The following is a 138039-nucleotide window of genomic DNA, read 5'->3' as shown; positions in this document are numbered from 1 at the left end:
GATGATGAACAACACCCAAGTCCTGTAGTGGAGGTGTCAAACTATTTTTTTCTTTCTTTTTTTCGAAATTTGGAACCTTTTCATTAAATGAAATTGGACCAAGAACACTCTAGGAAAGACACAAGTGGACTGGTGGTGGTCCAATCCCTTTTTACTCATCTCCACTTTCTCCTGGACTCCTCAAAACCCTAACTAACAGCAAGCACACAGCTCCTCTCCATCTACCCCAACTCTGTGCCGCAGGAATCTCCTCTACTTTATTACAAGTGGGGATCGTGGGGGTTTGGTAATTTCCTCGCGGTCACACAGATATTCCTTAATACCACTGGGCCTTCCGAGTCTGCATATTTAGTTTAGCCCTCTCAAAGGACATTGTATGTGGGAATTAAATGGAATTCTACTGAACAAGAAGAGCAGAATATTGATAGTTGTGGAAGCTGAGTGTCTATTTACTCTGTTTGAAATTTCTAATATTACTTAAGATTTATTGTTCATCTCTCCCACTGTTTATAACAGCAGAAGGTAGTAAACCTCTAGGGCTCATTAGTGAGACACCAATAGAGTTAATATAAGGGATTTCCAAAAATAGATAATAAATATAAAGTGAAATCATTTTTTTTTAAAAAAGCTAGACACATAAGACTACATACTGACGGATTCCATTAATGTAAGATTTGAAGTCAGGTTGTGCGGGGAGGGGAGGGGGTGTACAAAAGGAGCCTTCCGGATACTAGTAATGTTCTAATTATCAGTGTGGGTCTGCTTACAGAGGGTGTGTAGACTTGGAATTTGTGAAGTCCTATGTGTGTTATGACTTATTTATATTAAAAAAAAAAGACTGAAGAGCCTTCTTTTTTTTTATTGGTTGTTCAAAACATTACAAAGCTCTTGACATATCATATTTCATACATTAGATTCAAGTGGGTTATGAACTCCCATTTTTACCCCAAATACAGATTGCAGGATCACATCGGTTACACATCCACATTTTTACATAATGCCATATTAGTAACTGTTGTATTCTGAAGAGCCTTCTTATGTGCTAATATTAAAGAATTTAATATATTAAATATATATATTAAATTAATATATATTAAATATATTAATATATTAAATTTAATATATTAATATATTAAAATTTTAATATTAAAGAATTTCCAATATATTTTGTGGGTCAAAACTGCAAAATATTAGTAACTCCACATAGATCAATCTAATACATTAATGTAAAAGTACAAGTCTACCATATATGCAAAAAGTAAATAAAACCATGATATACGGGAAAAGGGAGTTATAGAACTGTATGTAAAGCATGCCACCATTTTCAAAATAAAAATTTTGAAAAGTTCTTGCTTGTATGTATACAGAAAAGATATCTCCAGATATCACCTGAAAGGTGCATGAGAAACTGTTGCATGGTTTCTCTCAGTCATCTCAAGTTACTATAATTATTACCACAGACTAGGTGTCTAAAGGACCAACGTATTTCTCACAGTTGTGGAAGCTGAAGTCCAAGATCAGCGTACCAGCATGGTCTGGCTCTGGTGAGGGCCTTCTTCCAGGCTGCAGATGGCCTTCTCTGTGCCTTCACATAGTAAAAAGAGGGAAACTGGAGGGAGGAGGGGTCTTTGATCCCACTCATGAGAGCTGCACCTTCATGATGTAAGTACCTTCCAAAGGCCCCACCTGCTGATACCATCATATTGGGAGTTAGGATTTCAACAGGTTCATTCTGGAGGAATATAAACATTCAATCTACAGCAGAGTCCTAGGAAGGAATTTGGGTAGAGAGTGGGAGAAGAGATGTGAGAGGCAAATTATCTTCATTGCTTATCTTTTGGTATAATTTGAATTTTGTACATGTACACACATTTCCTAGTCAAAATATGAGATTAACTTATTTTATGCAGATATTGTGTTTATGTAGGACTATTTGTGGAGGCAGGGAATTTTAAATCACTTGGTACCCCACAGACACTACCAACTTTCCTATAGGTTCGGGAAGTAGAGGAAATCCATGTACCTGTTTTCTACATGAGCAAATGGAAGACCCCCAAATCAAAAATGTCTAGGGACCTTTCTTGGACCAGAGATTATTTCCATGTTAAAATTGTAGGGCTAGAATAAATGCATAAATGTAAAGGGCTATCATCCACGTACCAATGAAACCCAATTTCCTCACCATAACAGGGCAGGGAGACAATCAAGTGATTTTTTTTTTTTCAAAAAGGTTTGATATGGGAAGCTGGGTTGGGGCCTTGTAAAATTAGGCATTTAATTATATACTTTATTAATATTAAGTAGAGAGAGAATGAGGGCTGTCATAAAAGACGTTGACCTTGACCTGAGTCTTGCATTTATCACTTACCAGTTGGGCACTTTGGACAGGTCAGTTCACCCCTCCACTTTGTGGTTTCCTCATCTGCAAAATGGAGATAATGTTTCTAACTCGCAGGATGACTGTGGGAAAGAAATAAAAGTTAGTTATCCTCATGATGGTTACTGTGTCCAAACTTCCACCCCTACACAACCTCCTCCAAAATATCTTTGCTAAATAGCAACTTAGCCATTTCTAAAGCCAAAAAAAAAAAAAAAAAAAAAATCAGTCTCACTATTGAACAGCTCAAATTTTAGTGCTGTCATGAGTTGAACACAAGTTGGGTTCCCTGGTTTCCTTCCATCGGTCCTAATTCTCTCCTCTGCAGCCATAGGCCAAGCTCTCTTCTGCCTAACAAGCTTCCCATTCATGAACGCAGTTCATGCTATTACAAAAATCCCCCCTTATCCATTAAAAGTTGGCTGCAGTCAACCATAGTACAAAAATATTAAGTGGAAAATTCAAAAAATGATTCAGAAGTTTTAAATTGCATGCTGTTCTGAATAGTATGATGAAATCCTGCCCTGTCCCACTCCATCTGCTCAAGATGTGAAACATCCCTTTGTCCTGCTGGGTTACTCAGTTTTTCACCACTTGACAAAATACCTGAGAAAATGACCTAAAGAAAGAATGGTTGTTTTGGCTCAGGGTTTCAGTTCACATTCAGTTAACTCCATTGTTTCTGAGCCTGGTGAGACAATACCAGGGCAGAGGGAATGGGGGCACAGAGCTCTTACCTCCTGGTAGACGGAAAGGAGAGAGAAAGAGAAATTCAGGGGACAAGATACAGTCCCCAAGGACCCCCTCCTTTCAACTCGTACAGTTCTCCCCGCCAATAGTCCATTGAGCTACGAATCCATCAATGGATTAGGTTTTAGCCCTTGTGACCTGATCAGTTCCCAAAAGCCCCACCTCTGAACATTGCTTTATTGGGATCCCTACTTTGCAACCAAAAAAATTTTAAAAACACCTGGAAAAGGAAGTGGTGATCTCTAGGAGCCAGCAAGGGTCATTCAGCAGGTCCTGCCAAAGGACACTCTTTCTTTTTCTTTTCAAAAAGAGCCTTCAACACATGACCCTTTAGAGAATGTTTCAGATCCAAACCATAACACCAGCACACCTAGCCACATGTATACACCACCTGCCCCTTGGTTACAGAGCCACCTTGGTTGTCAGAGTCACTGTCATAGTATTACAAGTCCTTGTGGGAAAGTAGCATTATTTTACTTCAAATGTCTCCAAAGCACAAGAATAATGACAATGTCAATTTTATTATGGTATATTGTTATAAATGTTCTATTTATTATTTATTGTTGTTAATCTCTTAATGTGTCTAACGCATAGATTAAACCCTATCATAGGTAGGTATAGGAAAAAGCATTGTATCTACAGGGTTCGGTACTGCCTGTGGATCCAGGCATCTATGGGCCTTAGGATGTATCCCCTATGGATAAATGAGGGCTACTGTATTCTATTCTCCAGGTCCTGCAGTGTCCTATGACCCCTTTGGCAGGTGCATTGGCCTCGTGGTTCCCAGGGAGCCATGTGGAGTACACAGGCTGCTAGCACCACCTCCTCCATCCTGTTGGGCTGTTAATTCTTTTTAGCCAAGAACAAAGTTTTACGTGTATCCTTACTGGAGTTTTATCCATTGTTCAAGCCCTTTTTCATCATGAGTTCTATCATCTAATGTGTCACGTGTCATTTCCAGCTTTGACCACCAGGGATCTGCCAAATGTGACTTGGACTTTCTGAGTTATGCACAACACTGTTACCAAGAAAGGTGCAGGAGTGGAGCGGTTCATCCAGGTTGGCACTGAGCTCTTCTCTTTCCTTAACGGTTTGGGCCACTGCTGATTGTCCAGGTCTGGGTGCCACCAACCTCTCTCACAAAACAGGCAGTCCCACTGCTAGATTGTTACAAGGGCTGCCATGAGTGGAACCGTGTGACCTGCCCCCATGGGTCCTAATCCTCCTCTCTGCAGCCACAGGCCCTACTCTCTGTTACCTAACAAACTTCCTGTCCCTGAATGGTTCCCTTGTGCAAAAGAACTTTGTGAGAGACTTTGTCACATGTCCTGCAAGCATCAAAACACACGCTACCCATCACATCTCATGATCTAGCAGGCCTCTTTTTGAAAAGAAAAGGAGGGTCCTTTGGCAGGACATGAACTGCTGAATGAACTTTGCTGGCTCCTGGAGATCACCACTTCCCTTTCTGTGTTTTTTTTTTTTTTTTTTTTGGGGGGGGGGGTTGCAAATAGGGATCCCAATATCTGCCCTGCCTCCCTCCAACAGAATCAAATGGATGTCACAAAATGTAAATTGTTGCATAAATGTAACAGGGGTATCATCCACATACCAATGAAGCCCAATTTCCTCACCATGCCAGGGCAGGGAGAGGATCAAGTGATTTTTTTTTCAAAAAGGTTTGACATGGGAAGCTGGGTTGGGGCCTTGTAAAATTAGGCATTTAGTTATATACTTTATTAGGTCGTTAATTTTTTTCACTGTCCAAAAAGAATTACATCACAATGTTTTTCTAGGAGCAAATTTGAAACCCGGAAAAGGATGTTATTAAATGTCTATTATGGGGCTAGACTCCAGATTCCCACAATAGCTCTGTGAAATAGGAAATCCTCCCCTCTGCCCATGAAGAAGAGTTTAGGCTGCACAGGTAATAAACGGTCCAAAGTCCAGCCCCAACCAGGCCTACTTGGTTTTGGACCCTTACTCCTCCCAATTTATCCAATTTTGCTTTCTCTGACTTAACTATTTACATGGTTCTTTCCCTCCCTTATCCCTAACTCCCCAGGAACATTCCAGAACTCCATGGGCCCTTCTGTCATTGCCTTCTCTTTTTCTTAAATAACTTTCAATTTTTTATTATAATTATTCAAAAGTGGCCCTTAAAATAGCAGACAACACCCAAGTTCTGTGGGGGCAGTGGCTCCACTTCACACATGTCCCCCTCCCCCAGAGGCTCTCTCACTCCTGTCCCTGGTCAGACTTCTCAATGAAGTGTCAATGTCTCAGTGTCTCAGTGTCTCTGTCACCTCCTCACCTAGTCCCACTTCCACAGTCCAGCTAGCTCCTCATGATTTACCCAAACTGATGTCCCCTAAGAGTCCCAGTGATCTCCTCACGGCCAAGTCCATGCCTTCTTCTCCATCCCTGTGTGTTCCTGAGCCTCTGGAGCATTTGATGCTGAGGTCAACTTGAAGTCGACCTGGCAGCGCCCCCCCCCCTTCTATAAATGGGACTGCACTTTCTTCAGTCTCTTTTGTTTCTCCTTCTTCCTAAGCAAAGAGTTCCATGCAGCCTCTCTACTCTCCTGTCCTGAGAATAGTCACTGGTCCCTTAGTTTCAGCTGTCACCATGACATAGATAACTCCTGAATAAATCCCTCTCACCTTCCTTGACTTCCACCTTGCTCTGGAGACCCGAGTGTTTAACTCCTTGTGGAAAGTGATCTCCAATTCACTTCCTCTGCACACTTGGACACCAAGCCAAGGTAATTAGTTCACTCCCTGTGAGCCAATAAAAAGGTCAGAATCCTTCCACTTCAATGCTGGGTTTTGTGTGAGGTTCTTAATAGGGTTGGTTTGGGTGTTTGAATTTTTTTTTTTCAAACTAGAAATAGCTCAATTGTTATATTTGATTGGGATAAAGTGATCTGTGGTCTCACATTGTGGTTCGCAGTCTAGGTGGTCTGGGGCCAGTGGGGTCAGCATAGCATGGTCCCTTGAGGGTATTTGCAGTATTGACCTTCTCCACAATGGTTCAAAATGCCTCAAACTGCCTGCCCACCTTCAGGAGGTCGGACAGAAGAGTTTGATGGCCACACCCAGCAGCAAGGGATGCTGGGAGATCTATTTTGTGTTCTGAGAGGTCAAGTGCCTTCTTACCTCAAAATCTGGTGTTCCCTTACTGTGTAAACAGAGTTTGGACATCAGAGGGCAAGCAGCAACTCTGCCAGAAATTCTCTCTCTCTCTTCTTTGCCCATAAGTATGTCTATAGTGGAGATATTATCTTTATTGTCATTTATGTTGCAATGTCTTCCTCAGTTTGTATTTTGCCTTTTAATCTTGTTCGTGGCATTTTGGGAAATACATACACCTTACATTTTTTACTTATTTAGATGTCTTAATCCCACCTTCATGGTTTCTACCCGTCATTAATTAAAGAACACAAATGGCCTTCCACGTTCATGGTGAGCAGAAGTGACCTTTAAAAATAGACCCACAAAATCCCTTTTCCCCCAGGGTATTTCCAATAAATGGTATGCAGGGAACATCCGATCTCCCCAAAAGCCTAGTTAGTTGGTAACAAGATAAACGGTAGGATAAAAACTCATGGGCTGTATCTCAGGAGGTGGTTTTAGTCCCACAGAGAAGTCCCATGAATAAGCTGGATAATCTTCAACAAAATAGTTTCTTTTTTACCTTTAAATGTCAGCTCCTCTGGAATGTATGTTGGTATAGGACATATGGAGCGCATCTACTTAATTTTTCTCCATAGTTAATCATCTGAAATACTATCACTAATAAACGATGCTCATTTCTCTCTGAATTGAAAGGTAGATTTTATATGAACTGTGGATATACTTAGATCTCTTCCTCATTACTTTGTCAACTTGCCTGTGCCAGGTCCAGTTTTATTTACTTTTATTTTAAATTAATATGTTGACATCTGGTAGGGTACATACATATTCCCTGTTACTTACTCTTTTTAAAGAATATATTGACTTGTCTACAGTTACTTATTCTTCAAAATGAAGTTTAGAATTATTTCACCAAGTTCCAAACTAACACTATTAGAAATTGGAATCTCATTAATTTTTTAGTCTTTTGGATAAGATTATCATTTCATTCATGTTGAAGTCTCCATCCAGGAACGTGACATATCTCTACACTTATCTGAGCTTTTGAATGTCCCACATAAAGCTTCATGAATTCTCATACATAGGCATCCATTCATTCTTCCATTCATTCAAGTGTTTCAAGTGCTAAGTACAGCTACCCATGAGCATATGGGCTTTTGAAGTCAGGTCAACTTGGGTTTGATTCTCCCTCGTATTTACTACCTGTGAGACTGTAAGACAACTCTCTAATCTCATTGAGCTTCAATTTCCAGCTGTTAAATGAAACAAAAATAGATCATGCTATTCAAAAAGAGATAGTGCTTATATAGTACCTAGCAGGTGCCCATGCACAGTAGGTCTTCAGTAAAGGCTAGGTCCTTTTCTCTCTTTTTAACCACAAGACATTGATTAGTCAGTAATTCTGGTGGATCTGGGTGTGATGGCACATGCCTGTAATCCCAGTGATTGCGGAGGCTGAGGCAGGAGGATCACAAGTTTAAGGCCAGCAATTTAGTGAAACTCTGTCTCAAAGTAAAAAAAAAATGATTAGGAATGTAGTTCAATGGTAATGAGCCCCTGGTTCAATCCGCAGTACCAAAAAAAAAAGGAAGAAAGAAGAAAAAGAAAGAAAGAAAAATTGGTGCTAATGAGTATGCACACAGGCCAAGAGGGCACACAAAGGGGTGCCTCACCAGTCTTGAAAATGTTAAAAAAAATAAAAGGATATTACCTGGGGGAAAAGACTGGGTCCTGAAACCCACGTGAAAACTATGTCCCAGAGAGACAGAGGATCATACAATTAGAGGCAGAACCAGAATTAGAGCCTAGGTTTCTTAATTTTTGATCCAGGATTTTTACCCCCACCCTTACTTTTGGTCTTTAACTGTAGTTTTTATTTGTATTTATTTATTTGTTTGATGCTCGGGATAGAACCTGAAGCCTCACGTGTGCTAAGCATGTATTCTACTACTGAGTAACACCCAGCCCTTTAATTGTACTTTAATATCACCAGTTTGTTTCAGGGCACCACAATTTTCTGCACAAGCCTGCAATTTCCAGGGAATTCAGCAAATCATGAACAGACCTGAGCTTTTCTTATGGATTGTTCTACTGACTGTGGTTTTGACATATAATTGTACGTAAAAACTCAACTCAAAGTGGATCAAGGACTTAAGCATTGGACCAGAGACCCTGTGGCCACTAGAAGAAAATGTAGGCCCAGCTCTCCATCATGTCAGTTTAGGAACTGAATTCTTCAACAAGACTCCTAAAGTGCCAGAAGTAAAATCAAGAATTGATAAATGAGATGGCATCAAACTAAAAACCTTTGGGCTGGGGTTGTGGCTCAGTGGTAGAGCCCTTGCCTAGCATGTATGAGGCCCTGGGTTCAATTCTCAACACCACATATAAATAAGTAAAATAAAGGTCCATTGACAGCTAAAAAATATTTTTAAAAATCTTTAAAAAACTAAAAAGCTTCTTCTCAGCAAAGCAAATTATCAAGAACATGAGCAGAGAGCCTACAGAATGGGAGAAAATCTTTGCCACCTGCACTTCAGATAGAGGATTAATCTCCAGGATATATAATGAACTCAAAAACTTCTCTCTCTCTCTCTCTCTCTCTCTCTCTCTCTCTCACACACACACACACACACACACACACACACACACAAATACAATCAATAAATGGGCAAAGGAGCTGAATAGGCAGGCACTTCACAGGAGAAATATGAATGGTCAACAAATATATGAAAAAATGTTCAACATCTCTAGCAATTAAAGAAATGCAAATTAAAACCACACTGAGATTCCATCTCACTCCAGTCAGAATGACAATTATCAAGAATAAAAGTAACGATAAACGTTGGCAAGGATGTGGGGAAAAGGTACACTCAAACATTGCTGGTGGGACTGCAAATTGGTGCAACCACTCTGCAAAGTGGTATGGAGATTGCTTAGAAAACTTGGAATGGAACCACCATTTGACCCAGCTATCCCACTCCTGGGCATGTACCCAGAGGACTTAAAACTAGCATACTATAGTGATGCAGCCACATCAATGTTCATAGCAGCTCGATTCACAACAGCTAAGCTATGGAACCAACCTATAAAACGTGGCATATGTACAAAATGAAATGTTACTCAACCATAAAAAAAAAAGAATAACTACGACTTTTGACAGTAAATGGATGGACCTAGAGACTATCATGCTGAATGAAATAAACCAATCCCTCAAAACCAAAGGTCAAATGTCTTCTCTGAAATTTGGATGCTAACACACAACAAGGGGTGGGAGAATAGAAGTTCAGTGGATTAGACAAAGGGGAATGAAGAGAAGGGAGGGGTGGGAATAGGAAAGACAGTAGAATTAATCAGACATAACTTTCCTAAGCTCATATATGAATAAATGACCAGTGTAATTCCACATCATGTACAACTGCAGGAATGGGATCCTAATTAGAATAAGTCATACTTCATGTATGTATAGTATGTCAAAATACAGTCTTCTGCTATGTGTATCTAAAAAGAACAAATACATAATTTTTTAAACATAATTGTATGTAAAATACGGGATCTGTACTATAAGAATCTGCCATGGAACCCCAGAGCTGTATTCAAGGACTATCCAATGGCATTCTTCGATTTGCCATCATTTTGGTCTTGTCTGTTGTTTTCAGATGCTTAATATGGATTGAGGTTTGGAGAAAATGCATCATAGAATGTAAAATGGTGTGATGCTCAGATTGCCTCATTTTCTATTTACAATTAACATAAAGTAGACCGTAACAAGTGCCTCCTAGATTCTTGAATTTGTCAGCCCAGTAAAACCAACCCTTCCAAAACAAAACTGATCCAAAGCAATATGCTGCTTTTAATTTTGTCAAATAAAAATTAAAAATATACGGCAACTATCATATATCACATCATGGAATTTCATGAAACTGTGTGTTTGGTCTTTGGAAATATTACTGTGCTTGTCTCTTTTTGGTGGTCTGATGAAAACCCTTACAGACCTTCATGAATTGCACCTCCCCCCCCCGGCCATTAGCAAATTTCGGAACAGAAGTAAACAAAAGATGAATTCTGTTCTAATATGTATCAGCTCTTCTCTATTGATAGGTTTATTTTTCTCCCAACAATCGGCTACATCAAGCCATTTCAATTGTGCATGGTATTCTCTTCCTAAGTCTGTTGGGAAGGGCTGACCATGGTTCCAAATGTCAGCATGCAACAGAATCATGTGAGATACTTATTAAAATTCAAGCCCTGAGGACTGGGGACATAGCTCAGTTGGTAGGGTGCTTGCCTAGCATTCCCAACACCATGAGTTCAATCCTCAGCAACACACACACACACACACACACACACACATCCAGAGACTTGATACTATGGTTCCAGTGGTCTAACCAAGGAATCTGTATTTTAATAAACACTCTAGTTGATTCTGCTGAGAAATTGCTCTATTCTGAGCAGCTCTGAGTGATATTTTAAGCAGCCATTAAGTTCTGCTAATACAAGCTTTTCTCCTACCAATCTTGCATAAAAGTATTGAGCCTGAATTGAGTCATGGGTAGACCAGCCGTGTCCAACGGATGGCCTGCCCTAGTGGGAATAGTCTATATATCTTTACTATCCAATATCACAGCAACTACCCATGTGTGGCTACTGAGCACTTGAAATGTGGCCAGTGTTACCAAGGAACTGAATTTTGAATTTTATTGAAATTTCACTAATTTAATTTTTACATTTAAATAGCCATATGAGACTGTGGGCTTTCCTATTGCCCAGCATGGCTCTGGCTCTGACTTGACCACCAGTTAGCAAGAAATACAGAGAAGAGAAGGAAAAAACTAGAAGACAAAAGAGGAAGAGCCAAAAAGGGAGAAGATGGAAAGGAGGGAGGGGAGGGAGGGAGAGTGAGGGAGGGGGGAAGAGAGAGAAAAATATGCAAAGAAATACAGAGAGTTTGTCTGTGTGTCTCTGTTCTGTATCAGTGGTCTACATGTCTATTTTGGTGTGGAGAAATAGGTGCACTCATACGTTGCTGATAGGATTGCAAATTGGTGCCACCAATCCTGAAAGCAGTATGGAGATTCCTTAGAAAACTTGGAATGGAACTACCGTTTGACCAAGCTATCCCACTCCTCAGTTTATACCCAAAGAACTTAAAATCAGCATACTGTAGTGACACAGCCACATCAATGTTCACAGCAGCTCAATTCACAATAGCTAAACTGTAGAAGCAAACTAGATGCCCTTCAATAGATGAGTGGATATAAAAACTGTGGTACATACACAATGCAATATTACTCAGCATTAAAAGAGAATAAAATTATGGCACTTGCAGGTAAATGAATGGAGTTAGAGATTATTATGCTAAGCAAAGTAAGCCAATCCCCCCAAACCAAAGGCTGAATGTTCTCTCTGATAAGTGGATGCTGATCCATAATGGGGCCGGGGGGGTGGGAGGTTGAGGAACTTTGATTGAGCAAGGGAAAGGGAGGAGGGGGCATGGGGGCAGGAATGTTGGTGGAATGAGATGAACATCATTACCCTAGGTACATGTATGACTGCACATAGGGTGCGACTGTACATCGAGTACAACCAGAGAAATGAAAAGTTGTGCTCCATTTATGTACAATGAATCAAAATGCATTCTGCTATTATGTATAACTAATTAGAACAAAAAGAAAAAAGAGAGAGAAATACAGAGAGGAGAAAGGAGGAGAGAGAGAAAGCCTGTATCAATCAGAATCTATCTGGGAAAAGAATAATAGTCTGTACTGGTTGTTTAACAGAGGAATTTAATACAGGGAACTAGTTTCGAAAGTGTGGAAAGAGCTAGAAAGCCAAATGGAATGTCGGCAACCCAGAATTATGCTGTATCAGGGAGCCACTACCTCTCCTAGGACTTGGGGACCAAAGGAGATTATGTTACTAGAACCTAGGAGCTGGGACCACCTGTAAGAATTGGAATTATGGTGGAGGCCTCCTGGAGGGGGTCAATACCACTAAAATGAGGAGCCAGGGAGACAGCAGGAAGACGGTCCCCGGCTTTCCCGCTCCCAGCCTTCAAGCTCTCACAGGTGCTTTCCATTGGCTGAACTCAATAGGAAGCCAGTCGGCCAGGGAGACTGAGGAGCATGGCTTGCAGGACACCAGCCAAGCAAGGAGGGACATGACTACGAACAGATCTAACAACAAGGGCAAATGACTGGCACCGAAACAAGCAAATGCCCCATTTGTATCCTGATTTGAATCACCCAAGTGTGCAAAAAGACACGTCTTTGATACAATCAGAAAACTTGAATATGTATTGGGTGTTGGATAATAATAAGGAATGATTGATTTCCTAAGGACTGATTATTTTTAATGTATCGTCATGAGTTAGAAAGGCATACTAAAAAAAAAATCTGGGGAATAAATGAAGTGATATTGGCCAAATTGCATAGTTCAGACCTCACTTAGGGGCTTATGGGAGTTCTGTGTAGCTCTTTCTACTCTTCTGTTTGTGAAAAATTGTCTAACAAAATTTAAAAATGAATTTAAAGTTTTTTTTTTAACTTCTTCGTGTGTGATAACATATCACTTTTTTTCTCCCTCCCCCCTCTCCTTTGATCCATATTCCTTTTCTTCTATTGGCAATCTTCATGGGCATTGGGTGAATTTTTGTTGACTTGCTAATCTATAGATATCACCCCCACTTACCCCCCCCCCGGAATTGCTCTAAGGAATATTCTATTCTCAAATGTCAAAACTAAAGCTGCGTCATAAGTTGGCTTAGGATAAGAAATTATGACACCATAAGGATGGCCAAGATTTTAATATTAATTTCAAATTAGACTTTTTTGAGTCTACAAAGAGACAATAGTCTTAAAATGCAGCTGTGCTGGGAGAAAGAATATCTAAGGTCAGAAGGTAAGGATATTTATAATATCTGGCCAGCTTTCTATGCCCAGGAAAATAAACTGGGAGCAGAAGTCAGGAAGTAGAGAGGCTCAGAATATGAAATTAGAGTAAGAAACTACCTAGTCAACCGGGGAGGTGAGGGATCAGAGTCCAGGACCATGATCAGGACTCCACTTAAGCTGAGGGAGAAGCATCAGGCCCACTTCATAAACCAGCGGCACCCACCATGGTTCCAAAAGTGAGAGTGGAACTTGTGGTGGCAGGAGCCTGAGACACGGACTGCGGGACCCCACTTCTGTTCCCTGTGCTTTTGGCTCATGAGGGGTGCACAAGATCCTGCACGTTCCTGGGCAGCAGTTGACATTGCTTGATTTGGAAACTTACCTCAGCACAAAGAAGAGGCACAGTGCAGAAACGTGAGGCCCACATCACACCCACAGATAGCAGAGAATAGGGTCTGGGATTGGTCAAGACCCCCCACACCCTCTCTGGCCTTTTAATGGGTGTGACACAAAATGCCTGACATTTTGGAGGAAAGGAGGAAAGATTTAGTTTAGCTCACAGTTTAAGGTTTACAGTTGAGGTGGGGGGAATAGGGGAAAGGGGCCAAGGGACAAGATTCAGGCAGTCCACAAAGGCACACACCAACCAGTGACCTACTTCCTCCACTCATGCCCCACCTGCCTGCAGTTTCCATCCAGTAATCCTTTCAAATTTTCAATCCATCAAATGGATTAATCCACTGATGAGATAAAGTAATCATGATCCAATCTCTTCCTAAAAGACCTACCTCTGGTCATTGCTGCCTTGAGCTCAACACATGAGCTTCTGGGGGACACTCCAGATCCAGATCATAATGCCATGTAAGCTTCTCCATGGATCCAAAGCCATGCAAGTTTCAGCCATGGCATTACTGGAGAGTTCAGGAATGGGAGGAGGCACATTACTTGATCATCTATATTCTCCACAAAGAGTAACAAGATTGACTCCTGATTATTCAGCCTAATTTTAAGGTGGCTAGTGCGGATGCTGGAGAGGAGTTGGTGGAGGTAGAAGATGAAATAAGAGTTGATAAGTGATAGTTGTTGAAGTTGGCAATGGATGTGTGGATTCAGTATGTCACTCCACTTTAATGTCTATGTTCAAAGTTTTCTTTAGTAAAATGCTTTTTAAAAGTTTCTAGACAGGTCTGGGGATATATCTCAGTTGGGAGAGTGCTTGCCTTGCGTGCACAAGGCTCTGGGTTCAATCCCCAGCACCACACACACACAAAAGTCTTTAGATGATGTGGCATAATGTTACAGTTTGATAAAGCTGAGTAATGGGTATACAAGTGTATGGGATCTTATTCTGTATTCTTTGGACATGCTTTAACATTTCTATAGACAATCCCACTTTTAAGTTTTTGTGTGCCAAATTCAACATCTAGGCCCAGTTTCTTCTGTTTTTTTTTTTTTTTTCCTGAGTATAGGCCACATTATCTTCTTTGCATTACTCATAATTTCCTGTTGAAAACTGGACAATTTTGATTGTATTGTACCAACTACTGACTTAAGTATTTTCCTTATTAGTTTTAGTCTGATTTTAATATCTAAATGGTGCATTTCTTCTCCCCAGAGGAGAGGGTATCTGCTGCTGTTTCTGCTCAGCTTTACATCCTTATTTTTAATTTTTAGTCTGGCTTCCCAGGGTCCCATTGACCCTAGATCAGTGGTTGGTGGGGTCTGTGCTTGTTCAGCCCCTGGACTTCCAGGCTCTGTCCACCATCAGTTTGTGCAGGTGGAACGGCTGGCTCAGTGGCCAGCTCAGGTCAGCCTCGGCTCTCCCTTGCAGCTCCTGGTCTCTCCTGCACTCCGCAGTTTCCTCTTGGCCAGGGGTTTTCTATGACTCTGCTCCAGGGTCTCTACATTAAATTCCTGCTGGCTCACCACTGTACTCTGCATTTTTCCTTCTGAGTTGGCCACTTTGAATTGACAAAGTCATAAGCTTTGCATTGCCGTGACCCCTGCCCCTGGGTCTGCCCCGTCAGGCAATGACACTGCTGGTTTTCATGCGATGGCTCAGTGCTAGAGAAGCCTGGAGGCTTGGGGCTGAGGGAAGCCCCAGATAGGAAGGCCATGGGCTCCAACAGTTCTTACCCAAAGCTCTAGAAGCTTCTCAAAAATAAATTAAATTTCTTGTCTGCCTTTGATCAATTTTCAGAGCCCCCAAATGACTGTTCTGCAATGTTAGATGTGTACCTGCTTTTAGCAGAGAAACTGGTTGACCTATTCATAATTCTAGCGCCAGGTTCCCTCCTACTATCTGTCTACTCTTTAATGTTTCCAGTGTTACACACTCACGTGTGCATGCACACATACACACATACACACATGAAAGAATAACAATAGGGCTAAATCTCTTTTCAGCAAGTAAAACTGAGGTCTAAAGAGAAAAAGACTCAGAAAAGGGGAATTCAATTTCTCTGGGAAGTGGCAGTTCTGGGAAGAATTCATTTTTACCATCACTGATACTTTCCAATGCAGGAGCTATCCATTTGCAAAGCACAATTCCAAAGAGAAGAATAAAGGTTGAATGCATATATCTAACGCCACCCCAAGAAGCTAAGTTTGCATGTGGCCTAAAAAATACTTTAAGCAGAAAACTTTAAAACAATTAAATAATTCCAAGACTAAATATTCCATGCAGATTTTTAAAAACTAAACAATTATTTCTTGATCCTAGAATCTGAAACATTATCACAATCATCCCTTTTGCTTAAGGACAGCACCATAAAACACCTTTGGTGGCTGTGTGCTATGGCGCATGCCTGTAATCCTAGCGGCCCGGGAGGCTGAGGCAGGAGGATCTTGAGTTCAAAGCCAACCTCAGCAATGGCAAGATGTTAAGCAATTCAGTGAGATCCTGTTTCTAAAAGAAATATAAAATAGGGTTGAGTATGGCTCAGTTTTCAAGTGCCCCTGAGTTCCCCCCCCCCAAAAAAAAAACACCTTTGGTAAAGGGATTAATGTATTAACTCACAGATGATATCATGGTTTCTTCACACCTAAATAGAAGGAACTGCAGAAGAAACCTAAAGCACATTTCTATTGCTTTGTTTCTAATTCTTTAAAAGAAATTGTGTCTCCTTCCTTTACCAGCTGGGCGGTTCTGTCCCTAAGGAGGTGTAGGCCATTTAAGAACACACACCCATTTAAATGTGGATCAAAGGTTTTGAGCCTGACCTGTCACTGAGAGAGGAAAAAAAAATAGTATGATACCTTCAACATCAACATACCTTGGATTTTTAAAAAAAGAAATAATGTATCTTAGAACTTTAAGAGAATCCTAGGGTATCTAGATAACGGCTTCAACAAACTTAATACCAAGTTCGCAGTGAGGTATTTTCAAATCACTGACATTTATTTCTTAAGATCCAAACATAGTTCACTGAAGTCAAAGAAGACTAGACTGAAAAAAAATTACATGTCTAAAAATGTTACAGCTGAAGATTATCACAGTTAAAATATCATTACAGTGCAAATTATTAATCTCTTAACCCCAGAAGAGTTAAAGGACTGATACAGAGGAAGAGTTCATCGTAAAAGTCAAGGCAGAAAAAACAGCTAAGATTCAAACATTTGCCTTATGTGATCCATTTATTAACATTTTTTAAATTTTTCTTTCTCTCCAGGACAAATATTTTTGTAATTATAATGGGTTATTGATTCATAGAATGTACTAAATTTTGGTAATAACATGCTGTAAAACCCTCCGCTACATAATCATTCACATGACCTAAGTCCCAAGGACAGGAAGGCAAGGTTCAGGTTGATAACATTTTGTATTCCACTAAAACTGGTTTTAGGGCAAGAACCATTTGACTTTTATCTGACAGTTGCTAGCTTGCTTCCTTCAAGATGTGCTTAGCCACCACTCCCGCTTCTCCCATCTGTCTCCCCTGGCACTTGGCCTGTGCCCCCAAGTACATCTCTCACAGTTCTTCAGCAAACTGGACATGTCTCTTGACTGGATTTCTCAAGCTTCAGACCCTACTCCCTCCTTTTCAGAAGGTAGGTCCCCTCCAAACTCAGAGGCAAATTCCTACAATTTCTCTTTTCCCAAAGCCACCTATTTTCACTTCCCCGCTCTTTCATCGCCCCTATCTGATTACAGAAGTGCATCCTCTCTGAGCTCAATCTCTTCCCCTGTGCTCTGATGCTCTGTCTCTGGGCTCAGGAACTCTGTCAGCCTCCCCATCCAAATGAGGCCTTTCCACAAGCGTTTCCCTCTGTCCACCGCACCGACTCCTACTAATAAGGCCCTCTGCACCCTGCTTTCTCAGCAGTTGCCTACTAACACCTTCCACTTGGTAATCACCCACTCAGCAATAGTTTTGCCCCCACCATTCTGCTCTAAGCAAAGCCAACCACCACATTCTGGTCCCTAAATCTGTCTTCTTAAAATTTACCTCCCCAGTCATCTCAATGGCATGACTGGTGCTTCTGATTTCTCCTTATTTTGAAGATGGCCCTTGGCTTCAGCAACTCCCCTATCCCTGACATTCTTTTTTCCTTTTCTTTTTTTTCCTTTTAGTTGTAGTTGGACACAATATCTTTATTTATTTTTATGTGGTGCTGAGGATCGAACCAGAGGCCTCACTCGTGCTAGGCGAGCGCTCTACCGCTGAGCCACAACCCAGCCCTTCCCTGACATTCTCATCCACTCTTAGGCAGTAATGACCACAGCTTTGATCAATTGTATGAGGAACTATGGATTTGAGCAAACACTTCCACAAGTGGAACACTAATTCATTTAAGACAGATTATGAACAAATTTGTCATTTGATCCTTATAACCCAATGAGGCTTACCTACTAGGTGGGTATTATCTCAAAGATGAGAAAAATAAGAACCACACTCAAAATGATTTGGATAAGGTCACACATGAAGGGTCAAATCATGACTCCTGCCCAACTGTCAACTTAAAAACCCATGTTCCTTTCCAGACTATCATCATATGAAGAGTTAAAAGATATCAAGTTTCCACATCTAAGAAAAAATGAAGATATACTGATTATCTTGGAGAGAGACCAAGAGGCCAATGATGCTAATACTACCTAAGGGAAAAAAAAAAAGAAAAAAACAGCTAAAATCTCCTCTCAGGCCTATTCCCATGCTAAACTGAAGAATACTAAATTGTTCATATTTAAAATTTCCAAGGCTCAAATAGAATGCCCACAGCAGACATCCGGTGAGCTCTGGGACATTGCTTCAGTAGTTCGACTGCTACTATAAACAACATGTGTAAGCCATTCCTCTCCCTTCTAAAGAAAAAGTCAGCAGCTGTTTGCTAATTTTTTTTTTTTTTTTTTTTTTTTTTTTTTTGTGGATGAAGACATTGCCAAGTTACATATATCATTTTTATTTGGATTCTTTTTTCTTTGCAGTGCTCCCGAGAAATTTAAAAAATGTATTAAATTTAGCTCTATAAAACCCAAACTCATCTTCAGATTGGGTTGAAAAATTCTCCCATTTAGATATTTTCCTTAAATCAAAACAAACACAACTTAGAAATTTTAAAGCAAAATCTTAAAGACTGGCAAATTGTCAGAACATTAAAATTATCATTTTCCCCCATAGGACTAACTTATTTGATATTTACAAAGTCAAAGATAAATTTTGGTTGATGGAAGATGTTTTAAATACTTTGCTATTTGAAAAGCTTCATTAGTTTTAAAAATCAAATTCAAATGCTTTCAAGTTTGGGGCCTAATAGCACCTCCTAAATAGCTTACCCACTTCCTTGGTCCCTGAAGACACAAGCCTACTTGCCACCCCCCCCCCCCCTCCACGCTCATTAACTGGATAAGTATCTTGAAGTCTCTCTGCCCTCTGCAACTGACCATTGAAAGGTTAAAAGAAACTGAAGGCTTTATTTGAGAGGATATTTAATGTTCTAATTGAGTAGGTAGAAGAAAGCCATTCCTTCTTTCCTAGGGTTCTGTTGTTTAGTTTTGTTTTTTTCTCTTTAAAGAAACATTAGGAACTAAAACTCAAAAAACAAAAACAAACAAACAAAAACCCAACCATACGATATAGTGTTAACTAAAATCAAATTCAATGGCTGGGTATATTTTCTACTAGAGTTATATTCAACTAACTGTAGTTGAAAACCATTGGGAATGCTGTGAAAAACTGTGGCAGCAAAGATGAAGTTCAACCACAAATTCTACTGTTTATAAAGAAATAAACAGCAAAATTACTGTAGTTAAAATGTTGCTGTAAGCATACCGTTGGAGTGTCCTCTTGCTAACATTAGAATTACATGCTTCACCACTGTCTGGTTGCTAAGCTTCCTTAAGCAGATGGTTCATCTCTGACACAACTTAGTTTCAGAAAAGTCAATGAGTTAGGTCTGGTTTAGATCAACGTACATGGTATGCAGAGCAGTCAGCTATGGTTTCAGTGTCACGGCAAAAACATTAGGTACTACAGCTTTCAGACAATGGTACATACTTAAACAGCAGTCATGTAATATCATGTTCTGTGACATTTGGATGTGCCATCACCCACAACAGTTTCCAAACTAGGTTGAACTACAGCATGAGGGAGGAACCGGGTGTTTTGGTCAAGGAAACATATAAAAATGTCAAAAAAGACATTTCAAATATGATGACATACCACTTAAATATCCACTCTGCATTTCCTTTTCAAAATAAAAGACTTCTTGAATGTTCCATTTCTTCAAAATGAAGGATTATGTATTTTTTTTAAGCTCAGAAACTAGTATTTCAGGTGCTCCACACAGGAATCAAATAGGACCCATCAGTGAAAGTATCTTAAGACGTATATACGAATCTATTGAAGATGGTCCTCAACTTAATATGGTTCAATTTCATTTGTAGACTATATGTAAAAATGCATTCGACTATAAAATATGTAAATAAATTAATTTTGAAAAAAGAACCGGGAATTTATGGACACTGTATATAGATTATATTAAAGAGCTATTATTACTTTTTAGATGTGAAAAAAAATAGTACTTGCAAGAAAACAGAATTCTGTCCTGTATCAGTATTGTTCACCATTTATTGTGTATGTGTGTGTGTGTGTGTGTGTGTGTGTTTTACTAGGAATTGAATTCAGAAGTGCTCTATCACTGAACTATATTCCCATCCCTCATTTTTTTTGTTTTTGAGATAGGATCTCACTCAGTTGCAGACACTTGACCTCAAAGTTGTGATCCATGTTACTTATTCTGAGTAATTTGATATAGATTCTGCATTTCCTATTAACCCATTCTTATTCTTAGTTATTCTATAATGAAACATGATTATAGCATCAGAGGTTTTTTGTTGTTAGTACTGGACTGAAAAAACATGGTTAAATACGAATTTTACCATGCTACTCTTTTTTTTTTATATAATTTTTTTTTTTTTTAAAGAGAGAGAGAGAGAGAGAATTTTCTTAATATTTATTTTTTAGTTCTGGGCGGACACAACATCTTTGTTTGTATGTGGTGCTGAGGATCGAACCTGGACCGCACGCATGCCAGGCGAGCGCGCTACCGCTTGAGCCACATCCCCAGCCCTACCATGCTACTCTTAAAGTGCATTACCTTAGAAAAATGAAACTACTGTTTGTAAAGCAGAAAGGGGGGCGAGAGGTCAGGAACCACGGAACAAGAATGAGCCACCAAAAGGTTTATTGTGGGGCGGGCGCTCCCTGGCGAGGTTCACGGTCCATGAAAGGGTGTGGGCCTGGGAAGTCGCGGGCGGGAAAGGCAAGAACAATGCTAATAAGGGAAACTGGGGGTAGGAGGGCCTCGCCATCTAAACTGCAGCTACCGACAGCAGGCTGGCGAGCAGAGTTTAGGGGTTGGTCAGGGCGACTGCTAAGCGGGCAGGAACCCAAGGTGGTTGGGGTCCTGTTGCCAGGTCAGCCTCTGATTGACCATTTCAGGTCTCCTCAGGCAGGTGGAAAGTCCCTGCCCACAGCTGCCATGAAAGAGGAGGGGGAAGGGAAGGCTGCCGACCCAACACTGTGACAAGAAACCACCACCGCTACTGCTATCAGATGGAAGCTTTATAATCCAGAAATTTTGTATGCTGCGAAACAATACTAATTTGAATTTAAGAATATACTCATTAAGAATACTCATTAAGAATAAATTTTTATTTTTGCTTGTAAAGAAACGCATATTAAAGGTTTTCATCACAAAAATGATATTAAAATAATTACTTTATTACAAAGATAATATTTGATGAACAGGATAAAACTTTCACATAAGAATTAAAGGATAGAATTAAGAATATTTAGCCAATACACACTAAGCCAATACAACAAGTGACTTTGGCAACTCCAATTTATTTTATAATTCTAGATTTGGGCATTTGGGGGGAACTGCTTTATATGAATCCAGTTCTCAAACTTTGCAAAGGCAATCTTTTTACAGTATTTCATCAAGGCATCACTTTTTAAGTTATTCTGAGTTATACACTTTAAAATAATATATATTTTAGCTATGACTTTTAAATGTCAATTGTTATTCACTACCATTGATTAGTTGTTACTAGAATTTACTCAAAACAAATTCAGTGTATTCTGCATATATTGAAATAAGTGAAGCAAAAATTTATGATATGGAAGTCTTAATTTTTCTCTTGAATTTCTTTCCAAATCTTTAATTGGATACCTGTTCCCATGAAAAGTTGACCTAATGTTGTACCATATTAGGTAATTTTTGTCTAAAATTCAGTAAGATTTCACTGGTGTACTAAATTTCTTATGTAATGTGAAAGTAATTTTGGGATAACTCTTTCAACCTTATAGGAAGATGGCTAAATAAGCCTCAGAACAATATAAATGCTTTAATTATAATTAAAAATGCTTTTATTTAAAAAAAAAAAAGATTTTTCAACTTTATGGTAGTTCAAAAGTAGTGCATATTCAGCAGAACTCGTACTTTAAATTTGGAATTCCACTTGTCCTGGTTAACAACATGTAGGACAACACCCTCTTGATGGGGCAGCAGCAGGGAGCAGCAGCTCCAGTCAGCCAAAGAATCATCAGGGCAAGCAGCACACTGCAGAGCATGGTGCTGGTGGGCACAAGGTGTGGTACGTGCATTTTCAATTTACAATGTTTTTAATTTATTGTGGGGTTTAGTAGAGGAGCATCTATGATGCCAACTGGGCAGAGCTCCGTAGGCAGTTGAACATTTCTCATACGTACTGCTACGGGAACCTCCTTTACAATGTATGGAAGAATGGCAATATAAATAAGTTGGTTAAGAAGAGAAGTGACACTGTGTGAAGCAGTGTCACCTGTTATTTTTTTTTTAGAAAAACAAGTTTTAACCATCAACATATAATCAAAATTTCCAGTCTCCCAATATACAGTTAATCACAGCAGAATTGACAATCAAATTTCGCTCTAGTTGGAGCCAGACCTCTTTACATATTTAACTAGTCTTATTTTCACCTTTTCTTGCTGTACAAATGTTTCTATTTCTAAGGCATTGCTACATTTACAAAATCTGCAAGAAAAAGCTCTTCAATGTACAACTTCAAAGTATAAATACGAACATCCTCATACAATTAAGCTTCAAGTCAGGATTTTCTATAATGGGCTTATAAAAATTAAAGATTCATTCTTCAGTTCTAAACAGCTGGTGCTGGTGCAAGGAAGTAATTTCACTGACCCTGGGGATGCAAGTGTGTCTCATGGCTGTGGTGGTGGTGGTCGTCACATCAACCTATATGCATGAACCACATACCCAGAGATGTAGGGGACTGGCGACCTCTTCAGAGAAAATCTTCTTCTCAGCCTTTTTATACAAGTTCTTCTAAAGGGTCCATTTTCTGCACTATGTAAAGAAGCCACTTTCTTTTTCTTTTGTGTAAATCGTTTGAGGTTTAAAAAAGATAAACCACATGTCCCGATCCTAACAAGAGCTTGAAAATCAAATAAAGAAAAAAAAGCTGAAACAGAAAAAATTAAAAGAAAGAAAAAAGAAAGAAAAAGCTGGTATATATATGTAGCTACTAGGTATTTTGTCTTCCCTTTTTTATTTTTTTAAATTAAGATAAATCAAAAGTTTCTAGCTTAAGTTAGGTAAAATCAGAGAAGAGAAAAAAGTAGATTATATAGCAAATACTTCTCTTGACACCTGTAATTTCTAAAACCACTAAGAGCATTTTAATTAGAATTAATTTTTATTAAAATTTATATTAAATTATATAATTAATTACATAATTTGATCTATATTATATTTATTAAATTAACTTTATTAAATCATTAATTTAAATAAAATTTAATAAATTTTTAAATATAAATTATAATTTAGTATAAATTAATTTTATTAAATAAACAATGATTAAATAAATTTAAATCAAACAATATTAATTTATATAAATTTAAATTAATATACTGAATTATTTATATTTAAAATTTATTAAATTTTATTTGTTAATTTTAATGAAAATGTTCTTAATGGTTTTAGAAACTACAGGTGTCACAGAAGTATGTTATATAATCTGCTTTTTCTCTTCTCTGATTTCACCTACTTAAGCTAGAAACTTTTGATTTATCTTTTATCTTAATATACAAAAATTAAAAAAAGGTTTTGTTAAGCATTTCATCTTTTAAAAATTTATATTATTTTCTTTCTTTTTTTTGATCACATGTTTTTAAAAAATGTGTTTGTAAGCATTATTGAAGAGCCCAGAAAAGCAGGTAGATAAATAGTCCAGATATTTAATGATACATTCTTACAAATTAACTTTTACATTGGAAATGGTTCATGTGGTTCCACTTTTGGTTTGACTCAAAAATACTCTTCCTTCTGGACATATTTAACTTCTAGAAAACTGAATTAATGTGAAATGACTTTTCTATAGAAATGAAAATAAGTAAAATGGATAGGTGTCATACTATTTGGATTAAAAGAATCTTAGAATTTACCCACTAAACTTCATGTTCAGGCCTTCCCCACTGTAATTTTCTTTTAGTAGTTTTACAATGTTTTCTTCTATAAACTAAAGAATTCACAACTTTTGCAACATTATATTTTGTTTTCATATACTCTAAATCTGAGATATATATATTTTTCATATGGGTCGGATTTTTCTTCTTTCCTAGTATTTAAATGTATCATTTTTATCTTAATACAATTAAATTTAACAAATATAATCATAAAAAAAAAGAGGTTGGAGCTAATGGTTCACTAATGCTCCTCTGTACAGTTGCTCACAAAAGTACATACGAATTGATTACTGCTGATGATTACCTGATACATTGGAACAAAATTTTATAAACAAAAAGTGCTATAGCAAAGAAAACAAAAAAAATTTAAGTCCTATAGCAAAAAACCACACACACACAAAAGAAAAAAAAAAGACAAATTACCTAGTATATATATCGACTTTTTTTCTTTCTCTTTTTGTCTACAAATACATGACCTTGTTTTCCAAAAGGCCACTCTGTAAAAAAAGTACAAAGTGTTTATGGCTTCTTTAAAGTGCTAAATCATCTCTGGCTTGAGAATTACCTATTGCTTTAGAAGGTCCTGTAGTACAACTCTGGCGCTATTGTCCGGAGACACTGGCAATGGTGTAAAGGTGGGCATGAAATCTGCGATAGGTTTCAAAAGCAGATGCCCAGGTCCACCAGGTCCAACTCCAGCTAGGTTAACAAGTGGCACAGCTGCTGAACGTGGAGCCAAGAATGGACTCATGTCAGTTCTTCTACCAGCTCTGAATTCTACTGCATCTAAATGATAAGATATGGGTTATTTAGTCTCTATCTATCACAAAGAGGTCAAATTGAAATAACCTTCTAAGATAAATAAGAGCATAAAGAAAGCTATCCCTATACTGTCAAGGAGATTAACATAGATACATGAGTCAATTTACCACATATAGACTTTAAAATTCTACTTCCATGGTAGTAACACTGGTGTTTAGCACAGTTTTTGGACTGTTCTTTAATTGTTCAGAAGGAGAGCACAAGTAGACGTTAATTTATAAACATTGATACTTATTTGCATTATGAAAATCTGATTAAAGTTTATTTGGTAACTTGGAACATTTTCTGGTTAAAAAACACAATGCTACATATGTGCTTTAGGTCTCCAGATCTGGCTCCATAATCATATGCTACTGGATTCTGGATCCTACAAGCAGAATCTATGAAATATATATACATGGTGAAGGAGAATAAGAAATAAAACTATTTATATGAATAACTAATGCTTTATTAAACATATTAATGCTGTTGCTTTATCCTTAATCAATAAGCTTTACTTACTAGAACAACAGCTTTCTAAATGGTGTTACCTATGTTGCAAGGCAAACTCTTACCCACCTAAAAAATAAAGGACTTGAGAATTTAAGATTTCCCAGTAATTAACAATGGTCATGAAAAATGCTGGTGCCCATATTGTAATAATAACAATTAGAATCGATACTAATTTACCAGAAGGAAAGATAATAGATGCATATATTACCTGATCATCTTTTAGATATTCAATTAGACTATATCCTATCAAGTTGGGCTGACACAATTCATTTTCACTGGAATAGGTATTTGGCACATGGTCTAATGTATTAGTGACTAGAATTCTGCTTTTACACAAGACCACTAACAAGTTCACAGCTTGTAGTTGCCACTTCAGCAATGGAAAACTCAAATACATCGGGCCTCCTAACACAAAGAAAGTACTAAGACAAATTCAATAAATCTAGTTGTTATCAAGTACTCCTGGATCCCCGAGCTAGATTTTCCTGTGAATGACAACTTCCTAAACTGGAAGGCTTCTGATATTATCTACTAAGCTCTGACATATTTCTTAAATTTGCTTTAATTCATGCAAATACTATTATCAGTTCATCATTGGCTTGTGTCCCTGATCAACACCAAGCAAGCTGGTTCCAAAGTGATAAAAGAAAGAGGGTATAACAGGGGGAAAGGGAGAGGGAAGAAGAGCAAAGTAGAGAGAGGGAGGGGAAGACCTTGCCATAAGGAATTGAGAATCTCCTTCAAGATGCTATAGTCTAGTGTAACCAAAAAAAAAAAAAAGTTTTCAGTATTGTCTATACCTCTTGGAAAAAGTAATGACTTTTCACTGAATTTGGTAGTCAAACCTAAACAAAAAATAACTTTTATCAATGGAAAAATTTTATATAAATTTTATTTATCTTTCTATAAAAGTTTGGAAAAAATGAAAAGAAAAAAGTTCAAAAAGTAAGAGATATTTGTTCATATTAAGCTTTTAAAATTCTATAAATAATTTTATCCAAATTTAAGTATATGGTATGTGATACAAACTAAAGAGTACATAATAACATACATCTTTAATCTACACTAAAATGTACATCTATATTAAAATATAAAAACTTCAGAAAGATCTTCCAATAAAAAATAGTTTAATGAATAATTCAATTTCAACTCAAGAAATTTTTCTACATGTCAATACTGGTAATATGAATATAAGATCCTTAGAATATAGTGGGATAGAAAATATGTACACATGTCTATAACTACCATCCATTTGCTTCCAGGTGCTTTATGAGTCAGTTTTCTGACCTGATCTTATACATATGCCAAGTGACACTTCGATTTTCAAAGGGAAAAAAAAAAAGCTACACAGCTGACTCTGATTAGTAATAAGCACCATTAGTGAGAAAGGCAAACAGTTTAACAGGCAAAAGTTTTAACCAGTTCACCATCATTTCCAGAAGAATGATTCAAAGAGGCTTATGTAAAGAGAGAATTATTCTGAAATACAAAGGGAAAATATTTCATACTATTTAAATTAATCTAAGCCAATTAAATATCAGACTGCTACAATATATAAAGCCTTATTGGAATTTTGAAAGCAGTATTAATGTTTTTAAAAGCACTAAAAAATTAGTTAATATCACTAAAAGCAAAATCATCAGTTAGACATTCTATTTTTCACATTGAGAAAAAAATAAGTATTTGCATTTACCTTTAAAACTTCCTGGTACATTTGCACCTTGCTCTCTCCTTTCTGGTGAGTCTAGACATTTCATGGCATGAGCAGAAAGTTTTGGTGGTGGAACAGACGGATGAGATTCCGTTTCCAGAAATTTAACAAAAAGTTCTGAAAAAGACTAAGAAAAAATCTTTTGGTTACATTAGACTAGATAATAAAATTACATTTACTGTAACTAAGAAAACATACCAGCTATTTTAATTAAAAATTGATCATGCTATGTCAATCTTTCTCTTTTTTTAACAAATCAGCTTTATGGACAAATGAAAATGCAGCACTTTAGATACATTGTTTTTACAGAATTTTTTATAATTCAGTAAATAATCTTTGTGACAACACCTGTTTCAAACACCTTCCTGTCAGATTTAGCTAACTAAGTGCCATTAATGACACTTAGACGTCAGTCTTTTTTCTTTTCTTATTTTTTCCCCCCTGTGGAGGTGGGGATTGAATCCAGGTGTGCTTTAACCCCCTTTTAATTTTTTTTAAATTTTGAGATAGGGCCTTGCTGAAGCTGGCCTTGATTTTGCCATTCTCCTGCCTCAGTCTCCCAAGTCACTGGGATTATAGATGTGTAACAGCAATGCCTGGCAAGACATAAAATTTTATCAATGGAAAACATTCATTAAAAATAAGTCCCCTTTTTCCAGCAGTACTGGGGACTGAACCCAGGGCCTCATGCATGCTAGGCAAGTGCTCTACCAGAACCCCCAGTCCTTAAACATGATTTCCTAAATTAAGATCCAATCAATAGGGCTGGGGATATAGCTCACTTGATAGTGTGCTTGCCTTGCATGCAACAAGGCCCTGAGTGTTCAATCCCCAGCACCAAAAAAAAAAAAAAAAAAAAATGCAATCAATGAATAATAGCAAAAGATTAGTAACATGATCAAGTTAAAATAATATTGTAGCATATATCTTTCTTTTAGATTAAATTCTACGTCATCCAAATAAAACAGGGTCTTCCTATTTTTGTGTCCTTTTTATTACAAAAATAAAAGAAAAGCCCTATATTCTATAGTGCTACTTAATTCAATTAACATCCACCTAAAGTCTACTGTATACCAGGCACTAAATCTTTTCATTTTTGTTAACTGCCTGCTCCTACCAGAATGTTAGTTTGTTCAGGGCAGATACCTAGTCTATCAGCTTTGCAGATGTATCCCCAAAGCTTACAAGTTTGGTATACAACAAATATATGATATTTACAGGTGGTCAGTAAATATCACTGGCTCAAGATCTTGAAACATACATATGTGAATATAATAAAGATTCGGCATTTATGAATGTTGTTATTTCATGGCGGCAGCATGATCAAACAAAGAAATGACGGCTGGGGATTTGGCTCAGCAAGAGCGCTTGCCTAGCATGATCAAGGTCCTGGATTTGATCCCCCAACCACAAAAATACACAAAGAATGCTTTAATACTTTGAAAAATAAAAGAACTGAATAAAAAGTTAAAATGAAACCTATATGCAAAATAAAGTAGTTCAAACTGGCCTATCATCCTTACAAACCTCACTGGATCTGTTTCCACAACTCCAAAATAAAAAAGAGTTGTATGAAACAACCCAAAGAATAAATCTGATTCTTTGCAAATGAGTGTGATATGCAATCATTTCACCATTCATATTCCATAAGAATAAAACTGATTCTTACACTATTAAGCACAGATTGTTGATTTGGTCTCAGAGGTGTGTTGGGGACACTTTTTGATCCTCCTCCAAGCCAACTAGTCATCCACTTTGTAACACCACCGTAATCTTCATTCAACAACTGCAAGATTATTTTAAAACAAAAATATTATCAATACAAGTAAAGAAAAATATGAATTGCTTTCACATGATTTCAACAAATCATGCTTTCTAAGTATGGTCTCTTTTTGGTTCCAAGTAAATATTTCCTAATACTGACAGAGGCCACAAGTACAATAAAATGTCATGCCAAGCACCCATAAAGGTTTGGGGGATTGTTAGATCTTAAAATTTCAGTACAGTAATAAAAAAGTTGACTTATAAGTTAGAAAATGTTTAAACTAATACAGTGTAGGATAAATTGAGAAAATTAGTTTAAGTAAAAGTTAAATATAATAAAAGGAAACAATTTTCTACAATGGTATTCTTTTAGTTATAAATGCATTCAGAATAGCTTTTACTGTCCAGTTACCTGCTCCATTTCCTCCTTTTGAATATCCAGGATGCTTCCCATTAACTGTAACACTTCGTGACGTTTACTCTTTGGGGTATGGAAATGACCAATAAAAAGGTTTCTCATGAGGACTCTATGAAAATAAAGGCAGAAACAGCTCAAGCCATCTCCACATGGAGTGTACCCAAACACTAGACAGATAAACATTTAATTACACTTAAATAATTATATTTAATAACAAAAGACTGAACAATAAAATACATTAAATTAGCTTTTTTAAAAATTTGACAAGTTTAATTCAGAATATTTCTAACAATCCAAAATGCATGTCTTTTAAAACATCATTTATGAGTCGCCCATTTTCTTTAACCCAATGACCACCCGAGGAGGTGCCTTATTAGTGACGCTCAGTGCCTGACTGGACTGGCGCTCACCTGAAGTAGACAAGTAAGTGGCAACAACTGTTCTTGTGTTTATCTATTATATTTCTCCATTCACATTTATCAAAACATTGCTAATAATAATTTTAAGAATATTAAATATTATTGCATATATTCCTAGACTTAATATGTTTGAGCAAGATATGTTCAACAAATCATACTTTTTAAGTCTGGTTCTTGTAAATATTTTCTAATATTGACAGAGATTAGAAATGCAATAAAATGTCATGCCAAGCACACATAAGTTTGGGGGATTGTTAGATTTTAAAATTTCAGTAACATATACAAGGGAACTGATATTTAAAGACAATAAAGGGAGAAAAAATAGTAAAAGGAAATTTTTTTCATTTTTAAGTACTTCACATTGGGGTGATGTTTTAACTCTTCCATATGATTTTTTTTTTTTTTTTTTTTTTTTTTTAATATTTATTTTTTAGTTATCGGCGGATACAACATCTTTTTTTTGTATGTGGTGCTAATGAGGATCGAACCCGGGCCGCACGCATGCCAGGCGAGCGCGCTACCGCTTGAGCCACATCCCCAGCCCTCTTCCATATGATTTTAAGAAAAAGAACGTGTTGGGGAAACTATACTTAAAAAAAAAAAAAAGGCGGCAAGTTATTCTATTGACCCTCATTTAAAACTACCTCACTCTTTGCCCAGGGATGGAGCCGGAAGAGGGGACGTCCTTGTGGGGGCTGCAGAAGCTGCACCCCCCTCCCCCCAGCTGGGCGTGCAGCCACTTCACAAAATAATTGATGGCTTCTGTGGTCCAGCTTATCCTCTCTACCAGGATTACCACAGTGTTTGGGATTCAACAGAATGGATGAATGTTTTAGAAAATGTTACCAAAATTTTTAAAGCTCTAGTTGGTAAAAATTTATCCGATGAAGAGACACTTCAGCAATTGAATCATTTGAATTCATCTCATCAAGAAGCTATCATGAAATGCTTGAAAAGTAGGAAAGATGAAATCAAGCAAGTTCTTTTAAAGGAAATAGTTGATATTTCTTCTGCACAGTTACAGGATTTTGATTGGCAGTTAAAGCTTGCACTTTCTAGTGACAAGATTGCTACTTTACAAATGCCACTCTTAAACCTTCATCTAGATGTAAAAGAAAATGGTGAAGTAAAACCATATTTGGTTGAAATGAGTAAAGAAGAGCTGCAGAATCTAATAAATTCCTTGGAAGCAGCTAATAAGGTGGTTCTGCAGTTGAAATAACAAGAAATAATGGCTACCGATGCTATCAGATGTCACTGAAACACTTGATATGGCAGAGTGAATGCTGTGTGTTCAAGACCGCTGAGATGTATTGACTCTACACCAGGCTGAGAGGGCAGCAGAGCTGAGATTTGAAAGATAAAAGTCTACCAGCCTCCCTAAGGAACAGGAAATTACTTGGTAGATAGGAAAAAGATAAAATGAAAGATGAAAAAGATGTAGTTGCAGTTTATATTTTCATAATGATTGTTTTGTCTCATTTATTAAATATTTGAGAAATTTGTGTAGATAAAATTTTATTGAAAAGTAAAAGTAGCTTATAAAGTAATGTAAACATGCAGAAGCACAACATACTTGAATATTGTTTAAAAATGACTAGAAAAGACATGTATTATGGATATATAATTAATTTGTGATATTTAAGAATAACTTTTTAAAAGAATGTATAAACTGCATTTATAACTCAGGAGATTTCATATCTTTCTCATATTTCAAAGAAAAGATTATAAAATTTTTTATAAGATTAAAAAATTTCTTAGAGAAAAGTCTTTATCAGACGTGAAAAAACAATTCAAAATTTATGTGAATTTTTAGATTCTATGATCTAAAATCTGGAACACACAGAAATGAAAATAACATTGCTATTTCTGCATTTCCATGTCTGGTTGGGAGACTGTGTTCTGATTAGATGTCACTGTGTAGTGTATATATTGTTATTGGGGTATCAGGTAAGACTGACTATATACAGGTCCGTTTTGTTATAAATTCTTTTTTTTTGAATTTTTAATATTTATTTTTTAGTTTTTGGCGGACACAACATCTTTGTTTGTATGTGGTGCTGAGGATCGAACCCGGGCCGCACACATGCCAGGCGAATGCGCTATCGCTTGAGCCACATCCCCAGCCTCTGTTATAAATTCTTAATAATGAACTTAACACTTTTGGATGTTACAAATTACATTGGAAACCAGAAAATTTTTAACCTCAGCTAACTTTAAAAATAAGTGTTCTGAACAAATAAAAAGTGTCATGTTTCAAAAAAAAAAAAAAAAAACTACCTCACTCATCTCAACATATGAGAAAAAGAAAAGACTTCTTAAAAATCTAGTCATATTATAAAGATCTACATTTATAAGTTGTTTTTACCATAAAAGCAATCTCTATAAAATATACAAACGTTAAAAGGCAAAAGCTTACTTGTCTACTTTTCCTTCTGTGCTGTTTACCAAATTCGTCAATTTCTTTTGGGCATCGTCCAACATTTCTTTTCGGAGCTCATCTGGTTTAAAATATATGAATAAAGATAGCTATTAACTGATTAAAATAGTTTGGGCAGACACATAATGATACTTATAAGGTCTTTATTATGAACTTTGAAAATACACCCTATTCTAATTGGGAATATTCAATTACCTCCATCTCATCTGTGGTTTAGGAATCCAGGCTCTCTAGGAAATAAGAAAGAAGTCCGGGAATGCATTATTCCATATGGTTTCCCCCAATAAAATATCTGATTCCTTAAAAAAATTTTTAAAACTCACAAAAGATTTCCATCCTCTAGAAACTTAATATCAAAGAAATTTTATCACTATTTCCTTGCACGAAACATTTCCAGAGCAACTCTTATTTAATAGGAGGAAATAGAAAGATCAATTTCATATTTTTCTATTTTCCTGGCTGGATTCTGGTTTTGGTGAGTTGAGTAAGAGTTCTGCACAACTAAGTCCTTGGCTCAAGACACAGTTGATAGAACAGGGCAAAGTATTCAAGGGTAAGGAAATCATAAAATACAATTCAGACCATTACAACAGTTTATGACTGATTTAGAAGGATGCTTGGACTATTTTTAAATTCTTATTTAAAAAGTAAGCAAAATCTGGGCTGGGGTTGTAACTCAGTGGTAGAGTGCCTGCCTACCACACGTGAGGCACATGCTAATCATAACACAGGGCCAAGGATTCCTGGACTAAGAAATTCGCAGTTGAACATGGAGTTTATACCTGTTACTTTGAAAGTGGATGGTGTGAGCTGAAAGAGATGCTTACTAATTGTAAGGAAGATTACATGTTTTCATTTTGAAAGAAATGAAGAGGAGACCACTTTGTAACAGAGCTCTACTTCGCAAATCAGGAAACACATCCAATCACGAGTCTCTGACCTCTTTCCACAAACCTAGTCTATCGACTTATGCATTTTCCCAGCAGTAGCTGTATATAAGTTCCCTTATCAGATACATGACTTGCAAAAATTTTTTTCCTCATGTATGGGTTACTTCTCTTTGTTAATGGTATCCTTTGAACAACAAAGGTTTTAATTTTGATGAAGTCCAATTTATTTATTTTGTTGCTCGTGCTAAGATAGTATTCCTTACCCAGACCATGAAGACTTACTTCTGTCTTAAAGAGTTTTACAGTTTGATTTTAAAATTTAGGTCTTTTTTTTTTTTTTTTCCTGTTAAGAGGTGGTTTAACAATTCCAAACACAAAATTTCTCATCAGTTTTTAAAAGCTATTTACAAAAAGTTTCAATTCTACTACTTTTACTTTTAAATATATCAAGCACTTCTAAATATATAGAAGGACTAGATATTCCACATAAGACCCTGTCCACTATTCACACAGCACTGGTAAATAAAATTGCACGCATAGCAATGGTTAAATATGAGGTATCTTCTAATATGACCATTTTGTCCTTGAACCTCTCCCTCCTCATTTCCTTCTATTTTCAGTCCAGTGGACAAGTACAGGCATATGTAACACTTAGAGATGGTCGAACAAATCCATATCCAAAAGTCTTTTTACAGAGGACAAGCTTTCCTATGAATTTCAACAAAAAATGTACAAAATGTTCTAATTTTACTAACTACTTGGTCATACACTGGCAACCTCTTTAACATCTAGAGACTAGATGTTACAAAATTGGGACTTATTTGTCCATTATATACACAGCAAAAACAAAATGCACAAAACATAGAAAACTGATGTCTGAAAATGTCCAAATATGAACACACTAACCTTTTGCAATTGCTTCCCTCCCACCTCCTCCACATCACTGAGCAAATACAGACAGTACTATACCGCTCACAGAGGTGGTTTAATAGTTCCATTCCCAAAAGACTATTTCATATGAATTTTAGCAAAAAGATATTTACAAAGTGATATTTTACTACCTCTACGTTTAACATACATCGGGCACTTCTAAACATCTAGACAAGACTAGATGTTTCAAGTAAGGACTCAATTTGTCCACTATGTACATGACAGTCTTGAATACACTGCACACATGTAACAATAGTTCTAATTTGAAAATGTCTTCAAAATATGAGCATTCTGGCCCTTCACCGACCCAGTGGGCTATAATGCTCAAAATTTTCAGAAGACAATCTTTCCTAGGAATTTTAACACAAAACATTCAAAACTGGTTTACTAATTCTACTTTTGTCATACACTGGCAACCTCTTTAACATCTAGAAAGGCTAGATGTAGATTAGGAGGACTCATTTGTCCTTTATATACACTATGTACACATCAAAGTAAAACAAAACTCATAGACAACTCTTGGCTCTTGGTAAGCACACTGGCACGGTGCTCCCCAGGACCAGCACACAACTGTACTATTCAACAGGGGTTTGGCTATTGCACCCCCCCCCCCCAAAAAGAAACCATTTCATAAGAATTTTAACAAAAGAAATTTACAAAATGTGTCATATATTCTACCACTTCTACTTTTAACATATATCAGGCACTTTAGAACATCTAGAAAACCTAGATATTTAAAAAAAAAATATTTAGCATTTTCAACTATATATACACTAATGAGTAATAAAATGCACACGCAAAACAATGGTTATTATATGAAAAATGTCTTTTACGTAAAACCAGTCTGGCACAGGACCTCCTTCTCACAGTCAGTCTTCTCCATGTCCAACAACCCACTGAACAAACGTGGACAAGTGTCGCTCCTAGAGGTGGTCTAACAAATTCATTTCAAAGTCACTTCCAGAAAACATTTCTGATTTTTTCAAACAAACGGACATTTACAAGACGTTATTTTCTAACTCTATCGTACGTCAGGCATCCTCTCTACATTTAGAATGTCCAGATGCAGCACAAGTTTTAAAAGGTTGGGGGGCAAGTTGAGAGCAGCTTTTTCATATTATATACACAGGCCTTTTACAAAGGGCCAGGAAATCTCCCCAAAGGGTGGCGGGCGTTTCCAACTGGGTAGATGCGGCTTGTGACTACCGTTTCTCTCTTTGGTAGAACGAACACCAACCGCCCGAGCCGCTAACCGTTCCACCCGTCGTCGTCGTCGTCTTCCGGGGCTTCTCTCACCTTCCAGGACGGTGGCCGGTGGCCGAGACAAGGTGTGGTCTGGAGGAGCCAGCACTGAGCGCTCACGGAGAGCCCTGGTCTGTGCGGCTCCGCTGTCCAACGCGTAGTCGAGCTTTCAGGCGTCCATCCTCCTTCTTGGGACCTTGAAGCCCCTGCCGGCCTCCGCGGCGATCGGGCGGCCGCCATTCTTCTCGCCATGCCACGCCCGCCGCCACCCAAAGGCGCCACGTCCCAGGTGGCGGCTTCAGCTGGGACCCGCACGATTGAGCCAGGAGACCCGGCAGCCCTCTTCCCATTCAGAATGTAGTGTTAGAGCCAAGCACAATGGCACACGCCTGTAATCCCAGCACCACAGGAAGGTGAGGCAGGAGGATCACAAATTCAAGCCAGCCTGAGCAACTTAGTGAGAACCTGTCTCAAAATAAAAAGGGCTGGGGAACGCACCTCAGTGGTAAAGTAACTCTGGGCTTAAGCTCCAGTATCAGAAATAACAATGAGAATAAAAAAAAAAAGTAGTGCAAGAAAAGGCCCCAAAAGCAATCACATGCTCATAGAATTCATACACAGATAAAGGATCTAAAATAAAATGTTGCCCAGATTAGCAAGTTTACTTTAATAAAGAGTACTTTCTTCCCTTTTTCCTTTCCCCCTTTTAAATCCAAGTTTAAATTCCTTGGAAACATAGGAAAGGAGAAGTTTATAGTAGATTTTCCAAACACAAACCTTGCTTTTATAATATAGTTATGGCAACCGCCTCCACTTTGATAAAGTTAGCCTATTTACATGATGGTATTTTGCAATTTGGAAAAGCCACAAACTGTTGCAAACAGTTAAACTGCAAACAGGTCGCCGCCGCCATCAGGTCATCCATCTGGGTGGCAGGTTCACCAGCCCTTCACAGCCAGGGCCAGCCAGTGGGCACTCGCAGCAGGAGCTCCGGGGATCTGCAGGAGAGGCCGCGACCTGTCCTCAGGCCCCCCAGCGCACCCGCCGGCCTGGGGCCTGGGGTCCCAGAGGGCCCGGGGGAGCAGGCCGCACTCCCGTTTCTCACCACGCTCTCTAAAAATTTAGGTCTTGATCCATAAATTCAAGTTCATTTTTGTAAAGAGGCAGGTGTGGGAGACCAATCTTACTGAGTCATACTTCCTGGCTGGGTGCTGAGGTGCTCAGTCACAGAAATGTGGCAGAGCTTTCCCTACCCTTCTTGGGTTCGAGGGTCGGTGTCTCGTGCATGGGTGTGTCTTGCTACAGCCCCATGGGTGAAGCTATACTCACCTGTTCCTTTGTAATATATATAACCCTTTGCCCTATTTAGGATAGAATCTTCCATGGAAGTGCCTTGTGTGTGTCCCCTTCTCTTACTGTGCCCTTGGGTGTGGCCAACCCAGGTGTCAGTCAACCTGCTGACAGTGGACATCATGACTCAGCCCCCTGAAACCTGGCCCCTTGCCTCATTTGAATAACTTCTCAGTAAAAGGGGTCAGCACGTGCTCTCTCTCTCTCTCTCTCTCTCTTCCTGCGGACGCTTAAGGTCAGAGGAGCCGTCACAGCGACCCCAAAGAAAAAGGTATTTGTGTCTCTTGTGTGGTTATTTCATGCAGCCCAGTTAGCCCAGTTTTCCTGGAGTGACCCCTGAGCCTTTTAGTCGCGAGAACAGAAACCCGGCAGCAGGAGGTCAAGGGTCTAACTTCATTGTTTTCTTCAGGAATATCCAATTGATCCAGGACCCCATGGTGAGGAAAAAAAAAAAAACACTATCCTTTTTGGAACCCTTTTCAAAAATCAACTGACCTTGGATGTGAGGGCAATCTGGCCACAACATCTATCACCCGCATTGATCACCAGGGCCGATCTGGCTGGCTAGGCGGTTGTCCCTTCCCCTCTCACTACTCCCCGTGCATCCCTCCTGAATAGTTGAAGAGAACAACCTTCTCCAATAGAGGAGGACCATTCCTTAGTCAAGGGTATAGAGTAGTTGAGCTCCCCTGCTAGAACCTCCAAACACGCTCTCAAAAATCAACTGACCATAAATGTATGGTATATTCCTGGCTCATTTCTACACATTTTTTCTTCTGCCTGGAAAGCTCTTTTCCATCAGTACTGCCTATTAACTCCTGCTTACCCTTCATATTGCAGTTCGCAACTCACTTCCTCAAGAAGCTTTCTCTGGCCTTACAGATTAGGTCTGGCTGTGTTATGCCTTCATTCTGTCCTATACAAAGCCTAAAATTCTCATTTAACAATACCTAAATACAAATATAAAATACCAGTTTAACTGTTTGCATCAGTTTGTGGTTTTTCCAAATTGCAAAATACCATCATGTAAATAGGCTAACTTTATCAAAGTGGAGGCGGTTGCCATAACTGTATTATAAAAGCAAGGTTTGTGTTTGGAAAATCTACTATAAACTTCTCCTTTCCTATGTTTCCAAGGAATTTAAACTTGGATTTAAAAGGGGGAAAGGAAAAAGGGAAGAAAGTACTCTTTATTAAAGTAAACTTGCTAATCTGGGCAACATTTTATTTTAGATCCTTTATCTGTGTATGAATTCTATGAGCATGTGATTGCTTTTGGGGCCTTTTCTTGCACTACTTTTTTTTTTTTATTCTCATTGTTATTTCTGATACTGGAGCTTAAGCCCAGAGTTACTTTACCACTGAGGTGCGTTCCCCAGCCCTTTTTATTTTGAGACAGGTTCTCACTAAGTTGCTCAGGCTGGCTTGAATTTGTGATCCTCCTGCCTCACCTTCCTGTGGTGCTGGGATTACAGGCGTGTGCCATTGTGCTTGGCTCTAACACTACATTCTGAATGGGAAGAGAATTCTTGACTCTTCAGAGGAAGAAGAGCAAATAAGTAAGTTAACCTCATTACTGTTCTGACTTAACCATCCCACCCACAAGCTGCAGAAGGAGCCTGAGTGAAGATGGGCAGGGTCTTCTCATCTGTTCTCCTCTGCTCCTCCCCACCGGTAAAGAGAGGGAGCAGAGAAATAGAAGTCAAACTTCATTGCCCTGTTCTTCTCTGAAATTTCCCTTCTCCTAGCTACTTTCTCTATAACTAATAATTTTATGCCAATTATTTGTCAAAATGATAATAATTTGGGTATACTGGGTCATATTTATCAAAATTATTTAAATCTGTATATTTTTATTGATTTAATGTACTCACTAAAGACTTAAAAATTATGTGTGGCTCACAGTCTATTTCTATTGAACAGTATTTCATTAGATCATAACCTGAATATAAAACTACACTATTCTGTCTCTTTTTTAAGAAAAAAAAAAAAAAAATGAACTGGGTATGGTGGTGCATGCTCACAGTGCCAGTTACTTAGAAGGCTGAGACAAGAGGATCCCTTGAACCCAGGATTTGGAAGCCAGCCTGAACAACATGGAGATGGAGAGACCCGTCTCAAGCAAACAAACAAAAATTAATGACAGACATTTTCAGAGTAAAATTCATGGAACAGATTCTGATACAAAGTATCAGATTCTGAGTAGATTCTGCTGCACACAATTTTAGCAAAATAAGTTAGAAAGTCAAAATGTAATTTAAGGCCAAAATCTCAAGAATAAAATTTCTTAAACCATTATTAAAATATATGGTTAGTTCCTGAGCTAATGTGACACAGAATGCAAAAGGCTATTTCAAATTCAAGGAGTAGTTTAAATGTATTTTGATATTTGTGTCCAGAAAAAGAACAAAGTCAGAATTAAGGGAAAAGGGTTGAAAGAAATGTGTTAACTGAGAGGCTAGAAAAAGGCAACCACCCACTTCCAAGGTCTCCAGAGGCACCTCTTTTTCTCCAGGAACATTTACTCTCCTCCCATCAGAGATTCTGAATTTTCTCTTTAAAAACTGAAGACTAACTCAAACCACAATTTGAACTGCATTTACACAGGTAGGCAAATAGCACCATTTAGAAATGACTTTAAGCCAAATACAATATTCCTGTGAAATAACCTCACACGCCAAAAGGATTCTTTAGAAGTTAGAGTGGGAGATGGATCAAGGACTTAGGAATACAACCAGAGACCCTGTGTCTAATAGAAGAAAAAGTAGGCCCTAATCTCCATTATGTAGTATTAGGCGCCAACTTCCTTAATAAGACTCCTAGAGCGCAAAAATTAAAACCAAGAATCAATAAATGGGATGGACTCAAAATAAAAAGTGTCTTTTCAGCAAAAGAAACAATCTGTGAGGTGAATAAAGAGACTACATCTTGGGAGCAAAAGCAAATCTTCACCCCTCACACATCAGATAGGGCACTTATCTCTAGGGTATATAAAGAACTCAAAAAGCTAAACACCAAAAAAACACAAATCAATAAATGGCCAAAGACATGAACAGACACTTCTCAGAAGAGGTTATTCAATCAATCAACAAATATATGAAAAAATGTCTATCATCTCCAGCAATTAGAGATGCAAATCAAAACTACTCTAAGATACCATCCCACTCCAGTCAGAATGGCAGTTATTATGAAGACAAACAACCAAAAGTGTTGGCGAGGATGCGGTGGAAAAGGCACACTCATACATTGCTGGTGGGACTGTAAATGTTGCAGCCAATATGGAAAGCAGTATGGAAATTCCTTGGAAATCTGAGAATGCAACCACCATTTGACCCAGCTATCCCTCTCCTCATTCTATACCCAAAGGACTTAGAAACAGCATACTACAGGGACACAGCCACATCAAAGTTTATAGCAGCACAATTCACAATAGCTGAACTGTGGAACCAACCTAAATACCCTTCAGTAGATGAATGGATTAAAAAAACTGTGGCATATATACACAATGGAATATTACTCAGCAATAAGAGAGAATAAAATCATGGCATTTGCAGGTAAATGGGTGGCGTTGATGCTAAGTGAAGTTTGCCAATCCCAAAAAAACTAATGCCAACTGTTTTCTCTGATATAAGGAGGCTGACTCATAGTGGGGTAGGAAGGGGGAGCATGGGAGGAATAGATGAATTCTAGATAGGGAAGAGGGGTGGGAGGGAAAGGGAGGGGGTAGAGGATTAGCAAGGATGGTGGAATCATCCAAAGTACATGTATGTATGTAGACACGAATTGGGTGTCAACATACTTTATATACAGAGATATGAAAAACTGTGGTATATGTGTGTAATAAGAATTGTAATGCAAAAAAAAACAACAAAGTACATGTATAAAGACATAAATTGGTGTGAACATACTTTATATACAAAGATATGAAAAACTGTGCTCTATATGTGTAATAAGAATTGTAATGAATTTAGCTATCATGTACTTAAAAAAATAAAATCAAATTAAAAAAAGTGAAATAAAACTATATATAGTTATATGTGTACTATATTCATAAGTTGTTGTGAAATAAATAGCAGAAATAAATACAGCATTTAAAATATTACTTAAAGTCTATACCCATATACACACAGCATATAAATATGTACATGTTTTCAATTGTGTATCAGTGTATGTTTGTGTAAATATACAGAGAAATAAGAGCACACAATAGATATCTATATATTGGTATATTCAAGAAAAGTATGAAAGAATAATACCAAACTGCTAAATGTTAATGAAGAGTCTCTGCAAGGGTGGATGGTGGTTTTAGTGTAGAATTAGCAAGACTTTAACCTATAGTTGAGTTTATGTCTATATAATTTAATGTTTATATTAAATTAGCCTTTTAAAATATTTATCAGAGAAATGTGATAAACAGCCATGAGTCTAAAATGGAATGGGTAGATACTGTCCAGAAGTTAAAAAGTTGGGCTGAATTAGGGAACTTAAGAGTGTGGATTGATAACGTTGGATGCCATGCAGCAGGCCTTTGGGGATGCAGAATAATGACATAAACACCATTTTATTTATGAACAATTAATGGATTTATAATATTTAATGTAAAAATATGATTTGTATTTTTCACTAAAAGTATTTTTTGTTTAAAAAAAAAAAAAGAAGTTAGAGTGGGGAAGGGGTGTGTTTAAGTTAAGCAATACGAAAGATTGACTCTAGTATGGGGAGAGAGTGACTCTGAGCACAGGACACACTAAACTTCCACAGTGGGGTTTTCAAAACTCTATAGACAGAGCCACAGTCTTCATCACTTGATTTAAAATTAAAATCAAACACAAAGTGTAATTACAGTAAGTCAGCATATCATAACTTCACATTTTGTGATCAGTGACAGTGCGCTATAATACTGTCTTCAGACAAAATCTTAAAATTAATCACACTCCCTACAAAGTCATTTGGATATCTCATGTCTAATCTCATCCTATGGACAAGACCCACGTCAGCTCTACTGAACAGTCACTTGACTGAAAACAATATACAAAGCCCAGAACTTGAGTCCAAGACCTAAATATGAACCATCGTCCTATCATTAGGATCAGATGTTGTTACTTTTTTGAAAAATGAACATGTTTATCTCAAAGGATTTTGAGAGAATTAACTGAATAATCAAATGTGGATTTTCTAAACAGTAGAGTCCTATATAAAACATCAGTACTCATTCACCTGATTTCTTAAAATAACTAATGAGGAGTTCATCTTTCAGCAGCCCTAATCAATATCAAACGTATGTTACATTTCAGTTAATGCTAATATTTTGTGATTTTTCCCTCCATTTTTCATATTTTAAAAAAAATAATTTTTGGTTGTAGTAGGACACAATACCTCACACGTACTAGGTGAGTGCTCTACCGCTGAGCCACAACCTCAGCCCCCATATTTTTCATCTTTAAGAACTACAACAAAGGGGTCAATAGAAGGAAGAAAAAAATATTATAAAGATAATTTCATTTATATATTTAAATGTCAGTAAACAAATTTGGTCTGGTGTCCTATTTTCAATGGCAATCTTGAAAATAAATTTAAACCTAATAAAATATTAAATCTAATATAAAGAAATTTCACTTATTCATTAAATATAACCAAAGGAAAATTAGGTAGTCTTTTTATTATAGAATTTCAATGTATACAAGACCACTATACTTCAACACCAAATAATATTTTTTTTTTACAAATATCCTATCTATTTATAATTTGAAGTTGAGATATATTAGCATCTGCTTTGCCTTTTAACTCAATTCTTATCAACCCTATTAGACATGTAATTTTAAGGTCTAGAGTACATGGTTACTTCTTTTTTGTCCCATAATCATAATTATTGATTTCAGAGTAAAAAGTTAACTTCCTAAAAATGAACTTGAAGAAATTTTATAAATACATTATAACCTCACTAATTTGAATTCCACTGGATTATAATCTATGATTAAAACAAAATAGTATAACAAGGTCTGTTGAATTATTTATTTGGTTAATTGGAATTACTCTATTATTAGTGTATATACTTGAAAGAGGTTTTGTTTGTTTGTTTTGGTTTGTTTTGGATACTGTGGATTGAACCCAGGGTATTTTACCAATAACCGTACATCCCCAGCCCTTCTTATTTTGAGATAGGATCTCACTAATAAATTCCTTATGGCCTCACTAAATTGTGGCCTCAAACTTGTAATCCTCCTGTCTCAGCCTCCTGGGTCATTGGGATAACAGGCATGCACCACTGTACCCTGATGAAAGATTTTACATAAAATTTTTAATATGACCAAATCTGTTCTCCCTCTCCATTTTCCTCCCTCACCCTTTATTATGAATGCAGATAATTTGTACTATATTTTTTTAAAAATATTTTTTAACTGTTGATGGACCTTTATTTTATTCAGTTATTCATATGCAGGGCTGAGAATGGAACCCAATGCCTCATACATGCTAGGCAAGTGCTCTACCCCTAGGTAGAGCATAATTTGTACTATGTTTTCCATACTGAAACTGAAAAGCTGTTTAAGAGTGAATGAGTCAAGTTACATAGTATTTGATTTAAAAAGGTTACACAGACTAGCCAAATCCCAAAAGAAAGGATTGCAATTTTGTCAGAGAAAAGCAATATTACTGTAATATTTCCCTATTACAAATCAGCTGGATGGACTATATCCAGCTCAAAGAAGTGTTCTGGTCAGCCCACACAGGGTTTTCATGAAAATGCAAATTAGTTGTCACACTAACAAATGGGGATATTTCAAATGAACATCCAGATTTCCAATATCTCTTGAAAGATTGGAGATTTATCAACAATGGGACCATATGCTTGTGCAGAGCTAAAAATCTGCTGTACCCATAAAAAAAAACTTCAACTCATCAGTCTCTATCCTCTTCCTTTGCTCTCATATTATCATTCTGGTTCAGTTGACAACTTGTGTTTGTGATCCATGCTTAAGAGTTTCATTTCTCCATGCAACAACCCATTTCTAACTCCACCTTCCCAGCCCCCACATCAAACTACATCCTGCCTCCCCACACACCTGCATTCACATGTACACTGCACTTGGTTATTATTAGGCAAACATGTCTTTGGCCAGTTATTGGATTATACTAACTCATGTGAGTTTCTCCTCCTGTCTGGAATGCTTTTCAGCAACTTCTTACTACTTAATTGTACCTAGTTTTCACTCTCGTGGGGTCTTCTATACCCAACAGCCCTTCATTCCACAAACTAAGGAGAAAGGGTTGCACCTACTTGACACATGTTGTCTTCCCTTTTCTGCCTGTCAATCTCTTGAAGTAGACCTTTGTCCCTGTCTTTGGTAACTCCAATACCTACTGCAGTGTTTGGTATACAGAAGATAAAAAAATGAATATTTGATAAATACAGAATGATTTTTCTGGGGCTGGGGTTGTAGCTCAGTGGAAAATCGCTTGCCTTGCACATTTGAGGCACTGATTTCAATCCTCAGCACCACATAAAAATAAATAAATAAAATAAAGATATTGTGTCCATCTACCTAAAACAAAAAATATTTTTAAAAAAAGAATGATTTTCTCTAAAAAGGGAGAATATCTGGGAAAAAGCAAATAATAAATTATTCATGCTCTGAATTATCCAGCTCAAAGAAGTGTTCTGGTCAGCCCACACAGGGTTTTCATGAAAATGCAAATTAGTTGTCACACTAACAAATGGGGATATTTCAAATGAACATCCATAAAAAATGTTAACTCAAAACGTTCTCACTAGTACATAATTTACTTTTTCCTTTATACTAATTGTTTTTGAAATACTAAAATTTCTAAAACATAGTTCATTTAAGATACTAATACTAGGCAAACATACTTAAAAATGTACTCATTAAGGCTGGATGCAGTGGTATATGCCTGTAATCCTAGCAACTCAGGAGGCAGAGGCAAGAGGATCACAAGTTCAAAGCCAGCCTCAGCTACTTAGCGAGGCCTTAAGCAACTCAGTGAGACATTGTCTCAAAAAATAAAAAAGGCTGGGAATGTGGCTCGGTGGTTAATTGTCCTTGGGTTTAATCCCCAGTAAACAGCACCCCCCACCAAAAAAAAGTAACCATTAAGGTCAGACGAGGTGGTGCACACCTGTAATTCCAGTGGCTCTGGAGGCTGAAGCAGGAGGATTCCTAGTTCAAAGCCAGCCTCAGTAATTTAGTGAGGACCTAAGCAACTTAGTGAGACTGGTCTCAAAATAAATAAAAAAGCTAGGGATATGGCTCAGTGGTTAAATATCCATGGGTTCAAACTCTGATTTAAAAAAAAAAAAAAAGAGGAAATATTAAGTTGAAAAGAGCTTAATTATTTCCCTAAATTTTATATATATATAAATTCAAATTTGGCATTGTCTAGTATACCCATATGTTTATATCATCACAAATAACTTTTTAACCATTTATGGCAATTCAGAACACTGCATCTGGTACTTCTTATATGTTTCCTCTAAAATCACCACTTCTGCCAAAAACATCTATAAAGAAATCCCTCAAAGGTTTGGGTAACAAAGCGTCTGGGAATGTATTTGGCCTATGGTCAACAAGTCATTATATGTTTTCTTGTATAAATCATGTCCTAGAAAACGGAATGTCTTTATTTAAAACAAAAACTCTATCATAAAGCTCCGCAAAGGAAGTTCCATGAAAAACATTTTAAGCTTCTTTTATATTTGTAGTTTTAAAATGGTTTTAAGCTTCATATTATAGTAAGTTTTTACTGGAACTCATTTTATACATTCTTTCAGATTTTCTTTTTAAAAAATATTCTAAGGAAATTTTCCATTCTCAACTCTGAAGAAGACTTTTTTTTAAAAGAAGTTTCTAAGCTTTCTTTTAAAGCAGGTGGCAGGGGAGGGGGCAGGACACAGTAGTTTGGAACCTTTTAAAATAGAGGTATAAAATGGCAGATAGACCCAAAACATTTTCCCAACTTAGAACTAAATTGTACTGCATATGAAAATTTGTTTTTCTTTGCATATCATAAAATTCACCACTCTTTTAAGTAACAGTTACTGAAACAAGAACTATTATTTGCTAATTATTTATCCAATCATTTTCATTTAAGCAGGAATTTATCTCAAGGATGATGGTAGAAGTGAAAAAAGAATGACAGCGAGATAACACATCTTTTAATGGTTCAGCTACAGTCTAGGTTTACACTGATGTGTATATCTCATCAATAACAATTTTATGAAAATTCTGGATCTAAATATACTCAATAATGACACCGTCCTATCTGAGTTTGAAAAAACAAATATAATGTGGTATGTGAAATAAGTCTTCTTAAACTTTTTCAAATTACAAATGAAAAAGCATGCCTTCAGGTGGAATAATTCCAAAACTAAAGGATAATAGTAACCCTTCTACCAGTCAACACTATGTATTAAAATATAGTACTCATAGGACCTTAGGGTTTCCTTTTATTGTTACTCGAGAGGTATAGCGGGGAATATGTAAGTCAGTTTTCAACAGTTCTCACAGTTTTAAATAGTTCTTATTCTTTGTAAGAATCTACAGAGAAGTGAGGGGAGGGGAGGGGAGGGGTTGGGGAGATAGGAAGGATAGTAGAATGAAACAGACATTATTATTACTGTGTGTATATATGTGACTGCATGACCAATGTGATTCTGCAACCTGTACACTCAGAAAAATGAGAAATTATATCCCATCTGATTCAAATGTATGATATGTCAAGGTCATTGTACTGTCATGTATAACTAATTAAAACAAATTTAAAAAAAAAAAGAATAAGAACCTACTAGTGGTGTAAGGCTCTCCTTCAAGTTCCTTTCCTCCACATTATGCTGCCTGACCCTTAATAGGTTCTAGAGAAACTAAATGCACACTTGTCATATGATCACTGTTGTGCGCCACTGTCTTAACTCATGGTGTATCTGTGCTATATATAGTTTCCTTTGTTCCTTGTACAAAGGGATCTCTCTAATATGCTACACAGCACCTAATACAAAGTCAAGTGATTGGTTCTCATTAAGTAGCTAATGCCCAATAAAGCATCTACCTTTACATTTTTCATACAAGGCCTATAAATACCCTCAACTCATGATCCCAGTTGAATGTTCAGGGCATAATAATTATGCACTCTAAGAAGGGCTGAAATCATGAGCATGATATTGGTGTTTTGATACTGGTGTCATATGCAACCATTCTCTTTTGTTTGACTAGACTAAATCATCTCATCTCTGATAGCAGTGATAAAAATCAACCATTGTGAATAAAATACCACTTTTTAAAACAAGTTTCCTAATATTGTTTAAATGTTGAAACTGCCTATCAACTAATCATTAGTGTACAAATGCTTAGAAGTAAAACAATACTTTGCCTCTACATTGAAGTCTCTATGTACTTCATCGCAACAAAACCCAATCTGCCTTTTTCAAAATTGTTTCTCCTGGCAAAAATTTCTGCTGTCTGGCCAAGTTTAGTGTTAAAAATAAAGTACAGTATTACAACATCAATCAACATTTAAAGTACTTAATGATTTATGAAAGAAGTATACAATAATTCTTTTTGAAATAAGTAAGCCAATCAAAGATTTATTTATATTATCAGATCAATAGTACAGTTTTGAGAAAATCACATTTGTGTGTTTAGAGATATAAAAGTGGTATTAAACACTTAGGTAATATAAGAAAACAGACTTACAGGAGGCTATAAAAGGCAAGAATAATTTAAAGGGCTGGGGATATAGCTCAGCAGTAGAGCCACTTGCCTAGCATGCCAGAGTTCAATCCCCAATGCCAGGGGAAGAGAGGAAAAAATTTAAAGACAGAACCCACTGCAGCTTTACTTCCCTTCTTGTCTGTGTGACTCTGGCCCCTTGCCTGCTTTTCAAATACCATGTGTACAAGCCTCATGGCACAGTTTTTTTTGTTGTTGTTGTTGTTTTTCCCTTGTGGCTAATACTGATTCCACAAATTAAGTCCAAAGTTCTTACACTGTGATGATGAGTAAAAATTGTAATCTTTTTGAAATACAGGGGATAAAACCCAAGGGTTTTTTTATAATCTACTTCAAATTACTCTATCATTGAGCTACATCCCTGGCCCTGTCTAAATTTCTTAGTTGATTTTGAGAGAGGGTCTTGCTAAATTGCCAAGCCTTGCCTCAAATTTGCAATCCTCCTGCCTCAGCCTTCTAGTAGCTGGGATTGTAGGTGTAGGCCACAGCACCAGTGAGTTGTAATTTTTTTACATGAATAGGAAACTAGTCCACCTAAGTCCAATCAGACATGATCAAGAAAATCTGAAAAGATTCTACCACTGGGAGTTTAAATGGGAATCGAACAAGTACTAAATACTGCAAGGACTCTGGCATCCTTACCAACTACAACAAATCACAGATTTTTTAAAAAATCTTATAATCTACTGCAGATTACTCAGGTGGCTGTCTAAAAGGGAATGCATGGCCTTAGATAACATGGAAGCATGGCACAGATAATAAGTTGGTTCAGAACTCACCTTTTTAACTCCATGAGTTTGAGCCTAGCCCTAAGAGATGAATTCTTTTTTTTTTTTTTAATATTTATTTTTTTAGTTTTTCGGCGGACACAACATCTTTGTTTGCATGTGGTGCTGAGGATCGAACCCGGGCCACACGCATGCCAGGAGAGCGCGCTACCGCTTGAGCCACATCCCCAGCCCCAGAGATGAATTCTTTAGCTAACCCATTACATAATCAGTGTCCCCCCTCTGGACTGCCATATGTGTTCCAAATGATGCTAAACTGTAATGGCCTTCCATCTAAGTGAATTTTTCCCAAAAAATAACATCTCTTAGTAAAGCAGTCATTTCAACTGTGAGGGAACAAAATAGATGATACTACCATATCTTCCAGGAAGGTGAAGGTATCCAGAACAAAAGATAAAGTCAGACTATATATAACCATTTTCCTGACAAGAATGTAATAATGTATAAAGATCATAACTTCGGGCATGAGTAAAGAGATCAGCGTTCAAATCTCAGTTTCTTTACCTTATAAAATGGAACTAATACCCACTTACTTTAGAATTGTTATAAATGGCAAATATAATAAGAAAGGATTAGCTAACACAGGCTCTGCTGTCAAATGCCTGCAATAGAGCTTTAGAACGTATGGTTTCTTTGCTGCTTATTTCCAGGCATATCCACTAGACTTGGTTTCTAAGCTAGCCAATTCTTACAAAGTAGAGGGCTTTTAGTTGGTGGTAATCTGCCTCAAATCAAGTTATTCTGAGGAAAATTACCTCATACCTTACTGGGTGTTTTTATTTATAAAAATCCCATATTTCCTTTCTTCTGCTGGATTTAGGCCAACTTACTTAGGTTCTCCTTTGGTATCCATGCTTCAAAGGTTTTTGCCTGCTTACCCCCTTAATGTCCAAGTCACTCTTCTGTTTTGACAGTACCTCTGCTTTTCCACCTCCTTCTATTTTGCCTGTTTTTATTTTTTTTATTCTAATTAATTTTTTTCTATATGACAGCGGAATGCATTAGATTTCTTATGACACATACAGAGTACAATTTTTCATATCTCTGATTGTATACAAAGTTTATTCACACCAATTTGTGTCTTCATAGATGTACGTTGGGTAATAATGAACATCACATTCCACCATCATTTCTAACCCCATGCCCCTTCCCCTCCCACCCCTCTGCCCTATCTAAAGTCCGTCTATTCCCCGCCATGCTTCCCCCTCCCTACCTGACTATGAATCGGCCTCTCTATATCAGAGAAAACATTCAGCATTTGGTTGAGATTGGCTAACTTCACTTAACATTATCTTCTCTATTTCTCTTTTGAATCAGATGGTATGTTTTTCTTAATTCCTTCATTGCATGCCTTATTACCACCATGCCAACAAAGACACCCAAGGATTAGGGATTTCTAGGCTCCACCATGGGACCTCTCCTATCACCTTGAATCATTACCCACTACACATAGTCTTAGAATAGCCTCAACTTCCTGGTTACCCCAAAATCAGAGATTAAATGAGGACATGTCATCATTGTCAGCTGTTAGAATCAACAAAGCATTATGAGCCACTTGATAACCTGAACCCCAACTGATAATCCTAAACACAGGGCTCACCTTAGGGAACAGATAGGACTTATGATACCTTACAAGCATGAAAAAAAAAAAAAAAGGAAGGAAGGAGGAAGGGAGGGAGGAAAGAGGGAGGAAGGAAAAAAACATGGTAAGTGTCTGCCTGTGTGTTAAGTCCAACTACTGTCATAAAAATCTAGTTATACCCAGACATTCAATTCATAAAAAGTTACTCTTTGACTTGAGAATACTGTCCTCTCCAACTGCTTGCCCCCTTAGTATCTGGATTCCTAAGATGCCTTCAGTTGGATGCACATGAACCTATCAGGGAGAAGTCATAACCATAAAAAGTTGAATTAGGGGCCTGGGGCTGTAGCTCAGTGGTAAAGTGCTTGCCTTGCATGTGTGAGGCACTAGGTTCGATCCTCAGCACCACAAAAAAATAAATAAAGATATTGTGTGTCCATCTACAACTAAAAAATATATTAATAATTTTTTTAAAAGTTGAATCAGTCAAATCAACCCCTTGGATGACAATAGGATGACAACCAACAAAACAGCATCGTTTCAACATTCAGGAGAATTAACTGGACATCCAGATCCTTCTTAATAAATCTGGTTTCTTTAGGATCAGACTCAAATAGAAGCAAAACAGTCATAGGAGATGGAGATGGAATTCACACACCAAATAAACTATTGGACTCATTCAACTGTGCAAATGCATAGTGGAAGACTACATTTGATTCAACACAAGTACTGTTGGGAAGAACAAAGGAAAAGAAAAACAAAAAAACCTACTTTGTTTTTTAAGTTCTTCAATCTGTTCTTCCTTTAGATCTAACTGTTCCGTAAGTCTGGAAGCAGAATCCAACACAGCATTTGCTTCATCCAAACGTTCCTGAGGGAGGAAAGTTTATTAAAAAGCAGTATCCAAAAATGGTTCTACAAACTATCAGTCTGGGATAGAATCAATCTTTTACACCCTGGCTGATGAAGCTGCACCTCTATGACCTCGGGCAAGTTAATGCAACTAGTAAGTATCAAAGACAGAACCTGCAGTCTTTCACATACAATACTGCCTTTATGAAAGAAACTAAATAAAAAAGAAGATGCTACAAAAAAAAGACCACATGGTGACAGAAGTAAAATAATTTAACAATAGGAAAAATAAAATTACAAAGATACAAATTCAAGAAACACAACAAATGTTCTCACTTTTTAAAATTTTTGCCAAGTATAACACACATAAAATGATTGTTTCATTATGATTTCATTACTTTAAATCATTTACTTAATTACTATTGCATTTGAACATTTCTATCCTGTTTACAGGACAGTTGAATCTGCTCTTTTATGAAAAACCTCTTTGCCTGTGTGCGTCTGCTGCGCTGTTTTCTTTGTTAACTTGTAATTACGAGTACCTTGTAGATATGAACCCTCTGTCATCTGTGCTACACAAATTTACAAGATTTGCCACTTGTCTATCGACTATTATTACCACTTGTCATTTAAGTATTTTTATAATGTATATAGTCAAACATGTCCTACTACTTTGCTTTCACAACTTAAATTTAGACTATTGGAATCCTCCTTGCCCCTAGATTAAACATGTAGTATTTTAGATTCTACTGCAAGATAATTTTGGCGGGGGGTGGGGGGGTGGGGGAATTAACCAGGGATTTAATCTAGGGGTACTTAACCACTGAGCCATAGCCCCAGCCCTTTTTATTTTGAGATAGGGTCTTGCAAAGTTGCTTAGGGTCTCACTAAATTGCTGAGACTGGCCTTGGAACTTGTAATTCTCTGCCTCAGCCTCCTGAGCTGCTGAGATTACAGGGATGTGCCCCATGCCCAGCTATTTTTTTTTTTTTTAATATTTAAATCATTAATACAGTGGAATACTTTTTTCCAGTGGAATACTTTTGATAATTCCTAGCTCACTGAATGTCAGAAGAACCATTTAGTCACTGTAACAATTGAAAATATCCCCATGGTGCACACCTGTAATCCCAGTAGCTCAGGAGGCTGAAGCAGGAGGACAGCAAGTTCAAAACCAGCTTCAGCAACAGCCAGGCACCAAGCAACGCTGTGAGACCCTGACTCTAAATAAAATACAAAACAGGGCTGGGGATGTGGCTCAGTGATGGAGTGCCCCTAAATTCAATCTATATATATTCCCAGATATCTAACACCACTTCCAGTTGAGACTTCTTGCTTTAATACAACTGGAATTTATTTTTGTATCTGATGTTAAGATGAAGTCTGATTTTATTTTCTTCCTTATGGATAGTTTCCAACGTTATTATTTAGATAATTTAAATAAACTTTCAATCCCCTTTTCTCAGGGGTTAGTTTTAATTTTCAAGTATATCCTGGGCTCTTTCTCTGAATTCTTTGGTTCCACTAATCTAGTCAACATTGTAATGGTTTGTGGCTCTATTTTGATATCTAATCGGCAAGTCTCTCCTCATTGTTATTCTTTTTCATAATTTTCTTGGCTATTCTGGAGAATTTACCCATCTAAATTTCAAGCCAAGTTTTCAATCTGAGTGATAGCTTTCTTGCTGTATTATCTTGGATAAGCTACAGTCTCTAGCTATTCAATCAAATATAATCTAGATGTTGCTGGAGAGGTATTTTGTAAATGCACTCAAATCCCTTAATCAGTTGAATTTAAGGAAAGCACATTATCCTGGAGAATTCTGGGTGGGCCTGACTGAAGTTCTTAAAAAGCAGGGATTTAGGCTTCCCCAAAAAAGACTAAAAAACTCCTTCTGTGGACAGCAGCTTCTTTTGTGCTCATGGAGATTTGTCCTGCTTATGACCTTCCTGACTGCCTGTGGACAGCATCTATGGCCTGTGCCTACGACTTCTGCTTGCCTTTGATGTGGTCTTCCCATCTTAACCACCATCACGGCAACCTTCAGACTTGCTTAGCCAGCCTCTACAATTATGTAGTCAACTCCTTATAATAAATCATGTTTATATCCTATATAATACACATATAAACTTATATATGCACATACATGTACACACATACACCCCACTAGTTCTGCTACTAAGGGTTGAACTCTGATACACAGAGCAACTGAAACTAAATTTTAGATCAAAATGTTTTATTCAGGGCTGAGGATATAGTTTAGTAGTAGAACACCTGTCCAGCAAGGCCTTGAGTTCAATCCCCAGTACTGCCCCCCCCCCCAAAAAAGTAATATTCCAAGTCCAAGAAACTAAATTTAATATAAAGGAAATTTAATAAACTTTCAAATGATATTTTTAAACCTTGTATTTACATTCATGAAATTATCAAAGCTTAAAACTACACTCAAGTATTTTCAAACATCAGCATTTATGCTGTTATTCTTTCTGGGTTTTTATTTCAGTAGTTTCAGATTCTATCTTCATTAATTCCCTCATCATTTCTTCTGGTTTATTTTGTTCTTTTTTAAATGTATATTACATTTTAAAATTAAAACACACACACACACACATATACACACAACACTAGTTTAAAAAAGGGACCCGGACTTCCATGCTAGCAGTTGGACAGATGGGATACTTCAGAACCACTGGACATAACTAAAAGCATTGGATAAAATGTAGCCTGTAAAACCTATCCATGAACCTACAAGAAAGCACAAATGGTCAACAGCTACACTAAATGATGTGTGCCCTCATTAGTAGTCAAGGAGATGCATACAAAAACTGTAAGAGAGTCCGTCTGATATGGTTTGAATGTGGCCCCCTAAGTTCATGTGTTAGAATCTGAGGCCCAGTGTGATAGTGTTGGGAGGCCGGTCTATTGGGAGGTGCTAGGTCATGGGCACACCACCCTAATGTCATTATTTCAGGCCTGGGCTCTTTATAAAGGACAAATTCAGCCCCCTCTTGCTTTCTCTCTGGCCCTCTCTTTGCCCTTCTGCCAGGGGTTGGACACAGCAAGAAGGACCTCATCAGACACTAGTCTTGGACTTCTCAGCCCCCAGAACCATTAGCCCATAAAATTTCTTTTCACTGCAAACTATCCAGTATATGGTATTTTGTAATAGCAGCACAAAACAGACTCAAACAAATTCCCAATCACCAGTTTGATAAAAACTTAAAAAGCCTAATAATGTGAAGTGCTGACAAGAATGCAGAACAAGAACTCCTGTGCATTCTTGGTAGGAGTATATAAACACAAAAGAACAAAATCTGCCATCTGCAATCCGCCATAAACATCTATGACTCAGCAATTTCAACCAAAATGTATACCTGAAAGAAATTCATGTGTGTGTGTACCAGGAGATATAAACAACAAGGAAGTACGTAACCACATAATTTGTACAGAAGATATCTAAAATGTTCTTTTGTCAGTAAAATGGGTAAGTAAATTATAACAATAGTTTATGTATAAAGGTTAGGTTATACATGCCTTATATATAATTTTGTGTATATGAAATATGGCATAATAATAAAGAGAAAAATCTTTTTAAAGGTGGATACTTACAAAAGAAAGAGATCTAATGGGATAATATATGTTATTTGAATCCATGTGAAATGTAATACCCAATATTATTTTGCTTAAAAGAGAAAATTATAAAGTTAAAAATGCAGATTAAATTTTCTTTAGAAATAGCTAAAATACCTATGTGTGCTAAAAAATTAAACGTGCCTTCATCTACATTCTCTGGAAATCCTGACTACCTTATTCACTGTTATGACCCCAAACTGTGCTGGATATACAGCAGCCGCTCAAATAACATTTACTATATGAATGGAAGAGAAGAGAATTTCCAAGACAAGGATCTACAAGTAATCATACCATGAATAATAAGATTTACAAGAGAAAACTCTTTTGGTCTACCTGTAATGACAATACTTCTCCTTCTAATTTTTCTGCCTTTTCCTTCCATTCAGCTATAGACTGTTTTGCTTTTTCTAATTCGGCAGAATACATAGCTTTTTCTTCTAAAAGAGAAAAAGAAGTTATATTAATATTTTGCAATTGTGATAAAACTGGAATTTTAAACCACCTGTACTTTAATAATTTGACAACAGTTCAAACACCTCAACAAGAAATTTATATATCTTAATGATCAAGTGGAACTAAATAAATTAGTATTTCCCTCTGCCTAAAGCCTGATCTTGGATATTCTTCTCTCCTTTCATAACTCCATCCAATACTTCCTTTTCGGCAAAGCCTTCTCTACAGCCTCAGTGCCACACTACTCTATATGCTGTATACTCAATCACATTATATTGTAAAGTAGACCTGAGAACTCTTACAACTTAAAGTATAAAATTTCAACCATGTGAGTAAGTCTGAAAGAATACAGAGGTACAAATTTAAAGTTTTGTGTAGACAAAAAACTATAAACTCTTGTTGGTTACTTCAGTATCCTCATATCCCCTAATCCTCCTCCTGCCTGCTCCCAGTCAGTTACTTAGCAATTAATTCAGTCAGTACCTACTGAATGTATGAATAAACATATAGGTGGCTACATAAGTGAATGGAGTCAACTGGATAAATCTAAGGATGGAAGGTCAAGTGTGGAAAAGCATGTAAAGCGTATTTGGTTCTCAGGGTAAAAAAGCTTTGATCACTGTTGGTATGTCTCAAAAAAAAAATTTTTTTTCACTAGGACCAGAAAATGTAATCATCTCAAAGTCCAGATGACCAGAGTAAGGAGTTAATAAATAAATACTTCAAAGGACAGTAATTACTGGTAATTAACACTCTGAAGAGGATTTAACCTCCAATCAACATCTCAAAAACCTAACCCCCTTGTTTCTATGTTCTTCTTTTTGTTCCCCTTTATCATTGGATCATCCTTATTCATGTTATCCTTATAATTCCAACTTTGATTTTAACTAGTAATAACATACTAAACACAAAGCTTTCAATAATTACTAAATACAGTTCATGTTCTTTAGTTTTAATTGTAAAAGGAGTCTAAATTAACTTTTTGATGGTTTTTTGATGTCTTTCCCCCTTAACAAGCAAGAAAATTTTCAAAGATTTCCCCATGTCTAACCTAAAGAAGTATTAACATAAGGCAAAATTACTAACAACTACAATTTCTCTTCACTGCAAGATCAACCACACAACTTACCTTGTTGGAAATGCTCTAGAACCATTTGCAGATTGGTTAATGACAGGGCATACTGTTTTACTTGTTCCTGGGAGAGCGAAAACTGCAGTGCGTTCTCATCCCTCTGCTTAGACACCATACTCAACTGCTCCTGCAGCGACTCTATCTGCACACTGGCTTGATGACTTCAAACAAAAGAATCAAAGTCAAACTGCTTCTACCTATTTAGACACTTCAGCAAGAAGAAACATTTTCCCAACATAAATCTTACTGCATTACATACAAGGTAGCTTTCAAAGTATTTTTTTAGACACTTAAACAAGATGAAATCTTTCATACATTTTTAAAATTGTGACAAAATATAACTTAAAATTCACCACTTAACCATCTTTTCAAGTATATGGTTCAGAGTCACTAAGTATAGTCACATTGTTGTACAATCATCACGCCATCCATCCATCTCTAGAGCTTTTCTACTTCCCAAACTGAAACTCCATTCCTATTACATAACAACTCCCCCTTCCCCTGGCATCCACCATCTACTTTCTGTCTTTAGAAATTTGAGTCTCCTTACATTTTACTGCATTAAATTCAAGTTCAAGAACTGGGAGAATTTTTCTGATCTTTGTTGTTTCTGTTAATTCAATTATCCTTCCTGTGAAGGTGACTTTCACCAAACAGCAGGCCTTTTAAAGACTGACAATTAGACTAAACAAGAAATGCTGGCAAAAGAAAAACTTATAAAGAGCCTGCAACTTTCACATTTCCAAACTAAAACTAACATATAATTTATCATAAAATGCTGAACTGTAAGGGCCCTTCAAAGTCACTGTGTCAGCATAAGGCATTTTGTCCAAGCTAAGGAGAAATGGATGTCCGTTCTATGATGTTCCCTTGTTTTTATCACTTGCAATCATGATGTATGTATAACTTTCTAAAGGCTGTCCCACTGATGAACTGCTATGATTAGTTATCTTTCATTATCATCTCTCTTATTGCCTTTATTAAATATAATACAATAAACCCTACCCCTGTTCCAAATAATAACACAGAGATTCCTAAGAGATCTATTTATATAGCACCTTTGCATGCAGGCTTATGTCATTGGTGTACTTCTTTATTGTATTATGATTACATCAAAAATACTGCTATGATCTTCATGAGTATTTAACCTCCAGTTAAATTCATACTGAAAAGCATTAAATAACTCACTTTGGAGACACTTTACCAAATAGCACCCTCTTGTGGAAAGAACTGTAAATTGATAAGACCACCTGAACTCCATTTCCCAAATCAAACTGTTGATTGTAAGGATAAGATGTGCTATGACTGCCCTCAAAAAAGTTAATAAATACCAAGTATTACTATTAAGGGCTCAAAACACTATAAATTGGTTTAAAGATCTGAGTTTTTCATAAAACAAATATTGCTGAATATCTATAAACTATGTATATAACATATATGGTGGGAAGGGTACATAATGAATAGCTCATCACTTCACCTCAATGAACTTACACTGTATAGCATGGGAGACAGTGTAACATAGGTCAAGAACTACCTGTACCCTCAAGTAAAATATATCTGCCCTACCAAAGACTCAAGTATTATGCAAGTTCACAACAGGAACTATTTTTTGATAAAAAGGTGAGGGGTACTAAATAAGGCACCCTTCGTGAAGAAAACAGAATTTGGAGAATAGGTGGGACTCACAGAAAAACTGGTAGGGATAGGCCCACACTTCAGGTAGAAGGATTACTATGAAAAGAAAAAGTAGAAAGAAAGGAAATCATACTCTGAGGAGCTGAATAATAGTTTGGCTGGATGTGGATGACAGTATAAAAGAAGGCTAAGGTGGAAAGTAGCCTAGGACCAATCACAGAAGTCGAGACACTTGTTTCAAAAAAAAAGGAGTTACAAGATCAAAGCTCATCTTAAGGAAGTTTATCCTGGAAGTTATTAGGAAGAGTAAACGACAGAGACACAGACTAGAAACTATTTTAATTAAGGAAAACAAGGGCCTAAAAACTGCAAAGATGGATTATAAGTATGCCACAGCCTAAGGATGTTTTGGCATTTCTGCCAAAGTAATGCATGTACCAATGATCATTGTTTTAATCCCTATATTAAACAAAATTTCCTTGTGAGTCAAAGGATATAATAATATACTTTTCAAAGCAGACGGAGGAACTCACTAGAAATTTGTCTCTACTGACTTTTAAACTCTTTTCAAAGAGATAACATCTACTACCTCCTTGTATCTTCATGTGTGTCATACATAGCGAAAGGAAAATAAAAGATGCAAATATCACTAATGGAAATAAATGTAGACATAATTTTTCTAGCAGATAATTTGATGATTCAATCTCAAAAATTTTTAAATGCCCCTTGATTTGAAAGTTCTCAAATTTTACACAGGAAATAATCTGTCCTCACCACAAAAAAAAAGTCTTGAGATATCATGACAGCACTCTCCATGATTTTGAAAGGTTGAAACACTCTGAATGTTCAATAATAAATGATTGGGTTAAAGAAATTATAACAAATCCAAATCCATATACTATATGCAGCCATAAAATGATAGTACAGAAATACATGGCTTACTGTATTCTGATGCTCATATTAGGTGACAGAAAAAGGTTACAAATAACAGCACTAATGATCTCATTTTTGCTTTTTGGTACTGGTACCAAAACAGGCGGGTGGACCAATGGTACAGAATAGAGGACACAGAAACCAATCCACAAAATTACAACTATCTTATATTTGATAAAGGGGCTAAAAGCATGCAATGGAGGAAGGACAGCATCTTCAAGAAGTGGTGCTGGGAAAACTGGAAATCCATATGCAACAAAATGAAACTGAATCCCTTTCTCTCGCCATGCACAAAAGTTAACTCAAAATGGATCAAGGAGCTTGATATCAAATCAAAGACACGGCGTTAGATAGAAGAAAAAGTTGGCTATGATCTACATACTGTGGGGTCAGGCTCCAAATTCCTCAATAAGACACCCATAGCACAAGAGTTAATAACTAGAATCAACAAATGGGACTTACTCAAACTAAAAAGTTTTTTCTCAGCAAAAGAAACAATAAGAGAGGTAAATAGGGAGCCTACATCCTGGGAACAAATATTTACTCCTCACACTTCAGATAGAGCCCTAATATCCAGAGTATACAAAGAACTCAAAAAATTAAACAATAAGAAAACAAATAACCCAATCAACAAATGGGCCAAGGACCTGAACAGACACTTCTCAGAGGAGGACATACAATCAATTAACAAGTACATGAAAAAATGCTCACCATCTCTAGCAGTCAGAGAAATGCAAATCAAAACCACCCCCTAAGATACCATCTCACTCCAGTAAGATTGGCAGCCATTATAAAGTCAAACAACAACAAGTGCTGGCGAGGATGTGGGGAAAAGGGTACACTTGTACATTGCTGGTGGGACTGCAAATTGGTGCGGCCAATTTGGAAAGCAGTATGGAGATTTCTTGGAAAGCTGGGAATGGAACCACCATTTGACCCAGCTATTCCCCTTCTCGGTCTATTCCCTAAAGACCTAAAAAGAGCATACTACAGGGACACTGCTACATCGATGTTCATAGCAGCACAATTCACAATAGCAAGACTGTGGAACCAACCTAGATGCCCTTCAATAGACGAATGGATAAAAAAAAATGTGGCATTTATACACATGGAGTATTACTCTGCATTAAAAAATGACAAAATCATGGAATTTGCAGGGAAATGGATGGCATTAGACCAGATTATGCTAAGTGAAGCCAGCCAATCCCTAAAAAACAAATGCCAAATGTCTTCTTTGATATAAGGAGAGTAACTAAGAACAGAGTAGGGAGGAAGAGCATGAGAAGAAGATTAACATTAAACAGGGATGAGAGGTGGGAGGGAAAGGGAGAGAGAAGGGAAATTGCATGGAAATGGAAGGAGACCCTCATGGTTATACAAAATTACATACAAGAGGAAGTGAGGGGAAAGGGAAAAAAGGAAAAAAAAAAAAAAGGGGGGGAGAAATGAATTACAGTAGATGGGATAGAGAGAGAAGAGGGGAGGAGAGGGGAGAGGAGGGGGCATAGTAGAGGATAGGAAAGGCAGCAGAATACAACAGACACTAGTATGGCAATATGTAAATCAGTGGATGTGTAACCGATGTGATTCTGCAATATACGGGGTAAAAATGGGAGTTCATAACCCACTTGAATCAAAGTGTGAAATATGATATGTCAAGAACTATGTAATGTTTTGAACAACCAACAATAAAAATTGTAAAAAAATACATTATATGTATAAATACAAACAATACAAATATAAATACAAACAACAAAAAAAAGGTACCAAACAACAACAACAAAAGATTATCTTGGGTGAGTGGTGCTCTGTTCTTTTGGTTTATATGATTTTTCTAATGTGAAAAACACAATGATTTTATAATAAAGAATTTAACAAAACTATTGATAGAAATAAAATTTTTAAATATATAAGCAAAGACCTGGTCACTCAAAAATAATAATAAACCAAAAGTTCATCCTTCATGGTGAACTAGACATTCACTTTGGTTCTTCCTTTATTTTCTTCCCTTCTAATATCCATCCCTAGTTCAAGCTTAGATCATTTGATGAAAAAAATTAGTTTTTGGGGAGCTTCAGAGCTAATTACATCAGTCAGAATTTCACAATATTCTCCTATAATGACAAGTAAAAAAATCTAGGAAATCACACACACACACACACACTGTGCCTGATATTGGGAAGATTTTTAAATCTCTTTACTTTTAGTTTCTTCATCTGTACAATGGAGATGATGAATTTCATGAAAATCAGCTAACATGAAAAGTACTGAGTCTGACACTCAAGCAACGTTCAGTTAGTTGAAATTAATGCAAACAAATGAAAAAATTACCTTGCGTTAGAAGATGAAACTAGCTTTTCCTCCAATAGTGTGACTTTCTTTCTCAGTTGAATCTCTTTGTTTTCTGCAGCCACAATTTCCCGGGTGTAAGAATCTTCTGATTCTAAAAGATGGCTGCGTAGCCTTTCTAGCTCCTGGTTTAAGCGTAGTTCTTTGTCACGTAAGTGTTGAACCTAGGTAGAGGACATTTCTTTACTTTTATTCTATATAATCCTTCCTCCCCACCCTCTCACAAACCACTTTGCTATCAATCTCTTCCCATTACTGAAGTTTATTATACTAACATCGTATAGAATAAGATGTATTTATGCTAGGAAAAATTCACCTGGTATCACGCTGCATATTCATTCCAAAGCTTTAGTAAGATCTCATTTGCTGTGGCTATAATGGAAGATGGAATTATACAAAAGCAATGGCCTCTTTGTGACAGAATACTTTTTCAGTAAATGTCACTTTATTTCATTACTTTATGAGAAATTTTTCTTATATCCAAGATATGCCTTGGTTTTCACTTTTGAAAACTGAAATAAAAAGTACTCTAGGAGATCAAAATCCTACTATAGCAAATCAGAGGAGTCTAAGAAAAATCAACAAAGAGATAAGTTCATTTTACTTGGTAGTCCTTCCAGTTATCTTAATAATTATTAAATTTATTGTTTGATTCATTGTCCCTTTAAAATGAAAGTATACCTCATGCTGTAGGGTACTGTTTTCCATCTGTTTCTGCTTTAAGGCTACGATGACTTGGTCTCGTTCTTGCTGAAACATAATTGTCTTCTCCTGCATTGATTCAACTGCATTTAAAAGCTGATTTAACTCCCCAGCTTTTCCCTTTTAGAAAGAAATAACTTTAGCTTTGAACAAAATACACTTTTAAAAAGACATTTCTTCATTAAATAATTTGAAAGTATAGTTAACTAGGTCAAAGTCAATAAAAACAAGAAAGTCTGAGAAACTGTCTATCTAGAGAAGCCTAAGGATATAGGACCTCTAAATATAATGTGGAATCCAAGATGGCATCCTCAAACAGGAAAAGGACATTTGGTAAAAATTAAAGAATTCAAATATATGAACTTTAGTTAATAATAATGCCTCAACACTGCCTCATTAACTGAGATAAATGTACCAGAGTAGTGAAAGATGTTAATAATAAGGGAAACTGAGTATTAATATATGAGAACACTCTTCATTATCTATGCAACTCTTCTGTAAATCTATAATTAGTCTAACTGAAAAAGTTCACTAGACATATTTTAAAAGGAACCCAACAAGGCAAAAAAAAAAAAAAAAATCTCTCCAAATTTATTCTATTTACATTTTACAATGTCCACAAGCCTCCAAATCACAAAAGAAATGGGATTCTTCCTGTGTGTGTGTGTGTGTGTGTGTACGCGTGCACATGCATTCATTCATCAGGCACCCATGATTATTAAAGAGAAATAATGATGTCAAGTGTCTGGCAAAAGAGAGAAAGGTAAGTCTTTCATATTATGTGCAGCCTATTTTAAAAGAATACTTTTGGCAACAATTTAACAAAAGCAACTATCAAATGAAATCTTGCTAGACAGTAAATGAAAATTTATTTTTGAATGCATTCTGGACAAGTACAACATATTAATGGCAGCAGATAAAAGATAACCCTTCACTGCAAAAGTAGGGCCATGAATTTTAGCCAATAGTTGGAATTCTAAAAAGCACACAAAAATGTCAAGGCCATTTACAGTTAATCCTTTAATGTTTTAGATATGCATATCAAATGAGTATACAGTATTATTTTAAGTGTCCATGTAAACTTTTCATTTCTTTGAGAATATATAAGCCAGGAATGGTGGCATGCACCATGCACCTAGAGTCCCACTACTTTGGAAGCTGAGGCAGAAAAATCAGGTGAGCCCAGGATTGTAGGCCCAGCTAGGGCAACACAGTGTGACCCCATTCTCTCTTAACAAACAAGGAAATTTTAAAAAGAAAAAGAACATAAAAATGGCAGGATAAAATCACTGAAAATGAATCATAAAACCAATACCCATCCCTGGATAGGGAGGCTAATCTTTTCCAAATAGTTTTTCAGTTAAGTTTGTTCTTCATATTACAAAGAAAGAAGAAATGCTTACAAAATTAAATAGGCCTGAAGATCTCCTGTTGAGAAACATACCTTTTCCTCTAAACAGATTGAGTATCTGTTGATTTCAGATTAGGGATGTTTAACCTGTGTAATCTAAAGATGCCCTCAAAATATATTCAGAAGATTGAAGAAATTGTTTAGTTCATGGTAATTTCCTCAATATAATATTTAAGAACTACTTAACTTAGGGAAGCTTCCTAAAAGACAAGAGAGCCTTAAAAAAATCTGCACACTTAGATATGTAAATGTCAACTAAATGAACTAAATGGTATCAAATGCTAAAACTGCAAAAGGAAAAATACAAATAGTACAACAGAAAATTTCACTGTTTTGCACTCTTCTGATAGACTCTCTCAAAACCATCCAAGCATACACCCAATATCAGTGAACAATGGGAAGCTCTACTCTCTAAGAAAGTCTTTTACACCAATTATAGACAGGTGTCATCTAAACTAAAAAGCTATCTCTGAAAGACCAAACACCTAAACGCTGACAATCGTGTAGCTATTTAATCAGATAATCCAAGATTCTGAGAATTTAACTGGCAAAAGAAGTTAAATCAGTTTGCATCTTATGCCTGGGCAGTATACAAATGTTAATGCAACATCTGCTGAATATTCTACTGTTCTATCATCTCTTTTCCAAATTTCTACTACCATAAGTTTATAAAAATCACACTAAAAAGGTACTACCACCAAGATTTACATAGCAGCTCTCAGAGTTAAATGCAACAGATCACCAATAATTCTTCTTAAAATGACCATGAAAAATATTCATTACAACATGCTTATCAGGGGATAGGGTTGTGGCTCAGCGATAGAGCACTCATCTAGCACGTGCAAGGGCCTGGGTTCAATCCTCAGCACTACATAAAAATAAATAAAATAAAGGCATTGTGTCCAACTACAACTAAAAAAGTAAATATTTAAAATAAAAAACATGCTTATCAGATGAGAATGTAGAACTCTGAGTATAACAAAAGCTACCAACACTTTCTATTTTAACTACTATTATCCTCCATTTTATAGCTGAACAAACAAACCAGAGCTGGGATTAGAGTACTTAGAGAGCCTACTATGTTTAAAGTACCACTTATGCCTAATACTTTTCAAATTCCAGGTTTGTGACAAATTCGATTCATTAAAGTCAATTTATGGATCATCCAGCATTTTCTTTTTTTTTTTTTTTTTTAACAGAGTATCACATGTAGTAAGGGTGATTTCTGGTTCCTTACACTTTTTTCAGTTACACACACATACACAAACACACACACGTATCTACTGTGTCACAGCATAAAAGTATTTCTTATTGCAGATCACAGTCAAAGATGTAGACGGTTTATATTCATAGAGCTTCCCTTTCATTTAAGAATCTAAAATGTTAGCTATTACTGGCAGTTACTGAAACATATCTAAAATTTAGTTAAAGTGATTCCCTCTGATACAATATTTTCTAAAGAAAGATATTGTTATTACATCCTTTTTTTATTTTGAAGGCTATAAAATTAATCTATTAAAAATTAGTAATTGGAAGAAGAAACTTCCAGATACCTGAGGAAAATTTATTTAGATAAATCACACAGTATCTTGAAATACATATTTCTAAACGAACATATTTATAGTCCTGAAGAGTAGACTAACACCAGTACTTTAAATAAAAAGTCTACTTCACCCTCAACCTCCTCCTCCTATAATGCTCCATCCAGAACATACCTGCTCTTTTTCTTGTAACAATTGCTCAAAGGCAAGAGCTTTCTCCTTCATCGACTGACATTCAAACTCTTTTTCTCGCAGCATCACAGAGAACTTCAAGTTTGTCTCTTGTAATGCTTGATACTCCGTTTCCTTTTCTTTGGATGTTTCTATTATTTTTTCATTTTCCCCTTTTAGTTTAGAAATGTCCATTTCTAAAATTAACATTCTCTCCTTTAGGTTTGTTACGGCTTGCCTCAATAATTCATTTTCATTCACCTTGTTAGTAAAATCTTCATTTGAAGAAAGTAACTGATCACTTTTGGCTTTGATTAAGAGGTCTTTTTCTTTAAGTAAATTTTGCAAAATGTCTTGCTTTTCTTTTAGCTGTTTAATTTCTGAATCTGTTTGTTCATGTTCTTTCTTTTCAATCCCTGAAGAAGCAGCAATTGAATCAGACAACCTGTGGTTATTTTCCTGTAGTGTCTTGATTGTGGCGTCTTTTTCTTGCAGTGATTTTCTCAGTTCTTCTACCTCTGCTGACTGGGAGGTAAGTGATGAAGCAGACAAGAGCTGGGGTGAAATAATATCAAGTTTTCCTAAAAGAAGGTCTTTGGTATTACAAAGCTGCCCTATGCAATGTTGAACTTGGGCTAATTCCTGCCCAAAATTTTTGAGTTTGGTTTCATTCAGCTCATAACTTTGGATGAGACCAGTGTAGTCTACTTCTAATTTAGAACTATTATCACTGTCAACTAAAACTTGGGCTTGAAGTTGTAGAAGTTCCTCTTGAAGTTGGGCTGACTCATGATGCATATTTTGGACTGTTGTCATTACCTGTTGTTTCCATTCTTCCATTTTTTTAACTTGCTGTTTTAATGTATTGCGTTCCTGTAGGAGCTCCTCAAACTGATTACTATTAACACCTCCAACTTCATTATCAGTGCCAGAAGTTTGTAAAACTTCCAATAAAGTCTGACATTTCTGACTTAATGCATCTATTTCAATGTCTTTTTCTCTAATGATACGAGATAAATTCTGCAGAGTTTCTCTAAACATATCTTGACCGCTACTTTCAAATTTGGTGGACAATTTTTTATTTTCTTCTTGAAGTTGGATGAGGGCTGCTTCTTTGGCAGCTACTATGTCCATCATTTTGTGATGTTCTGTTTTCAACTGACTATTTTCTTTTGTCTTCTCATTCAAAACAGCAAATACTTGTTCTCTTTCCACAGTGAAGGTCTGCAGTTGCTGCTGAAGGTAAACAACATCCTGGGAGTGAACTGAAGAAATTTTAGCCTGAAGAGCTTGTATCTCCACATCTTTCTGCTGGATAATTTGAGTGAGTTTACCAACTTCATCTTTGGACAGCTGATCAATCTGTTTGGTTAAAGATATATTCTTTTCATTTAGAAGTTTAATCTCAAGTTCTCGTTCTTTGATTCCTTTCACTAACTTTTCAGTTTCAGATTTCGATAGGTCATGTTTTTCACTTTCATTTTCTATATTAAGGCTTTTAACTTTTGTTTCTTGAAAAATATCAGAATTCTCTGTTTGAGTATCGCATCTTTCTCCAGGCAACTGGGCTTTTATTTGTTCAATAGTTTTCTGCAAATTCTTAATTTCCTCATCCTTTTCTAAAAATAACTGGGTATGCGCAGCATTCATCTGCTCATATTGGTATCTGAATTCATCCATTTCCTTCTTCTGCTCCTGTATAGACTGAAGTAGTTGCATTTTACTCTTGTTTTGATCTTCAATTATCTTTTGATGGTGTTTAATTTCATCTTCCAGATGATTTTTTATTACATTCAGTTGAGATACCTCCGATTCTAGTTCTGTGATACCATCAAGGGTTTTAGGCTCAGCCACAGGTACAGCTCGATTCTGCTGTTCCCTAAGTCTTTCCAATTCTTCTTGCAAATGATTGTTCTCTTCTTTCATGGATCCAAGAATTCTGTCCTTTTCTTCTATGGTTTGCCTTAAAGTTTCGTTTTCTCTTAAGGCCTGAGAACACTCATCTAAATCCTTTTGTAGTTCTGAACTTTTTTCTTTGAGTTTTTCAATAAAAACTTCTTTCTCATTTATAAGTTGTATCAATTGCTTCTGTTCTTCTAAATGAGATGCCAAAATTTCCTTAGTTTCTTTTTGATCAGCAGTCATTTGCTCAATATTCTTTTTGAGTCCTGCTATTTCAAAGTCCTTCTCTTGATTGAGTTGAACTACACGTTCATTTTCCAGCTGTAAGGCAGAGGTATTCAAATTACGTGCATTTGAGAGTTCCCGAATAGTCTGCCTGTAATTGTTTTCTTCTTCCAACAGTCTTTTTTCTGCCTGGTGCAGTTGGGCTTCTATCTGTTCTTTGTCTCTTTTTAGAGTCTCAATAATAGTGTCTTTTTCTTGAGAAATTTGATTGTTACCAGCAATAGATTCTTCCAACTTATGTCTTACCTCTTCACATGCTAAGATCAACTTTTCATTTTCCGTTTTGAGATCAAAAGCAACTTTCTTTAAATTTTCATTGAGCTGTTCTACTTCTGAAAGATTTTGCCTTAAGTTGCTAACTTCAGCTTCCCGTTCTTTAAGCAAGTCATCCTTAAAATTAGAGTCTTCATTCAGAGAAATTCTGAATTTAGACAGCTCGTCTTCAATTTGTCTAATGTGTTCCTTAAGCTCAAGGTTTTCTTGCTGGATGTTTAAACTATTTTTTTGTGATTTTTTTAGCTGATCTACTAAACCTTCTACTTTATCTTCAAGCTTCTGTTTGGTTAAGTTCAAATCACTGAGGCTCTGTTCACTCCGAGTTAACTTTTCGTTCTGCACTTCCAACTCTTTGGATATGTTCATTTTATCATCCTCAAGTTGATGAACTCTCTTTTTTTCATCATCTAGATCTTGTTTCAATTTCTTGATTACAAGGTCTCCTTCATTTTGTTGTTTTGATAGCTCATCTTTTATCAAAATCACGTGCTGAAAGAAAAGTTGTATGGTAACTTTACAACATTTTCTCATTTTAGTGCCTCAAGAAATTCTTACAAAATTTTGTACATTTAATAAAGAAAATTCTTAGTCATTTTTAATCTTTCTTAAAAACAACTTTCTTTCTATCCCAATATCCCCTACAAAATTTACAATATCTTAGAGCAGGTCCATTTTATCACTTTAGGGATAAGAATTTAAAACAAAAGAAGGTAAATGATATAAGTTGTATATTTTCAAATTAAATAACAGAGTCAACAAAAACTACAGACCACAGGCCTGTTTTGTATATAAAATTCACATGCCATGCTCATTTGTTTATACATCACAATTGCAGAGCTGAATAGTGGCAACTGAGATGACATGGCTTGCAAAGCCAAAATTATCTTATTAACTGGCACTCTACAGAAAAAGTGTCCCAGTCTCTATGACTAGAACATCAATAAACTAAAACATTACTCAAATTATAAAATTAAATTATGCCTATTATTTTTTGCATGTTCACCCAGTGTTCAATCTACTGAGTGGAATGTGCTTCCTCAGCCCTTACTATCTGTCATGTAGCGTTACCTTTGTAGCTTCCTGGTTTTGATTGTCCAGTTCTTCTAACTCAGCTATCAGCATTTTCTTTTCATTGATACTCTGATTCAGTTCTTCCTCCTTTGCCTTCAAGTTAAGTTTTAAGTCATGTAATTGTACATTCAAATTCATGTCTGTTGAAGCTGTATTTTTAATTACTTCATATTCACAGCTCAATTTTGACAGTGATATCTGAAGTTCCTCCTTAAATAATAAAAAGGTAGAAGGTGGCAACACATGGTCCATTGAAGAAGAGACATCAAAATATTATATACACAAACGAATGGAATTTGGAGACCTATTTTAAATGCTTTGCATTATAAACATTAAACAATACCTCAATAATGATAAATAAAACTCAATAAGCCAGTCTTTATTCATGTGCAATTTTACTTCTAGCTTCAAGCAAAATTCTATAACCCTAGACAAGATGTGATAACTTTATGTTTACCTTCTATAGCTCTAACTCCTTCACACAAGTCCTTTCCCAGTAGAAAGCCTTTTCTATCCACCCCCACAGCTGCTTCCCTTAACCCCTCCTCCACCATACACAGACTTAACAAAACTCCTCAAGTCTCCTGGCTCTCTTTACTTTCACTTCTTAACACTCAGTCATTTAGTCACAGAGTAAATGAAAATGACAAATCAATACTCATTCACTCTAAAGTTCTCCCTCTGAAAAGTTTTCTTCTTTCCCCCTAGAATTCATCTCATTCCTTGCTTCTGTCAGAACAGGGAAACTTTTCTTGACTCAAGAAAACACCTGCCTTTTTCTTCCTTTACCTTCTAACAAAGCATGGACTAGGTTCCCTTCTCTCAAAGCTGACATTCCTATACATGGATCTATATATACATTTTATAGTCTATTACTAGATACTTAATGTTTTCTCCAAAATCCCAGAGGAGGGACAGTTCTCTTTGCTTCAACCTTATTTTGATAATGTGATTATGATGTTTGTGATTATGTATCAGTGTAAAGCCTTCCTTCAATTATATAGATTTTTAAAGATTAAATTTCTAAGGTATCTAAAGTAAATAAAAATCTCAAATTCCTTCAAATAAAAAGCCTAATAATACCTTATTAAAGAGACCTAGAGTTGTGTACAATGGTGCATATCCGTAATCCCAGTTGGGAGACTGGGGATTGAAAGTTCAAGCCAGCCTCAGCAACTTAGCAAGGCCCTAAGCAACTTAGCTTGATCTCATCTTGAAATAAAAAATAAAAAGGGCTGGAATGTGGTTACACACTCCTGGGTATTAAAGAGAGAGAGACAGAGAAAGAGAGAGCATGCGTGCGTGCAAGAAAAGCTACAAAAGAACATCTGCATAACAACTCTCATTTCCTTCCAATTCAAAAATTCATTCTGAAAGAACAGAAAAATAGAAAAGTATCCTCCTAAGTCTTCTAAAGTTGCCTCTATATTTAGGAAAACCACAAACATTTTTTTTTTCCAGTTGGATCTTAAGGGCACACATACTTATAGCATTCTTAACCAGTAAGCAGACCCATGACAGACATAAGGAAGAGTTACAATGGACTACTATAAACATCAAAAGAATGGAAAAAAGCTAAGACTAGCTACAGAATCCAAAAGTTTCATAAAAGGTTGCAGGTCCCCAAATATGTGTAGAGAAGTCTTCAAACTACAAAGTACACATAGGTCAGTTAAAGAGCAGAATACAATGAGAGTAGAAACAGAATATATATAGTATGGTAATAAAAAAAAAAAAAGATTGGGAGATGTTATTGGCATTTAGTGGTTAGAAAGGGTGGTGGCAAAGATCCCATAAAGTATAGAACAGTGCAAACAACTAAGAATTTAAGAAATACTGCCTATATACCTAATGTGTGAAGGTACTGAAAACGTTAGTTTCTATAAGAACAGCATGTTAAGTAAAGTGACATCTGTATTTATTAAAATATTTTTTTAGTTGTCAATAGACCTTTATTTTATTTATCTATATGCTGTGCTGAGAATAGAACCCAGGGCCTCACACGTGCTAGGCAAGCGCTCTACCACTGAGCCACAATCCCAACCAGATATTTGTATTTTTAAAGCAATTTCTATGTATAATCAAATATGCCTTACTATGTTTGAAAAGATGTACTAGAAATTGGTAACAAGAACTGCTTGTGGGAAAGAAGCCAAGCAATGAAGGAAGACGCAAAAGATTACTACTCTACATGTATTATCTGAAAATTTTCAGTAGGTACTAAACATATATATCAGTAAACATGTATTACTTTTTAAAAATTAAGAATTAAATTGAATTGAAACACTGGTCTTTAACTTAATACCAGTTTTCAAATGACCCTTTATGTAAGGACCTGCCATAGACAAGGAAATTTTCCTAAGTGGTCCAAACCCAAAAAATACCTCTTCCATAACCAATACTGTATTACAGAATCCTTTTTCATCCTTGCTATCAACATATACAAAAAAGATGCCATTTCTACCACTGAAACTGTCCCTCTTTATCCCTCTTCAAAATGAAATTCCTGTCCCCCATGATGGATCCATTCAGGATATACACTCCAGATCTTCCAACTCACATATGTATGCTGCTGCAGTCAGAACTCCATCTGATAGTAAAACAGGGCCTATCTTTTCCACTCATTATCTGTGTGCCTACTGGCTTATCTCTACATGTAAACTCTGGCCAGCCACTCACACTCTGAACCTTGCCCGGGTACTTCAATTTGGTCTTATAAGAATCAATGAGATCAGCTTTGTCCTCAGGACTCTATTACCAAACATTCCATTTTGATATAAACTTGTCCTTAGCTGTAAACTGTAATACATAACACCATTCTAATTCTCTCCCCATTTTTCAGCACCCACCTTTTCTTGACTCAGTGATGACTTCTCTTTTTCTAAAGCTTCAACATGCATTTTAAGTTTCAGATTGTCTTCAGCAAGACTGTTATCCTACAGAAATGTTAAAGTAGTATTTTCAGAAACAGGAAATTTCCAGTTCACAAAAAAAGCAGGCTACTTATACAATTGTGTGTTTCTACTCAGTATTTCCTTAGTGATACATAAAGTTAGAAGACTATAACACTGGACCATTCAGAGCCAATCACTCATTTTAGACATTCTTAAGGAGGATTTCTTTATTATGTTTTTTTTTAAAAAAAAATTATATATATATATAACCTCTAATTAATAGAAACTCCCTGAAGTTCTCAAAGAAAGTCAAAATGCATTCCTCATTTTGGTATAGCATCGTACAATGTCTCTATATACATAATTTTCATCAAATTGTTCTGCACAGTTATACCTGAATTTTTCAATTATAAAAATTTTTAACCTAATATAAATTTATGGTGCAAATAGTTTGTTTCTGTTATAAATTGGCAAACATAAAATTACTGTGACAAAAGTTCCCAGGGTATGTTCACATGAATTTGTTAAATAACACAAAACAAACTACTCTAATAAATTAAATTACTTTTTATTAGTAAACCAATGCTAAAAGCTTTCTTCTATAACATGAGCTTACCTGGTTTAAACCATTTAGCCTCATTATTTCATTTTCAGCATCTGTAAAAACAATTAAATGAACCTGACATTACAATTATTTAGAAAGTCTTTATAATAACCTCCCATACTAAACTCAGAAAAGCAACCCCATTAAAACAAAGTGTACTTATAAGAACCATTAGCAAGCTTTAACAGTTCTGGCAAAACATTTTTCTCATTTCATACTTCTATTTTTTCATTTCATACTTCTAGAAATCATATTAAATCAGTTAATCTATATTAAAATCCAATTCTTCAGAAAAGAAAGAATAAGTGTATTCTGTATGAATCATATGTTACTGCTTTCATAAAAATACTAACAACAACTGTGTTTCCAAATGAGCTGGTTAGTTTGGGCAACCAGGAATAGTATAAGGCTTAAGACTCGGGGAAAAGAAACCTCAAAAGTAACAAATATATATTTATATTACAACAATACAATAATATCTCTATTATCTTAGGTAATTTAAATATGAATGTACTACATACAGATCCATAAATAGAAGAGATTCTGGAAGAAGAATACAGAACAGAATACCGTGAGCTCAGCTGAAGTCATTCATTTAACATTTAGTTGGAGAAATATTGAGCATATATGATGAGGCCAATATCAGATAAGGCAAAAATTTAGTCCTTGCTCTTAAAGAGCTTACAATTCAGAGGAGAACAAGTAAACATGTGATTATAATACAGTGTGATACAGCAAACAAAAAGGAATCATGAAAGCAAAAAGGGCAAACATCTAGTAGAGATTAGGTAGAGAAAATGGGGCCAGAGAAAAGTCAGTGCAAGTACTGGACAATGAAAGTAATACCTGTATTAAACCACTACACTAAGAGTTAGCTCAAAGAAATGTAAGGATACTCCACACAAAGAGAATGCAGCAAACAAAACAGTGACAGAGCTCAGACAAGACTGTTGGCTTAAGCTACGATAGTTCAATATGGTTAAAGCTTAGAATGGTAGAATGGGAAGAGTAGAAACTGAAGAGTAGACAGGTATCAGATCATGAGGGGCATTACATGTACGACTACGGAAGTTTAGACTTCATCTTGAAGTTCCTGGTGAGCAATAAAGTACTTTTTAAAAAGTAGGAGAACAATCTGCTTTGTGTTTTTGAAAATTTATTCTTGCTACAAAATGAAAAAATAAAATAAATTGAAGGAGGCAGCATGGGAGCCTGAGAATTAAATTTTGTAACATTGACATGAATAATAATTGACATGGACCACCTTTTCTAAAGAGAACTCTGCAGCAAGTAACTCACAAAACAACAAACAAGGAAGATATTATTATTATTCCAACCATATACATGAGAAAACTGAGGCAGAGAGATGTTAACTAACTTACCCAAAGTCATCTAGTTAGTGACAAAAGTTGGATTCCAGCCCAGTCTTATTCTTAAACACTACGCTATTATGCTCAAGCGGGCACAGTGGTGCATGCCTGTAATTCCAGCAGCTCCGGCTCAGGAGGTTGAGACAGGAGAATAGGGAGTTCAAAGTCAGCCTCAGCAATGGAGAGGCACTAAGCAACTCAGTGAGACCCTGTCTCTAAATAAAATACAAAATAGGGCTGGGGATGTGGCTCAGTGGTCAAATGCCCCTGACTTTAAATCCCAGTACACATAAAAATTGAATAAATAAAAAGAGATCTACCATAGTTAACACGAGCAAAAGCAATTATGATTAACTGAAATGAATCATGGCAATGGAAATGGGAAAGGGGATAAGGACTAGAGCAGTAGAATTTATTTAAGCAAATGATGGATCACCTGATATAATTAAATTTATTTTATAAAACCGCGGAGTTATTCTGATTGAAACCAAATGAGAAAGAGGTCCAGGACCTTACACTTCACTGCCTTCCCTTTACCTGCATGGCAGCTCTCAGGACAGATGAACCTGTGAGAAACCCTGGAACTCCTCTGGGATATAATCCTGAAATATCACTCGGCCAGAGAAAAGAAAAGAAAACCCAAGGACTTGTCAGTGATGACTTCCAGCATTCTGATTTGAGAAACCAGTGAATACTACCAATCACCAAGGCTAGGAAAGGAGAAGTTGACAATGATTTTACTTTGAACCTAACTTTAGTTAAAAAACCCAGGTGATATATAGAGTTGGCCGACTAGATCAGCAGCTGGAGAAAAAAGGCAGCTGAGGGGTACAGATGTGGGGAGTAACAAGCACACAAGGATTGGAAACTTCCAGAGCAGTAATGAATGAGTTCATAAAGTGAGGGTTTATACTGTGAGAAAATAATGAAGTGCAAAATAAAATGCATCTTTTCAAGCTGAAAAGTTCTCATTATATGTTCCTGGAATGTATGAATACTAGTGATTTATCTATCTAATTTAATATTTTTGTACCAGTGAACACATCAACTTGAGCATGGAAAACAGTAGATGACCTAAAGTTCTTATCTTTTGGGCCTCTGCTTCAATTTAGGAAATCATTTAAAAGGATAACAATGGACTTGTAAAGATGGAATGCTGCATTCCCTGAATGGAGAGTCTGGGCTGTGATAAGTTATAGAAAGTATTCAGTTCTGTGTAGACTAAAAGAAACAGTACCTCTCCACAGCAATGTGTGCACTGGATTTACTTCTCAGAAATCCACGAGGCTTCCTAAATCGCTGACTTCCATGTAAATACATAAAAAATAAAGGAAGGCTAAGAGACACCTAGTCAATAATTGACCCATTTTGATAGAAAAGTATTTTTTGTTGCCTATTAGCTATGGCAATGAATTCACACCAAACAATTTTAATCAAATTATAGACGGTTCCACAAATACTCCATTTTCATGAAGTATTTGTCTACTAAAGTGTGTGTGTCTCTAAAAACAATTCCAAAGCACTGAAACAATAATCTGAAATAAGTCCCAAGCATTCTATACCAGACAGGGCTTGTTGCAGCCTGAGCACTTCTTCCACTGTTGAACTCTGTGGAAGAATTTTTCCCTTTTCTGCCACAGTAGCACTCTGCTCCATCCCAGAAGGCTGCAATTTATTACATTCCAGTTTCAAGTTTTCACACTGTTCAATCATTTGTCGCTTTTCCACACTGAGTTGTTCCTGTTCTCTTTTCAAGGTATCTCTGTCATTTTCTGCAGAAGATAATTTTTTATTTATGTCTTTGATTTTTTCCTCAAGTTCTTCAATCTTTCTTTTAGATTCTACTTTTTCAGTTTGTAGAACCTGAATAGTCTTCTGCATCTCACAGATTTTAGGCTCATCAGTTACTATAACTCCTGAGTCACCTAGAACATAAACAAAGTCAAGGACATCATGTGTTAAATACCAAGAAATAAATACTTACTATATATATAACTAAGATTCGAGTTCCGAACTTGGAAAGCTTAAAAAGAAAATTTAAATTACTATCTTAAACTAAGCACTTTAAAAATGAATAAAAAATTGGAGAAACATCAGAATCAACTACTAAAAAGCCAATGTATCTGAAAATATCTTGAATCATATATCACCAACATATCATCACCAAACAATGCAACAAAGAAATCTATGAGTTGTAATTGTTTACCATAAAAGCAAAAAGGACCTTTCCATTTTACAGAATCTTGAAAGCTATGTCATTTTCTAAACATCTGCCAAATGAGTAAACCAATCACTTACTCATTTTTTGGAACTTAGTCCAAGTTTACAGCAGTGTCCTGGTCTTAGAGTACTAGTTTGCCATTTGTGTCATCTAATATGTGAAACTACTAAAATTAATAACCTTGTTGTAACTGATTTTCAAGTTCTTCAATTCGTTCTTCATAGTCACGTAACTCTTCTCGATGCCGGCGACTTATCTCTGCCAGTTTCTGTTGATGTGCATTCTGCAAAACTGACATTTCATGTTGATGTTCATCTATGTCTCGACTTCGGTTTTGTTCAAGTACCTTAAAAAATAAAACAAAATTAACCACATTTATGATCAATAAATTTACCTAAGCTATTTATTTCACTATCATCCAAGGTCTGTATTATTAAAATTACTTCTCTAAGCATATTAAGGCTGAAAATAATTTAACACAGTTCCAAAATTTGAACAATTTGGAAAGACTCCCCCTCCTCCATCCTGTCTTAAACCTTAAAAACAGTCATCTCTCTCCACCACCCTCTGCCCCACACGAATACTAGGAACTGAACCCAGGGCCTCTGACATGCTAGGCAAGTGCTCTACCACTAAGCTATATCCCCACCCCTTTTCATTTTTATTTTGTGACAGTCTCACTAAGTTGCCCAGGGAGGGCTCAAACTCATAATCCTCCTGCCTCAGGCTCCCCATTAGCTGCCATGACAGGCTATGTCCCACCTCACCCTATAGTTTTTCTTTTTTCTTTTTTTTTAGTATTGGAGATTGAACTCACAGGCACTCGACCACTGAGACACATCCCCAGCCCTATTCTGTATTTTATTTAGAGACAGGGTCTCTTTGAGTTGCTTAGTGCCTCGCCGTTGCTGAAGCTGGCTTTGACATCACAATCCTCCTGCCTCAGCCTCCCAAGCTGCGGGGATTACAGGCGTGTACCACTGAGCCCAGCTAGTTTTTCTATTTTTTTTTAAATATTTTTTTAGTTTTAGGTGGACACATATCTTTATTTTATTTTTAAGTGGTGCTGAGGATCGAACCCAGTGCCCCATACATGCTAGGAGAGTACTCTACCACTGAGCCACAACCCCAGCCTGTAGTTTTTCTATTTTTAATGAGGGAACATCAACAAGAAAATACTGAAAACAAAAGATGAACATAAACTTCTCCTTTTCCAAACAACATATTCCACCATTACCAGCATCAACCCTTTGAGAAATCTGTACCTGTTTTCCTACTACCACTATTCTCTTGCTCAGCCTTTCCTTCTCCAGGCCTACTGGAACTCCCAACTGTCAACCAAAGTGCTTTATTACCCAAGTTGAGACCAATAATGCTTTTCCAGAAACCTGGACATGGAAGCATCCTGAGAGCTGCATCCTTAAAAGTCTGTATACTGTATCTTGCTAGATTCCTGATGCTGCTCCCATTTCTGTCCTTCCTGATGCCAGAATGCTCAACTCTTCCTTCAGTCCTACAGACAGACTATTGTGGATCCTTCCAGTAAATCCTCTTTTGTTTTATTTAGCCAGAGAAAGCTTTTACTGCTTATAACTTAAGAATCCTAATCTATACATTAGCTATTTTTTCTTGAGGTTTAAGTGTAAGTCATTCTTTAATCCTATGCACTTCTGTGCCAGCACTGGACTCAAAGCCTTATATGTAAAACTCAAAACAAACCTACACGGTAGGTAAAACAACCATATCTAGTTTACTGATAGGCAAAAGAGAAGCTTAGAAAGGTTAAGAAACCTGCCCAAAGTAGAACCGTGGGTAAATAGCATATCCAGGTCTCACTCTGGAACTTATCACATATTACTATTAGAATAACAATAAACCCCCAAAGTAAAAATTCTGTATCTGACAATAATTTCAGCACTAAAAGCAATTCACTATCACAATAAACATATAAACTATGCCTTTTCTTAAAAGAAATAATAATTGACAGAAACTAGAGAATTTCTACCACTAAAGTAAAACAATTCTTTCCAATAAAAAATAGTAGCATTTTATTTTGTCAATATCCTTCAACTCTAAAAACCTTGAAACTTCAGCAAGCTTGAAATTCTGTTAATGCAGTTTTATGAGACAGAGTACACACACATATGAAAAATAAACTACTGAAAAAATGTTCAAAACCAAATTATTTTGGAAAGAGATATTTTTATATACCTTACTTGTCATAAAGTTAATATGAACCAGTTAAAAATGTATATCATAATCTATAATCACTCTTAATTAAGACTTTTAGTGATTATGCTTATATTTTTACATATAGATTTTAGATGCATAAAAGTTAATGACAGGGGCTGGGGATATAGCTCTGTTGGTAGAGTGCCTGCCTTGCATGCACAAGGCCCTGGGTTCAATCCGCAATACCACACACACACACACACACACACACACACACGTCAACGACAAACAACATCTGACCTACCTTGATAGTATTGTGTAGTTTGCAGATTTCATTTTGATCAGAATTATGTGTTCCCTGTGCCTTAGAAGTTCAGAAAAAGAGAATCAGAAAACAATACCAATTTTCTTATAAAACAGAAAGTCACTAACTTTATTAAAAGATACTTGTCAAAAAAGAAGAATTTCCCAGATAGATTCTAACTCAAGGATGCCAAGAACTTTGTTCAGTAGAGAGTAATACATAATAAAAGATACTAATATATAAGAATGTGTTAAATAATTGGGGAGACAACAGTTTTGCAAAATATCTAAATTTAAGATTAAAAAAAACAGAATATTTTATTTATTTATGTAGCTTAAATATTTATTTATGTATCTTAAATATTCAATGTGAGAATAATTAAGCAGTTTTCTAAAAGGCACTTTCTGAAAGCTACCCAATATTAGTGCTAATGATGATCTAGTAAAAATCTTTTAAAAATGATTTTACATATATATATATATATATATATATTTTTTTTTTTTTTTAGTTGTAGATGAACACACAGTATCTTTATTTTTCTGTGGTGCTGAGGATCGAACCCAGTGTCTCACGCATGATGCAAGGCAAGCACTTTACCACTAATAATAGCCCCAACCCTATTATTTAGTTTGAAAAGAAAATAAAAGAACTTTGGATTTTTCTTATTCAAAGCTGTATGTTTTTCATTTACCTTTTTAAAATGTTTACTTGATACTTAATAGCTGTACATATTTATGGGGATACAAGTGATGTTTTGATTTATTTATACATTGAGAAAGTTCAAATCAGGGTAACTAGCAGTATTATCTCAAACACTTAGCATTTATTTGTGGTGATAACATTCAAAATTCTCTCTTCTAGATATTTTGAAATATACTATACACTACTGTTATCTACAGTCACCCTAGTACCCAAAAGATCATCATAATTTATTTCTCCCATCTAACTAATTTTGTACCCACTGACCAACCTCTCCCCATCCCTCCCTCTACCCACCAATGCGCTAGGTTACCATTCATTTATCCTTATTAACACTTAACTATATATCATGTTAATGAACCAAAAAGACAGTATAATGGAAAGAATACAGTATTTGGCAGTCAAGAGATATATATTTGCTTTGTAACTTAAATCACTTTGACAATGAGGGTGTTACTTTTGGAAATAACTTTGTTTCCCTGTTTGTAAAACAGAAGTAATGAATATTTCCTGTAGCTATTAAGGATAATATACATAGACATATATGCCTCACTAGAAAATTAAGCCCCTATAAGGTCTCAAATATGCCCTTTTCACCTTCATATTCTAGAAGAGATCTATCACAAACTAGGCAAAAACCCATCTTCCCCTATGAAATCTTACCCTCAACAACATTTCTTAAAATGTATCCCCCTTGGGATTAATCAGAATCACCTGGGAGTATGTATTCATTTAAACACTGTTTCCAAGGCCCTGAAATAAATTACTAAATAAATCTCCAGAGATAAAACAGGAAATCCCTGATATTATCAAGTTCTTCGGGTTATTTTTACACATACAAAACTTAATTACTGCTTTTTAGAGATAAAATGGACAGACTGCCCTTACTACAGTTTACTTTAGGTATTGGGAATGTTTAGCAACATGGGAAGCATGCAGATCATTTTAATTAGGAAGATTTCTCCTTTACATAAACTAGATTACGTTCACAAAAAGAGAACAAAAAAATCTAACTATTTACTTTGTTTTTCCCCCTACATGAATGAAGTTAAATCCAAGTTAACAATGTATCAATTTATTCTAAGTCTTGTGTCTTTTGCCAACCTCCACAGTCTATAAAATCTGATGTGTAAGACAAAAAAAAAAAAAAATGTTCCTTGGAAAAAAGTTTATATCTCCCAAATAGCAAGTATTTCATTTCTGATACATGTGAAAAAAAAATCACAAAATAATTTAACATATTTTATAATACCAATGATCAGATTTTCATTTTATATATTACTAGAGCTAACAAAAATCTCAGATAAAAATCCAAGGAAATAGTGTCAAACATAGTGCTCTGGAGCCCTAGTATTTCCATCAAAGAAGTCTCAGAGACTTCAGGGGGAAAAGAAGCTAGCTCCACTCAATTCTTCTTTCTTTTCTTTTTTCTTTCTTTCTTTTAGTTGAACATGGACACAATACCTTTGTTTGTCTTATTTATTTATTTTTATGCAGTTCCAAGGATCGAACCCAATGCTTCACTTTGCAGGGCAAGCACTCTGTCACTGAGCTATAACCCCAGCCCCTCAATTTTTCTTTTGATTCCTGGGCTTGTAACTTTTATTTTGAAAAATGGATCTGTTGCTCTAAAATTTTTGAAAAAAAAAATTCCAAATATTGTACAGAAGGGGAAAAGGAGGCTGAGAGAGAAACATAACCTGACCAAAACCACTGAGAGAACCACTGGCAGAATTAGAATATAGATTTTCTATTTTCTTGTCCAGGATTATTTCTGATACCAAACACTTCACACACTGCTTCCTAAATAGCATCAATATTTTTACTCATTCACAGTTTTAAAAAAACTCACCCACATTTTACCTACCTCAGCAATATGCCTCCAATGGCCAACTTCAGATTCAAGTCTTGAAACTTCAATTGACAATCTGTTTATTTCTTGTTGTGATGAAATTATGTCACTAAAGTCCATGTCATCATCACAAAAGGCTGAAAAATGACTACTCATTCCGTAAACAAATGAAGACGGTGCAGTGGTTGTTGGTATACCACCAGCTCCTGACTGTACCGATTGAGCAGCTGACTGTAGTTTCAACAATTGATCTTGTAGTGCAATCTGTCTTGCTTTAAGGTGGCTGATTTCTACCTATATATTTATAATCCATGTTTTAGAGAAAGTACTTTCAAACAAATTGATCTTTTTAAACCTTCATTATATTAAAAGGTAGAATGATTTGTTTAAGACTAATCATTCACTAAGTATCTTTTAAGTGAATCCAAGTCACTTACAACATCCCAACTATAAAATTTTTATTTAAAAAAACATAATTACCATAGTTAAAGCACATATATTTTAAGTAGTATGAAGATCAAAATTTTACTCATATATTAAGTAAAATAATAAATTTCTCAGTTAAACACAAGTTTCCTATCTTCTATGAAAGGGCTAATACAGGATATTTCTTAGGGCTCTGTTGGTGATCATCAAACCTTATGATGAGAAAATGAAAAGCTGTGTCAATCTATATATTAAATTTTCTTTAGGATTTCTGCTGGAGGCCAGTAGTGGTACATGCCTTAAATCTCAGACTCAGGAGGCTGAGGAGGTTGAACTGCAAGTTCAAGGACAGCCTCAGCAACTTAGTGAAACTCAGTCTCAAAATAAAATCTAAAAATAATTTTAAAGGGCTGAGGATGTAGCTCTATGGTATAGCACCCCTATGTTCAATCCCTGGTACTTGAGAAGAAAAAGAAAAGGAAAAAGAATGAACAAACAAACATCTATTGCAAGAGTCTTATGTATCTGATTATGGCTGAATTTAGTCTTAAAATGCACCATGAATCAGAGATAATGCTTCTCTACACAACACAGCTGGAATAATGCTTTGATTTATAGATCCATTCTTTGTAGATAACACAGTAAACCCATGGTTATTAGCTCATGAGTCTCAGAAGGAAATAATGCACTCAAAGAGGCCCTGGCTTTAATACTGGCAACAAGCAGGCAGTGAAAATCTGACCCTATTGAGGAAGAGAACAGTATACAAAAGTTCTGAAACCCTGAGCAGAGTTTTGATTAAAGGCTGGCCATACTAAATCATAACCCCCCAAAATTATGAACATAGGACCTACCATAATGCCACATCCATTCTGAGTGAGAGAATACTCAAGTAAGCCATCTAGACACAACTGAAATAACCTTAAACTAGCATAAGACACTACCATAATATGGTAGTATAAGACATTACCATAACCAAGGAAAACTTGATACTGGGAAAATAGCCAGGAGGTAGCAACATTTCTACAGGTGTAAAACTAATCAATTAGTCAAACAAAAACCAAATATGTGTATACTTTATGTCATAACAAACAGATTTTTCATATTAGAGCCCCTTTCTCTAGTACAGACTTACAATAGTATATAAATTTTATTCTTTTTCCCATAAATGATATGAGATAAACCGCATCTTCAGGGAATAGAGACATCACAAAGAGTGCAGCAAACAGATTCAGAAAACAGCAGAGGTATAGTTATGTATTATCATTCATTCTACTAAAAAATACTGAAATCCATATTTTAGATATATTTTTAACACAGAAAGAGTTGTCATTATACCATAAATATTTATATCAAGTTTTAGAGCTACTCAAGTGCAAGCTTTAATAATAACAATAAATTCTAAACAGTTTAATGTGTTCTCTAATATCAATAGTTAAAAAGAAAATAAAATGCCAAAATTTTCCACACAAGTGTTTCCAACTATGGGGTGAGCATTAGAATCATATGGAAGCTTCTGAAAATTACCAACATCAAGGTCCCTTCCCAGTACACTAATCTTCCCAGGATACTCAGAATCTTCTGAGGTGTATGAACATGTATATTTTTTAAAGGTGTCACTAATGATTCAGCTGCAAACCCCTGGGTAGGAACTACTATTTCTATCATCATGTCCATTAAGTCAGTGCTACTCAAAGTGTGATCCAGGGATTGATGCCATGTACATTTGCTACCAGTCCACAAATACAGAAATTCAAAGAGTAAAGTCTAAAGACTTTGAAAGCAGTTTAGCAATAAACTGTTATATCTGTGTTGAATCTTTAAAAAAGAGAAAAAAAATGGGTTTGTAAAAAATCAAGCTCTAGAGCCGGGCACGGTGGCACATACCTATAATCCCAATGGGTTTCACAAAAAAATGATGTACAATATAAAAGGTCACAGAATAATAGCCTTTAAAATGCACTTTCAAATTAAAGCTACAAATGCATTTTGTATACATTTTACCCTTGCAGAAATTTGTTTTTATTATATTATGTAAAATTATAAATTGCCATCAGTTTGAAAATTAAACTCTAAAGCTAGGCACGGCGGCACACACCTGTAATCCCAATGGGTTGGGAGGCTGAGGCAGGAGGATCATGAATTCAAAGCCAGCTTCAGCAACTCAGCAAAGCATTAAGCAACTGAGTGAGACCCTGTCTCTAAATAAATTACAAAAAAAAAGGTTGGGGATGTAGCTCAGTGGTTATGTGTCCCTGGGTCCAATCCCCAGCACCAAAATAAAGAAAATTAAAGCTCTACTTTAAATGTGTATATTTACCCTCAATTTTTAACCTTAGCATGTCACTAAGGAACTAGAAACCAATTCATCTAACTTTAAAAACCCAAATAGGAAGTTACAGCAGAAATGAATTCTTAGTAAACAAAGTGAGTATTGAAATAATATGGATAATAAAATAGGAAATGGTTCAATTCAAAGTAAGTTTTTATTGGACTCCACTTATGTACTAAACATGAAAGAGAATTCAGTAACAGCATGACACATAGAAACATAGTCCATATTTTAAGGATGCACTGGTTAAATTATATAATATCACTAATACTGCAAAGATAAGCCAATTCCAAAACAAACATTTCAATCAAACTAGAAAAAAGCAAAAACATTTATAAAACAGTAAAAATCAATTATAATGTACTTAATTTTATTTTTCCATGGAAAATCACATATATTCCAACATAACAGACACTTGTATAGACAAAGCATTTTTTAAAAAAGAAATTATCACTAAAAATGATCATGTTGATTTAAAACAACTTAAGAAAATAGTTAAGAATAGTATTGAGATTATGAAATAGTTAAGAGATTTCATAAAATTAGAAATTATGAGCAACAGATGCCTGAAGATATTTTATAAAAAAAACTTTTCTTCTTTTAGAAAGTAGAAATTAATCTCTGCAAAGGTTAGTTTTTATAATATAAATAAAAGTTTACCAAGTTTTATTGAATTCAATACCCTTTCAATATTTTTATGGATCTAAAAATAATGGTGAAATAAATACAAAGTAATTGTAATAAACTTTACCTCTTTCTGCTGCAGTTGATTTCGGTAACTTGCAGACTGATGCTTTATTTGAAGCTCTGATGCTTCATGCTTTTCTTCCAGATCAGTACAATACTTTTTAAGTCTTTCATTCTAGAAGCAAAGAAAGTATTTTCAACAAAAAGAATACAAGTAAAACAGGTTAGTGATGGCTACTGCACAGCACTGTTTCACAAAAAAAATTGATGTACACTATAAAAGGTCACAGAATAATTGCCTTTAAAATGCACTTTCAAATTAAAGCTACAAATGCATTAAGCATGTTTATATAGAATATGCCTAATCCTAAATCAAATTTGGGTGTAGATTTTGCTTCTTTGATTTTATGCTACAAAGTCACTGATCACAGGTCTGGGGCTGTGGCTCAGTAGTAGAGTGCTTGTCTCGAATATGTGAGGCACTGGGTTCGATCCTCAGCACCACAAAAAAATAAAAATGAAATAAAGGCATTGTGCTCATCTACAACTAAAAAAAAATATGTAAACAAAAAAGAGTCAATACATAGTTAAATGAATTAAAGAACATTGTCTATTCTGAGTATGTGTTTGTTTTGAAACAGGGTTTCACTATGTTGACAAGACTGGCCTAAAACTCCTGGGTCCAAATAATCCTTCTGTCTCAACCTTCTGAGTAGCTAGGACTACAAGTAAGTATCACCACACCCAGCTTTAGATATGTTTTCAAAAACCAGAAAAATTCAGAATAAAAACCTGGACTTTACATTTCTAAATAAAAGTTTTAAAATTATCACTTTATTCATACCTCGTGTAAATTATTTGTAAAAATGACAATATAAAAATATTAAGAGTACACTGGACGAAAGATCACAAATGTGAGGACTACTTTCTTGGCACATAGAGAATTAAGTTAGCTTAGGGTGGTTGCTTTTACTTACAACTAAATAATCTTAACTAAGTTAGGCGCGGTGGCACACACTTGTAATCCCAGCAACTCAAGAGGCTGAGGCAGAAGGATTCCAAGTTCAAAGCCAACCTCAGCAACTTAGCAAGGCACTAAGCAACTTAGTGAGAACCTGTCTCAAAATAAAAAATAAAAAAGGGCTGGGGATGTGGCTCAGTGTTTAAGTGCCCCTGGGTTCAATACCCAGTACTCAAAAAAACAACAACAACAACAAAAACACCCTAACTAATTCAGTCAGCTAAAACATTTAACATCTGTAAGCAAATCTAATTTGTAATGGAAAACACACTACTCTTCTATACTAAACTTTCTAAACAGACTATTCAGAAATATCATTATCTTTTTTATTTTATTTTAGTTTAACAGCAGTGAGTCCTGGATGGTGATATGTTGCATAGTTACAGAAAAGATTATGATGTCATAAGAGTTTTAATGCCACCAAGAATCACACAGTTAAAATTACCTGACAAATAAAGCCCTTTTTTCCTTTAGTATTTGAGTACCTCTGGATAAGTACCAATGAGGAAGCTAGATCACATTTGAGTTTTACCAAAAATAAACATTTCTAAACATTGAAATCATACTTGCCATAGACCCAATAGACATTCACTGAGCAGGTTAACCATATTTACTTTTCTCCCCAAATGGGTCACGGGGAATTCACCTAGGTTAATGCCACTCACACACATACTTCTGCTGTTTAATTTTTCTGGGTGAGTCTGTACCAATGAGTACTTTTTAAAGAATTTCCTATCTCAGCCATTAAGTTCATCTGTCACTACAGCACCTACTTTTCTTATTAAGTCATTACTGCTAACGTCTCTTAGTGCCACCAAATTGTCTACACACAGAAAGTTAATACAGTACAGTTCTACAGGGGTTTCACTACTTTCAGTTCCACAAACTCACCTTGATATTCTAGACCAGAGTTCAATAATGTTTGTTAGTAGTATTTTCTTACATCTAAATCCAATGTTCTTTTTATAACTTAGTAGAAAGGAAACACACTTTCCACAGTGCTCTAACAATACCTTTTGCTGCAATTCAAGTGCTCTCTGTTATTATTCCAATGCTAACTAGTTGACTTTTATTCCTTTACAATAGCTTCTACTGTGAAATCCTTTCCTTTCAAGGCTTTCCTTTGAACCCCTACCAAGTTTCCCAATTAAGCACAATGTCTAGAACTAGTCACAACTAGACATTAATTACAAATAAAACAGCAAAATTAACTTGCTATTCCTATATTCTTAACTTCTCTGTACCCAAATATAATTCTCTCAACATTAGAATATTAAAAAGCTCTAGATTAAACAATCCCATTCTTCATATCATACTTAAATGTATTACCATAATTTAGCATTCCTTAATAACGATAAACTTTTGCCCCTATTACTTCTACTTTTGGCAGTTTTCCTACTTTCAATATGTAGAAGTACAGAGGAAAATATTAAAGAACAACAAACTGTTGTCATGAAAATAAATTCTTCATCTAAGTAAGCCTCCTAAAAGTTAAAAACAAACAAGATACACAGAGGAAAAAAAGTGGTAAGCAATGTAAAGAGAGAACTGAAATCCTGAATAACTTCATGGTTTCAAAAGAGATAAAAATCTAAGTTTGATAGTAGTCTTCAATTTTCCTTACCTCGGATCTTAGTGTAGATTCAGTACCTTCAACTTCCTTTCTCTGACAATTAGGTAAACCTGCTACAAAAGAAATTCATATATTGAATATTTGGTCAACACCATATGATGGAATAAATAGGCTTTCTGTGTGTGTGCGCTGCGGGATTGAACCCAAGGCCTTGAACATGCTAGGCAAATAAATGCTCTACTACTGAGGCTCTACATTCCCAGCCCTAAGTAGGCATTTTAAGAAAAACACATTTCACCGAGTTTAAATAGAATAGTATGGGCTGGAGTTGTGGCTCAGTGGTACAGTGCTTAACTAGCATATGTGAGGCACTGAGTTCAATTCTCAGCACTGCATATAAATAAATAACATAAAGGTCCATCAACAATTAAAAAATAATAATAAACAGAAAGTAGGCTGATACAAGAGCAAATTCAGAAAATATTTATCATCTGATTTTCACCACAACTTATCATTGCCACTAATGTTCTTCATTGTCACATGGGTCATTCTCTTTGCCAATCTCCTACACCTTAGGATGTCTACCTTTAGTAGCTACTACAGCAGACAAAAAGTGCTGACTTTCTCAGTGAAAAAAACACAATGTCCATCATTTTTCAATGTTTACTACTTGCTGAGAGTATTTATCAAAATTTTGTTACAGGAAATTAGAAGTTTTTGTAAATTTCTCTTTTTGGCTTGCCATAATTTTAAATGAAACATATTCAACTGGGGCTTTAAGGCCCTATTTCTACTTCCTTTTTTTTTTTTTTTTTTTTTTTTGGTACTGGAGATTGAACTCAGGAGGACACTCGACCACTGAGCCACATCCCCAGCCTGATTCTGTATTTTATTTAGAGACAGGGTCTCACTGAGTTGCTTAGTGCCTTGCCATTGCTGAGGCTGGCTTTGAACTCGCAATCCCTCTGCCTCAGCCTCCTAAGCCACTGGGATTACAGTAATGCACACCATACCTGGCTTGTATTCTATTTTTAAATAGAAAACAAATGAAACAGGTATTAAGCAAGTCCTATTGTAATACCAAGCGAAAGGAATAAAAGCTTTGAGCAACTCAGCAGATTTCTGATCACTCACATTTTTATTGACCATCCACTGTGTACCAAGGAAGATGCCACATACTGGACATATAAGGAGAAAGAAAAAAATACCATCCCTACCCTGGGCATCAAGGAAAATGAGCAATTATAACTCAATATGGTAAGTGTTGCTAGGCAGAGATCCTCAAAGTTCTGTTAGAACACAGGCAATCAATTCAACTTGCGTAAGAGTCACAATGATTTCACCAAGTGCCTGATCTGTGAGCAGGGTTGCTGGAAAACTGTTTTCCAGGCAAAGGAGGAAGTAGAGAAGAAAAGGCTTTCTGTGAAGAGGTTTGGAGTTCTGTAGGTGCCTGACAAAGTTCTGTGTGACAGAAGCTCTAGGTATTGGCACACATGCATATATAAATAGATTAGGCATGGCAATTGGCAAGGCAATTAGAAAAGGAAGGTTGAACCCATATGGACAATTGTTGGCCTTCTAAAACTAAGAAATTTAGATTTTATCTGTGATAGGTCAAGAAATTTTTAAGCAAATTTGCTTTTAGAAAGTAACTGACACTGGACACGGTGGCACATCCTTATAATCCCAGGGACTTGGCAGGCTGAAGCAGGAGGAAAACGATGAACTGTCAATAGACAGTTGCCAGCCTTAGCAACTTAGCAAGGTCCTAAGGCCCTAAACAATTTAGTGAGAACCTGTTTTAAAAAAAAAAAAAAAAGGCTGGGGATGTGGCTCAAAGGTTAAGCACTCTTGGGTTCAATCCCTGGTACCAAAAAAGAAAAGTAACTGGCAATACAGCAGAAAATAGAATGGAGTGCAGAAAGGATGAAAGAGCACTGAAGAAGTAGGAGTAACAAAGGAAAGTACAATTTTGACATAGGCCACAAGAATTTGGTGGCCAATGGGAAGTAGATAAAAGACAAAACATGACTTGAAGATTTCTAGTTCAGAAAATTGAGTAGATAGTGAAACTGCTAAGATTGATATTATGGGAGTACCTTTAGTAGAGGAACAAAATTGAGGTCAAAGGAATAGCCAACTGCTTTCACCTATCTGAGATACAAAGTTAAACCTAGTCACTTCCATAGTTTTCAGCCTCTGTTTCTAACTGCCCTCAAGTCCAAACAACCTTTTACTAGACACATGAAGAAAATCTTTCATTACCATCTCTAAACCTAACATATCTCCCACCCAAATAGAACTGGAAGCAGTAAAATGGATTTTGATTTTGGCAGCTCCACAATCTCACTTCTTCTCAAATAGACACCACATCGAAAAACTAAATGTAAGCACTTTTTATCAAACCATTTTTCTCTATTTCAACCAAATAAATATGAAGGATTGGTTAAATAATGATAAAAACAAAACTAGGGGGCTGGGGGCTAAAAAACTCAGGGGTAGGGCAGTGCTTAGCATGAGTGTGAGCCCATGGGTTCAATCTCCAGCACCCCAAATTAAACCAGAATGCTAATTTATAAATTTATAAGAAATAAGTCTATCAAAAGAATTGCTCTCATCTGAATGAGCAGCCCATTATCTCCCATAGTCATAGGCAGACTATGATTTTAAAATTCTCTTAATCCAAACCCTACTTGCTAAAAGAAATGTCAAGAAATAAAAATGGTGATTAACTAGAGCACTCATTACCATGTCCCTTTAGGTCACTGTTCACTAACAAAATACGGTGAACTGTCAAGAGACAGTTGCTAAGGAATCCCTAAAAAAGGAGGATCTTCCCCATTCCGTTCCGTTGAAATACGGGAGAAACGGGCAATTATATAAAAATACATTTTTAGCTGGAATGCTGTAACATGCCATCACTATGAGGAAAGGCACAAAACAATTTACCTGAAAATCATAGGCATATTTCACTAACAAATAATATACTCAAGACAGCGTAAAGAAGTCACCAGATGTTTTAATCATGAGTTATTTCCTTTGCTACAAAAATCAAAGAAAACAAAAAAGTATATGTGGTAGACCATCCTTTTAACTGTATCGAAATAAAGGATGATGATCAAAATCAGACCGCCCCCCGCCCCAAACTGAGGGCAAATTGACTGGGAGGCAAAGACAGACCCAGCAAAAAAACCTCAGCGCAGTTTCACTCCGCTTTGACAGATCCAGGGTACCCAAAGGGAGCCTCCCCAGCACCCCACCGGTTCTCATTAGAGAACTGGTAGAGAAGGAGGCAAAGGAGGAGTGCCAAAAAGGAAAAAAGGGCGGAGTGGCACTCCTCCGCGACCAGTCCCATCTGCTGACCGGCGGAGGTGGGAACCAAACGGACGCTTGCAGGGTCCCAGAAAAGCCCTCCCTCCCCGCGCCCCAGCTGTTACCTTCTGCGTTTTCTAAATCATCCAGAAGCATGTCCCTGGTGAAGCTGGAGATCTGGTCGGTGAGAGAAGCCAAGCTGCCCCCCACCTGACCCAAGGACTGGCCCAAGCCGGAGCCCAGGCCTCCTAACCAGGACGACATCGCTGCAACTTCAGTGAGCCATTGGACCCGCTCCGAAAACCGCGACCATCAACCATCCACTTCTCGCCCCCGAACGTCCTCGAGCGTTGCGGGGTCAATTATAACCGAAGCACTCAGAATTCCACGCAGTGCGGGGCTCGAGCCAACCGTCGCGTTCTGCCCATAAACGCAGAGGCCTGGCCTGGGCTTTTACCGGGGACTCGCCGCCAGTGGCACAGTCACCCCCGCGGGGCCTCTGCTCCTTCCCTCGACTTTCCGCCGTCGGGCTTGGGTGACTTCTCCCTCTGTGTTAGTGACTTGCCCCAGCTCGGCGAGCTGCTCCTGCCACCTCGACGCCGGCCGCCATAACACCTCTCTCGGAGACCGGCAGAACCATAGAGAGGCGCCGCCGTGGCGCAGAAGGGCCCTGCAAAGCCTCCGGACGTGTCCTTGGCGCAAAGGAAAGTGGGATCGCGGAGGACCAAGCACGAGCGGGCGAGACCAACCTCCTCCCCGTAGCCCTCAGGCTGCGAAGCCAGAAGAACCGGTGGCGGTGCGACGCTCCCAACCTACCTGTGCGGCTGAGTTTCTAGCTAGAGTCGGCTCTGCGGAACGGCGTTGTGTCATTGAAATCTGACTCCATCCTCGAGGGCGGCGGTGCGGACTTGGCGGGGTCATCACACCGCGCAAGAAGCGGCTTCTAATAACTTATCCACGTTACTCCATCACTTATCCAGTCAGTGTGGGGCCGCTCTGTGCCGGGCACTATATGTAGTCACTGTATGTAGTAGGATCCGAGGCTACAGAGCTATAAAAGACGGGTTGCAAATTCAAGTGACCAGGCAGGAATCACAGTTTTTATTGATTACTTTCTACAGTAGAAATTTTATTTTTTTGGGGGGTGGGGGGGGCGGTACCAGGGATTGAACTCTCAGGGGCACTGGACGACTGAGCCCATCCCCAGCCCTATTTTGTATTTTATTTAGAGACAGGGTCTCACTGAGTTGCTTAGCGCCTCGCCATTACTGAGGCTGGCTTTGAACTAGCGATCCTCTTGCCTCAGCCTCCCCAGCCACTGGGATTACAGGCGTGCGCCACCGCGCCCGCCTAGAAATTTTCTCTGGTTTTCCAGGTCACATTTGGAACTCTGCCTTCATTAATATACGATGAATTCTATTCATGAAGCCGACTTCACCCATGAAGTTATAGAAGACAGTCTTTTTTCAGAATTATTTTAGAGGACAGCAGGACAACTCAGAGAAAAGAATTTCTGTTCTAGCGTATAAACACTTAAAATGATGTTGGTGGCACTAGCTGTGCAAGTGCCCACCCCCCACAGCTCTCAGTTAACACATCAGAGTGTCTTGCTTGTTTGCATTCCTTCCTAAAGAAAGAAGGACAGTCCCATGAATTTAAAGCAATTGGTGCAGTGAAACAAGGACACCAAAGCACCTGATCAGGGAGGCTACCACGTGACATACAGATAATAGCATATTATTGAAAAGGACATGCTAGGCCTGCAGTTCTTTTAAACACACTACTAAACACGCTCGTGTCTTTCCCTTTGATTTTATTACCAGGCGGGGCTACCACAAATTGCCCTGTAATTGTGAATGAATAATTGGGAATGCTTCAGTATTTGGAATCTGATGGCACTGGCAATAGTAGCTCCCCCTAAAATGTGAAACCTTTTAAAAGAAAATTCGCATCTCATTCTGGAAGGGCTTATTAAATCCATGAATTTATGTGAATGACATCATAGCACAGGAGTTGGGTGTATAGACTTCAAGGCCCAATTGCCTTGATCTGTCACGTATTAGCTGTGTGATCTTGAATAGGTTTCTTTACCTCATTGTGCACCAGTTTCTCATTTATAAAATGGAGCATAGTAACAATAGTGCTACCAGGGTTGAGATACTATTTTTAAGAGCTTGGATCAGTGCCCCATACATAATGGTTGCTATTGAAATGTTTGCAAAGTTTTTAAAACGTGACATACAGATTAATGTATCTACCATTATTTGGGGCACTGGAAATAAAGCAGGGGAAAAGAACAGAGTCCTTGGTCTCATAAAGTTTGCATCCTGCTGGGAAGACACTGATAATAAGCAAAATGTAATAAGGAAGGTAGTGATCACAGGTAGGTAGGTAGGTAGTGATAACAGCTTTTTTTGGGGGGAGGGGAGTAGTAAAACAGGGCATGGATGATATGGGAAGAGGAGTTCTAATAATGTTATAAAGGGTGGTCAGGGAAGGCCTCCCTGATAAAGGAGCTCTTTGAACAAATACTTGAAGGAAATAAGGGTGAGACAGGACTTGGAATGTAGCTCGGTAGTGGACCTCTTGCCTATCTTGCTTAACATGAATGAGGTCCTGGGTTCAATAGTGGACAGGGGGTGGGGGAGAGAGAACAAGACCTAAAGAATATCCAAGAAAGAGCAAGTGAAAGAAATATCCAAGTGAAAGAAAGAACTGATAAGTCTGCCCTTGAGGTAGGAGAACACCTGTCCAGTTAGAGAATTCAAAAGAAGGCAAGCATGGCTACAGCAGAACTGACCTGGGAAGGGTTGTAATCAGTGAGGACCCAGAAGAACCATGTGAAGGCCTGGTAGGCCATTATGAGGAGTCTGGCTTTCACTCAGTGGGATGGGAGTGACATGAACTTAGGATCTAATAGGGATCCTGCATAACAATGAAAAACTTAGCTATTGTAATCCAGTTCATATTTCCTATAGGTATAAATTCTCTGGACTTCCAGTTCCATAAATTCATGTTTTGGCAGAAAAATACTGCAATTAATAAAGAAAGCAAGCCCAACTATATGCCTTTACATCATGTACTAGTAATCAACATAAAAGTTATTTCCTAAAAGTTCCTTAAGGGTTTTTCTTTTCTGTAAGATGAATGTAACCTAAAGTATTTTCCTGAAAAATGACATGTTATGATGTCTTCTATGCACTCCAAATAATGGGGGGAAGGGTATGTGAAACAAGAATTGTCAGGAATTGATCATTATTGAAGTTGATGAGTACATGGAGGTTCATTATATTAGTCACTAACTTCTGCATCTTTGAAATGTTTTATAATAGCAAGTTAAAATACGGGTTTGATAATATTTGAGCTGAGGATAGCTTTTCCTGCCCAATGTTCCTGTGTTAATACAGGTGTTCTTCGTCATCATTCATGAGTAGAAAGAACAAACCAGCACAGTTGAACACATCACATCAGACACAGCCCTCAGACCTCAGGAGCTCCAGGTGATATAGACTTCCTAGGTGAAAATTTGAACCTAGGATTTTTGAAACCTCAGTGGATAGAAATAAAAAGGAAAAAAATCAGAAAGATTTTTAAATACATTAGCTACTATCTGGTCTCTGTTTCTCAGGTGTTGGAATCAAGTCTCCTCTAGTGAAAGCTCTTCCTTTGTTCTGAGACAGTCATCAAAATGGAGTTATTTATGCAAATGTAAAGCAAAAATCCATCTTTAACATGGGCTTCACATTATTAGTTTGATATCTCTTTCTGAATTTCTATTATGCTTATGATTGCCATTACCTCATTAACTTTAGACATAACCACCTTTTCATTAAGAAAAATAAAAGATTTAATCCTTATACCATGCCTCCATTCTGAGCAAAGCCTCCATCCTGAAGACAGGTCTGGAAGGGAGTATGTTCACATTTCTGCCTTCTGAGCTTCCAATACAGTAATATCATAATTATTGGCAAAGTCAGTTATCAATGTTACCTTATATGATTTTCATTGCAGCTGAGCCAGGTGGTGTACTAAGATTTCATTTCCTTGATTTGCCCAATTTTCTGTTACTACAGAATCACTAAATTAACTGTTGGTGAAACTTAGCAGCAGAATTGTAAGACATGCTCCTAATTCTGTTTTCAATAAAACATCTAGAATTCTAGCAGTTGGCTTTGATGCAGTCCTCGTTACCAAGGGCTGTGTTTTCCTGCTATAAAATCCTGGTTATTTTCTGGCCTGCTTTTCCTTTCTGGAAGCTTGTCTGTCAGATCTTCTCTTTATCTCGAATATTCTGAAATTAATAATGATGTGCTTTAGTGTGGGCTTTCTCTCTCTCTCTCTCTCTCTCTCTCTCTCTCTGCTGGGCACTGAGTGAGCCCTTTGAAAAACCATGTCTTTTAATTCTGTAAATAAGTTAAAATATTATTTATTGATAAATGCTTCCTCTCCAAGGAATCTGGTGTTTCTTCCAGATTTGGTTTAACCAAACCACCCAATTTCAGTCCACGTCTCACCAAGATACTAGTTGCTTTCGTTGTCTGTGTGCCACTGGGCATATTTCTTTTTAACATTTAGTATTGGGCTTGTTCTGCTCGTTCCTGCATCAATATTTCAATCTTTCAAAAAAAATAACATTCTCTCTTCTGTTGTCTCATATGGAAGTCACTACTAATTGTTCACCAAAGTCTGTTCTGCCCTTCTGTCGTGGTAATTGAACCCCTGCTTTTAACCTGAATGCCTGGTTTAGCAGAAGATGCAAGTGCCCCTCTCGTATCCCCTCATTTTACCATAGTCATGCATACTGGCCCTCACCTGTGTCTGATTATCAGAGGACTACCTTGGGTTGCCAGAGCCCATTCTGCCTGTGTGCCTGGAGAGCTGAAACCCTGTCTTGATCAGTCGGAGTGTGAAATAATGTAGCACCTCGAGATCTGCCTCTGAAATGTGAACATACTCCCTCCAGACCTAACTTCAGGATGGAGGCTTTGCTTAAGATCATTCCTTTACAGGCTTCCTGGTCTGCCTGTTTTTCTTCTCTACCCTTTCCATTTCTTCCTCGTGACACTTAAAAAAAAATCATTTTCACAGGACTCCTCATTTCAGGATCTGCATCTAGGGTACCCAAGCTAAGGTTCATGGCTACTCAGACCCACTTTGTAGCTAGGAGTGGCCATGTAATTAAGTTCTGGCCAATGTAATATACGCGGAAGTGGTGGGTGCAGTTTCCATAGAGAAAAAAGGGCACATGGCCTTTCTCCGCTATACTTTATTTTTTAATGCTGGAATGCAGATAGAATCATGGGCACTAAGGGTCCCTGAGTTGACTGTAGCCATGGGAGTCATGTACATAAAGCAGTAATACAGAAAGAGCAGACTCCTTGACTCTGGTATTGTGTCATCCATGAACTTGCAATCACTTCTCAAAGATGAGAGAAAAAAAGGAGTGTGGTAGTCTCTGTGTAGCTGGCTTTTCCATTACCATACCGTGAGTACATCTCCTCTCCTGGTCTCTCTGTATTTTGGGGTTAATTTATTTTCTCTATGAATTTGACTACTCCGAGGACCTTGTGTAAGTGGTATTAATCCTCTACATTTAACTGTAAGTCCTTGGAGGTGATGATTCAAAGAAGCTAGATCTGCTTTGGCCTGAGAAGATAAAAGGGGGTTCAGTGTTGGAGACAGAGCTGCCCCTCTGCAGAACAGAAACAGCTTTTGAAGAACATCAATCATTTTGACAAAGCAGGAAAGCAATGGAGATGGCATAGGATCTGCTCCCTTCCTGGCATCTGGTGCTGGGCTGGACCACTTCAGAGGGGTGAATCTGACAGTTATTTTTCAAGACACTCAGTAGGATTCTGTGTATAAGCGGAGTTGCCTGGGGCTCTTGTGAATAACATGGGGCTCAGGCTGAGCAAGAGTAATTCAGTTCTGCTCAGCTTGAAACTTACAACCTCTCTGATGCTCCAAGAATTAGACATAATTGGGCTTGGCAGTTTTCCATCATAGTTTCTAACATGTTATAGCTACTATGTAGTGCACTACGTAAAGAAGCTATTGACTTTAACAGATGAATTGATTAGCAAAATGTGGTATATGCATACAATAGAATATTACTCAGCTTTAAAAAAGAAATTTTGACATGCTACAAAATGAATAAATCTTTTTTTAAAAACATTTATTTATTTTTATGTGGTACTGAGGATCAAACCCAGTGCCTCACATATGCTAGGCAAGCGCTCTACCACTGAGCCACAACCCCAGCCCCCGCAAATGGATAAATCTTGTGGATATTATGCTGTTTAATGAGCTCAGTACACAAAGACAAATACTGCATGATTTTTTTTTAATGAGGCTCTTATAGTAGTCAAATCATAAAGACAAATAGAATGGCAGTTGTCAGGGGCTGGGGAAGGGGCAGAGGACATTATGGGGAACCTAGTGGTTAAGCTCCATAGTTACAGTGTCACGGTATAGTTTCAGTTTTACAAGATGAAGACAGTTCTGGCAGTGGGATGGGTAGTAATGGGTGCAACCAATTATGAATGTATTTATTACCACTAAAATGTACCCTCAAAATAGTTAAGATGGTACATTTTGTTATCTGTATTTTACTACAATAAAAAGGAATGAAAAATGACTGGTGTCCTTCTTTGACTGAAACATTGTTATGTGGCTCACAACTGTTACAATATTTGGATTCCAGTGTGGAGTTGCGTAAAATTAAGAAAAACAGCACACAGAAATTGTTGCTTGGGGCTACGGATGTGGCCAGTGGCACAGCACTTGCCTAGCATGCATGAGGCCCTGGGCTCAATCCCCAGCGTAAAAATAAAAATTACCAATGCCCTTTGTCAAGCCTAAAGAACAATTACACAAGCATTTAAAAATCATATCTCAAATAAAAATGTGGACTTCTTAACTTCTTTTGGAAAAGATTGGAGGCGCAGGTAATAATGGAACCTGTGGCAGGAATATCAGTGGGCTCCCTGGTCTGCTGCATCTGTCACTGAAGTGGGGCAAGAACACAGAGCTATGGAGCTTTCCAATGCTCAGTTCTGATTCAGGGCTGAGTGCGGCCTGAAACTGCATTTCAGAAAAGCTCTCAGGTGAAACAGATGCTACTGGCCCTCCAACCACACTGTGAATAGCAAGACTATGAACTTAAAATAAACACAGAGAAAGAAATAAAAAAGCAAACATTCTCTTTATTTAATAGTCTTTGATATTTAAAATACAACTCATCGAATATCCACATCAACAATAGAATCCTTAGCTTTCAACAGTGCTTTGGAAGCCCGGCTTGGAAGGACCAGAGGAAGGCCTGTGTGGAGTAACGGCAAACAACTCTACAAGAGAGGGGCACACACAGAGGGGCTGCAGAGCTGGGTCCTGAGCAAAACAGCACTGCCATAGTGCACTTGTATCATGGCCAAAAGACAATGCCTTTTGTTTCACATGTTTTTTTATACTTGAATTCCAAATATTTCATTTATACAGAACAGTAATTTTAAAAAAATGTATTCATACTAGTCCAGTGTTGTAGAAATTAGGTAACCATGTTTAAATGTTATGATTTCTTCTTTCAAAAAAAAAAACAAACATTAAAAATATCCCAGGAAACATTCAACTTTAAACTATGCAAGAGACAACTGAAAGATGCCTAAACAAATCAGGAGTTTTCACACACATCTCACTAATACTTCCTGCTTCCCATTTTGTCTATGAATCCAGTATTAAAATGTATCAATACACTTATTAAACATACCAATTACCATAAATTTAGAAGTTACATTACTAGCATTAATAATTAAAATGCCAGACCATTTTGGAAAAAATAAAAACAGCAGAAATATTCTTAAAAGAATCAAAATTCAGGAACTAACCATGCCAATCACCTTTTTATTCATGAAAGAATAGAACAAAAGTTTTTATTATTAATAAGACTTTTAAAAAAAACAAAAGTCAATTCATTTCTTTAACAAAAGATGGTTATAAAGGAAATAGGAATGTAGAAAAGGTTTTATTTTGAATAGGAAAAAGTGAAAAATTATTTACACTGCTTAAATGATAATTTTTTTTTCCCCTAATTAGGGTCACATATATCCCATTCTCTATACTTGCTAGAACTCAGAGACAACAAAGAATTCACTTAGAAAATACTGGCCTGAAGCCTTTCCAATTAAAGATAAAATGGGTTTTTTTTGGGGGGAGGGAGAGGAAAAGGAGTGACATCAGGGCTTGGAGTGTACCAGGCAAGGGCTTTACCACTGAGCTTTACTGACCTCCACAGATAGCATTTTTAATAGGTGGTCTCAATATTAATTATTAAATCCTCCTAGTAACTTTTTTTTAAGATGGTGGGATTTAACCCAGGACCTCACACATCTTGGGCAATCACTCTACCATCGAGCCACATCCCTAGCTGGGAATCCTCCTAATAACTTAAAATAGCAAAGTTTTCCAACTTAAGATTTTTAAATTACCACATTTTGATTATGCACTGAATTGATATTTGAATTTGCACAGGTCCAATGACCAGTTTTAAGAATTTTAGTAACTCTTGGCACTAGTGTGATTTAAAAATACTATCAAACATGTAGAACTGAAAATGTGATTTAGGTTCTGACTGGAATAAACTTTATTTTATTCAACTTGCTATTAGATGAATCGTAACTACTAGTAGTTTTTGCTTATAATAAAACTCAACTAGTTCTCATCTTTCTTCATTAACTTTGGCATCATGAATAAAACTTCAATTAAGAAAATCAAGTTTAAAAAAAAAAAAAAAGCACCTCTTAAATCTTCTGTGAATTGTAAATAATTTGGCCAAAATCTTAGAATTTAGAGTTCACCTGCAGCAACCGTTTCAGACAATTTATATTCCTGAATATTTGTATGTTATTTACTATAAAAAGCATATCGATGGTTTTGGATCAGAGATTAGCTACTCTGAATACTTAAAACAGATAATCCCTTAGTAAATCCACAATACCTAAAAATATGAGTGTTATTTCCCAAAGTTTGCTTAAATTTTACTTAAAATATTAGCATCACCACTATACATATTTAATCTTGGTAATACAAATTATACATTAGAAAAATGATACCAATAGTTTAAATATTAAACATTAAGGTGTTCCCAATTGATACAACAGAATGGAAATCTTTATAACTCTCTTAGCAGGACAGTTACTATGAATTTGCTTGCTCCTGACTTTCTTGCAGGTGGCTTACTGGAAGTGGCAGTTCCATAACAATTTTTTTTTTTTTTGATGCTACTGTTATAAGCACTGGCATATTTTCACAGTGGCTCATCAATTAAGATAAATCTAATCATTCAGATAAATTTAGGTCAATCCAAATAAGATGGCAATTGACTGGTGATTCTGGCTCTGCCTGCCAAATATGACAATTTCACAAGAAACTAAACAAACACATCCAGTGTGTGCTCTGCTGTTTTAAAATGTCCCTAATAAACAAAGGTTGACATGCCATACTTTTGTAAGTGCTTTAAGGCATGTAATGCATAAACCTAATAAACTCTAAAGTTAAAACTTTGCTGGTTTTTTACTTTTAAGTAGTTCATCAATTCACTCTGAAAAGTTTAATGCAACTTTTCAAAGAGAAAAAGTAAAGGCCAAATATCCGTGGAAAATATGGCTAGAACACTGGGGGATAATTACATAAATGTTTGGTCTTAAAACGTTTAGCTTTGTGCATTTTGAGGGAGTCTTTGAGCTCTAACATCCCTTGCATTTCTGAAGTTTTATAATTCTGTAACATTTTCAATAGTTAAAACTTCAGATTTTAAAATAAAACTGTCTAATATTGTGTAAAGGAAACTTCAGAAAATAATGACTTAAAAAATCTGTCCTAAGAAAAAGCTATTACATAATCATAAATAAAGATTTTTTTTTATCTCTTTTCAGTTAGCAATAATCCTAACTCAAAAAGCTTTCCCTGATAAAATGTGTGCAGCCACAAACCAGTGGTACAACATGCCATACTTTACTTTTCTAAGTTATCAGCTGAAATTTCTTCTTGAAGTTTAGCTTATGAATAATTCAACATTCAAAAGGGCTTCAAAAAGGGGTGGGGAGCAGATGACAGACACCCATTAAGAGAGACATGGTAAAGTTTTCTTTTTGTTTTGGGGCACTGGGGATTGACCCCAGGGACACTCTACCACTGAACCGCATCCTCAGCCTTTTAATTTTTTTATTCTGAGGCAGGACCTTGCTAAATTACCAAGACTGGTTTCAACTTGTGATTCTCCTGCCTCAGTCTCCCAAGTTGCTAGAATAACAGGCTTGCGCCACTGCACCAGGTGAGACGTGGTTAATTTTCACCAAAATCACACCACTATATTGATCCAGCAAGAAACTCTCTGTGCATCCCAATGTTTATCAAAACTAAGAACTTTCTTATTTACAGACTCATTAAGTACTGTGACTTCAGTAACTCTAAAGCTATTTAAACATGATGCAATGTCAAATCACAGTATAAATTTAAATATATTTTCATTAGTAAACTATTTCATGTTCCATATTACCATCTCTGGCAAGCTTACCTACCTAAAAAATGTGAAGCAGACATCTACATTCCATGATTCAATTGTAAATACAACATAAAGCTCCATCACAAAAGAAAAATTAAAATAAACTATTACTAAAATTGAAGGCCAGATTTTTCTCTATCATACATTCATAGTGGGTACATATGTTAAGCCTCATAACACAAGGAAATGTGCCTGCACACTATGCTTTCGACATTTCCCAACTGGAGAAAAAGGAAATAAGGCGCAGGAGAAAGGGATTACAACAAAGCTGTAAAAGTTCTGACATAATTGAAAAGACATTCATAAAGCATCTGAGAAAGCATGTGCTCACACATTTTTTTTAATGCTCATTTATTCTCAAATACTTGTGTAGAGCTGATTTCAGAATTTAGGAATGCACCGAAGTCATAAAATAATGATCCCATCGTAGAGAGCTTAAAAAACAAAACCTCAGAAAAGATAACCATCTTTCAAAAGAGTTGTAGAAAAATAATAAAATCTAGCTAGCAGAAAAATTGTGAGCCAAGAAAATAACCAGAGAAAACATCCAACTGCACAATACAATTAGGTGTGAGAGAAAGGTTTATCCTTCCAGAACTAATACCGTCATTGAGGCAGACAGACATTTTCCTGAAAGGTTAATTTGGTTCATGAGAAATAAAAGCAGTTATTAGATGATGAAAGACAGCCAAATTACTTACAACCCAACAGAGAAAAGGAGAACAAAATCACATTGAACAAGTTCAGTGGCAAGAGCAAGTTAGTTTGGTCTATAAAAAGAGTCAAGAAAAATATACTAATTTTAGACATGTTAGATATTGCACACACAAAGAGAAAAAGAAACATTTAGAAAACCATTTTAAATTTTTTAATTGCTGACTAGCTTTTGGGCTAGTCTTTGGAGGATCATTATTTAGTGCTTCAACTGATGCATTTTTTCACTTTCTCCTCATTGTGTTTGCAAACCACCTAAAGGTCTTATTTCCTCTGATGAACATTGCTCTTTGACACATTACCAAAATGGACCCTATGCTGTAACCACACAGGACAAGGTTGGAAAGTGTGAATATCTAGATGATTTTTTTTAAAGGTATTATTTTTTTCCTTCTGTTTTCATATTATTTTTAACAGTTTCTAAGGACACGGTCACAGCTGCCTGAAGTGTGTCTTCTTCACTCATGGAATCACCTGTGGGAAAATAAAACACATACATTTCTTAAAAATTTCTAGAAAATTCTTGGTCATCAAAAGATGAACTCTTAGGGAATGTACTTCTGTTTAAACCCTAGTTTCTCTTTTTTTTTTTTTTTTTTTTGTCTTTTTAATTCATATAAAGTAAAATTCACACTTACTTAGTTTTACAATTTTTTTTTTCTTGGTAGCACTGGGGATTTTTTTTTTTTTAAGAATTTAATTCTTTATTTGTGATATCCATAAATGTTGCTATTCTAGATTTCTATTCAGGAAGGCAGTTTTCTCCTATTTTTTTTTTTTTATAAACAACAACTTGAATTCTATCATATGAAAGGGCTACAAATATACACTTGTTAACCAAGCAGAACACAGATATTTTGACTTACTTGCACCTAAGATACCAGTACACACAGCTGGTTCATTAGTTGTAGCACTGGGGATTTAACCCACAAGTGGTATACCTCTAGCCCTCGCCTTTTAAAATAATTTTTATTTTGAACACAGTCTTGCTAAATTGCTAAGGCAGACCTCAAACTTACAATCCTCTTGTCTCAGCCTCCCAAATTGCTGGGATTACAGGTGTGCACCATCAGTCCTGCAGTTTTAAATCTCTGATAGATGCATGGAGTTGTTTAATTAACACTACCAATCAAGATACACACCTGTTTCACTGCCTCCAAAAATTCCTTAGTGATTCCTCTTTGTGGTCAATCCCCAATCCCTAACCCCTAATCCCAGGCAACCACTGATATGTTCTTTGTTGTTTAACCTTGTCACTTCCTCCAAGTCATATGAATAGAAGTATACAGTAAATATGTAGCCTTTTGAATATGGCTATATTTACTGAGCATAATGCATTTAAGATTTATTCTGTGTATCAACAATTCATACTTTCTGGAAAAAATTTGATTTTGAAATAAATTGTCAATTCACAGAAAGTTGCAAAATTACATAGTTATGTACCCTTCAGCCCAACTTCACCCAAGCTACATTTTATAGAACTAAAGCTCAGCCAGACATGGTGGTGCATGCCTGTAATCCTAGGGGATTGGGAGGCTAAGACAGGAGGATCATAACTTCAAGGTCAGCCTTAGCAACTTAGTGAGAACCTGTTTCAAAATAAAAACAACAAAAAAAATTATACCAGGCTGGGATGTGGCTCACATCCCCTTGGTTCAATTCCAGTACCAAAAAAAAAAAAAAAAAAAATCCCAATCCAGATATTGACATTAGTGCACTGTGTGTAGTTCTACATGACATTACATTACACATATGAATGCATGTAACCATCACCACCATAATCAGGAAAACAGACTTGGGGGGCCCAGGGTAGCCCATGGAAGAGCGTACTTGCCTAGCACGCATGAGGCCCTGAGTTTGATCCCCAGTACTGCAAAACCAAATGACCAAAAGACATGGAACCACTCCAGTACCACAAAGATTTCCTTCCTGCCAATGCTTTATAGTCACCCTTATCCCTTTTCTACCCTCTCCCTAACTGTTGGCAACCTCTAATTCGTTCTCTATGTCCATATATTTGTGCTTTTTGGAATGTTGTGCAAATGGAATCATACAGTTGGAGACCTTTGTAGATTTTTTTTTTTTTTTCCCCACTCAGCACAATGCTCCTGAGAGATCCCTTTAAGTCCCTGCAGTTGGTTTCTTTTTGACTCTGGGATTACATTCCATGGTATAGATACACTATGCTTAGCCATTCACCCATGTAGGACATCTTGGTTATTTCCAGTTTTTATTATTACAAAGTTGCAATGAACATTTGTGTGCAGGTTTTTGGACATAAATTTTCATTTCTGAATTAATGCCCAGGAATGTAAATGCTGGGTCATATGGTCAGTGTATATTCAGTGTTTTAAAAAATGGTCAAATTATATTCCAAAGTTGTCTGGGCCAGTTAAAAGTAAATGTAGAAAGCTCCCTTTCTCTTTTTATCCCTTGACCCGCCCTCATTTGTAACATATAATTGCCTTCAAATATTTTCTTTTTTTTTTAATTTATTTTTTTAGTTATATATGGACACAATATCTTTATTTTGTTTATTTATTTTTATGTGGTGTTGAGGATCGAACAGGGTCTCTCACGTGCAAGGCGAGCGCTCTACCTCTGAGCCATAACCCCAGCCCCCAAATATTTTCTTTATATCACTGAAAACCAAATCAATTATTATAATTCTTGATTCAATCATTAAGCATAATTTAGAAAATACAAGAGGAGGAGAAAGTCTATTGTGTCTGCCATTCTCTATTTTTCCTTCCTGATATTTCTTTATTACTTATTTTCTGAACTTGACAGGTCTACTGGAGGCAAGAATATCTTCACTTCCCCTTTATTCCTGAAGGATATTTCACTGGCTATAGAATTTGTGTATAGTTTTTCTTTCAGTACTTGGAAGAATGTTGTCTACTTCTTTCTGGCCTCCATGATTTCCATGACACGTCGTGGTATAAATTTAGGGGTTTATCTTATGTAAAGTTCATTCAGCTTCTTCAATTTCTAGTGTTCTGTCTTTGTCAAATTTTGGAAATTTTCAACCATCATTTCTATAGAAACTTTTTCATCTTCACCCTCTTTCTCTCCCATGATACAAATGTTAGGTCTTTTGTTAGTGTGCTACAGATCTCTAATGCTCTGTCCATTTTTTCCAGTCTGTTTTCTCTGTGTTGCTCAGAATAAGTAATCTCTTCTCTTCTTTTCTGCTACTGGGAATTGAACCTAGGAGCACTTAAACGCTGAGCCACATACCCAGCCCTTTTCTTAAAATTTTGAGACAGTTTAGGGCTTGCTGAGGCTGGCTTTGAACTTCTGATCATCCTGCTTCAGCCTCCCAAATCACTGGCATTACAGGTGTGCACCACCACGCCCGTCTGAAGAGGTAATTTCTATTGTTCTGTCTGGTTAGCAGCCACTTTTGGCTATAAATAGCAGCTTCTGGGGGGCTTTTCTCTTGGTCTGTGCCTATGGCTTCTCTGCACCAAGTTCAGCACATCTGAGGCAAAACAGAAAATCCAGACCATTCATGACCATGTTACTCTCTGATCCTGAGGTCCCTAACCAACTGTCTCTTCTCTGCTTTTGAGGTTCTTGTTTGTTTTACACAAGTATCCAGGTTCTTCACTTCACACAGCAGGAGGAATGAGAAAAAGCACAAGTTCATTCCTTTTAGTCTTCAGTTGTTTGGATACATCTGTGTGAGCACCCATTCTCCACATGAAGGCCACCTGTAGGCAGCTTCCAATTTAGGGCCACAATGAATCCAGCTGCTATATACAACCACTTGTAAGTTTTGTGTAAATTTTCTCTCTTTTGATTACATAGCGAGGTGTTAAGACTCCTGGGTCACATGGTTAAGTATACCATATAAGTATATAAAAAATGCCACACTGTTTTCCAAAGCATGGAAAACATCTTACATTCCCACTAATAGTCCCAGTTGCTCTGAGCCTTGCCAGTATTTAATATCATTTGCTTTATTTGTTCATAAAGTCATTCTTTCCATTCTTTTTTTTTAAATTTTTTTTTAGTTGTAGATGGACACAAACCTTTATTTTATTTATTTTTATATGGTGCTAAGGATCAAACCCAGTGCCTCACACATGCTAGGCAAGCATTCTACCACTGAGCCACAACCCCAGCCACAAACCATTCTTACAGGTATGTCACAGTATCTCATTGTGGGGTTTTTTTGTTCTGTTTTGTTTTGTTTTTGGTACTGGGGATTGAACTCAGGCATACTCGGCCACTGAGCCACATCCCCAGCCTGATTTTGTATTTTATTTAGAGACAGGGTCTCACTGAGTTGCTTAGTGCCTCACTTTTGCTGAGGCTGGCTTTGAACTCGTGATCCTCCTGCCTCAGCCTGCCAAGCCACTGAGATTATACGCATGCACCACCACACAGCTGGCTGTGATTTTTTTTTAATACTTTTTAATTGTAGATGGACACAATACCTTTATTTTATTTACTTATTTTTATGTGGTGCTGAGGATCAAAGCCAGTGCCCGACATGTGCTAGGTGAGTCCTCTACCACTGAGTCACAACCCCAGCCCCATCACTGTTTTTTGGGTTTTAAAAAAATATATTTTAGTTGTAGATGGACACAATACCTTTATTTCATTTGTTTATTTTTATGTGGTGCCAGGGATCGAACCCAGTGCCTCATGCATGCTAGGCAAGCACTCTACCACTGAGCCAAAACCCTGGCCCGTCACTGTGGTTTTATTGTGCCTTTCTCTAGTGACTAGTGATACTAACCATTTTCATTGTGCTGCTTATTACTGTGTTATTTGGTGAAATGTGTTTTCAAATTCTTCATCTATTTATTTGAGTTATTTTCTTACTGTATAGTTTTGAGAGTTCTCTGCAGGTTCCCCTTACAAATCCTTTGTCAGATACAGCTTCCTTTTCATTCAACTTCTACTACCAACATTTGGCCAATGTTTAAGAACTATTAAGCCTGCTGATCTTTGGATTACACTCAAATGTTTTTTAGTTTTCTAGGTAATAAACTGTATTTATTTTCCATCTATTAATATTTACTATCTCTGAGGAGTTTTTGGAGAATATACTAATTACTGTGAAGTTGCATGTACTATGTTTATAATTTTAAAACCAAATATTCTTTGAGTACTCTAGTCTGCCTACTCTATAGACCAGGGAAAGTTAGAGTACAAATTCAATTAACAGTTTTAACAGGACTAAAGAGGAAAGAGAACATATGAAGCAAAAATCACATGGAGGGCTGGGGTTGTGGCTCAGTGGTAGAGGACTTGCCTAGCACGTGTGAGGCACTGAGTTTGAATCTCAGGACCACATAAAAATAAATGAAGTTATTAACAAAATCACATGGAGTTTGTGTATCAAATAGAGCATGCAAGTAACAAATGTGATGATTACTAATCAGAGATCCAAACCTTGATCACTCCCACGTGCTCCTGAACTTGTGGTTGGCCTTTCACATGGATGTGAGACCTGTCCTGGTGGATCTACTTGCTGCTGCTGCTGCTGCTTCTGCTGTTGTTGCTGCTGTTGCCTGAAACATTTGAAAGTGAATGTGTATTAAATAATGATCTAAAACCAAATAAACAGGAGAAAATCTTTCACATGAAAAACTGTTCCATAAATCAAAAAATAATCACTGTCATGAACACCACAAAATGCAGCAAGAATAACTGGTCTGATAATTAAGTATTCATACTAGGAAACCTATATATAAAATTTGAATTTATCAGACCAATTAAGAGATAGGTACTTCCACCACAAAATAACTTATCATACAAGATTCACTGGTAGTTATTCTTATGAAAATGAGAATTGGTTTACAGATCCTTAATATTGTTTGAAGTCACTGAAAACGGACTCTGAGAAATCACCTTGCAATAGCATGCAAATTAACATGATCTTTTCCCTTCTTGTCCTTCAGGTCTTTCTGAGTTTAAACATCTCCAGAGAAGCCTTTAAACACCCACCTGAAGTAGCCTCCTGGTGTTCTACCTCATTACTTCATTTTGTTTATTTTCATTACTTCATTTTAATCCTCAGTATAAACTTACTACCATCTGATATTCTTCTCTTTAGTTTCTTTCTTGGGGAATAAGCTAGCAAGAATACAAACCTAGTCCTGTTTATCTATTTCTCTAGTGCCTAACACTGTGTCTGTCACATAGTAAACATTTATCAGATACTTGATGAATTAAAGACACGAAAACAACTATAAAACATATATTATCAAGCTTTCAGTAGTAGACTGTATTGCAATAAGTTCTTCTGTATTTTTTAAAGTAAAAATAATGTCATAAAATCCATATTTTTTAACATGGAAACATGCCAGTTATAGGACTGCAACTGGGTGGAGTGGCACACACCTCAGTCCCAGCTATTTGGGAAGCTGAGGCAGGAAGGAGGATCCCTTGAGGCCAGAAGTTTGAGACCAGCCTGGGCAACACTGTGAGATCCTATCTCCAACAAACAGGCAACAGGTAGTAGGAGTGTATCTTTGTATTTAGAAAATACACACTGAAGCACTGAGACACAATGAGAAATAATGCAAGTTTTTCCCAAATGGTTCAGAAAGGTCAACAGCTGGAAAATCTGGGTGCAGGGAACTGAAGGGATAAGGAGCCCTATGTACTATTTCTGCTTTTATGTATGTCTGAAATTATTTCATATGTAAAAACACATACACAGAATACTAAAAAAACATATATTTTATAAATGGCTGAGAATCTGAAGTCATATTTTAAAAGGAACCAGAATTTTAAAACTATCAGCAACACTATTAATAGAATGGCATATTTTTTCCCCCGGTGTGCCTCTCAATCTTGAATTTTAAATGTGAGCAACAAAGAAAATTCCACCAATGGTAACTCGATTTCTTCCTGATGGCCTGAGATAGAATGCTGATGCAGCACAGGTGTATGACCTGCCGATGTTCATGGCTAATGGTGCATGCGTGGGCAGCATGCTCCACTAGCATGTCCTGGTTCTGAGCCACGGCATGAGACAGACAGACTTCTCGGGAATTTCTGGCACATCAGATAGCTTCCATGCCTTCTCTCTTCTACTCAAGAATGAATGTCGGAATGCAAGAAAGTGATAGGACAGATAGCAACTTCAGAGGGATAACCTTTATCCTACTTCTTATTTTTAAAATAATATTAATGACATTAATAATTGCACATATTTATGGGGTTATTCTACTTTTAATTGATGAAAATGAAAAGAAAAACAACTGCCAACTTTGAAACAATCTTGACACCTTTCAGCCTCGAAGACACGGAGATGGAACATGTTCAAACAGCACTCAGCATCCATTCCCACTGTGCATTCTAATGTGCCTTTAGTATTACAGAGGCCACCAAGCTAAAACCCGCAAGACCAACACTCCTTTACAGATAGGATCCTAGTTACAAATTAAGCCTTAGTATGAGATTATAAAGGCAGAAATGAGGTACAGCCATCTTCTTGCTACCTTGGCTGCTCTCTGCTGGTAAGCAAAGTTATGGAGATACAGTCCCTGAATCCTGTTACATGGCTGTCACTGTGGAGGCCAGACTTCATGCTCCCAGGTCCATGTAGGTGCAGCAGTGGCTTCCTGACCCTGGGATCACAGCTGTAACACTGTGTTCTTAAACTCAATATCCTGAATTGGGCCAGGCACGGTGGCACACGCCTGTAATCCCAGCAGCTCAGGAGGCCAAGGCAGGAGGAGCATGGGTTCAAAGCCAGCCTCAGCAATTTAGCGAGGTACTAAGCAACTCAGTGAGACCCTGTCTCTAATAAAATACAAAATAGGGCTAGGGATGTAGCTCAGTGGTCAAGTGCCCCTGAGTTCAAACCCTGGTATCCTCCTCCGACAAAAATCCTGATTTGCCATCGTCCCAACAGGGCAGGAGTTTCAACTATTGCCAGAGGTGGACTGTGGTATTCTGGAGGCCTAGAATACCACACCTCCCACTTTTCCTGAGACTTTACGCCACTAATTTCTGTATTGAATACTACTCTATTTAAACACCCCTAATAGTTTCTGCTTCTTAAATTGAACACTGTCAAATTATGCCATGCCACTGAAGTGATGGCTCAGAAAAGCCACCGCAGACTACCTGAAAGAGCTGCTCAGCTTCACAAATCTCATCTTCAGCCTGCATGCCTTCACTCCAGCCTCCACCATGTCCATCAGGGTGACCCAGAAGTCCTACTCAGTGTCCACCTCTGGCTCCAGGGCCTCCAGTAGCCACTTACACATACATGAGTGTACCTGGTATGCATATCAACTCTTCCAGCTTCTCCTGGGTGGGCAGCAGGAGCAGCTTCTGGGGCAGACTGTGTGCTGGCAGAGGTCTAGCCAGTGGCCATGGCAAGGTTGGTGATATGGGGGGGCATCACAAACATAACAGTGGACCACAGAGTGCTGAGGCCCCTCAAACTGGAGATGGATCCCAACATCCAGGCCATGCATATTCAGGAAGAGAAATAGATCAAAACTCCCAACAAATTTGCTGCCTTCATTGATAATGTATGGTTCCTAGAGCAGAAAATGCTGGAGACCATGTGGAGTCTCCTGCAGCAGCAGAAGATAGCTCAGAGTGACATGGACAACATGTTTAAGAGCCACACTGACAATCTTCAATAGCAGCTGGAGTCAATGGGCCTGGAGAAGTTGAAGCTGGAGGCAGAGCTCGGCGGTGTGCAGAGAAGGTGGAAGACTTCAAGAATAAATATGAGAATAAGATCAATAAGCATGCAGAGATGGAGAACCGGTGTCCTCATCAGGAAGGATGGGGATGAGGATTCTAAGAACAAGATACAGCTGGAATCTCATCTGGAAGGGCTGACTGATGAGATCAACTTCCTCAGGCAGCCATATGAAAAGAAGATCAGAACATGCATCTCTGTGGTACTGTCCGTGAACCCCAGCACTCCCTGGACATGGACAGCAACATCGCAAGGTCCTCACTCAGAACAAGGCCACAATGAAACAGCCTGCTGATCTCTGAGATGAACTTCAACATCAGCCACCTCTGGGCAGAAAGTGAGGCCTTCAAATGTCAGAGGATATACCTGGAGGCTGCCCCTGCTGGTGCTGGACAAGGTAGGGAGACGGATAGTAAGGGTGCCAAGGCCAAGCCAGCTAGCTGGGGCCACCCTATGGCAGGCCAAGCAAGACATGACATGACAACTGTGTGAGTACAGGAGCTTATGAATGTGACACTGGTCCTGGATGCAGAACGTAAGTCTCCTTATGATGGGGCTGAGTGCCTTCCAGTCCAGCTCCACCTCTGGTAGGGGGTCCAGGTCCTTCAGCTGTACCAAAGCCATGGGTGGGGAAAAGACTGAGACCTACAATGAGAAGCTAGTGACGAAGTCCTCTGCCTTCTCAAGTCTCTTCCCAGCCTCCCCAAGTCTCTTCCCAGCCTCCCCAAGTCCCTTCCCAGCCTTCCCTCTCCTGTAGCTGTGGTGGAGCCTACAGGGGAGACACCTATATAGAGGAATACAGAGAACAAGAGACCCACCCACCTAAGGCTCAGTCCTGGTACTCAGCTCCACCCTGGGCGGAGGTCTACTGCACCCTCTCTTGTCCATGCCCTCAATCCAAAACCAATTCATTTGTTTTTTCCAAAACAAAACCTCAACTGGCTCTGTCAACTGAGGGGAAGAAAAAATGTCACAGCAAACTATGGCCATGGAAATAATATTTGTGTCCTTCCTTGTAGGGAAACTGCCTTTAGGCAACAGAAAAAAATCTGCATTGTTGCAAACTATACCTGGAGAACACATTAGTAATAAAATACAATTTACAAAACAGTTTATACCCACTGCTTAATCTGATCCTCATAACACACAAGTTAAAGCAGACTTTATAGTGACATGGCTGATACAGTAGAATTTTGCTTGGGATTTTTTCGACAAGTAATTTAGAAATTACTGCTGGAAAAAAATGTCCTGGCTATGAAAATATTATTTAGCAAATCTTAAACTACAAATTTGTAGTAGGTAGATTTTTAACAGTATTTTTTACATAAGAAAGAAATCTTATAGTATGCTTTATGCACAAGTACTGTGGTTACTATACTAATTATGAAGCTTCAAATATTCAACGGGAAGTGGGGAACCCTATAAAACTTTATGAATAACAAGTTAGCACCAGTATCAGTTTAGGGAGATTGAGAGAGAACAGTTAGCTTGATGAGCTTTGAACAAGTGCCCTGAGCTAGAGAGATAAGGACCCATCCAGGATAAGTAATCAGGAATTCTAGTGAAAGGCAAATATTAGTTTCTCAGTTCTTTAAGTCATTTTATAAAGTTCTGAATGCTAGCCAATGTTAAAAACAAACATCAAAAAGTTCAACTCTTAAACTCAGCAACATGTGACTATGTGAAAATATTCTCTAACATTTCAAGTTCTCACTAGTATTTTCAAAGTTAAACCAGGAGGCAGAGGACAAAGGCTAAAGCTGACAACCATCTTTAATCCACAATGTACTATCCTCCAATTAGAAGGAGGCACACCAATACCTGAACGTTTTAAAAAGGGTGCAAGGTTGACCTAAATGTCCGTTTTACTAAAAACAAAACAAAACAAAAAAAAAACCTAGTTATTACTTTTGAATTTTGCTTGTTATAATTACTCAGCCATTACTAAGTTATCTTCACTACTATTAAAAGAAAAATTGATGGATAGTTTCACATTTTTAATCCAAAAAAAGTCTTAAAAAGGTGAAATGTAAATAAAAGATGGGTTTATTTTTATACTTGAAATGTTTTCGTTTTCTTAGGTGTACTGTGAATTTTGTAGTTTTTCTATAAGGTATGTCTACAAAGAACTGGGTGAGGTGTTGCTTGCCTGTAATCCCAGCAGCTTGGGAGGCTGAGGCAGGAGGAAAATGAGTTCAAAGCCACCTCAGCAACTTAGCAAGGCCCTGAGCAACTCTACAAGACCCTGTGTCTAAATAGAAAATAAACAGGTCTTGGGCGCTGGGGTCATATCTCAGTGGTAGAGCGCTTGCCTAGCCTGTGTTGAGGCACTGGGTTCAATTCTCAGTACCACATATAAAGTTAAGGTTCATCAACATCTAAAAAATATATATAAACTTTCATTTAAAAAATTATTATTATTATTATTTTAATTAGAAGGTCTGGGGAAGTAGCTCAGTCGTTAAGTGTCCTGGATTCAATCTCTGGTACCAAAAAAAAAGTATGTCTATTTGGATCATCTGATTCTGGACAAAAGAAAAAAGGTCTGAAATAAACATGGTAGAAGTATCATGTGAGAACTATTCTGAAAAACACTTTATTTAGAAATCTGTACTGAGGACTTAACCTTAAAAATGATCTCATACACTAATCCAGTATCTGACATCTGAGAATGCGATGAGAAAGAAGCAGAGTCAGTACAAGGATTGTTCACTACACCCAAAGTCCTAACAGCAAAAACCAAAAGGTTTATAAATAAATTATGATATACTCATTCACTTTATGAAACATCATGCACTCTAGTATATAAAGAATATTACTGTCATGGGAAAAGGTTTTAACATATAGTATGTATGTCTTTATGTGAACAGAAAACAATGTGCCCAAATACTGATATTGGTTATTGAAAGACGGTGGGAATATACTTTCTTTTAATTTTGGAATTTCTTAAAATACATTTTCTAGAATATTAGTTTCATCCACTTAAGTAATTTTAGGTTATTTTTAACACTAGATATTTGATGGTATAGAATTATTGTTAATTATGTGATGATTATTTTGTGACAACAGCATTTAGCTACATATTTTTTAGAGACATTTTAAATTTATGAACCAGATAATATAAATTAAATAATATGATGACAAAATACTCCAAGCCTGGGGACAGAAGAGTAGGAAAGAACTGAGAGCTGGGAGCATAAAATAATGAGGTTGCTCATGTGCTAATATTTGTTAAATCTGAATAAATGAGTTCATTATGCTAGTTTCTCCATATATGTATAAATCTGAAGTTTATCAAAATTAAAAATTAATTTTATAATTAAAATGTGAAAAGCACTACATCACTGAATAAAGACTAGAAATATCTCACATTAACAGGATGTCAGTTGATCAGAACTTTCCTTCATATACTTCTGAGTTGTGACTTAAAAAAACAGAAAACAGAAAAAGTAAATATTATCTTCATTATACCATCAGATGCAAAATGCTCCATTATTTTAGTTATCACTAAATACTGCCAATTATAATTTTAAGATGCTTCTCATTTCAGAGATGTAGAAAAGTAGGTATATGTGAACTTTCGAATTGATGAAATACATAATAGACCAGATTCAGTCACTGGTCTTTGGATTGGACCCGGATCAGAGGATCTGAATATCTATTAGAGATCTTTTAGTCCTTAAGACAGATTTTATTTCTCCTTTAAAAAAGGAAAAAGGGAAGAATTGAAAATGATAATTATTGAGAAGGAAGATATTTTTATAGGGTGAAATTTTCTTTTGCGAGCACTTTATAAAGCTATGCACAAAATAAGGTTTTAGGCATTGAAGATTGAGATTTGCTGTTTGCTTCCATGTCTCTGAGGCTGACAGGCCTGCAGGCCCATCTAAAGTGGCAGTGAGCAGGACCATGAATCACCACCTCTATCTGTAAGTGCGCTCCCTGCCTCCAGTGCTGTTTTTCTTATTAACTAGTGAAGAATTCTGTACACACAGGATCAACAGGCATTGTTCTTACCTTGCCTAATTCTATTTTCCTTTGATAAACAAAGTTTTACTATGTTTCTTTCACTTTATTTCACTTAAAATTTATCCTGTATTGTGGCAAAGTTTTTCCCTAAAACTACATTCATTTTGTATTTTATTTGCTGTAAAAATTTTTAAGTACATTTAAATATACACAAAGTTCAGGCGGTAACCAGACATTTACAAACAGACAAAATAGCCAAAGCAAATATTAAATATGCAACTTTAATTTGTACCAACTACTTTACTTTTCAAAGTAGGCTTCTCTTCTTTTCCGCAGCTCTTCTGAAGTAAGATTTGTACCTGATGTCTGGGGAATATCTTGAGATATATTTCTGGAACTACCTAAAAACAAAATAAAAGAGCAAAAAGCAATTGTTTTATTCAACAATTCAAGAGATGATGTTTATTCTTATCTGAACAAGCTTTTAAGATTTTGAAAATATCAGAAGCGCAGTGAAAGTCTCATGGACTAAGGCACACCAAATCTAATTTACGCCTATCACATTCAAAGCTGACACCCAAGTGCAATGCAGCAGTTCTGAGAATAAAGTCCAAAAAGCAACCTGTTATGAGAAGTCACTAACATCACACGTGTATGCTCTGTTTAATTTATTAAAAATGAACCCACACCTTCAAGACATGGTGTTCCTCAAACCCATGTCTTGAAGGTGTAGATCATTAGGCAAATGATCCTAAGACAAATCCATTCTCGATACTCCTCTACCACAATATCTGGTATTACAACAGAGATTTTATCAACCTGTAAACTGGTAAGAGAAATGAATTATATAAATACACCTCAGATTACTAGGCTAAGCCAACAGGGCTTGACTAGTAAAAACTGGTACTGCATACCAAATGGAGTATTCAGTGGTATGCTGGGAGGCATGAGACGTTCAGGATAGAAACAATTTTTGTATAAATGGAATCGCAAGTATAGTTAGACTACTAAGGAATTCAGTTGATGAGTGATTTCATTAGAGAGTAGAAACCAATCTGTATGAGTGAAATTAAAACAAAACTACAAAAATAAACCACTTTACACTTAAGTTAGACACTTTGAGCTATGTCAGCGTTTTTCTATGCCTACATTCCTGAGGGAATAATCTTTGTTCTTCTTTGTTGATGGATTTATATCACTAAAAAAGTGGGCCCACTAAAAAGCACAATTAAGCTTAAAGTTGCATAAAAGTGTTAAATTTTTGTCAAATCAATTTATATTCTCTGTCCAGTCCTTCTGTCACATCCAATGCATACATTTATGAAGGAACTGGTTTGGATAAGGGTCATCTGACGCCTACAAAGATTACCCTAAATTTACTGTTGTTTTAGTACAGTTTAATAATCAAATCAAATAAAAAATAAATGAAAATATAATTACATTTCCTAAATGTACAGTTCTAATATAAGTTGTAAAAGTGATATATGTTACAAGAAATCTAAAAGAAAAGCTGACTGTACATAGCTGCTGCAGTAACTGTTTAAGAACTCATAGTAACAATACACTAATTTCCAGGAAAACTAAGAATAATCTGAATCAATTCTTCAAAAATAAGGTACACATTACAATATTTATACCTTGCATACTGAGCTGAATAGCCCTGCGGAGATCTGCTTCTTCATCTTCCATGTCAATTTCCTGGCGACTTAGTGCCAGAGCCCTCTGCAAATCCTCCTCATCTTCATCTAACATTCCTGATCCATCATTTGCTTCTAAAACCCGTTCCAGGTCTGTTCTAAGGACTCTGAAGAACAAAAGCAATCATAATAACTGCTGCCCTAGTCTTTAATTTTAGACATAATACAAAGGTATTTGCAAACTGAAGATTTTAATACAAATAAGTTTTCTGTCAGATAATCTCTAGTAATATGAAGATGGTATTGTAATGTGCACCTAAGTTAATACACTTAAGTGATTCAAAGAATTCGTTCAAACTGATTGAATAAACTTTGCTAAAACAGGACTGAGATATAGCTCAGTTGGTAGAGCACTTGCCTTGCATGTACAGGGCCCTGCGTTCAATCCCCAGCACCACAAAAACAAAACAAAACTAGACTAAATCCTAGCCAGGTGCAATGCCACATACCTACAGTCCCAGCTACCCAGGAGGTTGAGGCAGGAGGATGGCAAATTTGAGGCCAACCTGGACAACACAATGAGACTCTGTCTCTTATAAAGAAAACATGAGGACTAGGGTGTAGCTCAGTGGTAGGACACATGCTTGGAACCTGGTTCAATCCCCAGCACAATCAATCCATCAATCAAAATTTAAAAGTAAAATGAAAACCCTAAAAAAGAGCCCCTGTAAAACACCACACATTAAATGCAAGCATGGAAGTTTAATTCTTGTAATGAAATACTATTATATCTTCTATACTATAAGCTAATTTTTACCTTTGTTCTTTTAGTTGTGCTAATTCTTCTCCAATAAGTTTTGGTCGGTGCATCTGTTGGACCCTTATCATCTGCAGAAGCTGGTCAGCTTCACAATCTGGTAGATCACCCTTAACAACAAATATAGAATAACCTAAAAAAAGGCAAAAATAAACTAAAACAACTAGAAAGAGATTCAGAACTGACTTAAAATGATAACAGAGAGGCAGCATATTATGGGGGGATGAGGGAACCAAGCTGAAGATGCAGAAAGACCTGGGATCAAATGATGATTCTTACATGTATTCATCCAGGACAAATTACTTAAAGTCTCTGAGCCTCATTTTCCCTACCTATAACACTAAAATAGTTATCTTCCAGAGTGACTACGAGAAACAAGGGGAACAGTGTTTATTAAAGCCCTACTAATATAGCACTTGACCCAACAGACTACTCATTAAATGGGAACAGAGAAGCAGTTCAGTAAAGGAGTGGGGAAGAGCGAAGGATTTAGAATTGGACCATGTAGGGTCAATCCCAGATCTTCTACCTCCCACCTGCATGGTGTTGGTCAATCATTTTACCAATCTGTCTTGATTACTTCAATTCTTGATCAGACCATACCAGAACCTTACTCCAAACCGATGTGAAGACACAGTAAGATAATGTGTATAACAACGGGTAATGTAGGTAAAATGAGTCAGGGGTGTAAACAGCTGTTGGCCACCAAAACCCACACTCAAATACATCCCTTCTAACTGAAAACGGGAGGTAGAAAGTTAATATAAAATCTAGCCAAAATGACAAACATGTAGCTCCTGTTTGGAAGGAGTTACACTCTCCAATATAATTTTTTATGAATATGAGGCAGGAGGCCAGGGCTTTTCCAGCTGGATGTTCCACATAGAAACTGAATACAGGTAGGCTAGACCTAAATCTAATTGATTTAAAGTTTTTCTACCATAAATTCTCTTAAACTTTGTTGATTATTATTGGATATCCTTTGTGAATATTAAGAATGAATCTGGAGAAAGGATAGCCTCTTCAACAAATGGTGCTGGGAAAATTGGAAATCCATATGCAACAAAATTAAATTGAATCTCTTTCTCTCACCATGCACAAAAGCTAACTCAAAATGGATAAAAGAACTAGGAATCAAACCAGAGACTCTGCATCTAATAGAAGAAAAAGTTGGCCCTAATCTCCATCTCGTGGGATCGGGCTCCAAATTCCTTAATAGGACACCTATAGCACAAGAGTTAAAATCAAAAATCAACAAATGGGACATATTCAAACTAAAAAGGTTTTTCTCAGCAAGAGAAATAATAAGTGAGGTAAATAGGGACCCTACATCCTGGGAACAAATTTTTACCCCTCACACTTCAGATAGAGCGCTAATCTCCAGAGTATACAAAGAACTCAAAAAGTTAAACAAAAAAAAAACAAATAACCCAATCAACAAATGGGCCAAAGATCTAAACAGACACTTCACAGAGGAAGATATACAAGCAATCAACAAGTACACAAAAAATGCTCACCATCTCTAGCTATCAGAAAAATGCAAATTAAAACCACTCTAAGATACCATCTCACTCCAGTAAGAAAGGCAGCCATTATGAAGTCAAACAATAACAAGTGCGGCGAGGATGTGGAGAAAAGGGTACACTCCTACATTGCTGATGGGACTGTAAACTGGTGCAGCCAATTTGGAGAGCAGTATGGAGATTCCTTGGAAAGCTAGGAATGGAACCACCATTTGACCCAGCTACTCTCCTTCTCGGACTATACCCAAAAGACCTAAAAAGAGCATACTACAGGGACACAGCTACATCAATGTTCATAGCAGCACAATTCACAATGGCTAGACTGTGGAACCAACCCAGATGCCCTTCTAGAGATGAATAGATTAAAAAAAATGTGGCATTTATACACAATGGAATATTACTAAGCAGTAAAAAATAACAAAATCATAACATTTGCAGGGAAATGGATGGCACTAGAGCAAATTATGCTAAGCGAAGTTAGCCAATCCCTAAAAAAGAAATGCCGAATATCTTTGCTAATATAAGGGAGGTGACTCAAAACAGAGTAGGAAGGAAGAGTATGAGAATAAGATTACCAAGAAATAAGGAAAAGAGGAGGAGGGAAAGGGAAGGAGAAGGGGAAATGCACGTAAAGACGGAAGGAGACCCTCATGGGTTCACAAAATACATATACGATGGTGTGAGGGAGAAGGGAAGGGAAAAAAAAAAGAGAAAGAGAGAGATAAGTGTCACAGTAGTATGGGTAGACAATAGGGAGGGGAGGGGAGGGGGGATAGGGAGGGCAGCAGAATACAACTGACACTAGGATTGCTGTATGTATACACATGGATGTATAACCAATGTGATCCTGCAATCTATACACGTGGAAAAATGAGAATTCATACCCTATTTGAATCAAATGTATGATATTCAAGATCATTGTATGATCTTGAACAACTAATAAAAAAATAAAAATTTAAAAAAAAATGAATCAAAGATCAAAAGAATCATTCATGTAAAACTCAAACTTTACAAGAACAAGTATATTCACAGTTCACATGGCTTAACACATTTTCTGCCAGTAAAACTGAAATTGTTTCTAGATCCTAGAATAAATATGCCAGCTCACCTTGGTATTCCATGGAGCATGTCATTAAAAGTGGACACTCTGCCTCATTCAGGTAAAGTAGTAGAGTTCTTGGGTTTTATCCAAAATTTTAGATTTTATTCTAAGTGTGTTGGGAAGCCACTGAATGGTAAAGAGTGAGTGTGGGATATAATATGCATTATATTTTTTAAAATAACACTCCAATATATCAATATATAGGAAACAGAGTATAAGAATGATTTTTCACTGAAATGGAAAACTTGAGAGACATCATGTATAGACAGGTTAAAAAAAAAAAATCAGTTTTTTGTGAATTAACATGAACTGCTTTCTGGACTTCCAAGTAAAAATGTCAAAATTAGGAGTTTGGTGTTCAGAGCAGGTTAAAAAGTTTGAGAACTGTTAGAATACATATCTTAGAGTTGACAGAATCATGGAGTAGCACATAATTAAGAAGCTGTCCAAGAACTGTACCCTGGATCACTTCAACAGTTACAGATTGGAAATGAGAAGATCCATAAAAGGAATCTGAAAGAAGCAGCCTATGAGACCTGAGGAAAACCAGAGCATGGTGGCCTGGAAGCCAGGAGTAGGGTGTTTCAAGAAGGCAAGACATGACGAGGAACCAAGGGTTTAGGCCTAAAAGACAAGATACCCAAGTATATAAAACCAAACAAGGAAAAACACTGTAATCATAAATGCAAATCGAAATGACAAGATGTCCAACCTAGTCATAAGAAGCATGCCCGCGTGCTCAGATTGTGATCTGTAATTATCATTAATAAAAGGCTCCAGGTATCCTTGGAGAAATGAGGGCAGGAAATGCACAGATAAACCTGAAACATCCTGTTAAACAAGAAAGTGAACCTTCAAAAGACCACATTGGTCATGTCAGACACTTGGGAGTAAACTCCAAAATGTTCCCACTGGTCAATGATGGTACAATTTGAATGTTAATATGAATAATATTTACAAAGGACTAAAACATGTGAACTACATTTTAACTAATTAATTTATAATGGTGCTTTAGTTTTAAAAAAAGAAAAATTAATTGGTCACCTTTGGAGGACACACAAAACCAATTTGTTTTAAAAACTGACAAAAGGACAGAGGTGTTCAGTCAGTAACAGAGCACATGCTTATTATGTGCAAAGCCACGGGTTCAATCACACACACACACAAACACACACACACACATCCAAAAGATTGAGGGAAAAAAATATTTATTCTTCCTCTTCTATATAAACTATGAAATAAATGAGAGGAAGTATTTTATTTATGAAATAAATGAGATATAGAAGTATCCCAGCTAATAAATGAAGGAATGACAAGATTCTAATATCACCATTTTGCAACCTTCAGTGAAAAACGGATCCAGGTATTAATCACTAATGGTGAAGATCACAAAAGAACAACTATCAAGAGCCACATCATCTGTGAAATCTTTCTATCTCCCCCCAAAATCAACCTGAATTGGATCAAGTCTACTGATCTGAAGACCAGCAATAGAATATCCAGAGACACGAAAAAGAGAGGTTCAATGAGCAAAATCCAGAACTTGAGAAGCAGGACAAATGACTCATCCTCTACCCCGTAAAATAAATAAACTAATACAGGAAAAAATGAAGAGGAGAGGAATCCTACAGTTAGATTCAGGAAATATACCAACCCAGTACAATTCTGTTTCAAACCAGACTGAACTGTAAACACATAAGACAACCAGAGAGACTAGAGATTTGAATACTCACAGGGTATTTGATGTTTTTAAAAGCACTGTGATTAAATTTTTTAAGATGTGAATACAGTTATTTTGGCTATTTTTTTAGTTTTCATTTTTAAAAAACTTATTAAGAAAATACTTCATAGAAAAATAATAAAATACCCAGTATTTGCTCCAAAATAAACAGTAGAAAGAAGCAGACAAGGTAAAATAAAAGGCTATAATAACTGTTAAAGCTGTGTGAAGGGTACATGAGGCAGGTGTCATTTTTTTAATATTTTGTCTGATTTTTAAAAATGTTTGTTTTGTTGTGTTTATAAAAAGGTATAATCAACTACACCCTCTAATAAAAAGAAGACTGAGAATTGAACACCAGCAGTGGCAATGGAGGTCACTGGTGAGACTGAGAAAAGTTTTTCAGTGACATACTGGTTTTGGCAGCAAGTCTAGAATGAGTTCAAGAATAGGAGACAACACACTAGGGATGAGTTCAAGAAGAAAATTTAAAATGGGAAGCAGCCAGAGTTCTGTGGAATTAAGAGATGCTTTTCCTTTTTAATCAATGGAGATAAAGAGCTATTTCTCCACTGATAGGAATAAAATAAAACAATTTAGAAAAAGGGGAAAGAAATAATCACCCAAGATAATGGAGAGATAAGAGCAGGGGTCTTAAGTAGGAAGAGCTGGGATCCAATCACATGGAGGGGTTGGTCTAGTTTGGATGCAGGAGACAGTTCATCTATTTTAAGAGGCTCAAACACAAGCAGATATAAACAAGCTGGCAGATTTGCTGGTGGACAATAAAGTTCAATTTTAATTGCTTCCATGTTCTTCCATAAGCAAGGTGAAAGGAAAGAAGCTGGAAGTGGCCAAAGGTTTAAAGAGATAAGCTATGACATAATCATCTTGGAGAATGGTACATGGATTTACTAAGGAAATACAACAGGCAGTTCAAGCAGCACATCAAGGGAAAATTAATAATCACAAGACCAATCAACATATTTTATGTTATTTTTTTAACCATGTTCTGTTGCTCTGGTACAGGAATGGCCAAGGCCAAAATAGGATTTATAAGTAGAGTTCAGATTTTAGTCACTAAAATTATAATGGAGGGAGAAAGGGAAAGAAATTGAAGAATGAAGAGAAGTAAAAAATATTGATGGATCATAGAAAATAAGCAGGGTAAAAAAGAAAGTAATAGTTTAAGGGGATGTCTGGGTCCCATGGTAGAATTTAAAGAATTGTTAGAATGCGAAAAACAGAGAAAACATGGCCTAAAGACAGGAGGTGGTAGTCAAAGAACAGGATGCTTGTAACTGGGACTTGACAATGGTTATGGTTATCAATAATGGCAAAGAGAAAGTGAAGACAATGATCTTTTAAGAAAGAAGGTGGTCAGATTGATTACTGATATAAAAAATCACTAAGAATGATATAAGAAATTGAAGGTTGGGGGATATACATGAATCCTTAAATCTCCAGTGAAAACAGAGGAGGCTCAGGGATGACTCCAAAAGGACACATATAGTCTAGTCTAGAGGCATATATTTCAAAGGAGCTCGACTTAACAGGGAGGAACACTGGCTTAGAAGGGACATGGACAAACAAGAAGAATATCCATACCTCCCCTTGGGCCTGTGGTATGTGGGACATGAAAGAAAAAACTATTACTTAGAAGGGCTGTAAAGAAGCCCCAGGCGTCAGAGAGAAATCACACTGAACAGTATCATCCAGATCCCAGCCTAAAGTTCACCACCCAAAATGTAAAGATTTTTACTGACTCTGATGGAAAAACTTTGTTACACTCACATCTGAGAACCCAGTTCTATTTAGCTACTTTGAAAGACAACATTACAAAGTGTTAAGACTTTATTTACCTTCCTGTTGTAATTGAGCCAAGAAAAGTGCAAGGTATGTATCTGATATTAATTCTGGACCCGTCAAAAGAGAATTCAAGTTAAACCACTGGGGAAAAAAAAAAAGTCAACATTTTAGTATATATTATATGAAATAAAGAAGTTTCACATGTTAATAGATATAACCCACTAGTAAGCTTGCCTAAAATAATGAAAATATGCCAAATTGAGGGGTTTTTTTTTTGAGACTTTTTAAAACAATATGATAAAAAAATGGCATAGAGTTATCACTATTAAATGCTTTTTTAAAGCAGAAGCTTCAGTGAGGCATGGCTACATACCTGTAATCAAAGCTACTCAGGAGGCTGAGGCAGGATTGCAAGTTAGGCAAGCCTCAGCAACTTAGCAAGACCCTGTCTTAAAATGTGCTGGGGATGTAGCTTAGTGGTAGAATGCACCTCATTCAATCCCCAGTACAGGAAAAAAACACACAAAAAAAAACAAAAAACCTCCAAGCCATAAATTTAAATCCCCTCCACACAGAAACTAATGGTACTTTATAATGTCTTTGCTGACAACTATGGCTACATCTTTTTTTAAAGCATCAATAACTAATCATATCATACTGGAAATATGCAACTACACAAAGTTTTCCCACTACTGATAATTTTGGTGAAAAGAATCCAATTGTAAGAAAGATGAGACATTCCACAAAGAGCACTTATAATCACTAATTCCCTTCAACATGTTAACCAAACCACCATCACATGTAATTAACAGGATTTAGTAACTCCTCTTAAGAGTACAACTTTAACCTACAGCATATAAAAAGTTTCAAAGTTGTTGTCAACATCATGAACAATTAAATACTTTTCCTAGATTTTGACATTCCTGATAATACTTTTTTCCAGTCTTCTCTTTTGTTATACAGGTACCTCAAACAGATAGAATCCATAATGAAAAAAAAAATCTACAATTTTAAAAAAATATATGAATCAGAACTAAAGATAACAAACCAAAATTTGACATCTGTATTGGTCAAAGGTAAATTAGTTCAAAATGTGAAAATTCAATTTTGAAGAACTAAAATTTAAAAAAAAAAATCTCAAAATAATAACATGGAAGTTTCTCTGCAGGCTGGGGATATATAGCTCAGTTGGTACAGTGCTTTCCTCACATGCACAAGGCCCTAGAGTCAATCCCCAGCACCACAAAGAAAAAAGAAAAGAAAAAACCTAGTGATTAAACAGAAAAAAAGTGAAATATCTAACTCTTGACATAATTTTCTGAAGATAGGGACTGGGATTGTAGTTCAGCAGTAAAGTGCTTGCCTAGCATACATGAGGACCTCAGTTCAATCCCCAGTACTGCAAGGAAAAAAAAAAAAAATCAAAAAACTCCTGAAGTTATAAATAAAATCCAGAGGTTAAATCATCTTGGCAACCTCCTGCTCGGGTCTCTCCCAGAGTGAATTCCCTCTGGGTGACCTATATACTCTGAGTCTCTACATATATACTTCCTCTCAGCTCCTCAGGGAGGACTTTAAGAAACAATTTTTTGGGCTGGGGCTGTAGCTCAGTGGCAGGGCACTTGCCTCGCATGTGTAAGGCACTGAGTTCGATCCTCAGCATTCTGTTCATCTACAACTACAAAAATTTGAAAAAAAAAGAAAGAATTTTTTTAGGGGGGTGCAGGGGATTGAATCCAGAGCCTTGCCTTCATTCACTCTGCCACTGACCTGTGGCTCCAGGTAAGGTAAAGCTGCTTGAAGGTGGCTGACTTCAAAGATGACAGAAGGATATTGTTTCTGAATTATCTTTTATTGATTTAACTCAATGCACTCTTTCTTCACTTCTCTGTTTTGTTTTTCACACATTTTATTCTTTTAAACAGCTTTATTGAGGTATGACTGATGAGCAATAAATTGCACATACTTAAAATCTACAATTTTAACATGTTTATGCCCATGAAGCCATCCAGACAAGCAAGAGAGTGAAAGCACCCACCACGGCGGGTTTCTAGCACCCTACTGCGGCCCTTGCCTCTTCCTGCTTCCCTCCTTCCTCATCCCCACACCATCACTGGTTAATATACTTTCTGTCACTATAGCTTACTTCCCATTTTTCTGGACTTTCTTATAAAAGGAGCCACACAGAAAACAGTGCTTTGTGTCTGGCTTCTTTCAGCATGGTATTCTGAAATTCATCCATGTTGTTGCATATATTAAGAGTTCATTCTTTTTTTTAATCATACAATTTGGTTTTCAATAACCCTCTATTAAAGATTCAAAATTCTGAGCTAGGGCTGTGGCTCAGTGGTAGAGCACTTGCCTAGCATGTGTGAGGCACTGGGTTCGATTCTCAGCACCGCATAATAAATAAATGAATAAAACAAAGGTCCATCAACATCTAAAAATACATATATTAAAAAAAAGTTCAAAATTCTAATAAAAAGAACTTTAAATGATTCTGTTTCTTCAAATAGCTTGTTCAAAACACAATTTTTTTTTTTAGAAGTGACTTAATGAAGATGTGTGTATTAGAGGGCATTTTAGAATTCTTTGAATAATCTTTTTTTTTTTTTAAGATAGAGAGAGAGAGAAGAGAAAGAGAATTTTTTTAATATTTATTTTTTAGTTTTCGGTGGACACAACATCTTTATTTTATTTTTATGTGGTGCTGAGGATAGAACCCAGCGCCCCGCACATGCCAGGCGAGTGCGTTACCGCGTGAGCCACGTCCCCAGCCCATCTTTTTTTTTTTTAATATTTATTTTTTAGTTGTAGTTGGACATGATACCTTTATTTAATTTACTTATTTTTATGTGGTGCTGAGAATAGAACCCAGGGCCTTGCACATGCTAAGTAGTCCTCTACTGCTGAGCCACAATCCCAGCCCGAATAATCTTGATACATGAAAGAAAACTTGTTTGCATACTTTTATTCCTGGTTGACATGATATCAGGCTTTGGGTCAGTACTAGGCTAAATACAAATTTCTAAATGTGAAAGTCTACTGGGCAGAACACATTCATCACAAAAGACCCTACTGAAAAGTAACAATATCTACACTGTCTTAAATATAAAATTTTTATCATGATAGTTAAATTGTATATGGTTGTCACAAAGAAACCTATAAAAGAAAATCGAATTATCTCTTAAAATAGCAAATATCCATCTATCAAAATTGGAACCACTGAATGGAGGCTGAGGATAAAGCTAAGTGGCAGAGCACTTGCCAACAGGCACAAGGCCCTGGAGATACTGCCCAAGAGATAATAAATTTAAAAGATTGTGACTTATGGGGCTGGGGATATAGCTTAGTTGGTAGAGTGCTTGCCTTGAATGCACAAGGTCCTGGGTTCAATCCCCAGCACTGCCAAAAAAAAACATACCAAACCCATGCCTCATCTACATTTATGGTCAGTTTCATTTTAAAGGTACTGACCCTTACATTTTAGTTTCAAATAGAGTGCAGAATGAAAAGAAAGGCAGGAAAAAAAGCAGAAATATTACCTGTTTTCCTAATTTTCTAACTGTAAACCAGTGTTCTTTATAATTGCATATAAATGATTTTTCATTTCTAGAAAAGAAAAAAATACATATTAAATTGAAATAGTAAGAGTTCATATTCATAAAAATTTGGGAAACTTAAGATGTTTACAGTTAAGTATCATTAATTTGTTAAAAAAGTCACACAACTGAATGAACAGCTTAATGATGTGGTGCCAAAGTATAGCCTTCTGCACCACTTGGGTCAGGTGAGTGCCAGTAAGGAGACTAGAGTACAGGAAACTTAAAAAGGCAGATACTCATGGACATCAAAAGATAAAATAGGGGAAGTCTAAGGGAATGAAACAGGGATAACCAAAACATTCAAAATATATTTTTCTTCATTAACAAATTATAAATTTAAATATAAAATTTAGGAAAAGAGATTCAGAAAAAGCCAAAAAAAAAAAAAGAAGGTAATCTTACATAGGATCAATCCTGAGCCTCTGATACTCTGGACTGTTGAACAGGATTAGTTCTAAACCCCAAACTTTCAAGGCATTGCTTATAACCTGTTTAAAAAAAATAATAGCAACTTTTCACGAGCTAAACCATTCAATTTCAAATTTAAGTAGCATAGTCATGTTACTTATGTAAGTAATTCCACTTCATATGTACATTTCTCTAAAAGGCTACGGTTTAAAAAAAAGTGCATCTGCATAGAGATACTACTATATCCACAAAACACACACACACACACACACACACACATATATTTTGTGTGTTTTTTTTTGGTTTTTTTTGCGGGGGGTGGGGGAGAAGGGACAGGGCATTTGACCATTGAGCCACATCCCCAGCCCTTTTTTGTATTTTATTTAGAGACAGGGTCTCACTGAGTTGCTTAGCACCTCGCTTTTTACTGAGGCTGGCTTTGAACTGGCAATCCTCCTGCCTCAGCCTCCCAAGCCACTGGGATTACAGGTGTGCACTACTGCACCTGGCACACATATGTATTTTTAAAAAGTGCTTTTTATAACCAGGTTCCTGAGATATTAAAAAATCCAGATGTGTATTCCGTCATGTTGATGCTGTTCTTGAAACTAGTTCATGATATAGATCTGATAATCTGGCTGCTGTGGGCACTGCGTTTGAAAAGTTATATCCAACTCACCACCTGCAATGTCAGTAATCACACATCTACTAAAATAAGTTCTTCTTGGGAATTTAGACTGTGAGTTTCTTCCTGTGGTCATGAGTTTGTAATTTGTAGAACAAAAGACAAATTGATTATTTCCAGCTGTTTGAGAAACAGGGAAATCTATAAAAATTCACTCTCTGGCCTCCAAGGTGGCCAATAAAGAATCAAGTCATCCCGGTAGCAGCGCAAGCAAGCAGTGAGTGCAACGCAGTGGGCAGGTCAACAGTGAAGAAAGCAGTGCTGCTGCACAGGAAATGCCAGTGCTGGGCCACTCTTACTCTGTTCCCAGCCCAGCTGAGTGGCCCTCACCATTAACAGCGAAACGAAGAAACACTGCATGGAAAGGCTGCTGAATGAGAAGTCGAAAGAGAGTAGCACAGGGGAATGGAAACCAAGATACTTGCAGAAGTGGGTTCCTCAGAGGAGAGCCTCATACTACAGAAACAGGACACATCCACGGACAAAAGAATCTCAAATGTGCATAACAACCACAGGACTGAAAATGTAGCTTGGTGATAGAATCTGCACTTAGCATGTGAGTAAGTAAATAAATGGAGCAATAAAAAAAAAAAAAAATAGATCAAAAGCTACAGACCATAAAGCTATAAGGCTAATTTAAAGGGAAGATAAGGCAGATGGGGGTGTGGCTCAGCGGTAGAGCACTTGCCTCCCACCTGTGAGGCACTGGATTAGATCCTCAGCACCACATAAAAGCAAATAAACAAAATAAAGATACTGTGTCCATGTATAACTAAAAAATATTTTTTAAATAAAATAAAGGAAAGATAAGAAGAAGCCAGGCGCAGTAGCACATGCTATAATCTCAGTGGCTTGAGAGGCTGAGGGAGGAGGATCGCAGGTGTTCAAAGCCGGTGCTAAGCAGCTCAGTGAGACCCTGTCTCTAAATAAAATACAAAATAGGGCTGTGGATGTGGCTCAGTGGTCGAGTGCCCCTGAGTTCAATCCCTAGTACCAAAAAAAAAAAAAAAAAAAAAAGTGGGTGGGGGAGGTAAGAAGTTATTAGATTTTCTCAAATTCACCCAAGAGATAATAAATTTAAAAGATTGTGACTTATGGGGCTAGGGATATAGCTTAGTTGGTAGAGTGCTTGCCTTGAATGCACAAGGTCCTGGGTTCAATCCCCAGCACCACAAAAAGAGAAGAAAAAAAAAGACTTATTAGATATAAGGTTATTATCACCCAGATACAAAGTAAATAATCTTTCTCAAAATGTGACTATTATATTGGTCTTGGGTTGTGGCTCGGTGATAGAGCGCTTGCTAGCAAGTGTGACGCACTGGGTTGGATTCTCAACACTGCATATAAATAAAGTCCACTGACAACTAAAGAAAAATTTTAAAGATAAATAATGGTACTGTATTCATCTACAACCAAAAATATTTTTTTTTTTAAGTGATTATGGGCTGGGGTTGTGGCTCAGAGGTGGAGCTTGCCTAGCACGTGAGAGGCCCTGGGTTCAACCTTCAGCACCACATTAAGAAAAATAAATAAATAAGTAAAATAAAAGTGTGTGTCCAACTACAACTAAAAAGTAAATATTTTTTTAAAAAGCGATTATTATGAAGGTCAAGGGTTGAATGCTTTCTTTCATGTGTGGAAGCTAGAGAGGAAAAAGGAAAAGAAAGGTGGGGTGATCTCCTAAAAATCAAAGGGAGATGAGTAGAGGAAAGAGACAAAAGGGTGGGAGGTTGGGAGGGAGGGGAAAGCATTAGGGAGCAATACTGGCCAAATTATATTGTTATATTGTTTGCATCTTTGAATATGTAACAACAAATTCCATCAATATATACAACAATAATGTGCCAACAAAAAAATGTGGAAAGAAAAAAAGTGATTATTATATAATCTTTGTGTTCAAACTTATCTATATAAAAATCTAGTACTTTGTGGACAATCTACTGGAGGGATTTCTGAAGTCCTATCATTACAGTGATTATAAAAAGTGGTGAAAAGATCCTCCCTAAACCATTAACTGAGTTTAATGTGCATGGGAAGCAGATAGCACTTTGTACATGCTCGCAACTACTTACCTGAATAGAAAAAAAGCCACTGTCATCCATATTTCCAGAAGGCTGCTGTTCATTTTTATGGATAGTTGAAGGGGGAGGTGGGGAGAAAAAAAATTATCATTAGTGTGCATAATTTAAAATAACATGTGCATTACCATTTACAAAATCAACGGCAGAGTTATAATTAGCAAGTCAGATTCCTACAGGAAGAAAGGCTCATCCTCTTCTCAACAGTACCCACGTTTTTTAAAAATGTGACTTAAGTGAATTTAAAATCAGTACCTGTAAAAATGTGCGATAGTCTTCACTAGTAACTCCTCCTTCTGCCATTCTCATCCTTTCTTCTTCATCCAGCTGATGTGCGATGGAGGATAATTCCACAGGGCTAAAATATTCTCCTTGCAATAGATTATTCAAGCAATGTTGAGCACAAAGCGAGCCTTCTTGCTAATATTTCCAGAAGAAAAAATTCAAATGTTATTTATTAAGTAGATCTGTATAGTTTCCTCTTTTTCTTCCCCTAAGTACTAGGGATTGAACACTGAGCTACATACCCGGCCCTTTTTAAAAATTTTTTAAATTTTGAAACAGGATCTTACTAAGTAGCCAAGGATGTCCTCACATTTGCAATCCTCTAGCCTCCCAAGTAGCTGGGATCACAGATGTGCACCACAATGCCAACTAAATTTGCATAGTATCTTCTGCAAATTTTAATCATTAACTTTTAATATAGTCAAACCAAACCTCTTAAGACTTAGACAATCATAATTAATATAAATCATATATTTGCCAACATTTATTTTACAGTTCTACTATTAATGAAACTATAATTATTTAGTTATATGATCAAAAACTAAGAGTAAATATAGTAAATAACATAACCTATAAAATCTCATATTTTACTAAAATCTACTCTTTAAAAACATTTAAAATATTTAATTTTCAGTACCTAATATATATTTGCTTTTGGCAAATCACATGGCAAATTACAAATGCTGAAAGGGAGTTGTAATCACTAGAACATTTATTCTTTAAATCTCTACTGGTCTAAACACTTGTCCTAGAATTTCAGATTTCAAGAACTGGTAAAGGTGAGAAAAATTCTGTCCCATGTTAAGCTTATAGCTTTAGAGCTGAGGTTCTCTTCAAGAAATCCTGCAGCTGATGTTATATAGAGTACCATGAGCAGAACTATCCCACACTGACCCTGAGAGTACACTCATAGACAAACCAGCAAGAGGAACAACATCCAAGCTCAAGAAAAGAATGGAGACTTATGGGTGGATGAGATCCCTCCCTGTGACACAGACCCAAGGTTTGCCTCTCCATGTGACAATGGCAGATGGGACAACATTTCCTTCTGCTAACCCAGGTCTCCTGAATTGTCCTACCCCAAGAAGGTGTACTCCTTAATTCAGGTGGTGTGACATCATGCAATTTGTTCTGAGCTATGTTACGTGGTGTTGGTGACCTCAAAGAGCACTACCTTGTAAGACACAAAATTGTCCTGATGAATGACAGAAAGCGTCTAGCTAGGCGCAGTGGCGCACACCTGGCCCAGCAACTTGGGAGGCTGAGGCAGGAATATGCACAATTTTGCAGGAACAAAAATCAGTTGCTGAAAAAGATACAGGATATATGTATGTAACAGAATAGAAAGGCAGCATTGAGGCAGTCTAAGTTGGGGCTGAAGTAAGTTTATCTTCATAGTTGGGTTAAGGGATAAGTGGGTTTGAGTTGAGAGGTAACTCTCCTCAAGTCACAGACACCATGGTGAGAGACTTCTTTGTATCTACCTCGTTTTCCTTCTACTGTGTATCTGTTGCCATAGAGTAAGCGCCCACCCCGCCCCAAACAATGTAAAGTGGGGGAATATGCAGATGTTCTAGTTCTACTGGGAAAAAAAAAAAAAAGACAAGCAAGCATTTCTCAAGAAGATAGCCAAATAATGCAAAAAAGGGTGCTCAACTTCAGTGGTCATCAGGGAAATATATATTAAAATCACAGTGTGTTCCGACTACACACTCTCCAGAACAGCTAAAATGGTGAAAAGAATTAGAGACAAAAAAAAAATCTGTCACATGTTGGGGGGAATGTAAATTAGCATAATCACTTTGGAAAAATCTTTAGAGTATCTTGCTAAAGTTGAAATATCCATACCCTATGATCAGCATTTCCAATATTAGCTACATAATACAAGCATGTGAAGACATGTATAAGAGGGTTCATAAAAGCTCTGTTGTAATGCCTCCCAAACTGAAGACTATCTGAATGGAAAACCAACATGAAAGAATAAATTGTGTTATTCCAAAGAAATACTCTATAACAATGAGAATAAATTATAACTATAACAATATGGATGAATTTCTCATATAAATTAAAAAAAGAAAATAGGGCTGGGGGTATAGCTCAGTGGTACAGCACTTGCCTAGCATGTGCAAAGCCATAGGTTTGATACCCAGCACTGAAAAACCAAACCAAACCCAGATTCAGAAGAGAACATGCTGTATGACTCCACTTACAAAAGCTCAAAAAACGGCAAAACTTATCTGCTGTAATTAGAATTGGTGGGAGTGAGTGTAGGGGTGGAGGAGGAGCTCCTACCTGGAAGAGAGGCACAAGAAGCTTTCAGGATGTAGGTACATCTCCTCTGACTTGATCTAAGTGTTGTTTACATGTGTGTTCATGTTGTGAGTTCACCAAGAAGTACTCGTGACTTGTGTGTTCTTATATGTATTAACAGAGCTACCTAATATGGTAACCAGACACTGGGTTTTCTGGAAACAGGGGTAATGCCAATTTTCTGTGCTGCTGTTAGGATTCATGCCTTTGTTTGGAGTTCACAAATTATGATCACCATACTTAATATATCATATCAAAATAGTGATATCCAGATGGTTTATAAAACACCTCTCTACCAAAACTTAGCTTTCAATTATGGAAATTTAGCACTTAAAATGAAAGATTGTCCAAGTAAAACTGTAATGCTGTAGGAAATACCAAACTCTGTACTTGTAACACAATTTAATAGAAAAGAACAAATTCTTGTTTTTTCTTTTGCAGTACTGGTGCTTGAACCCAAGGCCTTCTGCATGCTCTACCACTGAGCTTTATCCCCACCCCTTTTTACTCTTTGAGACAGGGTTTCTCTAAGTTGCTGAGACTGGTCTTGAACTTGTGATCCTCCTCCCTTAGGCTCCCAAGTAGCTGGGATTACAGGTGTGTTCCACTACACCTGGCTTATTCAGTCCAAATTTAAGAATCACTTCACAAGACAGATCAAATCCTACATGGGGGAAAAAAACTTGTATAATAAGCCAACATGAAATTACCCACTTTCCTGCTCTGCCTCCATCTTAAACTATCTGTCCCCAGTTACCTCACTCTAATCAAGTATTTACCCAAGCAGAACAGAAACTCACTTTGTTATTTAACGTTCAGTGTATTAAAATTCTGTGACTTCAGGCCCAGATTTTATTTTGTTGGGCTCAAAGGATAAGCAAACTGCACCTCCAGGTCTACGAGATGAAATAGTTTATGACCAATCTATTAGCTACCATAGAAACCAGGTATAACCCTAAGGGTGCTCTGAGAAACAGGTTAGCAGGGGACATGCAATCTCCAGTTGTAAGGGATAAATGGATTGGAATGGGAGGGTCACTGTCCCTCAAGTCATAGCCATCACGGTGGAAGATGACTTGGCTCTACCTCTTCAACTCCCAGTGTTCTCTCACCTGTTTTTTGTTTGTTTTTTTGTTTACATTGTTTTTGTCAATGCTGGAGACTGAACCCAAGGCCTTAGGCATGGTAAGTCACTCTACGTCTGAGCTACACTCCCAGTCCTCTCTCACCCCTTAGCATGATGTCCAGAAAACACAAGAATCCGAGTAGAAGCAATGGCTAGCACCTCTGTAGCACTGCCACACTCCAGGTACCTACAAGAACTTCTGCCTTCGAGGCAGACACTCGGTACCCTTACATTACAGAAGGGGACCGGACTGGAGCACAATAGTCAATGCCTTGTCCAGGATCATCCAGATACCACTTGGCAGAGCTGGAGTTCAAACCCAGATAGAGGTTTCAAAGTCTGTACTATTACCACTTTCTCAAGCCACTTACCTGGAATTTGGCTTTTGCTCAGTCCTAAATACCCTAAAGACAGCTAAGAGCCAGCAACCACAAAAAGGCATGATGGATGTCACAAAGTCAAAGCTCAGTATCTTTTCATGATTCTCATTCCCATTTCATATTACATTAAAAGTACCAATTTAGATAACACAGTGACTACACCAAGAGCAGTGAGCAATATAAGTGATAACAAAAATGACAGAAAGCATCTAACTAGGCGCAGTGGCATACACCTGGCCCAGCAACTTGGGAGGCTGAGGCAGGAGGATCTTGAGTACAAACCCAGCCTCAGTAACTTAGCAAGGCCCTAAGAAACTCAGTGAGACCTTGTCTCTAATAAAATATAAAAAAGGGATGGGGGTGTAGCTTGGTGGTTAAGCACCTCTGGGTTCAATCCCTGGTCCCCCCACCAAAAGACAGAAAGCAAGCACCAGAAAAAGAACCCTAAAATACCTTTAAAATCAGCAGTTATTGGTTATTTAGTATTAGGGTTTAGGTTAGGGCTTGATAAATTTTAGCATTTGGGGACAAATTCAACCTGCTCCAATAGCTAAGAATAGTTTTTATATTTTTAGACAGTTGATAAAACACACACACACACACACACACGTGATAGAAGCCAGGCATGGTGAAGCACACTTGTATCCCAGTGGCTCAGGAGGCTGAGGCAGGAGGATTGGAGAGTTCAAAGCCAGCCTCAGCAACATCATGAGACCTGTCTCTAAATAAAATACAAAAAAAGAGAGAGAGAGAGCTGGGGATTGTGGCTTGATGATTAAGTTCCCCTGGTTCAATTCCTGGTACCAAATAAAAGAAAATATGTGATAGAGACATATATGGCCAGCAAAACTTTAAAATAGCTACAGATAATGTTGTTTAAATAGCACTGCATACATCTTAGATGCTCAAGGAACTGTGTTTTGTTTGTTTTGCTATTTTTTGAGATGGAGCCTCACTACGTTGCCTAGGCTGGCCTCGAAGGACCCTCCTGTCTCAGCCTCAGAAGTAGGTGGGACTACAGGGTACACATAACTGTACCCAGCTAAGGAACTCTCTCGATCCATTCAAATATTATTTTTTTTTAAAGAGAGAGAGAGAGAGAATTTTTAATATTTATTTTTTAGTTTTCGGCGGATACAACATCTTTGTATGTGGTGCTGAGGATCAAACCCGGGCCGCACGTATGCCAGGCGAGCGCGCTACCGCTTGAGCCATATCCCCAGCCCCCAAATATTATTATCTTAGACTGCCAGAGATCTATCAATGAACAACAGCTTTTCATGCTCTAACTTAATAAGGGTACTCAAAGTGAAAAATAGGAAAACCAATGTTCCAAGATAACAGGTTGCAAGCCCTCTGCAGGCAGAGATTCCTACCTGCACAGGTGGGATTTTTTTCTTGTTCTTTTTTGGAGCCAAAGTTGGTTCTGGCTCAAGGGTTAAAAATGTGTTGTGGAAGGGAAGAGAATACTCTGAAAAATGGTACATTAAGCTCAAACATTCTCAAACTGCACTGAGTACATGATTAACAATGGAACCAATGGTTACAGGTACATTCTCTTGAAATGTGCCAGAACTTTAAGAGTCTTTATACACTAGGGCCATATAAGTTGATGATAAAGATAAATGTATTCCTGAAGTGTTTTTTTGGTACCAGAGATTAAATCCAGGGAAGCTTAATCACCGAGCAACATCCCCAGCCTCTTTTATATCTTATTAAAGACAGGGTCTCACTGAGTTGCTTAGGGCCTCACTGAATTGCTGAGGCTGGATTTGAATTGGGATTATAGGCATGCACTATGATGCGCCACTAAAGTGTTTTAAGCAAATACACATGCTGAAAATTCAGAGTGACCTCTTTTGGGTATGTAGATTTTCCATCAGACAAGTGTTCAACAACTTCTTTTTTTTTTTTTTTTCCTGCAATGCTGGAGATGGAACTCAGGCCTCTCATTCCCACATTCTAGGTGAGCACTCTACTATAGAGCTACATTCCCAGCCCTTTTTTAAAAAATTTAATTTGAAACAGGGTCTCATTAAACTGCCTAGTTGGCCTCAAACTTCCCATTCTCCTACCTCAGCCTCTCAAGTAGCTGGGATTACAGGCATGCATGCTCATCTTTTGAATCCACGGTTCAGTCATTCCTGAAATCTATCCAGATTAAGTAACAATATTGTTAAAAATATATGAGCTGGGTGAGGTGGCACACCAGCTTGAGCCCAGCTAAACTGGAGGATGAGGCAGGCAGGAGGATTGCCAAATTGGAGGTCAGCCTCAGTATCTTAGCAAGGCCCTAAGTAACTTAGTGAGACCCTATCTTAAAAAATAAATAGGGTTAGGATGTAGCTAAGTGATAAAAGCGCCTCTGGGTTCAATCCTCACTGGCCCCCCCAAAAACAAACAAAAAACATATGAACCTCACCAAGCAGAAAGTGTCCAAAGTCTTCCATGCCAAAACATTTTGTTCTATGCCAAAGCCTTTGAAAATTAATTATAAAAATATATACATGCAAGAGCACCATGGCACACACACATAATCCCAGGCTAAGGCAGAAGGACTGCATGTTGCAGGTCAGCCTGGACAATTAACATTGAGACCCCTATCTCAAAAATAAACAATAAGAAAGCTCAGTGGTAGAATGCCCCTGGGCTCATTCTGTAGTATGAAAACACACACTCACACAACATGTATAGTTCTCAATCTCCTTAGTTAAACAACTAAATCTTTCTTGCCCAAAATTCATAAATCTGTCCAACCAAGTAAAAAGATTACTGCTAATTGTAGCGCTGAGTACTTCCATCCCCATACATAAAAATTGTTCTGTTCCAGTTTCAGGACATTCTGAAATGTTTTCTAAAATTTTGAAATACTTTCTAAAAAATACTGCATTTAACAATTTATTTATATTTCAGATTTATGCCATGTTTTTCTGAATTTGCTTTGACTGCGGTGCAGGTATGTGTGAGTTTTTACATGTCTTGGATGAATGATCACTCATAGGTACTTAATAAAACAAAAAAACCTTTGCTCCTACTAAATAAGTAGCCTCATTAACAGCCCTTTCCAAACATGAAACTATTATGAAACAAGATATCATATGCCAAAACTGTCCCAGGAAAGCTTCACTCACACCCAAATGGATTGATAATTGTATATGAGAAAAGACCAGTTTCTCAGGATGCCACAGACAGTATCTTCAGTTTGTGGCCACTGGAGAATTAAGGCTGGGCAGATCACAACAAAATTATTTCAGTTCACGCCTAATACCTAATACCAAAGCTGGCCTCCCAATCCGGAAAGATGGAACACCAAAAGAAACCAAACCCACATCCCGTAATAAAAACTCTTGTGACGACTTCCCTACTGCACTTCCTAAGTGTCAGGCCCTACAATGGGCGAGCCAAGTCCCCGCCCTAGTGCAGGACATGAATTAGACCCCAAAGATCTAAGTGCATGGGGGAGGATTCCATTGTAGAACCGGAGAGCCCAGGAAAGGGAAAGTTCATTCTGCCCAGGGTGGGCTGGTGGAATTGGAAAAGGTCCAGCGAGGTGTTGGAGAGGTGACTAGCCATACTCTAGTAGGAGAGGTGGGAGACAGAAGGAATCCTCCAAAAAGGCTACACGAAGTGGCGGAGAACCGCCAAAGCTATCCCGCCCAGCGCCGCCCCCGGCCCGGCCCTGGCCCTCGTTCTCTCCCGGCTCCCGGAACCGGTGCCGCAGGGGCGGAGGGTGCCTTGGGGGCGTAGGGGAAGCTCCCCACCCCGGGCCGAGCAGGCAGGCGGCACCCCTCGTCCGGCAAGGTCGGGATCGGGGCACCTGGGGCCCCACCCAGCTCCCCCGGAGACTGCGATACCGCACCCCAAGACCGCCACCGCACCGCGGACTGGTTCCCACCGAACGCGGACACTCACTTTCTCGTGGAAGATGGACTCCATGTTTATTTGTCTGGAGCCAACGGCCCCCGCGCCGAACCAGCCCCCTCCAGCTCCGCCCCCCGACCCCACCCCTCCGCCCACCCCGCCCCGCCCCGCCCCAGCCCTGGCCACGTGCCTCACGCAGACCAATCATCCCCGAGGATGTGGGTTACGTGGAGCAAAGAGGTGATGAACGCCGGGGCGGCAAACGCGGAGACACGTGACCTTGGAAGCTCAACCTCCTATCTCTTGCTTTCTGAGGGTGCTGCAGCGCCACCTGCAGTCTGGAGGATCTTCTGAGCCTCCCACCCATTGCTATGGCTTTGGTTTCTGGGGATGTAGATGAGGACCAACCAGCAGGATTCTATGTTCCTTTTGTTTTCTGCTTTACTTTGCACTTTCTACTTATCATATTTGCATGTAATTAATATTTTCTTCCTCCTTCCCCACTGAAATCCTTATTAAAGTATCATCACATTCCCCCAATATTTAGTACTTATGTAAAATAATGTTCATATTTCATAAGCTTACTACAAAGTAGGCATCTGACCAAGTGTTTTGCATATAACATTTAATACAGCAAGCTTTGATATGGGTGTTGTTATTATTCCTCAAACACACATGAGGAAAATGAGGCATGGAGAGGTTAAGAAGGCATAATGTCTAAGATTAAATAGTCAATTGCCTTGCTAGGATGAAATTTAGGCATCTTGTTACTGAGAAAGTGATGTGACTCCATTTTTGAGAAACCAACTTCTACCTCAAGGCCTGTCCAGAGGGAGGGGGCATGACCCTTTTTCTTGGGAAAACCCACAGAGCACTCCAAGGCACATAGCCACCCTGCTGAGTTGTTTGTATGTAAATAATTGGAGAGATCTGCGGGGCCAGGTGTCCCTGACTCAGTTAAGCTAGGTGAGGACCCATAGCAACCCCCTAGCAACCACCAATCAGCGTGAGACAGGGAAAATATCTGAAATGCCAGGTGTCCCTCCCAGTAGTTTCGGTGATTGATAACAGGATTAGGCAACCCTGCAAGTTTAGCATATACACTCTTGCAACCCCTTGAAGCCTAAACCAATCAGTTCAAACTTATCCATCGCTTGAACTAACCAATCACCCTTACCTGACTTGTTCGCGCCAATCAATGTTAAGAGTTGTTGTTTGATTTTCCCGCGGTATAAAATGATTTG

The 138039-nt window shown here is 37.0% G+C and overlaps 2 protein-coding genes, 1 non-coding gene and 1 pseudogene across 9 annotated transcripts; 2 read left to right on the top strand and 2 right to left on the bottom strand.

The window, feature by feature from the left end:
* Positions 1 to 21286: 21286 nt before the first annotated feature.
* On the bottom strand, positions 21287 to 90138 carry Trip11 (thyroid hormone receptor interactor 11). 3 transcript variants are annotated; one of them, XM_071607594.1, is made up of 22 exons: positions 89645 to 90138; positions 86259 to 86320; positions 83678 to 83788; positions 80184 to 80462; positions 77618 to 77677; positions 75322 to 75487; positions 74483 to 74845; positions 71563 to 71603; positions 70902 to 70988; positions 68050 to 68262; positions 64522 to 67470; positions 61375 to 61515; positions 60676 to 60857; positions 55774 to 55937; positions 54525 to 54628; positions 50477 to 50576; positions 32164 to 32245; positions 29320 to 29434; positions 28813 to 28929; positions 27126 to 27270; positions 24684 to 24904; positions 21287 to 23115 (listed from the first exon to the last, which is right to left on the bottom strand). In XM_071607594.1, exons 1-21 carry the CDS (start codon positions 89781 to 89783, stop codon positions 24684 to 24686), a joined length of 5841 nt encoding a protein of 1946 aa, XP_071463695.1. In that variant the 5' UTR covers positions 89784 to 90138; the 3' UTR covers positions 21287 to 23115. The 3 variants fall into 3 exon arrangements, with proteins under 3 accessions (XP_071463695.1, XP_071463696.1, XP_071463697.1); XM_071607595.1 differs by having other exon boundaries at positions 21287 to 23088; XM_071607596.1 differs by lacking the exon at positions 21287 to 23115 and having other exon boundaries at positions 23877 to 24904; positions 86259 to 86317.
* Positions 30407 to 30966, top strand: LOC114089735 (COMM domain-containing protein 8 pseudogene; annotated as a pseudogene).
* Positions 90139 to 96704: 6566 nt separating the features above from the next.
* Positions 96705 to 136897, bottom strand: Atxn3 (ataxin 3). 5 transcript variants are annotated; one of them, XM_027931710.2, is made up of 11 exons: positions 136847 to 136897; positions 129089 to 129253; positions 128828 to 128872; positions 126065 to 126150; positions 125603 to 125669; positions 122111 to 122198; positions 115904 to 116036; positions 115087 to 115253; positions 113754 to 113850; positions 106201 to 106319; positions 96705 to 101265 (listed from the first exon to the last, which is right to left on the bottom strand). In XM_027931710.2, exons 1-11 carry the CDS (start codon positions 136868 to 136870, stop codon positions 101171 to 101173), a joined length of 1086 nt encoding a protein of 361 aa, XP_027787511.2. In that variant the 5' UTR covers positions 136871 to 136897; the 3' UTR covers positions 96705 to 101170. The 5 variants fall into 5 exon arrangements, with proteins under 5 accessions (XP_027787511.2, XP_071463692.1, XP_027787512.2 ...); XM_071607591.1 differs by having other exon boundaries at positions 128828 to 128869; XM_071607592.1 differs by lacking the exons at positions 96705 to 101265; positions 106201 to 106319 and adding an exon at positions 112533 to 112904.
* On the top strand, positions 125396 to 125468 carry Trnas-uga (transfer RNA serine (anticodon UGA)). The gene has a single exon. It is a non-coding gene; the product is annotated as a tRNA-Ser (tRNA).
* Positions 136898 to 138039: the final 1142 nt, after the last annotated feature.

Source organism: Marmota flaviventris, chromosome 2 (genome assembly GCF_047511675.1).
Source record: "Marmota flaviventris isolate mMarFla1 chromosome 2, mMarFla1.hap1, whole genome shotgun sequence".
Lineage (NCBI taxonomy): Eukaryota > Metazoa > Chordata > Mammalia > Rodentia > Sciuridae > Marmota > Marmota flaviventris.
The sequence above is the reverse complement of the archived record's forward strand: the minus strand, read 5'-3'. Positions and strand labels throughout refer to the sequence as shown.

What these genes read in the sequence shown, in the direction of transcription:
- Trip11 (XM_071607594.1), bottom strand. Translation starts at nt 89,783, where the DNA reads ATGTCGTCCTGGTTAGGAGGCCTGGGCTCCGGCTTGGGCCAGTCCTTG. An exon ending in TGTTACAAGAAAAAGAGCAG is followed by an intron (nt 61,516 to 64,521) that starts GTATGTTCTGGA and finishes TCTTTCTAAAAG; the next exon opens with GGAAAAGCTGGGGAGTTAAA. An exon ending in ACAGAAGGAAAAGTAGACAA is followed by an intron (nt 29,435 to 32,163) that starts GTAAGCTTTTGC and finishes TTATTTTCATAG; the next exon opens with AGTCCTCATGAGAAACCTTT.
- Atxn3 (XM_027931710.2), bottom strand. Translation starts at nt 136,870, where the DNA reads ATGGAGTCCATCTTCCACGAGAAA. An exon ending in AGTCCATCTTCCACGAGAAA is followed by an intron (nt 129,254 to 136,846) that starts GTGAGTGTCCGC and finishes TGGAAATATTAG; the next exon opens with CAAGAAGGCTCGCTTTGTGC. An exon ending in AGGCTCAGGATTGATCCTAT is followed by an intron (nt 125,670 to 126,064) that starts GTAAGATTACCT and finishes TTTCTTTTCTAG; the next exon opens with AAATGAAAAATCATTTATAT.